Genomic DNA, 144,179 nt, shown 5'->3' with positions numbered 1-144,179 from the left:
TCATCAAACCTGAAGTCTGAATATTTCAATTAGGCTATACATTTTTTTGTGACAACAAACTCCCCTTTGAAAAAAAATTCCCTTTTTGACTTAAGTCACTTTGGGTTGGATTTCTATCACCGACAACTGACCATGACATTTAGATTGATGTTTTCCCTCCTGCACTATGAAGTCTCTCACCAGTCCTGGCAACCCTACACAGCCTGACAGGCTGGAGACAGCAGTGTTCTCAGATCAAAAACTTACTACAATTTGGGTTCTGCCACTTTCCAAGCTATGTGGCCTTAGACAAATGTGCTGGATTGTGAGTTGTCAGACTGGCACGTCCATTCTCATTTAAGGATGGGCATTGCATTTTCCAGACCTCCCTTCCCTGCTTGGTTCTGAGTTAGAGTTAACCAAGAAGAAAGGAATTTGCCTGATATTGGAAGATAGAAGTGAAGAAGACATAACTTTTAGAAAGCCACGGGTGTCAGACATGGTGTGGAACGAAGACAAGGTTCCCTAGTGGGCCCCGGGTTGTCATTGCTCTCCCCCGGTCTGTCTCCAGCTTGCCTCTTTGCCTGCTGGCCCTACCAACCCACCATGGCCCCAAACCCACCTTTACATACTTGTTGTGAGATTACAGAAGCAACACTTTCCTTAGAGGGGATGGTATCCCCTTAGAGGGGATGTGTCCAGAAGAACACATCTTCTCAAACATTCCTATAAGCTCTCACTTGTCCTTCTGGGCCAGCACTTTATTTGGACCTGGTTACTAACTGTATCTCTGAATTCTACCTCCTCCCCTTCCCTACAGACCTGTGTTTAAATACCCCCTCCACATTTGGAAAATATCTAGTTGCTATACTGAATCTCTGATTCCCGAAGTATTTTTACTGGTTTTGTTTTCTTTATGGTTATGCTTTCTTTACCCCGTCTAACAGGGCCAGTTACTCTTTCAAGCCTTGGTTGCTTTGCTTATAAAAAATGGGTTGTCCTGCCTGACTCACACAACTGTAGTGAGAATCTAGTGACAATGAGGCTGGTGTGTAAACTGTAAATGTGTGGCACTATTGCAGCCTGATTGTTGGGCCTCAGGAGCAGGTGCCTTGGCTCTGGCATGCCCATGCCAGACTTTACTAGCCTCCTTTCTTGGGTAAACAGACCCTCAAAAGACAAAAGAAAGAAAGCAGTTTCTAATGTCAAGCGTTTGCCTTAGAAGTAAAAATAAATAAATAAATAGGCAATTGCAGTTGAAATTCTCTTTCAAGACTGTGTCTCTTCCTTGATCCTTTCAATTTCTTCTCCTTCTTTTTATTCCTAGAAAGAATATTGAGGTTTCCTTATTAGTCACTGATTAACATTAAAATATACCTTTTCCCCTATTATTCCCAATGAGATCCCACAACTCCACCTCCTTCCATTTCAACCTTTTTAATTCTATGCCTATTTCTTTGCATGGAAGATACAAAAAGAATGAATTGTCTAAAACTTCAATCAAATAAATAGCTATTTAAAGTATCTTTCTGAATTTATCTATAGACTCAATCTCGCCCTTTTTAACTATACAAAGCCCTCCTATATAGTTAATTGAAGATTACACATTATACACACACACACACACACACACACACACATTTAAGCCACTTGTCTTTTTTATTTAAAAATATATACTTTATTTTAAAATATGACTATTCTATATTTAAAATATACATAAAAGCTACTATCCAGTTTTATTTCTTAGCCACGCTTTCATTAGTTGAGAAATCTTAAACAGAACAGAAATGTTAGGGAGAAAGCTATATTTTAACTTGAGCTTTTGCTCAGGATTGAGAATTACTCCTCTGATGCAAGCTCCCCTTTTCGCTTGTAATAAAGTATGAAATGGGCATTCTACAGTGAATGCTCCCTTCCTACGCAGTGATTTCCATCAATGTATAATTAAAAGTGGATTTCCTTTTCCTTTTTGGTTGGTGAGAGGGAGGGGCTGGTAAACCTGGTTAAAGAAGGGAGAACAAAGAGAACTTTCATGAGTTCCCCTGCAAACAGTCTATCAGTTACAATTCCTAGTGTTCGAATAGCTGCACCATTCTAAAGAAGTTCTGGAAGAAAAAAAAAAGTCAAGCAGGGGGTCCAAGGAAAATTCAACCCGCATGCCAACTAAAGGAAAGAAAGAAAAAGGCAGGGGGAAAAACCCTATCTTTTGTTGTAAAAAGAACTAATGAAGCCGCTGTTAGAACCTTCCACAGTGACACAACGAGGCTATCCTCCCACACGCACTGTGAAGGTGTCAGTCATCCCCCGTAGTGGGAAAAGGAAAAGCCGCGATGCGAAGGAGGCGGCAGCCTACACTGCTTTTAGGGTTTGACTTGGGAACTCTCAGTAAGGGCACACTTTGGCCCGTGTGAGCTCCCAGAAGTTAGTCCAAAAATGCGTAAGGTTGTCTACTTGGGTCTTAAAGAAGAGATGGACTGGTGGGGGGTAAAATCCCATTGTCATTATAAATTGCTAATTAAATAATTATCAATTAGTCGGCAGACAGAACTCATTCCAGTGTATTCCTTAGAGAGCTGTCAATAAAGAAAAACAGTAATTTGGGGTTTTTTCCCTATACAATATTCTTGCCTAGAGGTGCTAAATAGAGATAACATATGATATACTCTACCTTAGATGTTTCATAGTGGCTATTATGCATTATTGATCAAAGATAAACACCAGTTATAACAAGCAAACATGAATTTCCATTATTCTAGTTACATGGCGTTAATTTCACCATGTTAACTGATTGGGCATTTTTCCCTGAACAAGACATTATGTTGTTTATTTTCCAGTAAAGAAAAAAATCCCAACACTAAATTTCCTAAACTGTCATACTGAAAATATTATGGAAAACAATGTCAACCATATTAATTTTTAAATCAGAGACTGTATTTCTGCATGTTTAACTGCAAAACTGTTTTATTTAAAACTTCCAAGTATCTTCCTTCATTAGCTAATATTACATAGATAATTTAAAAACAGCTAGTTATTTTAAAATATAATTAGGAAGAAGCAGACACATTCAGAAGAAACATAAATGTTACATCTATAGTATATATACACACATATACATTTATGTATGTGTAATACATAATGTAAATTTTTATAATATATGTTAAAATATTATATATATGTATATCTATCATAATCTATTTATCTATCTATCTAATCTATCTATAGCTTTTGTTGAGAGTTTAGGATTTAAGTATTGGTACGGTCTGCATATTTGGCAAATGAAAAATCATGTTTGGTTTTCAGAGAATGAGAATTTTTTTTCTTTTTTTTCTTTCTTTTTCTTTTCTTTTCTTTCTTTCTTTCTTTTTTTTTTTTTTTTTTTTTTTTTGAGGCTCAGATCAGGGCCCTGAGCAGAAACAAAACCCAATGAATATAATATTTGGAAAGATGGTAATTGCATTCCTAAGGATTTGAGAAGGATTTTAAGTTTAAAAAAAACTAGAAAATTCAGTAGCATGTATGGAAAATAATACATAAAATAAATTTATTTTAGCAACCATTGAGAAAGACATTTTTCTTCATACTGATATTTTCTACTGCAAACCTGCATAAAGGTCCATTTTGTTATAAAAATAATAATATTTTAATGTTTGGCTTTAAAAGACTTAGTTACTCATGATAGACATCTTATTTACACAAACCCAGCCCTCATTATATTCAGTTAATTACCTCACAACAGATAAAAAGGTGTCTCTTGTAACAGCCTGATGCCCCTTCTAGACAATAGTTTACTTTTGGAGACTTGGAATCAATTGACATCTCAAAATCTTAAAAGAGCTTCATTATGGCAAGGTCCTTAATTTGATTTACTTTAAGGAATACTTAATGGTTAAAGGTCCTTACTGTGTTGTTTTATTGAATTCTTGTTCATGGTTCAGGATTGATCCACTCCAGCCTTCCAGCAGGGAGCAGTTTTCCAGGGAGGCCCAGCAGGACTCCAAATCAATAAGGTTAATAGATGTGGGGCCATGCAGTCAGAGGTGATACGACTGGCATTTCTGATGCCAATGAAGACAAGTTCTGGTGTCACTTTTGCGCTGGCAACAATGTCACCCTGATTACCTGGTCCATACGGTTGTCATATGTTCACAAGACTCTGAACGGCCCATTAATCTGAATTATCTTAAGGGAATCAATTTAGAAAAAAATTTTTCCCTCTTCTTTAAATCACTGTCCATGATTTCTGAAACATCAACTGCTCCCTTGGTGTAGAAAACTGTAGTGTTCAGATCTTCCTTGTGTTTTAGTTCCCCCAGCAACAGATTTTTAACTCTGTAAAATGTTAGCCCCCACAATGAGAGGGCATTTTGTTATGAAAAGAACCTCATCTAAAGAAGGGGTGTTTAAATAGCAAAATCTGAGAGAGACAACTCAATCTAGAAAACTCTATGTTTGGTAGTCTACATAAAACAACATAAAATATAAACTAGTTAATCAAAGAATGGATGATCAAGTTTTGTTTCTACTGTTCTGTAGTAAGTGTTCCCTTTAAGAAGTCAATAGAAGGGCACCTGGGTGCCTCAGTCGGATAAGCCTCCAACTTGGGCTCAGGTCATGATCTCAGGGTCCATGGGTTCCAGCCCCGTGTTGGGCTCTGTGCTGACAGCTTGGAGCCTGGAGTCTGCTTCAGATCCTGTTTCCCTCTCTCTCTCTGCCTCTCCCCTGCTTCCCTCTGTCTCTCTCCATCTCTCAAAAATAAATAAATATGCTTAAAAATTTTTAAAAAAAAGAAGTCAGTAGAAAGTTAGCAATCCCTTCCAACTACTTGCAAAATGTACCATGTATGGGCATGCCACAGGGAATAAAGCAGCTGACTCTAACAGTAGATAGATAGTAGGTAGATGGAAGAGATAGATTCATCTCTTCCAAGACTTCCCATAAATAAGTATGTCCATAAACAAATATAACATAGAAGTATTAGGAAGTGGTAATTTGGAAAATTTGCCTACCTGCCCTTTAGGAAAAAGCTTGACTGTGCATATTATTTCAAATACTGGACGCTGATTTTACTGTGCAAATTAAGGAATTATCTTTACCTTGTCGTTCACAGCAGGATCTGTTTCACTATTTCCTACTTTTTCAAACCTTTCTTTTTTTCTTTATTTTTTTTTAAAGACAAACAAGGCAAACCCAATGAACCATCTAAAGTCTGTAATGCTCCAAGAATTTCCTTCACAAACTACCAGTGTTCACATATCCATCCTGGATGTATGTGTCCAACCTTTGTTTCGTCATCGACTGATTTGCCATATTCTTCCAATAAAGATTTATTACTGGTAAATTTGGAAACATCAGATAAAAGTTATTGTTCTCTACAGGCAATTTTTGCCAGTGGAAACAGAAGATACCATTAGCAAAGTAAAGCAGCAGATTGAATTACAGTATTCTTTTTATTGTCTCCCATACTCATCAAACCTATTAAATAGTAAAACATATTAGGTTAACTAGAAAATGCTTCAAGTCTGAAGTAAACTAGATTTTTTTTTAATTGCACTGGGAGATTCTCTGTTAATTGAGTTGTAATCAGTTAGTATTGATCATTAGCCCTTTCTTTTATGATGAGGCTGTTAATGATGCTGGTGGTGATGATGATGTAATGTGCACACAAAATGATGGAAATGTGTCCTGTCAATCTGAAAAGGATTCGCTTTTATGCCAATTGTATATTGGTTTACGTTTGTAACAACCAAGAAAAAGGCAGGAGAGAACATTCTGGGCTTTTAACTAATCTAAAAGGAGGAATTTCCTTAATCTTAAATTACCTTTTCCGTTTTAATTTTTGCAATGCTAGCCAAGCCTGTTCTGAAATTGAAATTGTTTGCCTACGATAAATACCGTTCTTTTTTTAATGTTTATTATACTTATCTTCTGGAAGGAAAGCAATTCTTTTGCCAGTTGCACATTTTTAAAAATCATGTCCAATTTGAATAAATTAACATATTTTGTCGTCAAAAATTAATTCTAAAAAAGGAACGATAACTAGGAAAGCAATTTAATTGTGTATTTTATAAGAGAGAGAGAAAAAAAACTTTATGATTCACAGGGCAGCTCAGTTAATTCGATGCGCTTTGATGTAGATTTGGGGGTCGCTTTAATTTCAAAATATATTTTTTCACTTAATAAGGGAGACAAAAGAAACTTTCAACCCGCATCTCCAGTTTGTTATCTCAGAATGTTTTGGCTTCTCAAATGTGAGAACACGATTGTTTTTATTTCCAGGAGGAGATAATAACACTGAAGCAATAAAAAAGAGTCAAGGCGGCTTGCACAGCACAGGAAGTTCACAGCCAGAGACTTAATTTCTCACACAATGTGCTGTGCAATGGGCCCATTAACATAGATGAATAGGCTCTTTAAAGGTTTTTTTTTTTTTCTTCTTCTTCTTCCAGATATGCAGCTGCCGCTGAATGGTGATATGTTAATAAGGTCCTCACTTGCCTATTCTTCAGGTACTCTGGCATTCTCTACCTAGGTAATCTCCATACAGGAAAAGCTATTAGGGGGTTGTATCTGCTACCACACCTTCAATTATATTAACACCTGCACTGATAATCCACGTAAGGTAAACTAGTAGGGGGCCTATGGCCTTAGTCCACCCCTTTCCTCCCTACAAAGTTACATCTGGGTGGGGGGGGGGGGAGGAAGAAGTAGAAGAAAAAAAAAGGAAAGTCACTTTTATTACACATCAGTGGGAACCTTCTGAAAAAGCTTTCATGCCTAGGAAATTGTTATTTCTTCAAACAGCTGACAGCCTGCGAGGAAACTCTTAATGGAAACCCAGCTCCTGCATTGTTATGCATGGCCCTCATGTAGATTCAGGGGGGTGGATTAGGTTAGCTTCCAAAGGGTCTATTGTGTGTAGCATTAATTTGCAGGGCTCTTGATATTTGAGTTTGAAGTTTTATAACCTCAGTGTTTACTTAGATGAACTACATCCTAGGTTTGTTTATTTCCGTCTGCGGTCTCTTATTTCCTAGTAAATGTTACATTTATATTTGTTAACAGCAAGAATGTTGTTATAAATTTGAAAGAAATAATTACACATGCTTACACTCATTCATTTTAAAGCCTTGATCCTGGCCCTCCAGGGTCACCCTTCACTGTTAAGTCTATGGAAGATTATACAGATAAATTCATTTTTCAAGAACATTCACGCCACCCAGTTAAACAGCAGCATGAAGACAATATAGTTTGGAATGAATGCTTAATTATAACTGGCCCCAAAGTAGTAACTTCCTAAGAAATTAACTCAACCTTCTTTCTTTCATGTAGCAATATTGAAATACATGCCCCCTCCCCAAATTTGTGCTTTGTACTTACAGATGAACAAATCTGGTATAGAATTCATCATCATTTTCTTGTTACTGTTTGAGTATTGGTAAAGGTCAGTTGCAATTCTGTAATGACGAATTAAAAAAATATATATGTATTTCCAAATTGCTATTTGCAAACAACTCTGTGTGGTGTTCTTGACATAAGAACCCCTCTAAAGTCTCATCTCCCAAGATTAAATTGCAAACTTACATTCAGAATCTTTTTCAACACCACCCCTAGCCCTCCTTCTCCTCCCTGGATTGTATAGGCAGTTGCTAACATGAATTTAAAATACAATATGAATGGCTGAGGGGGAAAAAAGGCATGCCCATTGGAACGTACCCTGGTCTTAATCTGGATTTAGGAGATCCATTGAATAGAAGTACATTATGCTTGAAACAGCTGAAGTTTCTATTATTTTAAAACCTTTTTAATAGAAAACAACACCAATTGCATGTTGAATATTTTATTGCACATTTTCCGCTTTTGGTTTAGATTTTTGACATTTTACAGATAATTTAAAATGTCAGTGTTCATGGAATTAGCCATGTTAGAATTTATATTTGAAAAGTCTTGTGATACAGTGGTGAGATTATTTATTTTCTTAAACGTCCAAGACCAGGAACCTAGTTCTGGCTCCAAGTACCTTGTATCTGGTCTTTGAACCTCTTAACTTTTTCATCTGTAAACATTAGAGTGGTGGTCTGATTTGTAAGGCCTCTAAGCAATTAAGTCCTATGATTTTCAGCAAAATATACTACTTCTTTCTTATAGAAGGAACTCCCGATAAAGCTAACATACCTCGATCTCCCCTACTGTCGATAATGAGATTTGCCAAACTTGATATAATTCCCAAGTTGTATATTTATTACTGCTGCTTATAGCCATCACTAGTTTTTCACTGCCTATTCATTCTTACTTTTTTACTTTAAGGGAAAACTGCTGATTGGCAAACCGTTGTTAGAAACACTGGCAGACGCAGCCTAAAACAGACGGGCTCATAGTAGTGAAACCTGGAAGCAAACTTTTAAGATTTGATTCCACTTAGCCTGGCAAGTAATTGTGGCAGACAGGTCTTATTACTGCTACGTTGTTGATTGTTTTTCTTTTCGACATGCCATTCTCCAGGCTGTTTCTGTGTACCCTGGAAGGAATCCATCCAAAAATGGAACTTAATCGATCCAGCAACTATTTCTTGAGCACCTATCTGATACCAGGCATTGTGCTATGTCTTGGGGATACAGGTATCTGTGAGAAAGACATGACCCCTGCCCTTGTGTGGACTATTTTGGAAGCAGTACCTATCATACTGTAAACATGTGCTTACTGAATGAATGAAGGCACATGTTACATACAAATGAATGAATAAAGCATACCCTTAATGAATGTTGTGCTTTGCCTAACGCAGATGATATATAGATCCAGTTCAGCTCAGTTTATTGAACACCTTCTATGTCCCAGGCATTGTGGTTAGCCTTGGAAATTTTTACTAAGGAAATAAGACACTAGCCAAAAGTATTATAGCAAGGTGGGAGCCATTGTACGGATTATGCTCTTAAATACTTGCCAGTAGACAAACATTTCAAGCGCTATGATGTATGTGGAAGGGCTGGCTCATGTATGTTTCATTTAGTACAGGTTTGATCTTGGTCTTAAAGCTGTTATAGGAGTTATGTATGTTTATCATAGCGTGGGGAAAACAACAATAAGAAAATATTGGGACCTCAAATGTCACTCACAAGTTTGATAAAGGACTCTGTGGCCCATTACACGGTGCTAAAAGTCAGAAAGAAAGAAAGAGAAGTCAATTTTTATTACTGCACAGTTATGATAAAAGTGAAAATGACCATGATGCTTTCAGCCATCTTTTATACTGGGCTTAAGAAATGCCAAATTTTGTCCTTAATGTTCCTTTTTTTTTCCTAATGTTTATTTATTTTTAAGAGAGAGAGAAAAGAGAGGTAGCACATGTGTGACTGGGGGAGGGGCAGAGAGACGGGGTGGGGGGGGGGGTCAGAGGATCTGAAATAGCTGTGTGCCAACAACAGCGAGCCCGATGTGCCTGGGGCTCAAACTCAAGAACCTTGAAATTATGACCTGAACCAGAGTCAGATGCTCAACCAACGGAGCCACCCAGGCACCCATGTCCTAAATGTCCCATGTGCATTACCTAATTCAGTTTTTCTGGTAGCCTTTGGAGATAGGTAATATTATCCCATTTTACAGGTAAAGAAACTGAGGTTCAAAAGAATGAGGTAACTTGCCTAAACCACAAAGGTGACAAATGATAGAACTGAATTTCAAAGAAATCAAGTTTCCCTTACTTCCCAATCTTTCCTCTTAATCACTACATTACTGTTATCCCATCCTTGTGGTCAAAGCCCTCTAGCTATCTCAAGTCTACTAGTTGCTAACTTTGTTCTTTGTGCAATTCCTTAGGAGACTGCTGGTTACAAACATTAATTGCAGCTTAGTACAAGAACAGTTTTCAGGACTGCAACCCATCAAAGAGAATTTTGTTAAGCTCTTATCCAAAGTCTAGAAGTATAACTTTTGGAGCAATATTAGAGACTTCTAATGGAATATCCAATATAAGTGTCTGCTTATTAAAAGTAAATGTGCGTGTGTGTGTGTGTGTGTGTGTGTAATATCGTTGTGAGAATAAGATGAAGGAGACGGTAATGATTAAACAGTGGGTTTATGGAACTTGCAAACTGACCTGTTTAGAGAATGACACCTGCACACCCACATCATTGCAGAAAGTATGAGAGTTTCTAAATCTGAATGAGGAACATAAAGGAACACATAATATTTTTATTCTCCCAAAAGGCAAATGTAATACAGGGAGGGAAGGATGGAGAAAGGCAGCTGCAAGCAGGCTGGGATTAAATGTCTGATCCACTACTTTGACAACTGTAAAAACATATTTGATCACTGATGTCATTACTGGGAAGGCAGATATCACGCTATGGGTTTGCAGACAACACGATCCCTTCATGCTTCTAGAATTGCCTTTCCCTGGTTACTTTACTAACCGGAAACTTACTATCGCAATTTGTTTACAGTTAGAACCATATATTAGTAAATTGGTATATGTACAAAGAAAATTTGGACCTAGTTTTCGTTAAAATTTTTGTTGAGGACAGTAACTGTAGTTTTGATCTTCTTATTTTTTTAAATCACAAATAAAACTAATGTTAAATGCTATCAAAAGGAAGACATAAGGAGTCATTTCTATTTAATCATTTCAGGGTATAAGTAGATACAAATAATGAAGTAACTATATATTTGTGAAGTTTAACAAGGGAGCATATATTCCCCTACTTATAACAGAATCTCAAAACATCCTTCTGATTTTCATTGCCTCAATATAATTTAGTTGACAGAGAAGGTGATTCGATGCCTAATGGTTCTGGAAACAAATACTTGCTATCACAGTTACTGGGTGGCCTTAAGGCGACACCTTTATCACTAGGCCCTATATCAGACAGGGATGTGAATGCCTACCTTTCAGAGTTGTAGCCAAGAGTTCAAAGAATATGGATAAACCATTGAGCATAGTGCTTATACTAAGTGCTGACTAACTTGTGTTCACATTTTAGTAATAACCAGGTGCCTGAGAAACCAAGGCCCCAAGAGAAGAATGACAATGAAGGATATCAGTAGTAGAAAAGAAATTGTAATTGATGAAAAGATTGTTTTAAATGGCCAGTACTGGTTGACGGAATAAAGATGTCAAAAGCCAAAATATTAAAAGATAAAGACACTCAGTAGAAAAGTTTGTCTCTATAGCACTATTCTACTTTTGGAATTGTCTTTTTACAAATAAGCACCATGTCCCAGAAGAGAGAAAAAAAACAACCCCCCCAAAACAGAAAAAAACCAACAATATAAAACTATGGGGAAATTAAACAAAAACAAGAAAATTAGATTAAATGTGGAACTTTTGTCAAAGAGCAGTTGAACAATACAAAGAGAACAATATGATAAAACAAAAACCCTGGGAAGTCTTGAAAAGAAAACAAAAGAAAAACAAAGACACATGGGAAAGACAGAGGAAAATGCGCACACACAGAGAATGCAGGGTTGAAGTGTACATATGTTCAAGCCAGAAGAACATGCACAACTCTGCTTTTAATTCTGACGGCAAAAAAGATACCTGAATTGAGCAGATTTATTATAAGAAAAGGGCATACACGATGTCAGAAAGCAACGCTTTTCCAATTCTCAAGTTAGAACAGAAGCCTATGTTTAAGCATGATATATGTGTCTGTGTTGTAAATGCATATGGAATTCTGGGTTTGGGGCATAAAGAAATCACTTGATTTCATTATGAATTTACCCATCTGGATGCCAGAAACGGGAAACTTGATTGTTTGCTCATCCACCCAATTAAAGAAGATACAGTTGTATCAGAAGACGAAGTAGAGGTCTGATCTACTTAAAAAATCTGTTAAGTATCATTTTGCTGAATGGATAAAACAACAACAGCAACAAAAGTGTTTCCAGCCATACAAAAAGACACCTAAAAATTCTTTGGGGATCAATTCTTTCCCTTCTATAGCAAAGTAGCATGTGTATATCTACCACAAATCTACAGGAAAATAGACTTGTTCCTGTTCACTTGTCCTTGCAATGAAGCATCTGCTCACTGTGTTTTGTGTTGTTTGATTGGTTGGGGTTTTTTTGCTGTTATATTTTTGCCCAAATGCTCCAATTCAAAACATCATCCCATCACCTCTTTTAGTTGTTAAATCTTCTTGTCCTTGTGGCCACATCTCTACGATCTCATTAACAAACTAGTTCTGTCTGCCCTGAACAAGGAGACCCCTCGTCTGCAGCTGGAGGCAGCTCTCTGCTCAGCCTGCAGTGCAGCGTGTCACAGCCAGGCGACATAGTCACTGAGCACTAACTTCTATTAAATCCAGGCAGACTGTGAGAACCATATCGGGACTGCATCAAGACATGAGAGAAGCAAAGGTAATTCTTCTGTTTCTAAAAATCAAACATTTCCATCTGGAAGGGACAGACCAGCCAAGGGGTGGGGGTGGTATGTTCCGTGTCAAAACTGATCAGCCGGGAAATAGACGTATCCATCAGCTAGGAAATAAATTGGAAACACAGAAAGAGAAGAGCCTCTGTTAATTTTTGTTTGTTTACGTGAAAGTCTCATACAAAATGAATGCGTTGGCTTTAGGATCGTTATAAAAAGAGAGCGTTGCTAGTGAAGGTTTTGTTACATGAGACACTGCAAGGCTCATATCTGGTAATGATAGGAGTTTTTGTCTTTCTGAGATCTCTAAGTTGGAAAGGACTTTAGAGATCATCCGCTTTGTCATGAATGATCACATCTAATACTTTTCTTTTTTTAAAGGGGTAGCTGCAAAGTTTTGGACCAGGCCTCTGCAGGCAACTGGAAGCACAGTGTACCCAGGTGGTGGGTCTCGTCTGTGGCAATATATTTTTCTGTCTGTCCAATTGAGTATGGCTGTAAAGGGAATAAAACCCATGTAATCTCCAGCAGTGACAATTTAATCAGTTGTATAAGGGGAAGAAGCAGAGTCCCCTCATTTTCATATTTGCATATTTGATTTTTGCATTGGGGAATAGAGGTTATGTTTTTCTATTACTTCCCATTCAATTTTGATATTTAACTCTTTTATGAGCAAATTTGTGCAGTGATAGGAAATACTGAGTTAAATCGATCTAAGAGAAAGATTCCATTTCTGCAATAAGGCACTTGATGCAGCACGCTTTGTGTAACATTTTTCCCCCACAAAGAATCTATATGCCAAACATGGCTTGCACGCTCCCGGCTTCTGCACGTGATGCATCCGCTATTAACATTCAGAGATCCACCCTGAAAATGAAGGCAACTGTTTGGAGAACAATGCAAAATGATGAGGACTATACCGTAATGCTCCCCTTTTTGGTTAATATTTCGTAAAATCTTAATAGCTGCATCTATTTCCAAGAAAGTAGGGTTTCTAAAATAACTTATATACAGAGGGGTCAGTTTTTATGAGGTTATAGAGGAGCAATAAATACAGTTAAATTAATAAAACTTCATTGTGTTTTACAATTAACAGAATATTATTGCCCATAATGTAGTAACAGATTATAGGGTAGATTTTAAGATAAACAAGATGCAAGTAATTTGAAATCATCATCAATTATCCTTGTGTGACTCCCATGAGTATATTAAAAATCTATTCAAAATGGCGTTGGATTTGAATTACTGGAACATGGATAGCTGTTTTTTATGCATCAATGAATGTTTGCCTCCCCTTCTATAAGCCTCAAAAGTATGTTGGGTAATTAAAAGAAGAGAGGGGTTAGTATTCTACTTGCTTAATGATTTAGAATTTCTTTATAAAAAGTGAACTCTGAAGCCAACATTTCACTGGAGAGGGAAGGAATAATGATTTTGGTTCTATGTAGTTTTACAAAAAGAGAGAAAGCATAAACAAAAGTTTTGAAATGTTGTATGCATTAAAGTTAATCTATAGATATATTCATACACATATGTACACATATGTATGTGTGTATGTCTGTGTGTGTGTGTGTGTGTGCGTGTGTGTGTGTATCCTAATTGTTAACAATCACATTCTATGAGAAGGATTACTAGATTTGGAATTCCAGAATTCTGAAAAGATAAGCCATAGCATTTTGTTAAAAAGTAGAGCAGATTGTCTATTTAATTTACATCCATGAAAAAGTACATCAGTAGAGTATACAGGCATGTAAATCATTAGATGACAGGTATAAGATGCTTTGGGGGTGAGCACGGCTTCGCATTAAATTCAAGCACATCATATGTCAAGTTTTGAATATGTTCTTGTTTATTTAAATCTGCATTCTGATGATCACCCTTTCAAAGAGGTTGCAAATATATGAATATGTGATCCAATGGTTACGTATTCAAATTAACCCTGTTTCTTTGAATATGGTCTAATGATTGAATGATCCCCCAAACACTGCAACTCCTCAGGGAAATATGCTGATGCCTCAGCACATTTTCTCAAGGCCTGGAGAGTACTAGATCTGCCAAGGAGTGCCTTGAAGCATGGAAACTCTGCTCTACCTAAACACAAGTCCTAGGCTTTAATCACAATGGGTAGGTTCACACTAAAGCAATTAACCATATGATTGCTTTCGCAGGAGCCCAACCTCATCAGTATCTTTCCTTCCGGCAAACTGACAAGGCTGGATATAGTCAATGACTCAAGTGGATTTGATTGCCTAAGAGGTAGAGGTCTCTGAACACACAGTCCCAAATGCAGAGTAGGAATATCCATCTTCAATTTATTTTCTGAGGTTGCCTTTCACAATTTACCATTTCACATTTAAATGTAAATGATTAAGGTAAAATAATTGTTCCATTAAAGAATCAAGAGTTGAGAAGTATGCTCAGAAAGAAGGTGAAGACCAAATATTAATGATCTGTTTTATAATTTGTTGTTGTTTTGTGTGTGTGTGTGTGTGTGTGTGAGTGTGTGTGTTTGGTTTTGGTTTTGGTTTTGGTTTTGTTTATTTGTTTTGTTCTTTTTGGGCTGAGGTTGCGGGTGAGTGAGCTATGATAGCTTGTGAAACCTAAAATAATAAAATTTACTTTGAAAGTTTGAAAGTGATAAAAATGCCTAACGAATGTAATTTGTAATCAAATAGGTAGCTTTAGATAAGGTTAGAAAGTATGAGTGTGCATGTGTTCATGTGTATGTGTACATACGAAAACATATGTACATATGCTTGTGTATTTTTTAGGCTTATTTAACTGTGTGATTTTAGTAGTCTTTTCTGGACTTGGTAATACATCAGATGTGAACTTGAAGCTTTCTAGTACCCTCTTCTTGGTAACCTAATGGGAAGTTTCTGTTGACATAGCAGGATTTTGGGTTACTATTTATTAAAATGATTTCTCCAAAATTGATCTATTAAAGGATTTCCAATGTTTTCCTAGCTTAAAAGCTGAATATGAATACAAGATCTGAGCAACAGTTTTCCAGTGAGTTTGCCATTTCTCAGCACCCTTGTAGATTATTCTAAATATTCCTCAAATGCAATTAAAATGCTATAGATAACAAGGACTCACCGGGGCTGTATTCCATCCTGGAATGCCAATGTACTTATTGCTATGAAAAACTTGTTGAAATCATGAGATGGTTCCCCAAAAGGTTTCCACAATTTGGAATCCAACAGTGATTTTCATCATCTTCAGTGAAAGAGAGTGTATCTATGGAATTTTAGTTTTGATGATGTTGGGAGCCTCCTTAGTAAAAGCACTTATACACTTAAAATGGAGATTTTTTTCCTTTGAGGTGTTAGGATGATTTGACTTGAATCAGAGAAGACTTTATGAAAGTTGGTAAAATCTTTTTTTCCCCAAATCTTACGTTTAGGCACCCAACTGCAATGCTTTCTCATGTTCACATATTTGGAGAATGATCAGTTTATCCAGTAACCTGCCAAATTGTGTCCCAACCAAAGTCCACAATCATTTTGGCTCCTCACATTCAAAGCTGAACGTTCTGAGCATCTGGATGATCTCTTGCTGAGTGTCTGGGACATAAGGTAAAAGCACCTAGGGATCTGAGGGGAAAAAGTGTTGAGGGACCCCAATTCTCTCACTTTCACAGACAGAACAAACCCCATGGAAATGAAAACATATTTGTCCTTGTAATCTATAGAGCCCGTCCATCTATTTCTTTTCCTCTTTTCTGTTCTTAAAAATACGTAAACATATATAAATAAATGCAAGGAAAGTGGTTATGCAAAACTTTTGGCAATGCGGAGTATAATTACAGCCTGTTGGAGGATTGATTGAAAGATAAATGTGCCCACACCCTCCTCTCATTTGCTGCTGGTTGCATAGAAGAGGCTGAATCTCCCAGCCCAGGGCTTGCAGTGCACTCGCCTCCTTCAGCTATTCTTGGCTGTGGATTCCCCTGTGCTCTTTGTGCACTTTAAGTTTAATTTTGCATTTAAAAACTCAATTGGCTCATCTGTTAAGCATTAAGCAGCTCCCTTTTGAGCCACAGGGGGAGCCCTGGGAAAACCCACAGCTGCTGGAACATGGAAAATGGGTTTAAAAAAACAAAACCATTTTGAAACTTTAAAGCATTTTAGCAGCCGTGGATTTCCCAATCCTTACCCCCCAAATGGTTCATCTGTTTAACTTTTATCTGGTATTGGAAAACACAAACCAGAGCATTAAATAGCCCTCAAATGACTTTTTGTTTAATACAAAATGAAAGTAAAAGCTAAGCAAGCCATGTGGGAGGATCTTTCAGAGAGCTATGGCCTGGAATACCTGCAAGCATATTCTCCCTCCAGTTACAGAAACGATTCTGCAATCCGGTCATGCCTGCTAGAACCACAGCCTTTCCTCCCCTCACTTGGCCCCCACCCCCCACAAAGAAAGCGGGGTAGGGGGAGTAAACAGGTCCCAAACATGTCCAAATCCCAGTTTATAAAAGGCCAATAAAATTGATGGAAAAGTTAATAGGCTGGGAATATTAATGACAAGCTCAAGCAAGATTTTAGGTTTCATAATGATTTGTCATTGACTAAACACTCATGTTTAATTACAGTTGGACAGGCTCTAGATAAACCAAGATTATTCTTGTTTTTGCCATGTTTCCCCGACATTCCCCTAACTAACCTGAAGTTTTCCTGTGGTAGGGCCTGAAGTCCCGTGGGTAGATACCAATTCCTCTGAATGATAGGGGTCTAAGACACTCCTATCGAAATGAAATATTCTTTGAAAGAGTGACAACTACAAGCCTGTTATATACTAACAATACCTAAGAGAGGAACTCTCACAAGGACATTGGAAAGACACACAAGAAATCATTCATCTAAGTTCTTTGCATGGCTTTTGCTCTGATGAGAATCACTGAATTCTCATATAGAATTCTTTTGTTTTATTTCTTAAGCCATAAGGACTACGAGAGTCAAATCAGATGAATAAATGAAGCCCAGAATATAATTCACCCAAAATCCTTCATTTGAATGGTCAATGTAGATTCAAGAGTAAAACTGAATAATTCCTGATTCCCAGTCCAATTTTTGCCTCGGGATTTCCTCTTTTGAGATGTCCATGTTGCTTGGTGTGGGGATGGAGTGGTTAGTTTCTTCTGGAGAGTTTTCTACTGTGTACTTTTAAATAAACATTGTATTTTCAAAGTCTTCAATTTCATATTTATTTCATATTATTTTCTTCTATCTCTCTCTGTCCAAGATATCCATGAATATTTTCTTTTTTTTTAATGCTTATTTATTTTTGAGAGAAACAGAGAGGCAGAGCATAAGGAGGGGAGGGGCAGAGAGAGAGGGAGACACAGAATCCCAAGCAGGCTCAAGGCTCTGAGCTCTCAGCACAGAGCTGGACGCGGGGCTTGAACCCATGAACCGTGAGATCACGACCTGAGCCAAAGTCAGATGCTTAACCAACTGAGCCACCCAGGCTCCCTGAATGTATTTTTTAATATATTAATATGGCACTGTAGTAAGGGGTTGAATATACTCTATAGATCACTCAAACTTCATAAAATACGGGAAACCTGAGTGGCTCAGTTGGTTAAGTGTTTTACTTCGGCTCAGGTTATGATCTCAGGGTTTGTGAGTTCAAGCCCCACACTGGGGTCTGTGCCAAGAGCGTGGAGCCTGGAACCTGCTTCATGTTCTGTGTCTCCCTCTCTCTGCCCTCTCCCTGCTTGCACTCTCTCTCTCTCAAAAATAAATAAACATTAAAAAAAATTTTAAATGGTAAAATAAACTTATAGTGAAAAAGTAGTTAATAAAACATTTCAGTACACATCAGTACATATGCTGACAAATTCTGAAATTATGAAGAAAGAATTTATAGCATCTTCATTTTAAAAAGACCAGAAAATATGTACATTTTTCCTATCATCAAACTCAAATATTAAGTTTCAAACTGAGAGGCTAATAATATCCGTATACATATCGGAGATGGGGATGACTTCTTTTTTGTATTATCTTTTAAAAGTTCTTACCAGGGGAAATAAATCTTTATTGAACACTTATTATGTGCCTGGCATAATGGTAAGTGATTAATGTGATTCCATGTGTCCAGGGATAATGTCAGTGACCTATTTTCACATGATTTAGTTAAAAATGTCCAACTTTTTCCTCTTGGTTCATATTCCTTGAGTGTTAGCTCTGCTGTTCCAAGTGTGGAGAAGAGGCATTTAAGATTCACATACTAATGAAATAATTTGACCAGTAGATCTATTAAGGGCAAAAACTATATTTTGCAACCAGTTTATGCCATGAATCTAAAGCTAACCAGTGCTATTCTCTGTAGGCAAATGAAATCCATTCTAATCTAGCTGAAGCCAAAAAGAATGTGAACTGTGGTTTATCTTAATGGGAAGGTGGAGCTAGATTCTAACAGTGTTATCTAGACTCTTCCTCTTTCTCTTCAGCTCTCATTTTAGCTTTTCTCTAAATTCTGGCTCCTTTCTTTCTTCAGTTCAAAAAGCTTCCTTTATATCATAAAGGTAGAGAGTGGAGTGAGGTCATGGCATGCTTAGTGGCTCCAGAGGGAAGATGACCTTCCTCCTGGCTTTGGTATAAATAATCCTAGTAAAGGTTCTGATTGCCCTGGCTCAGGTAGTATGCAGGACTTCTGGACCAAGCACAAGTGGCCGGAGGCTGTGGTACTATTTTTCTAAGTAGGCTTCACACCCAGCATGGGGCTCGAACTCATGACCCCGAGATCAAGACCTGAGCTGAGATCAAGAGTCAGATGCTTAATGGACTGAGCTACCCAGGCGCCCTGAGACTGTGGTACTATTCTGGTCAGGCCAGAGTCATCTGCATACTACTATGTGTTGGGATTGACCTTTCTAAGAATTATTTGTCTGGGGTAAAAAGGCAATGGAAGCACAGACAGGTTAAGTAATGTGCTCGAGCTGACACAGCTAACATCTAGTAGCACTAGAATTCAAACCCAAAGGATTTTGTTCCAAAATAAGTGCCACTGCACTTGATATTAATACTGCTACATAAGATTTCTCTTGGTGTAGCGCGATCTCTTTGTCCATTTTATTTTGGGTCTGACTTTGGTCAATTGTCATTGTGATCACACCACATGCTTGATACTGCATCGACCACCTTGAGCTTTTAAGGGAAGCTGTTTGGAGGTGTGAAATCATTACTGTGCTGATGACCTTGCCATATCTTTGAATTAGCTATCCTGAAAACTACTACTTTCTTACTTCTTGTTATGTGAAATAATACATCCCTCCTTCTTCAGCCACTTTGGTTACATATCCTGTTTTTTGTAGCTACAAACATTCTGACTGGCTCAGGACTCTAACGTATGTTCTTTTAATGGTTTATCGTGGATGAATCCAAGGCTTGTAGAGCAACTCAACAGACAGGGACAACATTCAAGGTGATAAGTGGCCCTGGAAGAGAATGTGTCTTAGAGGGAGGAGAGAGAAGGTGTTCAATCTGTTTCTACATCTAGGTGGAAATATCAAATGGTGAGTATATATCTGAATCTATCATTCAGAGATAGTGTCTGGCTTGACAACATATATTTAGAAGGAATTTTCTTAGATCCAATCCATGTGGATGCGGGAATGGATGAGTTTCTCTAAAGAGAACGTCAAGCCATTAAGAATATTTTCAAACTATCTCTACTCCTTATTTGCAAGTGTGTCAACAATTTTGAGGATATCCAAATATCAGGTTAATCATTCAATATGATTTCTTTCTGATCTTGTTGCATCTCCCTCAGATTCCACCTGCTTCAATGTCTTTTTAAAAATATCCCAGTGGTTTTCTGTCTCACTCAGAGAAAAGAAGCTCAACATAAAGGATAAAATTATTTTGCTCACAAAGAATGTATTTGACTTTTTTCCTCTCGTTCTTCCCTGCACATCCAACACTTTATTATAGAAATACCTCTCTTTTTCTCTGTAATATTTTCTTGAGTCCCTCTATTGTTTTCTGTCTCTTTCTACAGATTATACATCTTCAAATCCCAAAGGATGGTATAGTCGAAGAGCCTAGGATTTATCAGGTTAAAGAGAGGACCATGGGAGAGGAAAGGAAGGACTTGGGAGAAGGCTGGGAGGGGAAGACCTGCAGGAAGGATGTGAGATTAGTAATTTCTTGTAGGATTTTGATGCCCAGGATGAGAGTATTTCAAGAAGGTAGGTGGGCCTTCTCAGTTGACTGCTGTTAAGAAGAACATTAAAAAATGGCCTTTGGATTTGGTGACTTAGCCATTCGGTAGTGTGATGCTGGTAGAAGCAGACTGGAATGGGTTAAAGAGGGGGAAAAAAGGCAAGGACATGAAGTGAGATTAGGTCATCCACTGGAGAAGCGTGGCTGTGGAGGAGAGAAGAGAGGTAGGCAGACACCGTGGGTGCTGTGGAGATGGGACAAGGCTGGGTGTTGTTTTGAAATGGATGAAAGTGGTTCATGCTTAAAAAGCTGATGGCATAGAAGAGAAAGAAAGAAAATGCTCAGTGTATATTCCAAAATGAAGGAGGAGAGGGCAGAATCCAAAACACAGGTGGAGGGATTGATCTTACTGAAGATGCTTTCTGGATCAAAACAGGAGAGGAGTAGAACAGGGCGTTAGACAGTACACTTGTTGCTTCCCAGATTTAGAAACTTTTAGACTGTCACAGTTCATTTTGATTACTTTCTTACTGTTATATTTTTTTCCTTATACCTGTTCTTACACATTTGAGATTCCTTTGAAAATCCTCATCTAGGATTAAAAAGAAAAGGGTGTCATTTCAATGTGTTTCTATGACATGGAAAATAATAGTTCAACTAACTATTTGTTGTAATAATAAAGACCAGAAGCAAAACCAAAGGCCAGGATCCTAGAGTCTTTCATGTTGACCTCCGTTCTATTATGAACTTTAAAATCTGTTTTACATCAGACTCCGCTGGAAATAAAATAGGAGAACATGGGAAGGGGAATATATCCTGCTAAGTTTGCCTAGGTTCAGGGGGATTGGGGATGTTCCCAAAGAGAAACAAACAGCAGTTGATGAAGGTTCTCAGTATGCGTAAAAATGCTTTGATGTCAGACAATTTTTTAAAAACAGAGAAAAAGATGCAGATGTTTAGCAAGAAATATTAAAATAAAACCCAGATTAGCCACAATTACATCCAAGAAGGAACATTGTAGGGAAGTGAGTATAGGTAAAGCCATGGAGCATAAAAAACATATTCATAAGTCTTTTGTTAGAATTCATTAAAAGTAATTTCTCTAGTAATCTGGAATTTTTAATTATGTGTCTTTTTAAAAAAGTATGATAAATTGTGAGGAATAAGCTTCATTTTGATCAATTATTCAGAACCCACTTTGGGGTAGATATTCTGTATTTTATTAAAATTTCAAATAAATGTCCTCTTGCCCTGTAAAACATCTTATTATAGTTTTTCTAGTTTCTATCTCCTCTTCCACTCTTGTCATTGCTTTTAAAATTGTTCTTGTGTGACGCTATCTATCCTTTCCTGACAAGGTTAAAAGCACTGTTAATTGACGGCTAGTTTCAATGGAGGTGGTATGGTAGCAATTAGAGTAATGAGTAAACAACTGTACAACCACAACACAATGCCAGCAGAACCTGTCTGCATGAATCAACATTTAACACATTCTAGAGAAAACTATTCCCTCCTGTGATGCTGCACTAGACATAAGGGTCATCTCTGAGAGGTCAAGAGACATGCATGCCCGAAGTAATTTACTCCACATAATGCATAGTTGTTCGGTGTCCATGACCGTAATCTTCCCTCTTTAACTTGAGGCAATAGAGCTAGTAAAAAGGGTCACACGTGCACACAGTGTTGTTACCCACCTGGTAAATGCCACTGTATTTCAAGACTTATGCATTCTATGATGTCTCTTTCTCTCTTTCCTCTTTCTTTCTTTCTTTCTTTCTTTCTTTCTTTCTTCTTAAGTTAAATCCAAGTTAGTTAACATATAGTGTAATAATGATCTTGGGAATAGAATTTAGTGATTCATCACTTACATATAACACCCAGTGCTCATCCCAACAAGTGCCCTCCTTCATGCCCATTCCCCCCTCCCACCTCCCTCCAGCAACCCTCAGTTTGTTCTCTGTATATAAGAGTTTCTTATGGTTTGTCTCCCTATGAGGTCTTTCTGACCCTCTTTTCCTCTAGCAGAATTGATTTCTCCTTTCCTTCCACTTCCAATCTGGGGAGAAGAAAAAAGGCAAACTACTCCATTTATTATTAATTAAATTATGTGTTACATTTGTGTATAATTACAAAGTATATTTATGTTTTGATTCTTCGGTAGGATGAGATTGATTTCTTTGCATTGTATTGTTATCACAATCAATGATGTATTTGGAAAGAATTCATAAAAACAGTAATCAAAAACTGAGTAGAGTCTGATCTGACTAGATATTTTAAACTAGAATACAATTAAAATCAACATGAAATAGACCTAAACATCTTTTAAAAACTCAAAACTCAGGTTGACCTTCTCAAAGGAGTATACATTGGTTTTGTTTTCTTGAATCATTTGAAATTTTTTACTAAGGGTAAAATAGAGAAAAGCAACAATATCTTCATGTTATTTTATTTTTATTTCTTTAAACGAATTTAAATCTTAAAAAAATTCTGATGCTGAACCTATTTTGAAAAATAATCATCTTTCGTGTTAGAAAAATTTAAATTGCTGGTTTAAGCTTGTTAAAAATATTTTTATTGCATTCTTAGTAATTTCCCATGGAACTTTCTAAAGGCTCAGCAAAACATTTACAATTTTATAAAACCCTTTAAATTAATTTACAACTTAGCTATGAGCTTCTTTTTGGGAGACTCAAAACAGTGGGTGACCTTATATCCATAATGTGTATGCTTAAATGTTTTATTACGACCAAATGAATTAGGACGGAATTACTTAACTGTAGATACCAACACTTCATTTAACTGCAATCTGTTTGGCCCTTTACTTAAACCAATTTAATTCCATTTTATACAATCACAAGCTCCCTTTTGTATGTTGTGTTTTGTTTTCAACTGTGCGGTAGCTCCAAGATGGGAATAGGAGAAAATACTGACCAAATTTAGCAATTCTCATGGCACTTTATCCCACTGTATGTTTAAAAAGATCAATACTTCCTCCTAATCTTGCTTAGTTAGTCTCAACTCCTTGGGCATCCAATATCATGTCCTCTTAATCCACCTTTTTTTTTTTTTTAATCTCAGTTGTTGCTATGACAACCAACTGTGTGCAGGAGTAACTGGACTGTACATTTCAACAGCCATACCTGTCTTTCATTTTCCGTCTCAGAGCGTCTTTACCCTTATTTTCAGTTTTGTTTGTTTTCTAATAAATGGGCTAAGTATTTTCCTCTGTGTAGCATTTCAGTCATATTCACATGATGAGCCATGTAGTATTCTCATTGCTCATTTCTATTTATAATTTAATTGTAGCTTTGATCTCCCAAGTTAACCTAGGGTTGCTTAGAGAAGCCTTCATGATGTCTAAATAAATTTTTGCCTTTATTTTCACAGTTTATTGCCTTCAATGTACCCTTAGTGATTTCCGATTTCTGATTCGGGGTCCTCACTGAGATCTCCCTTGTGGAAAAGATTACATGGTCTTTCTAAATGAAATTTCCAGGGGAGCCTGGGTGGCTCAGTCGGTTAAGTGTCCGATTTCAGCTCAGGTCATGATCTCACAGTCCCTGAGTTCAAGCCCTGCATTGGGCTCTGTGCTGTCAGCTCAGAGCCTGGAGCCTGCTTCAGATTCTGTGTCTCCCCTTCTCTCTGCCTTTCCCCTGCTCACACTCTGTCTCTCTCTGTCTCAAAAATAAATAAAAACATTTAAAAAAAATTTTTTTAATGAAATTTCCATGGCTACTAAAAAATTTCTGTGTAAGAGAGTGCTATGTTGGAACTCTTTCTACCTCAGGTCTGACTGAGATCACAAAAACTGAGTGGCAAGTATTCTCCCATTCTATGGTGAGGGGCTCTATCAAGGTATATAAATCCTGCCAAGAAGGGCCTGAAATCAGCTTTGCAATTCTTGCCCACCAAAAGTCGAGCTCATGTAAACTGCAGACTCATACTTCAGCCAGAGATAAGTTAGTAAAGAGAGACGGGACGGGGGGGGGGGGGGGGGTTTTTTCCGGGGGAGAACTGTTGATGAATATTGAGTATCACCCATTCCTCTGTGGAAGGATGAGAAATGCTTCAAATTTACCTAGTCTAGTGTGGAAGAGACTTTACTGAGACCACCCAGACAGCTTGGTATGTGTTCCCTACAATATCAGACACATTCCTGAGAAACTTAAAGAATGCAAATTGTGTGAAGCTCCTTGTCTCATCAGAGTAGATTGCAAGTGGATGGGAAGAGAAATTCCCTGACAGAGGGCTAAAGGTACGCATGTCTCATAGTTAAAGCTGCATGTGTGGGGAGTGGTGACATTCACTCCATTGACAGTCATTCATGTGAAAACTGATTAAAGGCAACCTTTCCAAACCACTTACGTTTGCTATGGGATTAGAAACCTAAAAAGATATTAACGCAAAATTATTCAAGCAATTCAAATTAAGCCTTCCTGTTAATGCACATAGTACATGCATATTACTTTGGGTAGTACTTTGGTAAAAGTCCCTTTATCCCCTAGTGGAGGGCTTCTCTCCCCAGCAGCAGTCTAGGCCATCACTGTGGGTTGTGTCCCATACAATGGCTCTTGGTAGTCAGAATCTGACCGGCATTTGTCTATCCAGATTACTCAAGTGCTGGGAGAGCGCAGGAACAACTGGGGCCCTGAGGTGAGAGAAAAGTGCCTTTGAACCATAAGATGCATTATTTACATCTGTAGCAAGGAACTCCTTTTCTGTAATTGGTTCCCGTAAGAGTGTGGTTCCTCTTCAGACCCATGCTATGATTGGCTATATGTAAACTAATCCTAGATGTTATTAGTACATGTACTTTCTTTCTGCTACTCACACCCATATTGCCATAGCTTTTATAGATATACTAGTGAAACAATCTTCATTCGTTGGTGCAGACAACATACTGTGGCTGGGATTGGAATTCAGTATCATAATTCATGCACTCACATTCTTTACACCCAAAGACCAGGTGTGGATCATAGGAAAAAAATCAGATGGGGTCATTTTAGGAATAGCTCAAGATGGCTATCTGGGATTTGGGTGAGGTGACCTCTGTGAAAAGAGGCCAGAAGCCTAACAGGACCAAAGACTGGATCAAAAGTCACCCACAAGAGGATATGCTTTTAATTTTATCAATGGACCCAGTGATTGGCTGTCTCCAGAAGAACTTGTGCAAGATCTATGAAAGAAAGAATGAGATTCAATATCTTCCAGGCCAAGAAAGCCTTTTTCTGCCCCCTAATTTTCTTCTCATCCCTGTTTCCACACCGGAGGAACCCAGTGAGTAGGAGGGAAAAGGAATAGAATCTCAAGCTAGGAACATACTGCAGAAGTCAACCATGCTCCCTGCTGCCCCACTGCACGCTTCCTGTCAAGATGGCAGACAAGCGGAGAAGAGGCCGAAGCGCAAATTAAATCAAGTGCTCGGTTTCAACTACGACAGGGGACTAGACATTGAGTTACTGAATCAAACGTGCATTATGATTCAAAGTGACCGAAGGACTTCTTAGTTTCCAAGAGTGATCAGAAAAATAATAGATTTTACCCCAAGTAAAGACTAGCCCCACAGAGTGGTGTTTTGGGATGGAAGTAGTTGCTTCCTAAGTGTATTTCATGAGTCTCACTTCTTCAGTGGTTGCCTTATACATTTGTAGATCAATTACCTCGTCATGCTATTCAAATAATTTCTATCATAGGTTGGCAAACCATAATCATAGGCCAAAGCTTATCTGTCACCTGGAGTTGTGAAGGAGAGCAGAATGTGCTACCCCGAAATATGACTGTAGAAGTTCAGGAAATGCCACCCAAAATACGCAGTTTGATATACTGATTATTTTTGAGCAGTAGGCACTTAAAAAATACTATATGCGGGGAGAGGTTTTCACTATACTCCCCTTATTTATTAAAGATAAGTCCTCCAGGGGCGCCTGGGTGGCTCAGTCGGTTGAGCGGCCGACTTTCGCTCAGGTCACGATCTCGCGGTCGGTGAGTTCGAGCCCCGCGTCGGGCTCTGTGCTGACAGCTCAGAGCCTGGAGCCTGTTTCGGATTCTGTGTCTCCCTCTCTCTGACCCTCCCCCATCCATGCTCTGTCTTTCTCTGTCTGAAAAATAAATAAACGTTAAAAAAAATTTTAAAAATAAAATAAAATAAAATAAAATAAAATAAAATAAAATAAAAATAAGTCCTCCAAAGGGAACTGGATTGTCAGATTCCCTCCCCCAGGAGTTTCATCAATCAGGGAAGATTGACTCTTCCCCCAGGAGAGGAGGCCAGATGTTGACATGCAGCCCAGACAAACTTTGTCACAAACTTTCACACCTCCCACCTATTCTCTCCTAAGCATCATTTACTCTTCCCTAGAAGGCCTGCATCACTCCTCCCCTGTCCTTATTAAAATGGCATTTCACGGGGCGCCTGGGTGGCTCAGTCGGCTAAGCGGCCGACTTTGGCTCAGGTCATGATCTCACGGTCCGTGAGTTCGAGCCCCGCGTCGGGCTCAGTGCTGACAGCTCAGAGCCTGGAGCCTGTTTCAGATTCTGTGTCTCCCTCTCTCTCTGACCCTCCCCCGTTCATGCTCTGTCTCTCTCTGTCTCAAAAATAAATAAACGTTAAAAAAAATTTTTTTAAAAAAGAAAAAATAAATAAAATGGCATTTCATCCTGAATTCTAAGCCACCTCTGTGAAAATTACTCACTTTTCTCCAGGATCTCCGACGTATTCATGAGCTCTACACGTTAATAAGCTTCTATTAGTTTTGCTCTTGTGAATCAATGTTTTATTACAGTGGTCTTGGCCAAGAACTCAGAAGGATGGAGAGGAAATTATTTTTCCTCCCCTACAGCTGTAAATAAAGTTTTATTGGAACTCAACCAAGCTCATTCATTTATGTACTATTTTTGTCTGCTTTCACATTACAACAGCAAAGCTGGGTTGTGTGACAAAAGCCACCTAACCCAAGGTCTAAAGTATTTCCTACCTGGCCTTTTGCAGAAAATGTTTGCCAGCTTTGATTTATATCTTTCTCAATTTTTAGTCATCTAATCAGTTGATTTTTCCCACTACGACTGTGAAATTGTCAATTTCTCTAGGTTTTTGCACCAGTTTACACTTTACTGTTTTCCAAAGCCATGTGTCAGTTTCATGACCGTTGTATTTTTTATGGTCCTCTAAGTTTATCACATTCAATGTTCCTTTTTAATAGAATTCTCTTTTGTCCAATCTCAATATTGGGATAATTGCTCTCTTTGAGTGTGTATTTTCTTAGTACTTAATTACCATCAATTAATTTTTAGCCTACTACATTACTTTTTAGATACTTATCTTTTTTTTAAAAAAAAAAAAACTTACAATTACTTTTTTTAAACCTTGACTGGGAGAATTTAATCCATCTTTGTATATGTGAATTCCAATGCCTGAATTTTTCCTTACCATATTGTGTATCACCAATACTCTTCTGCTCTGTTGTTGTGTTTTCCTTATCTTCTTTTAACTTGATCCATCAAGCATACTTGTTTCTTTTTCTTTTTCTCATTTGTGGGTTGAAGTTGTAAATCCTGTTTCCCTCTGCCTAGTGTATATCCTTAAAATCTTAACATACATATCTCAATTCATTTTTCTGGTGTTATTTACATTTAACCATATTAATTTATTTCCTACCATAAATGGGAGCCTGGCTTACCTTTCTTCATCCTCCTTACTTGTCACCACTAAATGTTATGATAATTTGAAATATTGTAAGTAATATTATGAGAATATAATTATTTTTTATTTTTTTAATGCTTATTTTTATTTTTGAGAGAGAGCGACAGACTGTGAGCGGGAGAGGGAGGGGCAGGGAGAGGGAGACACAGGATCCCAAGCAGGCTCCAGGCTCTGAGCTGTTGGCACAGAGCCCAAAACAGGGCTCAAACCCATGAACCGCAAGATCATGACCCGAGCAGAAGTCAGATGCTTAACCGACTGAGCCACCCAGGTACCCCATGAGAATATTATTTTTAAATGGTATCGTCAATTACTTTCAGTTATTCATTTTATGAAATTATTTTTCTTTAACCATCTTTTTCCAATATTTTCTCTTTTGAGGGTCATTACTTGGTTTGCTAATATACATTCTCAATTTTTTCAGTATTCATGGTACTAATATGAGAAATATTTATTTTGATCTTTCACTTGACTGTATCCCCATCTCAATCATGTTCCTGTAAACCTGTTAAGTCCTCTGTATATAGTTCATTAAATTTTCATCAGTGAAAAATTTAGAGTGTGCTGACTGGTTTCTGCCAGATCTTGAATGTGAAGATTTTATTCTTAAAAACCAAAGAAATTATAATGCAAATAATCTCTTATCATCATCTTAGGAAATTGTCTGAACATTAATATATGTCCAAAAACTATATTTACATATTACGTGCATGCCTACACAATAGTTTTACACCCGGGTTAAAAAAATACTTATACAGAAGTTTCCCCTTATCTGTGGTTTCACTTTATGAGATTTCAGTTACCCATGGTCAATGGTGGTCTGGAAGCAGATGATCTTTCTCTCATATCATCAGAAGGTCAATAACAGCCTAGTGGTAGTCCCAATGCCTATACCATTCACATCACTTCATCTCATCAAGTAGGCATTTTATGATCTAACATCATCACAAGAAGAAGGGGGGGTATGGAACAATAAGATATTGGGAGAGAGAGCAGAACAGACCACATTCACATAACTTTCATTACAATATATTGTTATAATTGTTCTATTGTATTATTAGTTGTTGTTGTTGTTAATCTCTTACCGTGCCTAATTTCTAAATTAAACTTTATCTTAGGGATGCATAGAGAAAAACATAATCTCTATGGGGTTCAGTACCATCTGCAGTTTCAGGCATCCAGTGGGGGTCTTGGAACATATCCCTCACTGGTTAGGGGCACTAATGTAGTCCTTATGTTAGTTGACAAAACCTCTAACTTAACCCACGTAATAAATTAACCATGAAGGCAAAGGGACCTAGATGAAGGAAAGTATACAATTTCATAAGTAAATAAATGAGTACATAAACAAACAAACAAACAAATTCAATTGATGAACAAGGAACCTGACCATAACAGAGCCTAAAGCACTCCTACCTAGATGGTGTATCAGTTAGGATGTGTTTGCTTACAAATCAGAGGAAATGAAACTCTAACTGGCTGCAACAGTGCAAGGTACTGCTTCTCAAAATGTGGCCAGTGAGCATGATGCATTATTAGCATCACTTGGGACCTTGTTAGGAGTGCAAATTCTCAAGGTTTACCTCAGAACTACTGATTTAGAATCGTGGGAGGCAGGGCCCAGGAATCGATGTTTTAGGCCTTCCAGATGACCCTTAATTTACACTAAAGTCTATGAAGCACAAGTAAAGGGGATTGATTAGTTTACAAACTGGAAGTTTAGAGTTGGATACACTGTGGCTCAGTGTATCCTTTTGCATCTTTGTTCTGCCTTTGTCTGGTCAGTTTCATCCTCGTTCTGCTTTCTTTGGGGATGGCCAGGCACTGCCAACAGTGCTGGGGCTGCAGATGTCCTCACTGACTTGAGGAAGAAACAAAGAGTAGATTACATATGGGAGCTCCTTTATAGAAATAAGATTTCTTTCTCAGAAGCCCACAAGTACTTTCTTCTTGTGCCTCATTGCCCAGTATGGGTCCCAGGACTATCCATAAATATGGGCCAGGAGATGGGATAATGCTGATTAGTGTGTACCACACACCCCTATCCTAGAGACACAGAGGGATTCAGCATCTCTGCAAGCTGATGGAATGTGGGCAACATGTGAATGACTGAATTCAAATTAGAGTTCATACCATGTGCATACGATGAGTAGTAATAAATGATGGGAAGCCAACCACAGCATCAAATCAATATCATTAAAATGTCAATCTTTCAAATGATTATATAAAATTAGTTTTAAGTCTATCAGAATCCCTACTAAATAAGGTTAAATCTATGTTCAAATTTCAGTAGAAAATTACCCAACATTTTAAAAAATAGAAGACTAATGAGGAAGGACCTATCCAACCAGATTTAAAATATACTGCAAAACTTCAGTAATGAAAATTGTATACCTAGGAAAACTATTGAAACACGAATAGACAATAAATTAATGGGATTGACTAAAGATCCAAAATAGGTAGAACTTAATATACAATAAAGACGGTATTTCATTCTAGTTAATAAATACATTCGACATAATACATAATACATTCGACCCACCTGCATAAAAATAGATTATTTTGTTACACCATTTTCAAAATAAATTCTAGGTAGATTAAAGACAGAAATGTAAAACACACTCCATATTTACAAACCAATTAGGAAACTATTTGTATAACCATGTGGTGGGGAAGACATTCAGAAGCAATAAAGGAAACTTTATAGGAGAAGATTAAGAGATTTGACTACAAAGTAATTTGAACTTTCTACATGGAAAAATTACCATAAACAAAGCCTAAGAACATGTAAGGCTGAGAGTAAATATTTGTAATATATATATTGCAATAACAAGTAAATTGATAAGTACATAAAAGCCCATAAATATAAACCATCAATTTACAGAGGAGGGAATGTCAATGGAAGATAGATATTAACATATGAAAAGATGTTTAATTTCACCAGTAGTCAGGAAAATGGAAATGGAATCAGCAGTGACAGGGTAGATATTTTAGTCCATGCATTCATCCAAAATGTCTGTGTGTGTGTCTATTTAATATATAGTGTCCAGTGATGAGAATGTGGGGAAGTGAGAATTCTTATACATACAGGCAGAAGTATGAAATTCTATGACCCCTTTGCAACAGAATTAATAGTTTCTATTAAAATTATATATAGACACATATGTGTTTAATACATATATATAATATCTATTAAAATTATACACACACATACACATACATTCTTTAACCAAGTAATATCAGTTTGGGGAATCTATCAAATAAAAATAAAACCACAGATATACAAGGAAATATGTACAGAAATGTTTATTGTAGCATTTTATAAGTGGCAAAAATAAATCAGCAAACTATATTGTCAATTAATAGGAGACAGGTTGAATAAATTAAGGTATACTCATGCTGGGAAATGCTATGCAACCATAAAGAAGGAATGAGCTTATTCATTATTCATTCAACAAACATTTAACATATACCTACAGCGTTCACATCCTGTTTTAAGTGTTGATATTAAAGCAAATTCTACAGGAAAGTATGTCTTTCATAACACATGTACTACTGAGGTTGAGAAATAAAAAAGTAAATAAATAAATAAGCTAATTTCAGAGAGTGATTACATACTAAGAATAAAATAAAACAAGGTGATATGATAGAAAATGATAGATAAGGAAATAAACTAAGACCTGAACAAACTTAGAAAGCCTCACGAAGAGAATGGAAAAGAATATTTGATGCAGAATGAACATCATCCTTATAGCACTATCAATGGATCCAGAGGGATGTTCAGATAATACTAAAAAAGAAAAATCACAGGAAAATGTGGCATATTGTGATCCCATTTTTGTCTAAAAAATTAGGAAATTTGCTCTCCAGGTTGGTATGTGTATGCTTTTTGAAGTGAGCATAGAGAAAACGAAAGAATACATCATGTTAACAGTAGCTAACACAGGTGTTATTGGGGTGGGGAGATGCAAATATAGTTTACTTTTTCTTTGTAGATATCTGCTTTGGGCTCAAAACAGCAAGTAGATTTTGATTTTATAGTTTTGAGGAAAAACTACAATCAAGATGTTCAAATTAGTTTTTAAAAATTTAGCATGTAGGTCATTTCTACTTTGAGATTCATTTCTTTGGTAATGAAAAATCTTATTTCTCTGATTATTTCCTCCCCATTGCTCTAACAGTTCTTTAGGGAACACCTGTAAATTGGTCATGCAACCTGGCTACTCCGAATTGCAATTAATTATTTCCAACTAATACCTGAGACTCCACTAGGGCTGATTCCTGCTCACTGTTGTGATGAATATAGGTTTTCAAAGCCTAAGCCACTTCCACCTCCACAGCTGTCTTGTGTAGATATTTTTGGCTATTGTTTCTTCTGCTTTCTCTCTTTCAGAAATTTTCCTCAAAGTTTCTTCTAATTGCACCCCCCCCCGCCCCCCACTCTCTTGTATCTGCTTTTGAAGAACTAAAACATCCTGGTCAGTTCAGACTGCTGTAACAGAATATCATATACTGGTGGCTTATAAATAAACATTTCTCACAGTTGTGGAGAGTAGGAAGCTCAAGATCCGGGTACTGTCAGATTCCGTGTCTGGTGGGAGCCCACTCTCTGGTTCACAGATGACCGTCTTCATGCTACCTCCTCACATGACAGGAGGGGCAAGGGAGCTTGCTGGGGTCTCTTTTATCGGGGCGCTAATCCCATTCATGAGGGTTCTACCCTCACGACCTAATTATATCCCTAAGGCCCCACCTCTTAATACACGCACTCTTAGGATTTCAACAGATGAATTTTGAGGGACCATAAACTTTCAGCCCATAACGCTGAATAAGTTTTGTGCTGGGGAAACGTAGATATTCAGTTTATCTTCTTTATCCAACCTTCTGCCACCTTAGAATTTACATGTCAGCCTTGTATGATAATTAAGGCTAAATGCAAGCCCTTGCAAACGTACATGGTTTTAGAACACAAATAACTCCTTACATTTCATGAGTTCCGTATATTTACACCAGCTCTCTGAGTTTTTGCCTATTGCGGTCTCTATTACCCTGTCTATAATATCCTCTCAAAACCATTGGTTTTGAACATTGGCAGCCATGACTGCTGAGGGCACAGCTCCTACAGCTAGAGTATTGGGCCTTTCATTCCCACTTTAAGCTGAACCACTTAGTTGTTTTCCATTTTATATTGTATGTGTCTGTTTAAAGTCCTGTCAAAAAAAAAAAAAAAAGAGAGAGAGAGAGAGAGGTGATTATTTTAAAAAGAGTTGGAACAGCACGGTAAGAAAGAAAACAAAGGTATTCTTAATTGAGTTTATCTTTGGCTCTCTCCCAATATTCTCCTTGATCTTTTCTCATTTCCAATTCTCCTTATGACCTGCCTTCCAGATGCTTACAACTACATGCGGTCCTCAGATTCTAAAACCTATTCAGACTCAGCCTTGCAATAGGTATGTGCCCGGCAATCCCAAATTATCTTTCTCCGTTCCCCCAATAAAAATGCAAATTCCACAAGTGCATCAGATTTTATCAAGATGTTACAGAATTACCTGATCAAAAATTCACATACAGATATTAAAAGTGGACAGGAAATCCCCAGGAAGCATGTTACATTTTAAAATTGGTTATTATCTTATCTTTTGTTGGTGGATGATATGCAGGTGTATCTGTGTCAGTGTGATCCACTCCTTTTCCTCCCCTTGCCTGTTCAGTGACCTGACATATTCTTCCTATTGCAAAAAAGAGGATGCATAACACTGCAAACCATTTTTATGTGTCAGACTTAGTGATTCTCAAGTTAGTGAAGTTCTTGATGCATTTTCTTTTGGTCTGTGACAAAAGGAGAAAACTAAGGCCACTATAGTGCATTTTCATTAAGCCAAATTGATTCTCTTTGCAGAACTATAATTTATTCTGTGAGATGTGTTCTATTTTAATAAAATAATTATTATAGTAAAAAGTACAGTTAATATTTGAACAACATGGGTTCGAATTGCCTAGGTTCACTTATATGCAGATTTTTTTTTTAATGTTTATTTATTTTTGAGACAGAGAGAGACAGAGCATGAACAGGGGAGGGGCAGAGAGAGAGAGGGAGACACAGAATCTGAAACAGGCTCCAGGCTCTGAGCTGTCAGCACAGAGCCCGAAGCGGGGCTCGAACTCACGGATTGTGAGATCATGACCTGAGCCGAAGTCGGACGCTTAACCGACTGAGCCACCCAGGCGCCCCTATATGCAGATTTTTTTTAAAGAAACATAGTACAGTACTCTAAACATATTATACTTGTGATTTTCTTAATAACATTTTCTTTTTTCCATCTTTATTATAAGAATACAGTTTGCAATACATATAACATACAAAATTTGCGTTAATCGATTGTGTTACTGGTAAAGCTTCTGGTCAATAGCTATTAGTAATTACGTTTTAGGGGAGTCAAAAGTTGTAGCAGATTTTCACATGTGTGGGGATCCGTGCCTCTAATCCCTTCATTGCTCAAGGGTCAACTGTATTCTTATTTTGACTCACTAACAAAGCAGAATTTCCTGTTCTAAAACTCTCAGTTAAAAAAAAATCCATAAAATTCCATAGCCTTTCAAGACATTATGTGCTGAGCTCTTTGGGAAGGGGACTTTGTCTTGTTCGGCACCATATCCCTACTGCATAGCTCAGTGTCTATCACACTTTTGGGCCCACTATTTGAAGAACTGAATTACGAGGTATATAGAATAAGCCAAACCTTTTAATGCTATCTTTAGAGTGTATACTGATCCATGTTTGCAGAAACCCTATTAAAATCACATGTGATAAATACATTACATAGTACTTTACACTTCATGCTGTGGTGTAGGTATTCTATTTTTTTCCAATTGGAATCTCAAGGGGGTTTGTTTACTTGGTCCCAGATATCGGCAAGATGGCCTAAGTTTTCTGCCTCCCGACTTCTCCATATCTTCATTTCTGGAAAGAAAATCTTTTTTTTTTTTTAGTTTTTATTTATTTTTGAGACATAGAGAGACAGAACATGAGCAGGGGAGGGGCAGAGAGAGAGGGAGACACAGAATCCGAAGCAGGCTCCAGGATCTGAGCTGTCAGCACAGAGCCCAATGAGGGGCTCGAACTCACGGACTGTGAGATCATGACCTGAGCCGAAGTTGGATGCTCAACCAACTGAACCACCTAGGCACCCCTGGAAAGAAAATCTCTTAAGGCATGTTTAAAACTTAAACCATCTTTCTAAAACCGGTTCCCAGCCATCAAAATTGTGTGTCCTTTTAGTCTAGCTGACTAGTTACTTATCTATCTTTATATGTAAATTGTGCTAAATTTAACTAAGAAGACAAGGGGGTCTAATTTAAAATTCCTATGGCTCATTAGTCACATCCCATAGTGTTGGAAGTGCTTTTAGGCAATGTTTTTCAGTCCTGGAAAAGTTGTAAATGTACAATATGTCTTGTTAGCAATGATTCTTTCCCCCCTGAGAAATTTAGCAAATGATCTAAAGAAATATCTGTAACGTATATCTTACTCATTATTTTATTAGACTGTTGTGTTGTATCAAAGTTAATATCCATATAATTTAACTTGCCAATTGAGATTTCGTGGCTACTCCTTCCCAGAGAAAATTTTATTCCTTCAGTTAGGACTCTGACCCCATAACATACACATCTTTCCCTTTTGAGATCATTTAGGTCAGTTAGTTGTATCCTGCAACAAGGGAACGACATTCTCACCTACAGATCCCCCTTCATCTTGTTCTTTTTCTTTCCCGCTCTGCTCAGCCTGGTTGTCCTCTCTGGTGAATACAAGACTTCCTCCCAGCTCCTCATATTCCACGCCATGGAAGTGCATGACTGTGATTATGCTTAATGTCGACTGTCATTTTAGAGGACATGAACAGAATAAGACTGTGGATATTAAAATAGTAGCACATATATCTCACTTATTTATACCAACGCATTAATGAATGGCAAAGATATTTAGCATAGGTCAATTTCAGTGAATAAATGTTGGAGGTTCAAACATGTCTTTTTTGTCAGTTGCAGTTAAATAAAAATGCATATATGCAAATTTTTGTATAGTTAGTCCTTAATTGTTAATGATAAAAAGGGTAAGACTATAGCATTGATGGCCATGGGAAAGCCTGATGCCTCCATGCCCTTAAGCAAAAGACCTTGAGAGTTGAGAATGTGGGCTCAGTTGTCCTTCAATGTCAAACGACCTCCCGTTATACGGACCCAAGCTCCACATCAGGCTCTCTATTACTCTCATGCCATTGCACATGTTGTCCTTGAAGTTACCGATAATCTCTAGAACTCTGTTATACTTTATCTTTTCTTCCCCTAGATCAAGAGGACCTTATTTAGATTTATTCCCAAATAGACATATCTGTGCTATCATAAACATATGTAACTGGCAGCATATCTTCATGGCTTCATTTTAACTATGAGTCTTTCATTCTAATATATATTATCTGTCCATCAAACATGTTTACCACTATTTTTTGAACACTTGATAGATATTTTCTATATTCAAATTCTGAAGTGTTACTGATGGCTTTTAAAGAATACCTGTGCTTCCATGAAAAGATGCTGAACATCGCTCCTCATCAGGGAAATACAAATCAAAACCACACTCAGATATCACCTCACGCCAGTCCGAGTGGCCGAAATGAACAAATCAGGAGACTATAGATGCTGGAGAGGATGTGGAGAAACGGGAACCCTCTTGCACTGTTGGTGGGAATGCAAACTGGTGCAGCCACTCTGGAAAACAGTGTGGAGGTTCCTCAAAAAATTAAAAATAGATCTGCCCTATGACCCAGCAACAGCACTGCTAGGAATTTACCCAAGGGATACAGGAGTGCTGATGCATAGGGGCACTTGTACCCCAATGTTTATAGCAGCACTTTCAACAATAGCCAAATTATGGAAAGAGCCTAAATGTCCATCAACTGATGAATGTATAGAGAAATTGTGGTTTATATACACAATGGAGTACTATGTGGCAAGGAGAAAGAATGAAATATGGCCCTTTGTAGCAACGTGGATGGAACTGGAGAGTGTGATGCTAAGTGAAATAAGCCATACAGAGAAAGACAGATACCATATGTTTTCACTCTTATGTGGATCCTGAGAAACTTAACAGAAACCCATGGGGGAGGGGAAGGAAAAAAAAGAGAGGTTAGAGTGGGAGAGAGCCAAAGCATAAGAGACTCTTAAAAACTGAGAACAAACTGAGGGTTGATGGGGGGTGGGTGATGGGTGTTGAGGGGGGACATCTTTTGGGATGAGCACTGGGTGTTGTATGGAAACCAATTTGACAGTAAATTTCATATATTAAAAATAATGAATAAACGTTAAAAAAATTTTTTTAAATCAAAAAAATCAAAAATCAAAAAAATAAAAGAATACCTGTGCTTATACCATCAAAAATATTAAGTCTCCTCTGTGCTGGTTATGATGATAAGGATAGTAAGCACTCAAAGTTATGAAAACTTTGTACATTCATATAAATAGTGAAGATAACAAGTAATTTCACACTCATGAGAATATGGAGTTAGTTTTCTTTTTTTTTTAAGTTTATTTATTTATTTTGAGAGAGAAGGAGTGCATGCATGCACACACACACAGCAAGTAGGGGAAGGGCAGAGAGACAGGGAGAGAGAGATTCCCAAGCAGGCTTCATGCAGTCAGTGCAGAGCTCGATGTGGCTTGAACTCAGGAACCGAGAGATCATGACCTGAACCAAAATCAAGAGTCAGACGCTCAACCTACTGAGCCACCCACACTCACTCAAATACTTTCTTACCAGTCACTTTTAGCAGCAGTTGGTTGACTGTTTTCAATTTCCAAAAACTAATTGTTTGAGTGCTACATGTTAGAAGATAATTTTCTAGCAAAAAAGTAAAATCATGATTGTCATATGATATAAACTGAACATGCATCAGAGATTTTAACATTAATTAATGAAGGAACAAAATCGATTTGAAGAAAACTCAAAGTACCACAGGATTATAGTGAGATAACAAATATTGGCATGAATTTACAAATGGATTTAAAACTAGGAAAACTGCTTAATATGCATAGATCAGTATGCATTCCGGTCAATGCATTCCATCAGACACATTTGTATCTTTATAGACAAAAATTATTTTGTTTTAGAAACAAATATTTAGAAATTTAGAAACAAAATTTAGAAATTATTATGTTTTAGAAAGTTACATCCATCTCAACAAAGTTGTAAAATATTCTAGTCAAAGAAAAAAATAAGGTGGACATTCCTAAAGGATCAGTTAACCTCCAAAAGCCATGATATTCCACTGAAAAGATACCCAGTGGTCTCTTTTATCCCTGTTGGTGAGAAAATATCTAATAATCTCTTTTATCCATAATTTACCTTTCCTTTGTGATCTCAATAAACTCAAAAAAAGATTATTATTTTTTAAATTTTTTTAATGTTTATTTTATTTTTGAGAGACAGAGTGCCAGCGGGGGAGGAGCAGAGAGAGGGAGACACAGAATCCAAAGCAGGCTCCAGGCTCTGAGCTGTCAGTACAGAGCCTGACGTGGGGCTCGAACTCACAAACGTGAGATCATGACCTGGGCCAAAGTCGGACGCCCAACTGACTGAGCCACCAGGAACCCTGAGAAAGATAATTCTTAATCACAAAATAAAGATGGTTCATTAGGTTTGGTGTGATTATTTGAATATATGCAGCAAAATTCTTAATTTACTGTGTATTCTTTCTCAAGATTATTTCCAAGAAGTGAGCTTTCTTATCATCTGTAACACTGGGACTCTATAGCCAGGCACCATAATAGTCTCTCCGAGAGGACTTTGTAGGCATCAGCTTTATAGGTAAAGCCAATCATGGTTTCTTAAAAGTGGCTTGTCACACCTGAATAATTGAACATTATTTTCAACTCTATTGCCCTATGAAGATATGCTTGCATAATCAATTATCTTGGTAGAAATGAGGACAGATTTTTACTGAGCCTATGTAAATAACTGAATTAACCTGAAAAGTCAGAAAACTTAGGAACTTCTGGAGAGGGTCAATGGAAAATATTTTTAAATGTTTCCTTTAAGTTTACAAAAGCAAATTGTCATCTTTCACTGGATTTGGGGTTACCAGTCTCATGAAATTGTTTTATTCTTGACATAGCCCAGTCTGTAAATGATGCCATCAGAAGCTTTTACCTGAGCGTCTATTCTTTGAATCATCAATAGTGTAAAGTCCCTGGTATAGTCCTTTTCTGGTGATGTGACAGTCTTCATTGAGAACAAAAATGCTGGTAGCTTATGGAAAAGACAATCAGAGTAAAAGAAAGACTAGAGAAGACAGAAACTTAATTGCTATTGTTAATCTATTTCTGAAAATTTTCAAGTGTGAAAGAATTAATGAGAGTTCATAATAAGATTCTGTATGTGACAAAAATGTTGGTTGTTTCTGTGGCATGCAAAACATGATAATAAAGTCACCACAAAAATAATTGTAGATAAACTGTCTCTAGAGATAACTGATTAAGCCCATTTTCAAAAAGTCAGTGAATGTTACACCTAATTTATAAACAAGATGAGAATACTTTTTATAGAGGATAATTCTGGGACACTGTATGCATAATATACAAAGAATACATTGGAAATATGATGTAAAGAGATTCAATAAGGCTTAGACATCTGTATTTTTATGAAACTCTGAGTAAGTCTGATGTATATCCTTATAAGAACCACTGGCCTCAAAGATACTAGACTCAAATTAAAGAAGTATTTTGTGACCAAGTTAACAATTTAAAGAATTAAAAAATTATGACCAATAACCTTATACTGTTGTCTTATCTCTTCAGCCAAATCACCAGAACTATGACAAATACAGGGAAATATCAACTGAAATATTTCATCAGACCTTTTATTAAAGGATTTCCCTGATCATAAGCATTTATCAGTAACAGTGAGGGTTTTGATCCTCACTGTTCATGGATTCTGTATTTATGAATTTGCCTGCTTGCCAAAAATTGTTTGTAATCCCCAAATTAACTCATTGTTTAAAGACTACTTATTTATTTTGAGAGAGAGAAAGAGACAGCACACGAGCAGGGGGAGGGGCAGAGAGAGAGAGAGAGAGAGAGAGAGAATCCCAAGCAGGCTCTGCACCGTCAGCACAGAGCCCAAATCGAAGCTCTATCTCAGGAAGTGGGAAATCATGACCTGAACCAAAATCAAGAGTTGGTCACTTAATCAACTGAGCCACCCAGGTGCCCCTCTCCCCTCAAAAATTAACTTTTAAAGATATGCAAGTCCCAGTTGAGGTCAAACAAGGAGATGTTCTGCCTTATTGTTTTAGCTTTCATATTGCAAACAGGCAATCCTTTCACGGTCAATTTAATGCTACGTTTTTCATATTTTCTGCTCTTTTATTGGTGATTTCACAGTCTAAAATGACCCTCTTAGGGAAAACATGGAACAATTATAGTAATGTGTTATAACTCATTAATTAAAAGTGGCTTTCATAAATCCTTGATAATAGCAGATACTTAAATAAATAAGTAGGAAGAGAGGAGAAAGTTGTTCCATACAGTCAAGTGCTGACAAATAAATATAGAAGGAACAATGGAATTAGGAATTATCATTTTGCAGCTGTCACTGTAAGCACCTATTAAGATAAGAATAACCGGATGGTAAATCAAGGGTGGGGCAGGGAGGTTAGGAGGAAATTCATAATATTTACATAATCTTAAGAATCTCCCTGTGAGTTATTTATTATAGTCGATCCTCTTTATTCATGGATTTCTGAATTTGTGAATTCATCTGCATGCACTCTAACTCCTCTTAGCAACTGGGAAGCGACTCACTTGGGAAATATTTTGGGTCATCTTCTAATTCTAAAATCTGTCTTCTTTTTTCAGTTTCAGAGGCACCTTAATCCTATAGTTTGGTTTTCCATTCTACCCGGAAATAGCTTGTAGTGCCTCATCATGACCTTCAGTCACTGATACACCACAGCCTCCATTCTACTCCACCTTGTAATTCTTCATAACACACTTCCTGGGATTACACATGTGACCAGACACATAAGCAGTGGGCCACTTCATACAGCTGGACTGGGCATGATGGCCCTTTCAACTTTAGCCTGTTAGAGGCAGGTCCCATGTTGTAGATGTTTGGTCTGTGATAATCGTGGAAAGAATTCCACCTTTCTTTTAATAGATGACATAAGTACCCTTAATTATTTAAAGTTTTTAATTTTGGTCAAGTGTTCCTGAGCCACCTTGGTTTGTTCGGCACTGATCTTCTCAGCCTCAGCAATAGTACCATTTTCCACGATTCTTTGTTGTTGGGAGATGCCCCGTGCATTGTAGGATGGTTGGTGTCAGTTGTACCTTTCGAGTAGCGACAATAAGGAATGTTTCCACACATTGCTAAATGTGTCCCCAGTTGAGAAGCACGGGTCAAATACTTTGTTTTGAATCGTCATTGCCATACTACCTAAGTCATCTTGAGCACAATACCAGACTTCAGTATCTTCAGCTGTAAAATGAGCATACTATTGCTCTTGGTACAAATAATTATTAAGGGGATAAATGAGTTAAGACACTTCAAGCCCTGCGTGTAACATCTTGACTGTGATAGATACTCAAATAAATGAAAGTGCTTATTATTTATTGATTATAGATAGTTAAGGGAATAAGTAACAATCAAAATAAACATTTGTATACTACTTTGGAACACAACGTTATTCCATAGACAGATGTTTAGCATGACTAATTTAAGAAAGTGGTAGAAGCCTATTTAAATCATTTTGTTGATTTAATTCCATTGAAGTCCGTGAAGTTATCAAAAATTCTCCCAACAGTTTTTTAGGTCTTCAGTCTCATATCTAGGATGCTTTAAATTTATGTGCAGATTTATCATTAAAATATTCTCATGCAGTTATTGATGAATTAGAAGGCTTTGTCTATCTCATCATAGTTAAACTTCCCTGATAGCAGATGTAGTTCTCTAGGGCAGATGCTGTGTGTTATTTATTTTCCATACAGTCCACAAACCCGCCATGGCTTTCAATTAACTCAATTTGGCAGTATTCTCTTTTCTGGGAGAGTCTTGTAGAACTGACATTAACTATTGGAGAGCATTAGTTTATTATTTGAGCTATCTTAGGTAGCTAAGTAAAATATATCAATATATCTCAACACAGGTAAAAGCAAAAAAAAAATCTATCAAATAAAGAATGCTGAAAGATCTTCTCCCCCCAACACAATACTGTTTCCGGAGGCTCTCTGTTTTCATTAAGATATACTTTCCATTAACATATACTAATAGATTATCCTAGTGAGGAGTACATAGGACGGTTTGGTGATGATGGGGCACAAAGGGAGTATAAATGCATTTAGAGCATGGTATAGGGTCTAAGAAGGGCTGATTTCAGTAATTCAAGCTTGTAGAACCAACTGGAAACTCTCATTTCCAGTTGTATATGTCTGATATGTGTCCTAAGCATGGTGGAAAGCCTGGAGATGTCCTAGTCCCTCGAGTAGCAGGGCCCAGGTTGGACAGGGCCTAGGTTGGGCAGCTGGAGCTTCCAGCTGTGGACAGATGATGGGGGAAGCAGCAACATTTACAGAAGTAGTATCTTATGAGACTTTTTACATTAACAGAAATGCTATGAAGAAAGATTTCTAAAGGCAAAGAAACCAAAGAAAGACCAGCCAAGTAGAGATATTAAGAGCTTCAAAATCCGAGAAAGCTGGTGTAGAGGAGGTTTGAAGCTGTGAGCTGGAACAATTGTCTCAAGAGTGGGCTATTTGCCAAGTTAGGTTTGTTTTTTTTTTGTTTGGTTCATTATTTTTCTTGCTTTTGTTTGTTTATTCAGGCAGAGCTACACTTCCTATTGGAAGTGTAAGGGTTGAGGGCCTACTTCATTCAACATTCAACACACTTTGATTGGATAGATTAATATCTATCAGGCAATTTGTGAGGTGGTAATGATGTAATGGTGGGTATATTCAGAATTGGTTCCTGCTCTCATAAAGCTCTCACATGAGTAAAAGACATTAATCATATGAATATGTAGTTACATTCTAAATTAGGTGCTCATCATGAAAAGAAACGTGTTTTTTTTTTTATTATAGTAGAGATACAGAAATCTGATCCATTGTGGTGGTGATGATGGTGTGAGGATAGAAACCAGGGAAGGCTTTCCCAACGAAGTAGCTTGTTTTGTTTTGCTTTTGTTTTGCTGAGATTCCATAAATGTGTGGGAAATCAGTAGCATTCCAAACAAAGACAATTCATGAGCACACAGAATGGATGGGGGAGTGCAGCAGGCCTCAGCAAGTGAAAGATGGCCAGGAAGGCTAAGACATGGAGGCTAAGGGGAGGTAAGCAGAACCAGACCATGCAGGATGTTACTGGCCATCAGAAGGATCTGGGTCAACATCCTAAGCTTAATAGATAATCATTGAAAGTGTTTAAGAGAGAGTGAATGGTCAGGTAATTTACAAGCATTCTGTGACAGCTCTGTGGCAACTAGGGAAAGATTCTTGGTAGGCTATCCTGGTGCTTTGGGTATAAAATGATGGTGACTCAGATGAGTGGAAGCATTCCTAGGAGGAGCCATGGATGAATTGGGGAGATATTCAAGAGGTATAAAACTATCAGGATTTCATAGTGGATTGGACTTGGGTGTGAGAGTTAGGGAGGTGTCAGAGGTGACTCATCCCAGGAACTGAACTGAAGATGGTGCCGGCTTAGGTCTGATGGGGAAGACCACAGCACCATTTGTTGTGTTTGACGTGTTTGTTGTGTTTGACATACCACATTTGTTGTGTTGGAGATGTCCAAGAGGAGATGTGGTTTAGAGCTACTAATCTGTGAGTCTTCTCTCCATAGATGTCAATTGAAACCAGGGGCCTGAAAGAGATTTCTTAGAAAATACAGTCAGAAGAAAAGAGGCCTAGGCCTGAGCTTGAAGAATGCCCACATTTAATAACTTAGCAGCAGAGGAAACACTGGAGAAAGAGAGTAAAAATGAGTGCATACCCAGACAGAAGTGAGAAAGATGAGCAGACTGTGGCACCACCCAAGTCAAGAGAGAAAAAGGTGTTTCAGATAAGAATATTAACAGAGTAAAATCATGCTGAAAATTTAGGCGAAGACATGGATTTATATGGATATTAAAGCCATCATTAACCTTAGGTAGCTCTTAGCAAGAGATGTCTTGGTGAAGGTAAAGGCCAGCTTTCTGACAGTGTTTGAGTCAGAGGGGGTCAGAAAAATGTCAGACATAAGTCTGGCTGCAGAGCATTAGGGTAATATTAGTAGTGGGATATAGGTCATAGGGAAATTGTTAAAAATTAGGCTGGCTGATGTTTAGTACATTTAAACCTGAACAGAGAAAGATATGGGTGAGAGAAAGCAGTAGAGTAAAAAAAAAAAAAAAAAAAAAAGACGATGTAATTGAGAATGGAGAGTTGTTTACAATTACCTTGGAAAATCATTTGGAATCAGAAGTGGATTATTGAGACACTAGTGAAGTTTGCACGGGCCTCTTTATTCGTGGTATATGCTATAGTTTGGTCAGCGTTTTGAAAAATTTAATTTGCTGTTACTCCTTTTCTCATTTTAAATTAATACACATTAATTCCTAATTTTTAAATTAATTTTGTATGACTTTTCTTTTTTTAGTGTTTATTTATTTTTGAGAGAGAGAGAAAGAGAGAGAGAGAGAGAGTAAGTGGGAGAGGGGCAGAGAGAGAGGGAGACACAGAATCCAAAGCAGACTCCAGGCTCGGAGCTGTCAGCACAGAGCCCCATGCAGGCTTGAACTCACAAACCACGAGATCATGACTTGAGCTGAAGTGGGACACTAAACCAACTGAGCCACCCAGGTGCCCCTACAGGACTTTTCTTAAAGAAGATCTTCCCTAATTTTGTATCAGGCGCTACATAGCTTGGGTCCATCTCGTTTTGCAACTCAATTTTGGTCAACTTAATCACATTTTCCTACAAAATGTACTAAAATAGCAGTTTACAGCCTAAAGGGGTTTCTTCTGCTGTGGTTTCTAGAATTCATGTTCCTCATTCTAATGCTTTGTTATTCTTGCTTGGGTTACCTTCCCTTTAAGTAGAACTAAGTACAGTATTTTACAAGAATCCTCCAGAGAACAATTTTCCTGGAGGTTTTCTTTAACATACAATGACAATTCTGTAAGCTCAGCTAGAGCTTTGAAAGTTAAAGAGTTGGGGCCCCAGTTCAGTAGTTTCGGAAGCAAGGCATCCATACACTGTCATGATTTGCTGGTACCTAAGCAGCAGGAGGGATGGAAAGAGAAAGCAGACTGGATGGGTTCATGAGGCAGGGAGGAGAAACCTGTAAACTTGATCCAAAATGTTGGCTGATGTTGTCAAAGCGAAAAAGGCAGTAGAGAGATCTTCTTGTCACGGACCCTCATTATTTGACTTAAAAATTCAGATAGTCCCAGATTGAGGAATGAGCTGAGTGGTCTGCGGAATGATGTCCTTTAGTCCTTTGTACTGGAGAGAATATGTGATTCCGGACACGTCAGACAGCAGCAGAGGAATATTGCTGCAGTCTCCAGGTGACTTTGAGGATGGTGACATTTTCTCGGCGCAAGGCAGCAGCCAGGAATGGCCCAGGAAAACTTCCACATCTACCCATCTCTCTAAAATTGCCCTTTATCCATGCTTTGTCCATCTAGAGCCTCGCCTGATCTTTACCGTATCCAGTCCAGGAGGAAAAGGAAAGAAGAAGAGTGTTTTCATGGGAACTTCACTCTGGAATGTCGCAGTATTTGAAAACTATTTAAGGCTCCAAGTAAAATATATTTGGATTTTAAATTATTTTTGAAGTGTGAGGAAAGAGCCATTACTGGCATATCTATCTACAAAGACAACAATGTATTTTAAAATGTATGTATCAAATGGACATGCTCCATCCCTATCTATCTATCTATCCATCATCTATCATCTATTTATCTATCTAACCTAATCTATCATTTATATCATAAAGATGCCTATCAGCTTCAGCACTTGGATGAGTTGTTTCTTGACCTTCACTTTTCTGTATCTCTAGGCTACACTCCTTTCCTGTTCTGTCAAAGGACACTGACTTATCTTTGTTCATCCAGCATCTAACGTGACTGTCACATGGTAAGTGCTCTGTACATTCACTCAATAAAGCTACGTTTTGAACTCTTATTTTTATGTCTAATGAGCAATACTATATGCAATTCCTCGATTGTATTTTTTCCCAGCTTTATTGAGGTAAAATTGACAAGAAAATTGTACGTATCTACAGTATACAACATGATGATCTGATACATCATGAAATGATTACCACAATCAGGTTAATTAACACATCCATCACCTCACATAGTTGCTTGCTTATTTGTGTGTGGTGAGAATACTTGGGAAGATCTACTCTCTTAGAAAATTTCAAGTATATAATACATATTAACTACAGTTATCATGGTATACATTAGGTCTCCAGAACTTCCTCATATTATGACTAAAGGCTTATACCCTTTGACCTGTGTCTCCCCATTTTGTCCCACCTCCCTGCCCCTGGCAACCATCATTCCATTTTCTGTTTCTGTTAGTTCAACTTCTTTGTTTGTTTGTTTGCTTTAGATTCCAGATATAGGTGAGATCATATAGTATTTGTCTTTCTCTGGCTCACTTCACTTAGATTAATGTTCTTCTCATTCATTCATGCTGTTACAGATGGTAGGACTTCCTCCTTTTCCATGACTACATAATGCCACATATATAGCACATCATTTTTATCCTTTCATCCTTTGATGGACACTTCAGTTGTTTCCACATCTTGACTATCGTGGATAATGCTGCATCGACGGTGGGGGTGCAGATATCTTTTTAGACAGTGATTTCATTCCTTTGGTTATTACCCAGAAGTGGGATTTCTGGATCACATGATTATTCTATTTTTTATTTTTTTCACTGACCTCTATACTGTTTTTCAATGTGGCTGTACCACTTTACATTCCCACTAACACTATACAGTGGTCCCCTTATCTCTACATCCTTGCCAACACTTGTTATCCCTTGTCTTCTTGATGATAGCCCTTGTAACAAGTATGCGGTGGTATCTCACTGTGGTTTTGAATTCCATTTCCCTGATGATCAGAAATGTGGAGCATCTATGCATGTACCTGTTGACCATTTGGATGTCTTCTCTGGAAAGATGCCTTTTAAGTTTCCCTCTCCATTTTTAAATCAATTTTTTTTTTGCTATCGTGTGATATGAGTTCATCATACATTTTGGATATTAACCCTTTTATGAAATACATGTTTTGCAGATCTTTCTTCCTATTTCCTAAGTTGCCTTTTCTATTATATATTTTTATCATTAAACAACTCTCAAATAATTTAATCCCAAAATTATTGAATATATCGTTTTTTTTCTTTTTAAATGAAATGAGCTCTTCCCCCCCCCCCCCCACCGTAAGGTATACACACACACTGGAATTTCAAACATTATGCAAGCATGAACGCAGATTTCTTTAGTCAAATACCTGTTAGTTGAAGCAAATATCAGATGAATTAGTAAAGAATCTTTTGAGTCTTTAACTCAAATCAATCTAAGAAAAAAAGGAGGGATTTATATATTTTTTTTTGTAATTAACAGTGGGGGTGCAGATATCTTTTTAGACAGTGATTTCATTCCTTTGGTTATTACCCAGAAGTGGGATATCTGGATTGGAGTGTATCAGTCTTCCTTCAGACATACTTGAATCCAGGGTGTCCACTTAGGTCATTTGCAGTCACTCCTGACCTCCTTTCTCTTCCCTTTCTCCTTCTTTCTTCTCTCATCCCATTCCTTGCTTCTGCTGCCTTTTGTATGTTGGTTTTGCTTCTTATGAAGATTGTTTCCAACAAGGATATGATAATATAATAATATAATTTTGGGATTATAATATTATAATCATGCACTATAATATATTAATATAATTATAATTAATATGTAATACCATAGTATATACTATAATATAAATGATATTAAGTATTAATAGTATTACACATTATAACATAATGTTAATAAATATAATACAATTAATGAATAGCAACATAATTAGAATAATATTTATTTATTATATAAAATTTCCTACACAACTCAACATTGTATTATGAGCATAATTTAATTAAAATTGCATTATGAGAATTTCTTCATGCCATTAAATTTCTGTGAAAAAATTTTAATTAGACCTATTTAATAAACTATCTTGCAAATGCAATGCTTTTATAAAAGTTTCCATTATTATCTTTATTATTGGAGAAACATATGTTTTAAATTAAAATATGTTAACTTCTTTTTGTTTTATTCCTGATGTAAGCAGGTTTGGGGGGGGTTGTTCCTTTTTTTTTTTTTTTTTTTTGATGAGTAAATTTAAGAAGAATGTAGAGGCTGAAGAATAATAATATGCTATTCTTTGTATATGAAAATGGCAGTCCTGACCTGCCATTAGTCGGGGCACTTATGCCTATGATAGATTTTTCCGGATCCATCTGCTTTTCCTTCCAGGCACCCCAGGCTCCTCAGGACGAAAGGCATAATCTTCGGTCTCCGAACAGAGCAACGCTAATGAGGATGACCCTGACCTCATGAGAATAGTGCTCTGACCCCCTGACCCAAACGGAAATAGAAAAGCTTGAGCAGTACATTTAAGAGTAACTTTGGGATTAGTTCTATGAGTATAAAGATAAATGAGAAAATAAATTCCACTCACAAGTAGAGACACTTGGATAATTGTATGATATTTGAAACATAAAACTTAAACTGAAAACTATTACCCTTGTAAATTGAATTACATTATCATTCCTTTTAACTAACATCAGAATTACCTTTCCTTTAATATTTCCTTAGTTAATAAGAACGAAATCTTATTATAATAATTAAGGCTACTAAAAAGTCTTTAAGCCTTTTTCTTTTTAAGAGATGCATTTATTATCCATTTATTAGGTCTGTTTGAAACATATACTGAAATTGTGTTATTTTAGAAATGCCAATTGAAATATATTGAATATTAAAATATATTTAGGTTATGGTTAAGTAGTGTCAAATAATTCTTTCCCACTAAATATTATGAAGACTTGCTTTAGTTAATAATTAGATACTTATCATGCATCTTATCTCTATTAATAATGATCATTCTCAATTATTATCTTGAATCTGTTTTACTAAAATCCTTGCATATAAATTCATTAATATTTTAATTACCTGATGGTATATGGAAGCTCTACTAATATCAGAAATTTAAAATGTACTATCTCTAAATACAAATTATATGAAAAGATACAGAATGAAATTATTGTTTATCTTCATTTGCTTTGGTAAGAGACGGGGTTAATTTTCATGACAAATCGTAGGTATCTGGATGCAATATTCATTAGTCATGGAAGCAAGAAATGCACAGAGAACTGGTCTAAGAAAAACAAAATCCTTATTTCTGTCTTTTAAAAACTAAAACACCTGCCTCTATCAGGACTGTTTGCACCATTTTACTACTGGTCCAATTACTTTTTTTTTTTTTTTTAATGGCAGCTTCAGCTCTGGGTTGCCTAACAAAGTATGAAAGCAAGGCACTTTTTGACTATGGGCAACAACTTTCAGATAAGACATAAAACCAGAGTCCTGGTATTTTCTGGAAGAGTGGAGTCACTAGCTGCAGTGTCCTAGCCAAATTTCAATTTGGGTAATTGCATTCTGCTTCCTTTAAAGGCCCCTGGTTGGTTCAGTTAGATAAGGAACTCTTCACTTCCTGCCTGAACAGTTACAGAATGTGGCAGTGCTCTGGGAAATGGTTCCTGGGTTTGCTCCTTCGATGGGTGAATGTCAACACTGCAACACACATAGCTACAGATGCATTCGCACGCTCACAAGTACAAATATGTCATCAGTGAATTGAAATCGCATGTGAAAGGCGTGCTTCTGCACACATCTACATTTTCAGAAGGCCAGATTCCATTGTGTCACCAATACCATGGAAATAGGGTCCCTGCCAGTACACACACACAAAAATACAGTTTTTGAAGAAGGCAATGACTAATCTTTAAGAGTCAATTTTATTATAACCAAAGCATAATACATAAAATAAAAGAATAACTTATTAGAGAAGAAGAAATTATATGCTGGATGCTCCATCTTGTGGCTCTAGGGATAGCCCTATTGATAAACACATTATTGTGACTTACGTTAAGAAAGCTTCAACACATGTGTAGCAATTTTTTAAGGAGATTTCCAACAACCTCTGACTATTCCAGGTTACTGTTCACAATAAGAAGAGCAGAATTTTAGAAGTCTCCCTAAAGAGAGTAATAGCAGGATTTAGCTCCTAGTGGATTACAGCCCGCATTATGAAACTACTGCACATTTGGCACAATTATGCACCACTGGCAGCCTTTTCTCAAAGGAAGCCTCATGTTAAATGAACACTTAGAATCATTTTGGAACTCATGCATCTTGCAGCTAACACTGTGCTAAGTTAAGCATCTAATACTATGCCCATCTGGTAGAGAGAGAATATCAGGACTGCAATATCATCAGTCCTTTCCCCTTAAAAGCTTTGATTTCATTAAAGGTGACCTCTCAAAGTGCTTTAGAAAATGAGCTACTCTACAAAATGTGCTGAATAGGACAGAGGGGCATTGAGTACATAAATTACTGTCGTATCCATTGTTGTCTTTAAGGTTTCCAGGATCATGCAGGTTGGCTGTTTTGCTGCTTTGGTGTCCTATGAAACCAGTCTAGAAGATATTCAGTGGGCACTGAAGGGTTGAGGAATGTACATTTGCAATAAGATGCACTGGCCATTACTCTCCAGTGTGTGACTGGGATGGTAGATTTTCAGAAGAGAATTCTGGAAACCTCAGAAACAAAATGCAGACTTCAGTCCCCTTCCAGAACTAAGCATTTGGAAAACCGAATTTCAAAGAATGAATATGAGTTTATTTCATACCTTCTCTACTCTCACTACAAAATGGCGTTTTAAGAACTCTGCTATAAATATTTTACAAAAATATGTAATCACACAGCCACAAACCATGTATTCTAGCTCCAACCACCTTGAGATAATACCTATTTGAAACACGGTACAAAACATGAACCAAGCAAGTAAGACCCCTGCAAAGAAAACCGATGAGGCAACGTTCAAATTGACTTTTACTTATCAAAAAGGCTCTGGAGCTACTGCTCAAAGAAGATTTATTTCATTAATTTTATTGAAATGATTTATTTTTGCTTCATTCACAATGCCCTGAACTTAGTTATCTGGCTTGAAAGTCAAACTTAGAAATAACAAATTACATGGGGGCTGCCATGACCTAGTCTATGAATATTAGTGGAAAGTGATAGTGTTCAAAATTTCAAAACCTATAGCAGCCCTTTCATTTTCATGATTTATTTTGCCTACAGTAGATTCCAGAAGGGGATAAAGTAAAATAATCTTGGACATCAGACTTTGTTTTTTTTTTTTCTTATGTCCATGTGTTAATTTCTGAAACAGAGTTGGAACTGTCATACTGGTTTATGTAAGTTGTACTCAACTTTTCATATCTCTATTTGGCTTAGTCTGCCTCTCAGTGTACTTAGCCATTTAATAAGGATGGTAATCATTATTTCACAGAAATAGATAAAGGAAAAGGTTGAACTTCATATTTCCACAGATTTTGAAATTATTATTATCTTATACAAGAATTTTGTATTTATTTGAATAAAGTGAAACTAATGATCTTAACTGAGCAAGGCTGCATCAAAAAAATCAGGAGACTTTATATTTCAGAAATATTTTCATTTGAATGAAAGTAAATTTTTAAATGTTGGTAATTCTTTAAAATTGTTAAAATTGTTTAAAATGTTGAAATTTTTAATTTTCAGTTGTTTTGAGGACGAGCTTGTCCAGATTTTCACAATCCTCAAGAGTTCTAAAAAGCTTATATTATACTCCACAAAATGTGTTGGTTTCATTTCTTATTCCTTTAGTAGACCCCAGGAGAACATAAAGTAAAACAAACCTAAAGTAAACAAACAAACAAAAACAAAACACGACCACCATACTTTTTTGGTCTTATATTCATGTACTAAGTTTCAAAATACACTTAAAGTTATAAGCAGATTTTAATTTATGTTGTGTTTTTAATTTATTTATGTTGTAATTTATTTTTGTTGTATTTATCATTTTGATTTCAAGTATTTATTCGTATTTGGATTATTGACTCTATTTTTTTGCTTATGAATTCCTCATTGAACTTTTTCCCAAATTGAAACACACATATCTTTTTCTAATTTGAGAGAGAGAGTGTGAGCAGGAGAGAAGGTCAGAGTAAGAGAGAGAGAGAGGGAGAGAAAGAGAGAATCCCAAGCAGGCTCCATGCTTAGCATGGAGCCCAATCCCATGACCCTGGGATCATCACCTGAGCTGAAATCAAAAGACACTCTGCCTCACTCCGCCTACTGAGCCATCCACACACCCCTAAAACACATATTTATATTATTATAATCACAAAATTATCCATTAATGCATTCCCACTCTATGCATTTTAAATATTAGAAGCTGATAAATTAATAAACAAAAGTTCCCTAAATAAAATAGATAAAAGTCACCACTCAAGGGACTATCAACACATGACTTCCAAGATTTCAGAATTCTGTGGACCAGGGATTGATCTGGGTCTGTTTTTTCACTTCTTTTTAAATAAAAGTGTATCCAGTATCTGTCTAATGCATGTCCTGCCATTGTATGTTGGATGTGTTGGAAGCTGATAACTTATTTAGTTTACAGTTTGTTTCTTTTCTTAATTGAGAAGAACTACTCTCAGGAACTGATATTTAAAAACCACACACTGAGGAGTCTCCTGTGCAAGTGAACATAATCTAAATTTGAACTGAACCTGAAATGATAATGGGACGAGATTTGAGGGAGGGGTTGAGGGAAGAAGGAAGTTATTTTACATGTGCTATGAATGTGGATGTTGTAACCAGAGGTTAGGCTGTGTCAGATTGTATTTCATAAAATCAGACACAATAATAGTTCTGGCCCCACAAACTTTTCCAGAGCCTTGTCATCCCTCAGTGAAGAATTACAGCCTATTTCCCTTCTCTTTGAAACTAGGTGGAACTTTGTGGCTGTTTTGATTTAATAAGATGTGGTGGCAATGATGCTACATGACTTTCGATTCTACCTCATAAAGTAATATGGCTACCACCTGGCTCTCCGCCTTTTGGGACACTCACCCTTTGAACCCAAACACAATATCCTAAGCCACATCAAAAGATTATGTGTAGGTGTTCTGCCTGGTACCCGCAGTCGAAATCCCAACTGACAGACAACAACAGCTGCCAGACATGTAAGTGAATAAGCCTTAAGACGATTCTAGTTCCCAGCAATCAGGCCATCTCTGTTCATGCAAAACAACGGAGAGACAAGTTTGCCACAACAAGTCCTGCAGAAATTATAGACAAACTTGTGAGCAACATAAATTTGTTTAAGTCATTGATTAGAGGGGAGGCTGCTTTTTCCACACGGATAAAAATAGTTGGAATAGATCACAAACTGTGTTAGATAGATGATTAGAAAAGTATGAAAATAAATCTGAGCAAACCTGGCATGGCTAAATCTAGTAACGAATATTGTTTATGTATTGCTTAAGTCTTAATAACCTAGTTTTGGAGGTATTGGATTGCTGTATTAAGTCCTTTTATTGGTGCCATAGGACCACAGTAGATAGATCAGACCTGGGTGTGTGTTTAGGGATAGAATTTCCCCCAGAAGGTAACGTATATTCCTACTTTAAATTATACTATGAAGAGAAGAATGCTGGGGCAGGGAATCAAGACTCAAGAAGTTCATGAGCGAGTGAGTGAGTAAAGGGAAAACTTTTCTCCTCCCTTTAGGGTCAGGAGTTACTTTAGCCTAGACTGAAACACAAAGATGCCTGGAGCCCTTTGGTGGTGGCAGTTTTGGGAGTGAACTGCCCCTTCAAGTGGTAAAGTTCAGTTTTGTCTTCTAGTAGTAGGGGAGAGATCTTCTAGTTTATCGAAGTCAGGGCCATTCCAGTGAGACCACCTGGACTTGTGTACTATTGTCTTCTGTTTTGAATTTCCCTCCCGTTGTTTCTAAACATTCAGCAAAGTTTCATGAGAAGTTATTTCCTGATATTTGCCCTCCTGAGCCTATATGAAACAAGGAGAAAGGGCTGTTCTATGCTTGAAAGAAGTATATAAGCAGATATTAGTGTTGATACTAGAGGTAAGATGGTAATACTAGTCTCTAGTGAAAAGCAGTACATAGTAGAGCAGCCATCTGGTGAAGTTCATCAAAGGCAAAAGAAGCATTTTGGTTGCATGATGCAGACACTGGAACCAACTAATTGCAAAGTTTCATAATCAAGTCTGATTAGGCAGTCCTCCAGGAAATTCCTCTGGAAAGCTAATTTGTATCAATAAAGCTGCTGAGAAGATTATTATTCATATGATTGTGGATTATAACAGTTAAGCACACCACTTACTAGACGTTTGACCATCTGTAATAAAATCTTTCTCTCTGTTTTCTGTTAAGAAGAGTGATGTCTATCTCATGGAATTGACATGGTGGTTTAAATGAACTATTGTAGATGCACTGGCCTAGTTGAGGCCTTCTCATCTAACCTGTCATTACAATACATCCCATAAATTAAAGTTGAATGTAACAAAATCATGAAGTACTCAGAAGAAAAAAAAATAGAAAGCATTCTTTTCTTTTTTTAAAATTTTTTTAATGTTTTATTTTTTTTATTTTTGAGACAGAGAGAGACAGAGCATGAGCGGGGGAGGGTTAGAGAGAGAGGGAGACACAGAATCCGAAGCAGGCTCCAGGCTCTGAGCTGTCAGCACAGAGCCCCACACAGGGCTCGAACTCACAGACAGTGAGATTGTGACCTGAGCCGAAGTTGGAAGCTCAACCGACTGAGCCACCCAGGCGCCCCGAAAGCATTCTTTTCTTAATCTTGGGCTTGAGAAGGATTGCCTAAACATAAAGAGGGGGACAACTGGGTGGCTCAGTCGGTTAAGCATCTGACTTCGGCTCAGGTCATGAACTTTCCTTTCATGAGTTTGAGCCCCACATCAGGCTTTGTGATGATAGCTCGGAGCCTGGAGCCTGTTTCAGATTCTGTGTCTCCCTCTCTCTCTGCTCCTTCCTGGCTTGTGCTCTCTCTCGCTCTCTCAAAAATAAATAAACGTTAATAAAATTTAAAAAAGGAAAAACAAATAAACATAAAGATGAAGAAAGACGGTAGGAAGAGTCTAGTCTAGACACTAGGAAATTAATTTGACTTCTACCAAATTAAAAAAAAACTTTTGATATTAAAAGGGAAAATGAAAATTGAAAGTACATCAACAGAGAAGTAGATGAGAGCTGAAGATTTATAATTTACTTAAAATCAATATAAATATTCAATAAAGAATAAAAATAAGCTCAATGCCCCCTAATAAAGAAATGAATTTCAACATGCTCCCATTGATACTCTACTGGCAAATCCCAGGGTTGAATAGACTATGATGATATTAGAGCTTCCTTATTTTGATGGAAGGAGCATAAACTGGTGAAAACATTTCAGACTGTAGAATTATTCTAGAATCTTAGAGAGTTATTTGACAATATGTAAGAAAAACTGCAAAATGATATTCTGGTTGATCCCACATTCCACTTTTAAGAAGATATTCTAAGGAAATAGAGACACAGAAAAATATTTATATACAATTATTTTGCAATAGCTTAAATAAGAAATGATACGATAATACAAATTAACCATAACATAATAGTTCAAATACATTGAGTATAATAGTAATGGTATTGATACAGTATTACACTGCCATTAAAAAGGTCACAGTGATAAGATAAACTGTTAAGAAACATATTCCTGAGAGAAAGAATAAGTGAGAAAAAGAGAAAAATATGGCACTTTTCCAAAATATGCATGTGGAAAATACTGGAATAAAATGTGGCAAAATAAGAATGATGAATTTTTAGATTTTTCTACATGTTATAATTTCTTTTCAAAAAATTATATTACTTCAAATTGGGAAAATATTTGAATATTAGAGTTCATAAAAATGTTGGAATAAGACACAGAAGATAAAATTTTTCAATTTTCTCTTCGAAACGCCCTTATTCACGGATTAAATTGCTATTTAAGTGTTCAGCTGGAATAACTGAGGATCTTGTTGTATGGTCAAAGTACCCCAAGCAAAATTACAGTTGAAAAGACACAACTCATGAATAAGAAGGGGAGTGAGAGGTCCAGACTTCCACTTATGGAATGGATAAGTCACAAGGATGCAACATACAGCATAGGGAGTACAGTCAATGGTAATGTAGCAAGTTGTATAGTGATGACACTTGCAAGCTACAGGGTTCTCCAATCACTATGTTGTACAACTGAAACTAATTAACATTGTATATCAACTACACTTCAGTAAAAAAAAAAAAGGTATTCAGTTGATAAATTTCCATTAGTAATAAGACATCTGACTTAGTATTGGAGTACCCCTGAAAACTGCTGAACTCTAAAGTTATCAGATACAAGGGTCAGAATCGACAGCATTAATTTTGTGTCAGTTGCCAAGACAATCATTTCCTTTCACTATCTGCTCACATGGTGACTCATTTGGAACCTGCCTTTTGGAGTATCTGGAGTCTTCAACCTCCCCACCTCCCATAGTGGAGGAATAGAGTAAAAGCAATAAAATTGGCAAATAATAATAGGTATATTTAATGGTAGCTTAAAAATGATAACCTGGAAAATAGTGGCATTTACCAATAAATCAATATTAAATAGTGGTAAATTGAGGAGTGCCATCAGCAAGATGGCAGACTAGGAGGACTTTTCCAACAAAAACAAGAACAATGAATAAACACCTACATGCCAATGGAAGTTCTAGGAGAGCTAGAGAGCTAGAGAGCTCTGGAGAAAAATGGGAATGCTGCAGATACACTGTGGAGCACTTCTCAGTATAAATCCTAAGGAAACGAAATTAGGATCTTGAAAAAATTTCTACACTCCCATGTTCATTTCAACATTATTCACAATAGCCAAGATACGGGAACAACCTAAATGTCTAACAATGAATGAATAAAGAGAGAAAATGTAGTACACACACACACACACACACAGGAATATTACTCATCCTGAAAGAAGAAGGAAATCCTATCATGTGTGACAACGTGAATAACTGTGGAGAACATTATGCTAAGTGTAATAAGCCCGCTGTAGAAAGGCAAATACTGCATGATCTCACTTATATGTAGAATCTAATATAGTTGACTCATATAAAGGAAGAGAAGGATGGTAGTGTTCAGGGGCTGGGGGAGAGGTAAATTCAGAGATGTTGGTCAGGAGGTACAAAGTTGCAGTTATGCAAAATGAGTAAGTTCCGGAGATCTAATGTACACCAATGTGCCTACTGTTAACAACACTTCATTTTGTACTTGGAATTTGCTAATAAATGTGATCACTATCTCAAGTGACGGATATGTTAATTGGCTTGAATGTGGTGATTATTGCACAATATGTAGGTATATCAAATCATCAAATTACATACCTCAAATGTATATGATCATTAATTGTCAAAAAAGAAAAAATATAAAATAGCAATATATTGAGTTTTGTGTATATAAAATGTTTAACATGTACATATATGTACACAATTATGAATATGGAAAGTCAACTTCCAAAAATACTTTCATTTAAATTATTATTTAAAGTATGTATATTTTAAATGTCAAAAATGTCTTTTAAGTATGTATTTAGCTTAAAATATTCCACATTGTTTTATATCTCATGGTTGCCAAATAAAAACTTGAATTAAAAATTTGAAGGTTGGAGGATAAATTAAAAAAAAATTGAAGGTGAACGTGTTAAAAACATAATGTGGTCTTGAGTACCTCAAGGTGCATTTTCTAATTGCAAATAGAGTAAGAGTAAGAGTTTACTTGTGTATCCAAAATACATATCTCGGGACACAACGATATAGCTTTTAGTTCCTCACTTAAGACAATTTTTGTGAGGTATCCAAGATATTATAGAATATATACAAAAATATATTTGTGAGTGAATACTGCAACTTTGCTGCACGAGATGTAATAAAATATTGTTATTGTAGATCACATTAATTGGAATTTTTATTCAGATACAGCCTTAGAATCACTGGTATCTCTAGAAACTTAAAAGCCAATAATTTCTCCCCTATCCAAGTTTATCAGAAAAGGAGACCTAAGGCCAATTATATACCTTTAGTGATCATAGAGCTAATATTGGAAACTGTTGTTTATATCTACAGGCAAATGGAATATCTAATATCGTTTTCAGAATTAAACATATTTACCCATCTGAAGACAGGGTTAGTCTAAGGCTGACCCGGCCTGTGTAAAATGCATGGCTTGGGAGAGCAGAGCTAAATTTATGCTTACCTTGGGCAACTTCCGCAACGTGCTTGACACCGGTATATTTGAATGCTTTTATCTATTTGACTAAAACTACCACTACTAATGAGTAATTCAAAATTCTAGATAGGCCAATTAATGTAGTTGCAGCAATTTGTCTACTTGGTCCAAGATTTTAGTAGTATGTGCTTCAAATAATTAATAGAATATTAATAAGTGGTCCATATCTATTTATCATGGCCAATCAGAAACAAAACTGGTTCCCAAGTGCACTTCATTATAATCATGTTATATATCTAGAGTAAGAGTATATCAACTGAGGTAGGAAAATAGGCGCTAGGTGTGTACAAAGGAGAGTCTGTGATGCTGAGGTGTCACGCTTCTGATACAGGCAGTCCACTTTCCCTGTGTGCTGATTTTACTACCCTAGTGATCTAAGCACTAATACTGAGAGGAAAAGGGAAAGACTGAAACATGGGTTTAAAAAAGCAATTTTTGTGGTTAAAGAAAATACTAGGTTAAAAGGTGATGAAAGTGGAAGTATGATTGAAACTAGTGAAAATGTCGAGAGAGATTTAGGAGGTTTTTTATATAACGCTGAAGGCTTCTCGATCTTGTATCTATTGCATAGTGTATATTGACCTCCTAGATCTCATGACCTCTGATTGCTAAGAGAATTTCTTTTTCATCCTTCCCATTTACTCTACCATGGGTTCATCCACATTGATTTAACACACCATCATCTAAAGAATGTGATAAGTTGGTGTTTATATCTGTCAAGGGACCAAGGAGATGAAAACGAGGCTTCACCAAAAGGTGTAATTTTAGGTTGTTGGATACCCCTGCATTTTTCTTAATTATTTCTGACATTTTATCTATTTCACCATGAGCTTCCTTGGAGGTTACAGATAAAAAAATGTTCTTCGTGACCCAGAAGAAGAAATACATCTTCTCTTAATAAATCCCACCTGAAATCATATAGAGGAAGGAAAGAAGGAGTAACAGTTGACATTTATCACTTGTACTGTTTCATTTGCTAAACTCTTTTTGGACCTGAAAGATAGTTTCTTTTCAGCATGAAGAAGATTCCAGATAAAATGTGAGGGTCTGAGAAAAAAAAATTTTTTTGGACAAACTATATAAGGAGCTGTCCAAGGGGACATTGAGATGTAAAACCTGCATGGTCTGTCTGTCCTTATCTTAAACACTCTGAAGATAAGACAGCATTTTTAAAATTGGTGTATACCTAGCATTTAGCATATAGTAGGTATTCCGTCAGTGCATCTTGAAATACTTTGAGTTTTAAACAGCATTTTAGTCAAGATACCATGACTCCTTCAGGAAATCAATGTGCTAAACCAGAACAACAAGCATAAACTAATAATGACCATAGAGAGTGTCTCCATTATATAGCACACCTAGAGCCTAGTGTGAAGATTACTCTTTGTATGTGATAGAGGATGTTATTGAATCTTTGGTTTAAATTTTTTCTTGGCTTAAGAGGTTATGAAAGATGGCAGACCTTCTTGAGAGATGCCCCAGTGAGCTGTGCCTCCTGGCATTCATACTTCTGTGTAGTACTCCTCTATGTTGCATCTAGGCATCCTCTGTAGAATCAATGGAATGCAATAGAACTATATGTAACTTCTTTTTAAGTTTTATTTATTTTGACAGACAGAGAGAGAAAGGGAAAGAAAGAGAGAGAGGGAGAGAGAGAATCTCAAGCAGGCTCAATGCTACCAGCACAAAGCCTCATGTGGAGCTTGAACTCATGAACCATGAGATCATGACCTGAACCAAAATCAAAAGTCAGATGCTTAGCTGACTGAGCCACCCAGGTGCCTGTGTAACTTTTTTTTTTAATCTAAAAAAAATTTATTTTTTTTAATTTTAATTTAAAAAAAGTTTTAACAAGTTTTTATTTGAATTGCAAATGACAATAACTTTGAAGGCCAAGTCATAAGAAGCCTAGTAGCTTCTCTTTTGCTTTCTCAGAAGGATCACCCCTGGGGAAGCCAGCCACTATGCAAGACACCTAACATTCCTGAGCCTGGCATGCCATGAGTGAGTACAAACTAGCCACATGGAAAAGCCCCATGCGGAGACAGAGATGCCAGTCTGCTTCACAGCATTTGGCCTTCTCAGCTAAGGTACCAGACTTGTGAGAGAAAAGCCATTTCAGACGGTAGTCCAGTGGAACCTTCAAATGACAATATTTATGGCTTGCATCTAATTGTAATCACAGACCCCAAGCAAGAACCAGTCAGTCAATTCATAGAACTAAGTTTTGGAGGGGTTGTTATATGGCATCGGAAACTAGAATAATTTCTTATAAGGTCATCAGAGTGTAATAGAGTTCAGCTACACTCATGGACTATCATTTATGAAAGAGGATCCCAGAAGTTTGTGAAATAATGTTTTGAGTTTAAAGTAATGAATTGAACTAAATATATGAATAGCTATGCCTAAAATTGAAATCCATTAAAAAATCTGTTGAGAATTGGAATGAGGAAGAGGAATATCTAAGGGATAACTTAAAGGAGCTTCAATTATTATGAATCAGAATATACTCATAGTATATTCTTCAGGTCCAGAAGTATAAGGAGGTGCAATAGATCAGTAAACTCCCACAGGCATAGATAAAAATAAGTTTAGGTATAATTCAAGAAATTCCTGACATTCTATATAATATTTTAAACTTCTGTTAATATAATTAATTCCTTAATCTTAATTATTTTCTATTTGCATATGGTGTTTTCAGATTTTAATTTATTCTACTATTTTTCAGTAAGATCTCCTTGTACTGGTTGATGTTAAGAGTAAGTGTCTATTATTAAATATGTTTTTTTTTCTGATATGTGTTTGGAAATACAGATCCACTGAGGTGTAAAACTTTTGCTCTGACAGGTTAAAAGAAGCCAGGAGACCACTATGCATGAGCAAATATTTTACTAATTACCTCTTTGTTTAGAGGTCAAGACTAAACAGGGGTGCCTGGGTGGCTCAGTCAGTTAGGCGTCTGACTTCGGCTCAGGTCATGATCTCACAGTTCGTGGGTTCAAGCCCCGCGTCGGGCTCTGTGCTGACAGCTCAGAGTCTGGAGCCTGCTATGGATTCTGTGTCTCCCTCTCTCTTTGTTCCTCCTCCACTCATGTTCTGTCTCTCTCTCAAAAATAAATAAACATTAAAAAAAATTTAAAAAAAAACGCTAAACATGATGGCAAGTAGTCTCAGCAATAGATATTAGACAAAAACCAAAGGAAAAGAAAAAAATTTATTGGAGGATATATTTTTCAGACTGATTATCTTTATTAATCAATTCATTTAAACATTTACTTATTCAACTTTAATCAAGTACCTATTATCTGTTAAGGATGTTGCAAAGTGTAAGATGGTGCAAAGGGATAACTGGAAAGAAGGCAGAGAAAGCCTTTGTCCCCAAGGAGACTGCAGTTAAGTGATAAAGCCAGTGAATAAAGGCAAGTAAACAAATAAACAAAAAGTCAACATAGATCTTTAAGATGTCAAATACTGAGGCATGTTAGAAATTCTAGGTAATCCTCACATACCTGTTGATAATATAATCCTGGAAAAAATATTCCGTATCGGTTGAGTTGTGAAGGCAACTCATGATTAAAAATAGACACTGGAACGTATGTATACTTAGATTTTCATCTTTCTCTTTGTATGTGTCTGTATTTAGGCCAGTAATCATATTCATTTGTTCTGTTTACATGTTTTTTTCATTGTTCTTTGGCCATGTACGAAATTTGGCAATGGAAAATAATACTGGTAATCAAAGTATTAGGACTTCATTCTGGACATTTTCTTTTGTTTATTTTTTTGGCTTATGAGGTTTTTTATTCAGATATGTTTAAGCGATTAAGAAACCCTCTGCTGAGTTCCTAGTATAATTTACTATATATTTTGTAAAGTTTATTTATTTATTTTGAGAGAGAGAGAGAGAGAAAGAACAAGTCAGGGAGGGGCAAAGAAAGAGGAGAGAGAAAGAATCCCAAGGAGGCTCAACACTGCCAGCTAGATGTGGGGCTTGAACTCACCAACATGTGATTATGACCTGAGCTGAAGTCAGACGCTCCATGACCCAGGTGCCCTAATTTAGTATACTTTTTGGTTCTGGAATTTCTGTTTTGTTGTTTTTTGTAGTTTTCAATTTCCTGACAAGATGTTCCATTTTCTTGTTTATCTTCTTAAACACGTAACTATAGATATATTATAGAATGCGGCTCTCTACTCCATTATCTCGACACCCTACGGTTGTTATTTCAACTGACTCTTGTTTCTACTGGTTTTCATTCATTTGCCTCCTTTCAATTTATAGTTAATTTTGATTAAGGGTCAATTATTTGCCTGAAACGTTATATTCATAACAGGTTTCTAAATAGGATTCACACTTGCTCCTGGTGGGTGGCTAGGACATTTGAAATCCAAACTAACTTAATGTACTCAGGGTTTTTGATATTTTGAAGGTAGGCTTTAGTACTTGCTAGAGATAGTCTACTTCCAGTTTCTCTTCATTCCAAGATAATAGCCTTTCAGGCTCCTATTTTAGACAGTGCTGGTGAGGATGTTTACCAAAACACGCTCTTTAGGCAGACACTGGAATCCAGTAGGGACCCTCCTAGTTTAGAGGCCTTTGGAAGTTTTGCTCCGTTCTGCTCTGCGGATGCCTCTAGTGCAAAAATGATCATCCCAGGGCACCTGGGTGGCTCAGTCAGTCAAGCGTCTGACTTCAGCTCAGGTCATGATCTCACAGTTTGTGGGTTTGAGACCAGGGTCTGGCTCTGCACTGACAGTGCGGAGCCTGCTTGGGATTCTGTCTCTGTCCCTGTCTCTGTCTCTGTCTCTCTCTCTCCTGGCCCCTCCCCCAGTCTTTCTCTCCCAAAAATAAATACATAAATTAAAAAAAAAAAGTTTTATCTAGCTTTTCTGGTTGGTCTCAGTGAGAGGGTTGGCTCAAGTTGTTTATTTCAACATGACTTAGAAGCAGAAGTTCTGCATTCATCTTTGTTTTCATTCTTTTAAAAATTTAAATGAAAGTCTCGGGGTGCTTGAGTGGCTCACTTAAGCATCTGACTTTGGCTCAGGTCATGATTTCACAGTTCGTAGGTTCAAACCCTGTGTCGGGCTCATTGCTGACAGCTCAGAGCCTGGACCCTGCTTCGGATTCTGTGTCCCCCTCACTCTCTGCCTCTCCCCTGCTCTCTCTCTCTCTCTCTCTCTCTCTCAAAAAAGAATAAACATTAAAATTATTTTTAATTTAAAGGAAAAATAAAATATAAATTGGTCACTGTTAAAAAATTTAGATCTATATCTATATATTAGTTCCTTTTCACAAGGAAGTTAAGGTTTTCCTTTTTACAAAGAAATTTTAAGTTGTTTTTATTTAACTGTTCACAGGCCCTATGTCCAGATCTTGACAACAGAAATTCAGGTTGCAAAACTTTCACATTCGATAGTCTGCTCTTTGGTGTATGTGAATTATTAGTTAAGAACAGACTAAGATCATTTGCAGAATCCTTCTTTAATAAATTTTATTTTAAAATTAAAGTTCAGGGGCACCTGGGTGGCTCAACAGGTTAAGTGGCTGACTCGACTTTAGTTAAGGTCATGATTCCAAGGTCGTGGGATCAAGCTGTCCATATTGGGCTCTGTGCTGAGCCTAGAGCCTGCTTGGGATTCTTGCTTTCCCTCTCTCTCTCTCTCTCTCTCTCTCTGTTCCTCTCATCTGCTCGTGTGCTCTCTTGCTCTGTCATAAATAAATAAATAAATAAATGTAAGGTTCAGGGTTTTTTATTATAATATACAGTAGAAATTAACTCTGATTGGCAGTCTTGGGCAGTTCTGAGGATCTCAAAAATGGTAGCTAATGGATAGACTCTTCAAAGGACTGTTTTAGGTTGAAAACACTCTAAACATTTTTATTATTTATTTATTTATTTATTCATTCATTTATTTTTTCCAAACATTTTTATACATTGGGTCTGTCTGATCAAAACACTTGTTTTGTTTTGGAACCTGATCAGCAGGAAAAAGTATCACTATATATATATATGTATATATACATATATATATATATATATATATATTATATGTATAACCATTATACTGAGTAACTTCTTTCCTTATTTTTATCTTTATTTTTTTCATTTACATTTCAGTTAACATACAGTGCAATATTGGTTTCAACAGTAGAATTCAGTGATTCATCACCTACATACATTACCAATCAATGCTCATCACAAGTGCCTTTTTTTTTTTAATTTTTTTAACATTTATTTATTTTTGAGACAGAGAGAGACAGAGCATGAACAGGGGAGGAGCAGAGAGAGAGGGAGACACAGAATCCGAAACAGGCTTCAGGCTCTGAGCTGTCAGCACAGAGCCTGACACGGGGCTTGAACCCACAGACCGTGAGATCATGACCTGAGCCGAAGTCGGACGCTTAACCGACCAAGCCACCCAGGCGGCCCTTTTTTTAATACTCATCACCCATCTAGCCCATCCCCCACCCACATCCCTCCATCAACCCTCAGTTTGTTCTCTATCGTTGAGTCTCTTGCTGTTCTCTCTCTCGCTTCTCTTCCCCTCTTCCCATATGCTCAAATTCTTTCTTTTTCAAGTGCTGTTATAGTTGCCTCCTGTATTGCATAGCTGTAACAACTCTGTAGGATAAATACTATACTTTTCATATTATGCAGAATTCAAATTACTTATTTACTTATTTCCCTGGAGGATGAAAATATGATCTTTCTTTGGGGAGGAAATGGGTTTTAAGAGAGTTTCAAAAATGTTCCTAAGATCATAGGGTCAATAACTGGCATACAGGGATTTCTACTTTGACTTAAGTCTTTTGAGCCACATTATCTCTTTACATTTGGGGACAGCTTGTTTTCATGGAATTCAAAAGGAAAAGTTATGATAAGAAATAGGCTTTCTCTGTTAAATTTAAAGGATTAAAAGACTGATATAAAACTGAAAACAATCTTGCTGCTGTGCCCATTTTTCACCTCATCTTCAGAATTGTGATCTATATTGGGTTATACCTACCTCACAAGACTGTTAATAGTTTTTTTTTTAATGGACACAAAATAAAATAGTATAAAAATATACGTATATCAGAGTACAGCTTTTCAATCATATTACTGGACATCAAGAGAATGAGATCTACCACTGATGAGGAATAATGTTAACCAGTTATTAGTTAAAGCAAGTCATTATAAGCTCATTAATAAAGCCATACTTTTCTCAAACTTGTACAGATTTCTTTAGGGAAACTTCTAGATTAAAAATAAATTTTATTATTTTAGCTGGGAGCAGTGCTTTCTAAAGTCACAGAAATTATATAGCTAATTAGTAGTGTTAGTTACCAGTAATGCTAGCAATCCCCAAAAGACAAACTATTGTCTTTTAGCCAAGATTATAAGAATTTTAATATCCTTGACTGGTTACTTTCTCTGTGCTTAGCTCCAAAACATCCTTCAAAGTCACCTCATCTCATAGGTAATTATTCTTTTTATTTCACATGATGATTTTTTCCCCTTATATGATGAGGTAAAGTTTGATAATGAACAATTGACCAAAACTTTCAAAATTTAGGTGTCACCTTGTTTATAAACTTATGCTTAAAAATCTCAGAATCATGAGCATTGTAACATCTTTTTTTAGTTTTCTCCATAAAATGATGCATACAGAAATTTTCTAAACAGTTCCAAAGTCAGATGCTTTAACTTGTCATATTATTAAATGATAATTGAATTCTACCATTTTATTCATATTTTAAAGTGTCTCATCCTAATAGAGTATTATATAAAAATTATTCTTTTAACATTATAGCATAGCAAGACTGCCTATTGGATAGTTATTCACATTAAATTTATTTTCAATATCCACAAGTACAGATTATAGAATGCCAGTGAACAATTAGTGCTTTTTTCACTAATGTAAATTAAAAAAAGATGCCTAGACTGTTGAGAATATAAAACTAAACTATTAAATGCAGAGTTATTTTATAATAACATGTTAATTTACAAAATATTAATAAGGCTTTTGTGAACTAAAGTAACTACTGGGACTGGGAGCCAAGTGTTTTGAAAAGATGAAGTAGTTCTAGAAGATTCTGTCAGCAGCCTTGGTGCATTTGTGGGACATCCCAAGTGAGTCAGGTTAAGGGATGGAAGTCAGCACAAGAAATGGATCATAGGGAAGGGTAGAAGAAGAGTACAGCACAATCTTCCTCACCAATCAGAAAGAAATATAACCTGAAGGTATGGGTTAAACTTGAGGGACTCACATGCTGACATAGCCCTAGAATTCTCAGTTTCTAAATGTCATTTAAACACATATTTGATTTTTGTGTTATAAAGTATGTTACTTTCATTAAAATCTTTATTATATCTTTATTATGTCTTGCTAACCGTTCTATTTTTCTGTATTTAGAAGATAGTGATTTTGCGGTCTAACAATAATACATGAAACTAATTACATGGAAATTACATTTTAGTGTTTCATTTTCCTGAGATAGTTATTATATTATGTTATTACACTTAGGTTATTTCTTAATTCTCACAACTACTCCTCAGGGAATGTATTATTATTCTCCTTATAAAGGCTCATATTTGGTGGGTTAAGTTCACTTAGACAATGTGTTAGCAGAACCGTTTTCTAAACCCAGACTTTTTTTTGACTGATGTCTTTTTTGCAGTTAATCATGATGCAAAAAATATTTTGTTTCCCCAAAGCTGAGAATACTTTCAAGCCATGTGCTTTTTTTTCTATACCTAAAGATTGTATAACCAATCATCACTAAAAAGTGAATATGTCTTCAGTTTTGTTTTCCTCCTGAAGTGATTATTTATTCCCTCTATTTTATTTCTAAGTTCTTATTTACAATGTATTTGCAAAATGCCTGAGGTGGTAGGCAGTTGCATGAGTGGTGTTGGATGTCTTATAGGAGATCCAATCTATAAGCTTAATCTCAATAACACTCTTAGTGGTGCTATTTTGCACCAAAAATTATTACACATATTTTTGACTATCACGGAATGGCTGAGTTTGGACAGCCTTTGAAAAAAAATGTATCTTTGGGCAGCCACGTTTTTTTTTTGTTGTTGTTAGCATTTTCCATGGTGTTTCATGTCTCTTTCTTTCTTTCTTTCTTTCTACCAGTCTAATACATCCATGTCATATTTTTTCCCAGCCTCGTTATCATTTTTTAAATATGTCAACTGAACATATTTTTAAAATACAGTTTTACTTAAAACTCTGAGGAATGAAATTACAACACCAAAATATCAAGTGATAGATTTTAGATGTCTTTCTTGGTGCCCCCCTCAAACACATCACATAAGTGGCTGCCTAATATACTAAACTATAAATGTTTTGAGCAAAGGAGCTTATGTGTATTTGTTTTTGTATAAATCACAGTGTGTGTGTGTGTGTGTGTGTGTGTTTGCTCATATACACATGTACACACAAAAGACTACTTTCATGCATTGCTACATTTACACATATACTTGCAAGTATTATAAATGTTTTGAATACAAATATTATCTATCGCATCTGACTATCCATAAGACAAGTCCTAATTGGAAACAACTTATGGAGGACTTTGAGAAAATAATTAGACATTTTACCCTTTCACTACACAAAGCAAATTGTACATTGAGGCAGATAAATATCAGAATGAAATTTATAGGAAAATATCAGAAGTTGAATAACCATATATCTTTCAGCCAGTTCCACACTAATTTAAGATTAAAAATTAAACAGCAAACCTAGGTTTTAGTCAGGCATCCTTGTCATGCTATTATATCCAGTGTTAGTCGCACCATCTAAATTAAAGATAATTAAAATTTTAGTATAGCAATTTGTTAATAGCACTCATGAGTAAAAAATTATACAAACTGACAAAAGTCAATGTTTTCTTTTGTGATTTCAAAGTTATTCACCAACAGGAGGCTGTAAAAAAAAACATGCAAATGGGAAAACTGTACCAACTAACTAGTATATTTAAATGAAATCTATTTACCTTTTATCCAGTCTGAATAGATGCTTTTTAATTATTGCTAATTGTTTAAGATGCCTTTGCATGCCCCCAGAAGATTTAGTCTGAATAAATTTAATTCCTTTAAAATCTCCTTCAGTTACAGGCAAATACAGTAAGAAGCCCCATAGGTATGGCAGTAAAATAGTCATAAAGGCAGAAGCATTTAAATGAGTAGAGCAAGGAAGTCTTCCCCAAAAGAGGCAGAAAAGCTATATGGCTGGAGACGCCAGAACCAAACATGAAACACACAGTTGAAACATTTAAGATGACTGTGAAAAAGGTCCATGTTCACTCGTTAAAGAATGCGCTAGGGCAGACTAAAGCATATGAATGGTTCTTTCACAGGCCACAGAGTCCATTCAGCCTGTGGACATTGTGATTACCCGACAGAAATAGATGGGCCTAATTAATATTCTGAACATACCTGGGAGAACATTCTTAAGGAAATCATCCTCTGGTGGTTTGGAAATTTTTAAAAAAGAAAGAAAGAAAACTTAACAGTAAGCATTAAAAATTGGATCTAGATAACAAAGTCAACTGCTCTCAAAGTTTAATGCCAGCTGCAAACAGGAGTCTTGTTTGTGTACATTTCTCGGTGTAAATGGCTGTGCCTTGTGAAATAAAGTTGAAGAGCCCATTAGTAATTCTGTTCTTGCGATTTTATCAAGTAATGTAAAAATCAGCTACGGAAAGCTTTGTCATAGTGGACTTGCAGATTCATGTAGCGATGAATAATCTAGCGATTGGTCAAGTTTGTATTTATTAATGCAACATGCGTATGGTGAAAATACAATATCAGAAAAAAACCCTTCGTATTTTAATGAAAAAGTGTGTATGTATTGCTTGGAGAAAGAACCACCTGCAAAGAACGTTTAAGTGACTTCAAAATGTTTTCTAAATAAATCATTAATTTAAATATTATTTTTCAGTATATGATTAAATCTAAATTTGCCATACACAGTTATGATATAATAAGCTATAAACTTTTCAGTTTGTAAAATCGTGAGCATTTTACATTTTGAATATCAATTATGCAAGATTAACTGTAATTGTACTTTAAAAAATTGGCTGTTGCAAATAGGGACCTAAAACCATTACTAATTTAGAAATATAACAAAAATGGGGTATAGGACAAATTTTATGAGCTACTTCTGTTTTTTCTGAGTATATAGAAAAACATATATCATATGCATATTTATATATAAATGTATGCACACACACATACATACATACATACACATTAAAGAAAGAACAGAGGATAACATTAAAAAATATTTAATAAAACAAGATTGGAGAATTGAGTATCAAAAGTACCCATCCTGTTCAAATACCTGCATTTAACAAAGTAATTCATTCTGAAATGAGAGTCAAGTGTTTAGTGCCCAAACCTAATACAGTACATATAAAGCAAAATCCCTATTGAAATGAATGGAGCTATTCATTTCCGAGACACAAAAAGCTGTACTTTCTTTGTCTTGCCACCTTAAAGCCCCTTGATAGCATTTTTCCTTTTTATAGTGCTTTAGGTATAGATGCTTCTCTGCTCAAAAATCATTGAAAAACTACAAGTAGCAAATACCTAAATATGCAGCAGATGTATAAGTGCTCCTTGGGATAAATAGATTATGGACAATTAACTGCCATCACATCCCTGTCTCCGTTTCCACTCGCTCCTGTAGTGCACACCTGTGGCTTATTAGGAATATAACCAAAGTGGTAACACAGATTCCAGGTTCAAAGGTAACCTACGAAAATCTGCTTCCTTACCTTCTTGAGTGTTTCTTATGCAAAGAACAAGAAGCAATGTAGGAACAAAGGAGTGGACGCATATCATTCAAGAAAACACTTGTAAAGAACCCCATGTTGTGTTTTCATCTGATTCAAACAAACCAAACCAACTGTAAAAAAATTTATGAAAAAATCAAAGAAATATGAACACTGATTATATATTTGATGACATTAAAAATTATTTTTTTTTCAGTTATGAGAATGAGATTGTGTTTTGGGGGGTGTTTTTTGAAGTATTTGCAGATGAAATGATGTGCTGTCTGGAATTGCTTCAAAATAATTGGAATGGTGAGTAGAAAGTGTCTGGATATATTATGGTGATTTTAAACTATGTTCTTTGATACTCCTCCTTTCAAGATCTGGATCTTGATTCCTCTCTCCTCCAATAGAAGTTGTATGCAGTGACCTACTTTTAACAAACAGAATATGGCAGAAGTAACTGCGTGATTTCCAAAACTAAGTCATAAGAATCATTATGGCTTCCTCTTTCTTCTCCTTCCTTTATCTCTTGCCCTGTGGGCAAATGGTGGCCACGTCACGAGAACAATCCAGTAGCCCTATGTGGTGAGGAACTGAGTCATTTACCAACAACCCCTGGGGAACGGGGCCTCCTGCCAATAGCCTGTGGGACAAACACCTCAGAAGTGAGCCCTCTGGCCCTAGACAGACTTTAGGTGACCACAGTCACATCTTGCCTGCAACTTCCAAGTGACCCTCAGAACCACTCAACTAAGCTGCCCCTAAATTTCTGACCCAAAGAGAATAAGAAAATACATGATTATGGTTCTAAGCTACTAGGTTGCTGTTGTGTTGTGGATTTGGGGTTTTCTTTTACAGCAATAGTGTAGTATCTATAAAATTAGTTATCTGTTGAGTTTTTGATGCTGGATAATGAACACATGAGAGGTCATTATAGAATTTTATCTACTTTCACGTATATTTTAATAACTTTAGGGTATAACTTTTGAAACTGGTTTTCATTTTTCTTTATTTTGCAAGGATGTAATTTAAATGAAAACTATTGACATTTTAGTTAATATGTAGGAACTTGTAGTTTCCTTTAAAAAGAGTCCTTCTAAATCCCTTCGCTGATTTTTTCTCTAATAATACCTTGATACATTTGGATTACGCTCACCCATTTCCAGCAACTTTCCAAAAAATAAACCTTAATGGAAAAGCCACACTAACAAAAAGATGCAGGGCTATAAAGTAGAGGCAGCACTAAAAAAAAACTTGGGGAAGTAATTTAGGTGTCCCCCCACAACATAATCTTTAGCACTCTCCCACAAATAAGCATACTCTGTGAGTAAAACAGTGTGCTTTCTTTTTTTTTTTTTAATTTTTTTTTAACGTTTTATTTAATTTTGAGCCAGAGAGAGACAAAGCATGAACGGGGGAGGGTCAGAGAGAGGGAGACATAGAGTCTGAAACACGCTCCAGGCTCTGAGCTGTCAGCACAGAGCCCGACGCGGGGCTCGAACTCACGGACCGCAAGATCATGACCTGAGCCGAAGGCGGCCGCTTAACCGACTGAGCCACCCAGGCGCCCCAACAGTGTGCTTTCTTGATAAACACAGCTTCCAGATAAGATCCCTTGAGCTCTGACTATAGCAAAATAAATATGAAAAGATATTATCTTTAAAGACTGTTGTGATATGATTACCTAAATTCTACCTAAAATGAATATAATCAGCAAATAATGTATTTAATAGCCTTGAACTTAGTACTAAATGAAATTGAAGTACATTTTAATTCAAGGAAAACAAAAGTTGTCTTTTTTAATAGAGTGGCTTTCTAAAGGGATTAATTTCTAAAGTTTTCAGTTTGAGCATCTAAAAATGTAAGTTGCACATATTATATTAAGTAGAAAGCATATGCATATCAACTATGATCAAACATTTATAAAGGAAAATAATGCATTTTAGACACATACCATGTTTGATACATTTTATTATACCAATTTCTCATATTTTTCCTGAGTTATCTTTTTTTCACAATTATGGAGAAAAAAATAAACTTGAAAGGCAAATTCACTTGCTAGGACTACACAATTAAAATTAGTCATTCTCAATTTCAGATTGGAGCTTCCCTGCATCTAAATCCCCAAATCACATGGAGTATCACTTTTTGTCTAGCAAGGTGTTCCATTCTGTGCAGACCAAAAAGAGGACAGCATAGCTTCAGCCCTCAGTGCACATTGACATTTTTAGAAAACAAAACATTAAATGGAAAATATTAAGGCCTGAAGATTTTAGTGATATACTGCATGGCACTGCTCTAATTGAAAAGGAAATCTACAAGAATTCGGGCTGTATGTGATCAGCAGCAGTTGGAAAAAAATTTATGCAGGAGGTGAGATTTTAGGTGAGTTTTGGCAAAAAAAAGAGAGAAGGAAGTATAGGGATATTATAGGTTAACTTAATCTCCATTCCCAGGCATCTTTCAATTGGAGGAAATTCAAATAAAAGTTCTGAATGACAGGGGCTCCTGGGTGGCTCAGTCAGTTAAGCATCTGACTTCGGCTCAGGTCATGATCTCGCAGTTCGTGAGTTCGAGCCCCTAGTCAGGCTCTGTGCTGACAGCTCGGAGCCTGGAGCCTGCTTCGGATTCTGTGTCTCCTTCTCTCTGCCCATCTCCCGCTTGTGCTCTGTCTCTCTCTGTCTCTCAAAAATAAATAAATAAATAAATGTAAAAAAATTTTTTTAAAAAAAAGTTCTGAATGATGACATTTGAGAGAAAGTCAGCTGTGGAAATCCTGGAACAACCTGTTGCCTTCTCAGAGCCCTGTTTTTGCTTCTTGTTGGAATGCAGATGTGATACTAGAGATGGCAAGAAAACACTGTGGGGGTCACTTCACTGAGGCACTCAACCAGCACCGGCAACTGCTTATCCGAGGCTTCTCCTAATGTAACAAAAACAAAACTGTATTTGTTTATCTCCATAGTTGGGTTTCCTATTACTTATTGCCACAAACATTCCTAATAGATTTGGAATAATCTACAGTATTCCAGGTAAGAGACATACTACTGAAAATACATTCATCTGGGGCATAAAATGTTTAAGCTTCTGTAATGGATAGTATTTGAATATAACTTAGTTTGATTCCAGGCCTAATCTTTGACTAATAAATTTTGATGGGCTCCTGAAATGGGGTCACCGTTTCTTTTAAGATGCCATTTTTAAATCTTCTCCATATAGTCACATGACTATATGACATTGTCCATTAAAAAGTAGGGGAAAATGAATATTTTGAGATTATGTGGAAAGAAGTCATGAGCAATCTTAACTGGAACATTAATGGAACCCTTATAAGATGAAATAAAGTTCTGGGTAAGCATCTGTGGATATCAAATGGAAGTTAGTAAACTAGTATTTGTTACTTTCGAGACTTAAGTTCTGTGTTCAACTGTGATGATTTGGTTTAAATTGGTTTGTGACTTTCTTATTTTTGATACATTTGGAAGGAACTGATGAAATATTAAAATAGTTTCAAATAAGATATGAAGAAAAAACATTACTGAAGATTTTCAGTTTAAGAGATTGCAAATGTGAATACATCTGACTGAAACGAAGCTATTTGAGAGGAGTGTTGGTCTTAGAGGAAGAGACAGTTTCCCTATTGGATATATTGCATTTGAGGATCCCTTATGTGGGCTTGTGTAAGCTGCAGAGAACAGGCACCGAGACAAAAGCAGTGGCTTCTAAATGAAGTTCCACAGTTCAAAGTCATCGGATTAAAAAAATAAAAGCTAAGCAATGAAAGTGGCTTATTTAATAAAACTGCTAAGTTAAAATTGTAGGTATCAAGAACAGAAATATGAGCTCCTATAAGAGGAAGGCAGCAGTAGAAGGGAAGAAAAACATGAATAGCAACAGAGAGGGACAGTAAGAAAGGTGAAGGATCAAGTGAGCCAAAGGAGACTGGTTTGGGACATAGGAAAACAACAAGGTCAAGTGTAGGGCTGGAAGTCAGGAAAGATCCCTGTGTAAGAAGTCTCTGGTAACCTGGAGGAAACCAGTACTGGTAGAGTCAGGAGTGGTGACGAGTCTGTATTCCAGGTATGGGGTAATGGGACAGAGAAGAGAGAATGTTTAGCAAAAGAGTGAAAACTTCTATCTCTCTCCCAATAAAGAGTCAATTCCAAAAAGTCCACATGAGGGATTGACATGAAGTTTTAGGGGGAGGGAAGATGTTTGTTCTCATATTGTAGCTGTTGGAGGATGCAGATTTTGAAAGCAAAACTCCTTTCGGCTTAACAATTTTATTTTATTTTTTGGCTTAACAGTTTAAAATAATATCTGTAGAATCCTTGCTTTGCTGTACTATAGTACATTGCTTTTGAACTTTTAAAAAAATCGTGTGAACACTTTTGAGTTGTACAAAGATTATAAAAAATTATTTTCCCCACTTTATAATAATTGACTTGAATGTCTTAAGACACAGAGAGTTGCAAGTGTTTAACTCAATAAAAGAGTTTCTTTCTACTTTTAAAGATCAAACAAAAGTTTGTACAAGTTTAGACAGAAAAATACCTTTTGTTTATAGAATAACTTTAAGTGTATTTTTACACTTATGCTTTTTATCCAAATTTATGAAATATCTTTGCTATCTACATTCTAATCAGTATTGTATGACATCAGAAAGCTGCAAACTCACATCTTACTATCATGGCTTTGTACAAAATTGCCTATATAGGATTATATACAATAATTATTTGATTTTAAAATTTAATAATTTAATTTAATAATTTAATAATTATTTGATTTAAAAATTTTTAAATTATAAAATCTAAAAATGCCACTGCTTTTATCTAGGACCAAAGTAGGAAAGTCATGAACAAAATATCTGCATTAAATATTAAAATAAAAACAATAAAATGACTAAAAACGGTCTTATGTCTCATGCTACTCACTAACTTTTACTTAAAATTCACATAATTAATTCTTCTTAAGATGCTCATGCTAACAAAACAGACAAAAGAAAAAAGTAGAATCATTAAAATAATGATATGTCATGTGTGTTTTAGATCTGAGTTTCTAAGATACAATAAAAAGGGAGACAATCTCTCCATCAAATGAGAGTTCTATAAACCGTCAATCATGTTCCTCCTTTCTCCTTGGTTCTCAGGAAGCTCAAATTGAAATTTTGTTGGGAGAGTTTATAGATTCGTTTTTCTGGCATTATCGTATCTCTATTCTGTCTTTACTACTTGGCTTTCTATCCTTTCTTACACTTTATTGTTTTACCATTCTATGATATCTGCTTTAATATCATTGGTTTTCTTACATCCTTTTTGGAATTGAATAGGACATAAGTATTAAATAATGGATTTGATCACTATCAAGTCACAGTAAAGATCAATAAACAAATGCATTTTAGGGAAATAGTAATATAAAATTTAAAAGAATTAACTAGCCTTAAGTTAAAGTACATTTTTAAACACCATGCATGTTGAAATCAGCTTTATTAACAGAATTCACTTACATTACCATTAAAATAATCTATAGACAAAAGGGACAATAGAATAAATTATTAATTAGAAATACTCTAGATTGTATGAGGCATGAAATGAAAGTCAGTAATATCAGTTATTGGTAGAGAAATTGTCCTGATTTGGATGACTAGAAATTCACTTCTTACGCTGAGTGGAAGTTCACTTCTTCCCAAGCCCTTAACAATTTAGCTGACCTTCATCAAGTCCTGACCTTTTGAGGCTTCAGTTTTCTTATCTATAAAATGAATAAATTTGACTTAGTGAAGTTCCTTCCTACTCTAAACCTCTTTCCTGGAATGTTTTTTAAAGTTTCTATATTTTAAATGCTTTATTTATTTATTGTTTTATTGTTTTATCTTGTTTTACTGGATATAATAATGGGCTAGGGGAGGCTAAAATTGCATAGAAACAACCCACGGAAAAAAGGGCATAGATATGGTGTTCTGGCTTTCTTTTGAAATTACATGCTTATTCCACTTTAGTAAACTTAAATTAGAAATATTTAACTTCAAAAACTTGTGAAATTGTGAACAATGAGCAGTACTTAAGACCAGTTGCACTTTGCAATAAAAGAGAGTCTGGGAGTAATTTAACAGCACTTAGGATTTTGGCATCTTATAAAGTTGTATTTGGTTTGCCGAGTTCTGTGGATAATGTGTCATATGAACATTTTCTTTCAGAATTTCAACACTTGTAGTCCAGTGGGAATCAGGAAAACAGAGTTTGATGGAAATGAAAAGTACATATTTTCACATCATTCTTCACTTTTTCTCTGAGTTTCCAAAAAGTTGTGATTCTAATTTGATTTGTTTTGATGGTGATTTGGGAGGGGTTTTCTGGATTGCAAATCTTTATTTTAGATTGATGGCTGGAGGGCATTCAACAACCACAGATCTAAAGCAGCAAAGTAGAACTACAATTCAATGGGAAATAAAGGAATCTGCATTAGTAAAATTTCCATTTTACTTTACCAGCTGACTTGGTTTCTTGTTTATATCCTTTTCTAAGTGTTTTAGTGTCTTTTTCTCCTTGTGTTTATAGGCTTTGTACTTGTTTAGAATAGTTTCATCTACTCTGGCAAAGTTGTAGAATCCAAGAGAACAGTATCATTTTGGCTACTCGCTAAAGAGAGCTGGTAAAATCAACAGTTTTTATATTTTCCTAACACCATTAGACCATAAAGCCTTTCCTTAATAACAATGTACATTTAATTATAATATCTGTTTCATTAACATAATTTACTATCTTCTAACCTATTGGTGTTGTAGAGAAGTTGATGAGTACTTCGATGGAAGAAGCAAATCACTACTTACATTTATTGAAGTAACTGATTCAGTCTCTATAGCTGCAAAATTGATATCCTCCAAATGTTAAATTCATTTGTATAACATCTGTCCAAAACTCCTCTTGAGTTTTCCTTATTTTTATTTTTTTGGGGAAATAATGTTACCACCAGCATCTCAAAGATGATTAATAAAGAGAAGCAACAAAACCAAAAGTTCATTCTTGAAAAAGTCACAAAATTACAAACCTTTACCTAGTCTTAAAAAAAGAAAGAAAAAAGAAAAAAGATACAATTAAATAAAATCAGAAATGCAACTAATCTTTACTAATGAAACAGAAATGCAACTAATCTTTTACTAATCTTACAGAAATCAAGAGGGTATTAGGAGAATAATGAATAATTATACACCAACAAATATTACAATCTATATAAAATGGACAAATTCCTAGAAAAACACAAACTACCAAACTGACTCAAGATGACATAGAAAATCTCAAAAGATCAAAAGATCATGTACAGAGATTCATGTAGTAATCAAAAACCTCCTAATAAAGAAAGATTCAAGACCAGATGACCTCACTGGTAAATTCTACCAAACATAAAAGGAAGATTAACCAATTCTCCTCAAATTCTTAACAGAAGAAGAAGAAGAAGAAGAAGAAGAAGAAGAAGAAAGAGGAGGAGGAGGAAGAGGGAGGAGAAGGGGAGGAGGAGGAAGAAGAGGAGAAATAATACTTCCTAATACATTCTATGAGACCAGCATTACCCTAATACCAAAGACAGACAAAAATGCCATGAGAAGAAAGCTACAGAGCAACATCTCTTATGAATATTGATGCAAAAATCCTCAACAGAATATTCACAAACCAAGTACAACAGCAAATTGAAAACATTATGCACTATTACCAAGTGGGATTTATCCCATGAATATGAGGATGGCTCAACATAAGAATAAATTAATTTACTACATCATATACATAGAACAAAGAAAACAAAACCCACATAAATATCTCAATTGATACAGAACATATTTGAAAAACTTCAATACACTTTTATGTATGTCATGTAGAAAGGAATTTTCTAAGATGTAGGACATTAATTAAGAACCAATAGCTAATATCATATATTCAATGGTGAAAGACTGAAAGCTTTGCTCCTAAGACCAGAGACAAAACAAGGAGGTGCAATTTTGCCACTGCTATTCAACATTGTAATGGAAGACCTAGCCAGAGTACATAGGCAAGAAAAAGAAATAAAATATCCAAATTGGAAAGGAAAAACTAAAACTATCTCTATTTGCAGTCAACATGATTCTATACATAGATATCCCAAAGAATCACAAAAATACTATAGGAGCTAATCAAAGGGTTCTTGCAGGGTTCAAGATCAATTTGTAAAATCAGGTGTGTTTTTATATACTATCAATGAATAATCCAAAATGGAAATCAAGAAAACAATTCCATCTGCAAAAGAATCTAAAATAATAAAATATTTAGGAATAAATGTAATCAATAATTGAAAGATTTGTACACTGAAAATTATACAAAAGGAATAATGCGGAAAGTAAGAAAGACCTAATTAAACAGGAAGTCATCACATGTTCAATGATTAAAATTGCTAAAATGTCAATGTTTGCCAAAGTAATCTATTGATTCAATGCAACCCGTATCAAAACTATAATTGCCTTTTCTGTAGAAATGGAAAAAGCCTAGTCTTAAAATCATACCAAATATGAAGGGGCCCGAAGTCACTAGAAACAATATTGCAAAAGAAAAACAAAGTTGGAGAACTCACGTTTTTATTTTAAAAATTACTATATTGTTTTTTTAAGGTGTTGAATTTGGTAAGTTCTTTGTAGATTTCTGATACTAACCCTTTATCCGATATTCATTTGCAAATATCTTCTCCCATTCTGTCAGTTGCCTTTTAGTTTTGTTGATTGTTTCCTGTATGTGCAGAAGCTTTTTTCTTGAAGAGGTCCCAATAGTTCATTTTTGCTTTTATTTCCCTTGCCTTCGGAGACATGTCAAGTAAGAAGTTGCTGGAGCTGAGGTGTGGGCAGAAGACAGGAATAGACATCCAGATGGCAAACAGACATATGAAAAGATGCTCAACATTGCTCATCATCAGGGGAATACGAATCAAAACCACAGTGAGATACCACCTCACACCAATCAGAATGTCTAAAATTAACAACTCAGGAACCAAATGTTGGCAAGGATGTGGAGAAAGAACCCTCTTGCACTGCTGGTGGGAAAGCAAACTGATGCAGCCACTCTGGGAAACAGTGTGGAGTTTCCTCAAATATTAAAAATAGAAATACTCTATGACCCAGCAATTGCACTACTACAGGAGTGCTGATTTGAAGGGGCACATGCACCCAATGTTTATAACAGTGTTATCAACAATAGCCAAATTATAGACAGAGTCCAAGTGTCCATCAACTCATGAATGGATAAAGAAGTAATACACCATGGAATACTACTTGGCAACAAAAAGAATGAAATCTTGACATTTGCAACAATGTAGGTGGAACTGGCAGGTATTATGTTAAGTGAAATAAGTCAGTCAGAGAAAGACAGATATCACATGATTTCACTCATATGTGGAATTTGAGAAACTTAACAGATGATCATAGAGGAAGAGTAGGAAAAGTAAGATAAAAACAGAGAGGAGGCAAACCATAAAAGACTCTTAAATACAGAGAACAAACTGAGGGTTGATGGGAGTGGGGAAAATGGGTGATGGGCATTAAGGAGGGCACTTGATGGGATGAGCACTGGATTGTAAGTGATGCATCACTGGAATCTACTCCTGAAGCCAAGACTACACTGTATGTTAACTGACTTGAGAATAAATAAAATTTTTAAAAATCAAAAATGAATGAATGAATGAATAAAAAAATAAAGAAATAAAAACTACTACAAAGCTCTAATAATTAAAAGACTGTGATACTGGATTAAGGATGACCTTATAAACCAATGGAATAGAATTGAGAGGAAATAAACAAACCCAATATCTATGGTCAATTGATTTTGACAAAATGTCAAGAACATTCTATTTGGAAAGCATCATGTCTTCAACAAACGGTGCTAGAACAACTGAATAGCCACATCACGAAGAACGACATTGGACTTCCTCTCTCTCTCTCTATATATATATATATATAGATATATTTATATATCTATATATATATATGTATATATGTATAAACTCAAAATAGATCAATCACCTAAATATTAGTTAAAACAATAAAACTATTAGAATAAAACATAGGAGGTATATCTTCATGACCTCAGATAGACAATAGATTCTTATATTTGACACCAAAAGTACAAGCAACAAAATTAAAAAATAAACAAATTGGCTTCATGAAAATTAACAACTTTTGAGTATCAAATTTTATCAATAAAATAAAAGACAACTCAGAATGGAAAAATATTTGCAAATCCCATATGTGATAAAGATTTTAATGCCTAGAATACATAAAACAAAACAACACAAAAACAAAAAGACAACTCAATTAAAAATTGGAAATGTATTTGACTAGATATTTCTACAAAGAGGTGGTCAAAAGCACATTAGCTTATGTTCCACTTCATTAGTCATTAATAAAATGCAAATGAAAGTCACAACAATAAACCAGTTCACACTTACTAGGATGGCTATAATTAAAAAAACAGAAAGTAAGTGCTGGTGAAGATGTGGAGAAATTGGAACGCTGACACATTACTGTTAGGAGTGTAAAATGGGGTAGCCATTGTGGAAAACAGTTTACCAGTTCTCCAAAAAGTTAAATATAAAATTACCGTATGAGCCAGCAATTCTACTCCTTGGTATGTATCCAAGACAAAAGAAAACATGTTCACCAAACCCCTTGTCTGGGTAGCAGTTTATAGCAGCATCATTCATAATAGGTAAACACATCCACCAACCCAAATACTCCTCAGTGAGTGAATATATTTTGATACATGCACGCGATGGGATATTATCTAGCCACAGAAAAGGAATGAAACATGCTACATCTTGGATGAACCTAAGAAAAATTATGAAACAAGTCAGATACGAAAAGACAAATACTGTAATGCCATTTATATGAAATATCCAGAACAAGCAAATTTATAGAAACAGAAGATATATTAGTGGTTGCCAGGGGATAGAGGTAAGGGGGTTGGAAATGATAGCTTTTAAGATATGGGATGTTCTAAGACAATGAAAAAGCTTTGGAATTTGAGAGAAGCGGTGGTTGGACGACGTTGTGAGTGCATTAAATGCCACCGCATCGTACACTCTAAAATGGCTAATTGTATGCGATGTGGATTTCACCTCAAATTCTTAAAAAGTAAAAAAATTTAAAAAGGACTAGATAGAGATGTGTTGAAGATCAAATGAAATAATGCATATGTACATTGGTCTCTCTGCTGTTGGCATGGAGCCAGCTTTGGATCCTCTATTGCCCTCTCTCTCTGTCCCTCCCCCACCCGTCAAAAACGAAAAATAAACATTAAAAAATAATGCATATGTTCTACTTTAGCATAGTGCTTACAACATAAAAAGCACTCAGTATTATGTGTAATAAGAATAGTTGTTCCTTTAACTCCTTTTATCAGCGTTAACCCTGTCTCAAGCAATGCTTTTATCGATGATTTGTCTGAAGATGTAGAAGACTTGTATGGCTGTATGAATGGCACAAAGTCAGACACAATCACTAATATTTTGGGTGGCAGTATCAAGGTCTGAAAGCTCTCAGTAGACTGGAAAAGCATGATAAATTCAGAACTAAAAGTAATAATTTATCTTCAGATTCAAAACATTACCTGGGGAGGAAATCTAAGAAGTATGCATACATAAAGATCTCATGATATGGCAGGTGCCTGGCTGGCTGAGTCAGTACAGCAAGCAATGCTTGACCCTAAGGTTGTGAGTTCGAGTCCTGCATTAGACGTTGAGTTTACTTTAAAAAAAAAAACCAAGTGTGATGATTTCATAACCAACAAACTCAAAAGAATCATCATCGCCATGGCTGTGAAAAAAATGATTATAGATTTAATCTTCATTAATTAATATGGAGAACCCATATCAAGGGAGACATTAATTTCAGTGTCTCCTACTTCTGCAGCAGTCCAGAACCCATCTCAAGGTTGTGTTTGCATCTGGACAGCTCACAGAGGGTAGATTTTATGGACCAGCACATGTTAAAAATAGGTAAAATATGATTTTTCTGGCCCGAAATTTTGCCATAGGATGATAATTTAAAAAGTTAGGGATGATTACGGGAAAAAATCAAAACATAGTTTCATAAAATTGGTATTTTCCTTTTCATATATGTAAAGCCCATTTTGTGAAAAATTGCTCTATAACTCCACATGTCTGGTAAGAGAATAGATAAAAATAACAAGAACAAAAAAGATATATTGTCAATATGAGAAGGAAGACCCTAAAATTCATCATTGTCATCATATTTGGTATCTTACTCAGCAACAGCTTCGTATCACTGGTAATAATCCAGCAGTGGCTATAGAATGTATGTCAGGGATGATATAATTGTTAAGCTTGTTTTAGAACAAGCCATCCCCAAATATGTTACCTTTGTCTGTGTTATCTTGACCAATTTACATACCCTCCTTAAACATCCATTTTTCTCTCACTGTAAGATTAGACAATATCTAATATCTATCTAATATCTATCTATATCTATATCTATCTAATATCTATCTTTATCTATCTATCTATCTATCTATCTAAATGTATGGTACATATATAATGTATGGTTGGAGAATAATGGAACAAATAAAGAATTTCTCAAAAGTCTGTATCTTAGAAACATCCATTTTTTTTTAATCATGGCCAAAATTGGTATCTGAGGACCATTAGCCAATGGGGAGTCTTTTTCAGGGGACCCGTCCTTTTGGAAAATGAGCTGAGGGAACAACAGAACTAGTTAATTTGAGCCAGTGGGAAAGTAACAGAATTGGCAAATGCCTTAGTCCTTTCCTTGCAGGACAAAAACTTACTAACGTGGTGAGATGAAAAAGGTAAAGTGTCCTCCTGTTGAAAATCCTTAGTCAGTGAATTTGTGTCAGAGAGGTGGGGCTAAATGATAGCTCCAAGGATGATCACTCCTTCCCCAGTGCCCCAAAGAGTCACCAGTTCTATACTCCTTGCCTGGCTGGGGTGTAGTAAGAAGAAAAAGTGCCTAGAGGGGAGGGCATAAAATAGCTCAATAGCCAGGTCAATCAGGAAAGCAGGTGTTATGACCTGAGTTGTGTCCCCCAACCCCACGAATTTATACATTGAAGTCTTAACCCTTAAAACCTCAGAATGTGACTATATTTGGAGATTTTATCTTTAAGGAAGTAACTTAAGTTAAAATAAGGTCACTAGTGTGGACTGTAATCCAATTTGACTCATGCCTCTATAGGAAGAGGAGATTAGAATAAAGATAGGCACACTCAGAAAAGACCATGTGAAGACCCAGGGAGAAGACAGCCGTCTACAAACCAAGGAGAGAGGCCTCGGAAGAAATCAACTCCGTTGTCCCCCTGATCTTGGACTTCTAGTTTCCAGAACTGCGAGAAAAAAAATGTCTGTTGTTTGAGCTGCCTAGGCTGTGGTACTTTGTTATGTAGCCCACCCAAACTAATACAGCAGGACCCCTAGAGAGTCTGATTACTCCCACTAGAACAGGAGGTAGGTGGATCCAAGACAATAATGTCAGGTGTTTCCAAAACATTTTATTTGCATCTCCACATTTACTCAAGGATTGTGTAGCTGAGTGGCAAACCCTTTTCTGAGAACAAAGTGAGTTCAGATACCATCCTCTAAGAAGGACAAGTTCTAGTGTCTGAGACACTGAGCACATGGTGAATAGAAGATATGTGCATTGAAGGTAAAAATTAGGAGCAGCTAAATTGCTCTGTATTAGAAGGGAATGAGCTGTGAGATACTGGAAGACAAGTTTCTTCTTTCTTTCTTTCTTTCTTTCTTCTTTTCATTTTTTTTAAATATGAAATTTATTATCAAATTGGTTTCCATACAACACCCAGTGCTCATCCCAACAGGTGCCCTCCTCAATGCCCATCACCCACTTTCCCCTCCCTCCCACCCCCCATCAACCCTCAGATTGTTCTCAGTTTTTAAGAGTCTCTTATGCTTTGGCTCCCTCCCTCTCTAACTTCTTTTTTTTTTCTTCCCCTCCCCCATGGTCTTCTGTTAAGTTTCTCAGGATCCACATAAGAGTGAAAACATACGGTATCTGTCTTTCTCTGTATGACTTATTTCACTTAGCATAACACTCTCCAGTTTCATCCACGTTGCTACAAAAGGCTATATTTCATTCTTTCTCATTGCCACGTAGTATTCCATTGTGTATATAAACCACAATTTCTTTATCCATTCATCAGTTGATGGACATTTAGGCTCTTTCCATAATTTGGCTATTGTTGAAAGTGCTGCTATAAACATTGGGGTACAAATGGTCCTATGCATCAGTACTCCTGTATCCCTTGGGTCAATTCCTAGCAGTGCTATTGCTGGTCATAGGGTAGATCTATTTTTAATTTTTTGAGGAACCTCCACACTATTTTCCAGAGTGGCTGCACCAGTTTGCATTCCCACCAACAGTGCAAGAGGGTTCCCGTTTCTCCACATCCTCACCAGCATCTAGTCTCCTGACTTGTTCAGTTTAGCCACTCTGACTGGCATGAGGAGATCTCTGAGTGTGGTTTTGATTTGTATTTCCCTGGTGAGGAGTGACATTGAGCATCGTTTTATGTGCCTGTTGGCCATCTGGATGTCTTCTTTAGAGAAGTGTCTATTCATGTTTTCTGCCTATTTCTTCACTGGATTATTTGTTTTTCGGGTGCGGAGTTTGGTGAGCTCTTTATAGATTTTGGATACTAGCCCTTTGTCTGATATGTCATTTGCAAATATCTTTTCCCATTCCATTGGTTGCCTTTTAGTTTTGTTGATTTTTTCCTTTGCAGTGCAGAACCTTTTTATCTTCATGAGGTCTCAATAGTTCATTTTTGCTTTTAATTCCCTTGCCTTTGGGGATGTGTCAAGTAAGAAATTGCTGCGGCTGAGGTCAGAGGGTTTTTTTCTTGCTTCCTCCTCTAGGGTTTTGATGCTTTCCTGTCTTACATTCAGGTCCTTTATCCATTTTCAGTTTATTTTTGTGAATGGTGTAAGAAAGTGGTCTAGTTTCATTCTTCTGCATGTTGCTGTCCAGTTCTCCCAGCACCATTTGTTAAAGAGACTTGGAAGACGAGTTTCTACAGAGAGTCAGAGGACGGGGATGCCTTAGGCTAAAAGGAGGGGGGTGAGGAAGAGGAGACCCATAAGGGAGAAGAGAAGGAGAGAGGTGGTGGGGGGCACTGTGTGGGGATCCTCTAGCTGAGCTGCCTACACCAAATGAGACTTCGTATGAAATTTCTCTACAGGTCTTGATGTGAGTGGATTTGTCTTTGAGACTATGGAGAAATATTAAACCAGTTGGCAAGTTTGAGGGAGGCAAAAACACTGGGGGATGACTCCAAAATCTGACCTCCACAGTGTGGATTATCAGGGAAGCAAAAAGGGACGATACCACAATTTCGTGAGGTGCTGGTTTGAACAAGGAGAATTGAGCAAAATTGTGGATCTGGGCGAATATGTAAATTTACTCAGCGTTGAGGATCTGGGTGAGATTCAGGTATTGGCATAGAAACCTGAGTTTATTTCTCAGAGGACTCAACTTGCTTTGTGAGCCTGAGCAGCGGGAGAGCCTAGGCTGTTATGGCAGCATAGGACCACCCATGGATGCCACTTCTGGAGCAAATCTCAAGGAAGTCATTGGCCAATATCATGAGAAACAGCACTTTCACTGATAGCAAACAGAACTTTTTTCCTCTCTTGGAGGGCTCTCTTTTAGGGCTTGGCTACCCTAAAATATATATATATATAAATAAATAAACAGAAAAAGAAAGAAAGAAAACTTTGTATACCACTGGAGAAGGGGCAATATTGTTAATTGCCCATACAGGTCTATGCATGTGCCACTCTTTACTGTAGACCCCAGCACAGCCTGGGGCTGCTGGCAGCTATAGGACATTGGTTGTGGTGCCCAGAAAAGGCGAGTGCCCCACAGAGTAATGGTGGCATGTGAACATCAGGGGGGCCTACCTGCACTGCAGAAACTTCCATGTGCTTCACAGCAGCAGTGAGCCCAGCAGGAGGATCAGGTAACAGGGCAGAGATGAGGGGACAGAGCTAATGTGAGAATGCCACTGTGGTTTGCAGTCACAGCACTCAGCTTCTGGCAGTGCCCAAAGAAACTGTGAGCTTGCCCTGCCTGTGAGCTTGGGGAACAAGAGTAGCAGAAAGGGAGAACTATAAATGCAACAGGGTCCCAACCATGCCCAGTGAGGGTGACTTGTTTAGAGCAAGAGGGAAACACTCTCTGGGGACTCCCGGAAACACTTGGGTGGGGTACGTGCTTTGCAAGGGGTTGGGGTCCAGTGTAATTCATGTGAGGGCAGGAGGCAGTGAGAGTCTAGTTATTAATGTTAATGCGATCTCATTTGCTTCTGTAGGCTGGTGTGGCCTGGGGAGATTTTGTTTCTATTGTGTATAATGGGGAGCTTCTGACTTTTAAAAGGAGAAGAGTGATATAATGGAAGTAATGTTTTAGAAAGATTAAATTCCAATTTACGGGCAAAGAGAAATGACTTTAGCGGTAGGAAAAACATTAGTTACATTGCTTTCAAAATTGAGAAAAAAAAAAGTCACTGTAGGTTTTAAACAAAGCTATCCTATTTAACATACTAATTTACATACATACCTCAAAGAAAAAGAAAAATGCCCAAAACTTTGGAATAACTCACAGAGGTCTACAAATCTACTGCTAATTAAGGTTCTCAGAAACTCTATAGCTTGAAACAAAGGTGGCATCACTTGACTTCTGCCATGTGCTGACACCTTTGAATAATTACTGGCCTCTTGATTTCATGTATATTGCCAACTTCATGCTCCTTGAGCTGGTTTCTGAATCTTACACACAACTTACAGAACTTCTCTACGAGCTGTATGGGTGGAGGGAAATGACTCCTGTTTGACTACTACAGGACAAATAACATAACTGGTGACTAAATCATTTAGCCAGGCCTAAATACTTCTATGTCACTATCTCAGATAAGTTACTTATGCTCTTTTCATCTCATCTTTATTATGTGTAAAATAAAAAGGCTTAGATGATCATTAAGTCCCTCTCCTCCTTAAAACTGTAGGATTCCAGAAAAATTACTACACAATTGCTAGAGAATCACTTCATTTTCCATATTGATTAAATCCTCAGGTACTTTTCTCTCAGGCCAGGTTGAAAAGCTTCAGAATTTCTCTTTAATCTAAGCAAAATTGCTCTTTCAAAAAAAAAAAAAGGCAGACAAAAGCTTTTGCTCTTAGAAAAGGGAGCAGAGTGGAAGCAAAGAGTATCTTTGGCCTAAATGAAAGCTTCATTAGGAAAAATGAACTAATCAGCGTCCTCCGAGGAAAATTCATCTGTTCAGAAGGGCATAGCCTCTGCTGCTACACACCCTTAACATAATTTATATTATTATTAAGATTGCTACATAAATATATATACATATATACTTATATTTATATATTTGGAACACAACTAATGGACCATATTTTACTACTTAGTATCATTTCTATCAGGAATTACCAGCCATTGTGATATTACATTTGAATATGGATGAGATAACATATTCAAGCAAATATGTGCACCGTGGTGTTAGGAATATGAAATAAACTCATGAAACAGAACCTTCTGCAGAGTTCCACATTCTTTGGTGAGTCAGTCAGTAGTACATAATAGCAGGGTGAAAGATCAGTTCAAGTCTCATTCAATAGTAACTTTTTGCATTAAAAATCTGAAAACTTGCATTTATCCAAGTGTAGACACAGCTGGAGAAAAATTCAGTATACAGAAGTAGGAAAGAAAAAAATATTTATGAATAATTGTTTGGTTTGACAAATACTCAGAATCAAACCTTAAACAGCACGGAATTTCACAGAATCTTGGAGAGTGTCTTCAGAAAGAGAGGAAGAAAGGAAGGAAGGAAGGAAGGAAGGAAGGAGGGAGGGAGGGAAGGAAGGAAGGAAGGAAGGAGGGAGGGAGAGAAAGGAGGAAGGAAGAAAGGGAGGAAGAGGAAGGAAAAAAGACAGGAGCAATTATGAAAACTGTCGATATCAAGAAACATCATAGAGTGGTGGTATAAAAGAAATAATCATGACTTAAAAAGACAATAAACTTTATTGAATGAAGAAAATAATTTTGAGTAATTGCCTAGAATTTTATAGGAGAAATGGAAACAAAAGAGAATTAATAGTTAACGAAATCCACTATGGACTTGGTTGCTTATTTAATCCTCACAATTACCCAATGATATAATATTACAAATACTCTTAATATGAAACATTTTAACAGAACGATATGAGGAAAATTATAGGAAACCACACCTTAGGACCAGAGAGCAACATGAATAAATGCAGATATAGCTAAAGGCAACAAATTGCTGATAAATGGAGAAAAAAAAAATCAAAATCTCAGGTTAGGTATTTTTTCTTCCATTAAATTTAAGGAGTGTTACAGACAATTGAAAGCAAGCAGAAGGGGACAATGTTTAAAAAATCTTTTGGGACAAGATTAAGCTGTTACGAAAGAAAAGAATAATAAAGTACCTGGCAAAGATCAGACAAATAGTCAATGAAAAGAGGAGGGATTAATTTCCTCCCCCTTCATTTTTTTCTCTTTCCTTCTGGAAGATGATCTTTTGTCCTCTGGATAATTAAAGAAAGATCAATGGCAACCTGCAAGCCAATAGACCAGATGCAGAGAGTGTAGCCAAATTAAAAAAGAAAACAGAAATCAAAAGAATCACTTTCAAAAGTTGTCACAAAGTATTAATCAAACAAACGTTTAGAGTTAATTACATCAGCAATAGTGGAAGCAGAAACATGTAGTCACGCCAAAAGTTTATGTGGAAAGTGGAACTTACGATTCACACACACTCACACACACGAGAGAAGAAGCAAAGCACGTAGAGAAGAAAATAAGGATGATTTAATTTAAAAACTTTCCTGTTAATTAGGCCATTTATTTCATTATAACATATTAGAGTAACAATCTAGTTTATTTCTAACGATTCTTTAATACTAATAAAATTGTTTCCTTTTAAATATTGCAAAACATATTTTTATTTATCAAACAGCAAATATTCCTTAAAACAGATAAGCAAAAACAACTTTAGTTTAATCATGCTGGGTTAGGTTGTGCCATGGAAAAAAAAAAAAGAAAAAACAAAAAAGAAAAAAAAATATCCCCCAATTCCAGGGGTTTAAAGTAAACAAAGAAAGAACAGAAAGGCTTTATTTTTCTTCACTGATGCAATATCGCCTGTTGTGATTGGCTACATCAGGCTTTTTGAGCTTCCATAACAAAATCCCACAGTCTGAATCGCTTAGACGACAGAAATTTATTTTCTCACAAGTCTGGAGATTCTTCTGAGGCCTTCTTACTGGCTTGTGGATGGCTACTATCTCACTGTGCCCTCACAAGCATGGCCTTCTTCTGTGTGAGCATGGGTAGAGAGAGAAATCTGGTTCTTTTCCTCTTCTTACAAGGACACCATTTCTATCAGATTAGGGCCCCACCCTTAGGACCTCTCTGAATTTTAATTACCTCCCTAGAGACACTGTGTCTAAATACAGTCACATCCTGGGTTAGGGCTTCAGCATATGAATCTGAGGGGATATAATTCAGCCCATAACAGTTGTTTTGAAAGTTATATGACCATGCCTAACTTCAGCGGGGAGGGAGGGATGGAGTCCTATCATGTTCCTGGAAAGGGGAAAACTAGAATATTGGAAAAATACCCCAAATGACTATCATAGTGTGTATAATTTTCTATTGTGTGATTATTTTTTATAAGTAACCTAATTAATAATGCTATTATAATGATCATTATATGAAACTTTTCAGAACATTCCTGTAGTATGAGTTCCACAAGGAAAATTCTTAGAAGTGGAATAGATGTATTAAACAGGCTGGAACATTTTGAACATTTTATTGTGTTCCGGAAAATTTTCTTCCTGAAAAAAATATCGTAAAATCATTCCAATTCCTTAAATTCTAGCAAAAAAAATAGAGATTATTATTAAAGAATAAAGGGATGAGGACAAAGAGAAAAATTAATTAAAACTTTTGCCAAGCACACTGTCCCAACACACCATTTCGTTGGTTTAATTTAATTTTTTTTAACCAACAAGACATATTATTATCTTTTTGCTTGCATATATTTTTGATGATATGGAAAAAGTAGTCATTATTTTGGTTATTTTTTTCTCAGAGATGCATTTGCTGTTCACTTACAGACATCTTACCCATTTAAAATTATTCATTACTTTGGGGCACCTGGGTGGCTCAGCCGGTTGAGCACCTGACTTGGGCTCAGGTCATGATCTCACGGTTTGTGGGTTCAGCCCCCCGTCGGGCTCTGTGCTGACAGCTCAGAGCCTGGAGGCTGCTTCAGATTCTGTGTCTCCCTCTCTCTCTCTCTCTCTCTCTGCCCCTCCCCCACTCGTGCTCTGTCTGTCTCTCTCTCTCTCTCTCTTTCTCGAAAATAAATAGATGTTAAAAAAATTTAAATTATTCATTACTTTGAGGAAGAACTCTAAATTGTAATATATGTAGAAGTTTATACATCCACATTGGGCAAAGTTTCCATATTTAGAATGGCTATTTAACCAGCATTTTATCCCGACAAAGTTCCAAAGGTCAAAGTTAAAAAATAGATACAAAATTGTCTTCCTCCGAGCCTGTTTTTAACGTAAACTCACATACTGCCATTTGAAAGAGCATATCTGTAATATCAGAAAGAATGAAAACTTTTCCCACAAATAATATTAGAATCTGACAGATGAATAAACATCTCTGGTCTTCACCATTGCTTCTTTATCTCTTTATCTCACCAGAGATCTGAGATAGAGGTGGACAGCCCATGAAGAAGGTCCAAGTCCATGAACCCAGGAAGGGCTGAACTTCCTCCGGGCTCTCCTGCGCTCCAAAGACTCTTCAGCTGGATGTGAGCTCTTGCCTCAAGCTATTTACACCATGATCAGGCTAGTAATTAGCAAAATGTTTAATATAATATAGAAGCAATTAGGAGGTGATAACATGCAATTAAGATGTGTTTTCAGATTAAAGATTTTATAGTGCTCTTTTTCTTGAAAAGATAAAGTGCCTATCTCAAAATGTCAAACCGCAGTGATTTAATCTGAATTATTTTCAATTAATATGCATGTATTCTTGCGATGTGTTCACCGTTGTTATTGACATTGATAAATTAAGCTCATCCCAGCTGAATTTATCCTTGAGTCGCTCTATATTTCCTGAATGTCAGCTCTTCATTCGTATTTTTTTCTTTGCCTACAAGCTGTGCGTGATCTAACTATAAGTCCCTTGGTTCATCCCTGGGATTACAGTGATGTGTCAGTCTGGAGGAACAATAATCTGAAAGGGCATTGTTATAAATAGAGTGTTAGAATATAATTGTTTGTCATGTCATTTCTCCTCTTTAAATTCCCTTGAGTCCTGTTGAAGTAATTTAGACAGCTAAGATGACAAGAGTCTTGAGACTGTACTTATAGAGTTGTCCAACACATCTTTAGCCCTATTCTGCCTTTTGAGACCATCTTGCCTGCAAAGTAGGAAATGCAAACATCAAATGAGTTTTGACTATAGTGTGGATTTAATTTGAGAGTTTACATAGGCCACTCTTTGTACAATACAAGCATTATGTCTCCTAATTCATCTGTACTTGTTGGGACAATGGCTATTAAATGCCATTTAAAATTAATTAGAAATTGTCATGAGTGAGCACAGCAGCTACTGAAGATAACTTAGAGGAATTAAATATTTAAGGCGTAGGAGGGTTTTTGTTTTTTGTTTTTTGTTTTTTTCTGTACAGACAATGTGCAGATAAATGCCTTGGGAGTAAAATATTAAATTTTTAGCTAAAAGAACAGGGAAAATTTTTTATTTTACATTAACTATACCATTTGTAAATTAAGAATAATATTAAGGATTATAGTAGTAATCTATATTCTTTAAAATATAAAACTAGAAACAAATTTAAGATTTCTTCCTAAACAAAATGTACAGAAATGCCTCACATTTGAGAATTATTATTTTATTAAGAAACACTTCAATGTACAGTTGGTTTAGCAATTAAAATTATTGTTTTACAAATTATGAAAAGTGTAATTTAAGAGGCACCAGTTCAGAGTAATGAGTATGCCTTATGCCATGGGGGATTTACAAAATACTTATTGGACCTAGTAAATAGCCACTTATTTTAGATTTGACTGAATATTTTTTTACATATCTAAGTTTACTAAAATAAAAAAATCAATATTTGATTAATTTAATCAAAATGAACAAAAATTGTTATGTTGATAAAGGAAAAATTTAACATTCGTTTACTTGGTAGGTTTGGTGAGTTTGACATGATATCAGTGATTGTCGCCTATGGTCTTTAAAGAGGAGTGTAACCACTTAGGAAAGCTAGACAATCTCTTTAGTGTGAAAACAAAATACTCAAAATTTAATTTATATTTACATTTCACCTAGAAATAAGAAATATATTAAACTTTACTAATATTAATATGTAAATGGCATCCTGTCCTGACACCATCCTGTATTAAGAACCCACAGAGAGACCCTGTGGATGTATAGTGTGTCTTAGAGAAAGAGAGAGGTGCATAGCATGGAAATTTTTTTTTTTAATTTTTTTTAACGTTTATTTATTTTTGAGAAACAGAAAGAGAGCACGAGCAAGGGAGGGGAGGGGCAGAGAGAGAGACACACAGAATCTGAAGCAGGCTCCAGGCTCTGCACTGTCAGGACAGAGCCAGATGTGGGGCTCGAACCCACAAACCCTGAGATCATGACCTGAGCCGAAGTTGGACACTTAACCGACTGAGCCACCCAGGAGCCCCCGCATGGAAGTATTAATGGAGGAATGATCAAGGCTTTTGTTTGCTTTTGTCGTGTTTCCACACAGTGGAATGTGTGGATCTGTGGGCTTCCTTATTTAGTTTTAATTAGTTAGCCCTCAAAACTGACAGTGACTTTGTAAGATTCCTGCAAAGAAAATGCAGCTTGATCAGACAAGTGTGAGTGAATTTCAAAAAACAAAACAAAACAAAAAAAACCTTTGTATAATTGGAGATAGGCTTGAAAAATTAGCATTCTAATTTAGTAAGAGGGGTCAATAATGCCCTTCTTCCAATTGGGAATACTTGTCTTTGAGAAGTATCTTTTTCAGTGGTGAAAATCATTCAGCAGGTATCAAAATAAATTGAACTTAAAACTAGAGCTTTAAATATCTATATTTCAAGTAATTAAGCCAAAAATTTTGAAATAATGAATAATAATGAATGGCATTGTCTCCATCAAATATTGTTTGAGAGAGTTAAGATTTGTACCATTAATAAACAGAATGGACATTAGATTTTTGTTTATTCTGGGTAAATTTCATTCATTTTTTTACATATTTTTAAATGTTCGTTCACTTTTGAGAGAGCACAGTGGGGGGAATAGCAGAGACAGAGGGAGAGAGAGGACCCAAAGCAGGCTCTGGACTGACTGAAGTGACCCTGATGTGGGACTCAAGCTCACAAACCACAGGATCATGACCTGATCCAAGTTCGGATGCTCAACTAACTGAGCCACCCAGGTGCCCTTAGATTAATTTCATTCTAACTTTGAGTATATTATATGTATTCACAGAATAAATATCATATACAACAATAAAACTAATGAGCTCAATTAGATAAGAATTCATATTAAAACTAAATAATCAATTTTGCAAGCATTTGGCCAAATCAAGCAAAGTAATGCTTGATAAAAAAGTTTAGAGACCACTGCTATAGACAATGGGTCCTTTGCCCATTCAATATACTGAGGTTTATATGTGTGCTTTTAAGTGTATATGTAAGCTTAAACACGCAGATGTGTTTGTAAAAATATATACTCCTGAACCCGTATATGAGGTTGTGAAAAATGTACTTTCATTCAATGCACTTTTATTAAATATTAAGATACTACACCAAGTGCAGAATAGAAAGTACATGGTGAGTTTTACCTTCAAGGGAACTAAAACATTAAATGTTTATATGTTTGTTGCAAAATTATTTGAAAGAAGTGTATGATGGAGAAGTCAATACATAGTGAAAATTCTGTATAGAAAAACATCTGGTAAGTATCTTATGGTAGGAAGTAGACATTTTTCTATAAAAATTATGATAGTAAATAATTATGTATACCTATAAAATACCTTTGTGTGTGTGTGTGTGTGTGTGTGTGTGTGTGTGTATGAACACAGATAATACTTTAACTCTATGCAACTGACATCTTAGCAGATCCAAAAATGTCATTTTGGTGATTTATGGCCACTAAACATCACAGAACAAAATTTCATGTGATTTTAGGTAGACTCCATTTCTTTCTAAAACTAAATGCCTAGAACAATGCCTTGCCTGTGGTAGGTGCATTATTAATATTAAATGAATATTTGTTGAATCAACACTGGTATTAACACAGCTCTTCTCACACATCATTATCACCTGGCCCTGCCAATCACTTTCTCCCCGCTTTCAACCTCTTTCTTAAAGAACTTATTCCGTGCTGGCTACAGTTGATGAACAGCTGACAAGCTGCCCAGTTTAATTCTCTCTCCCCCCAAAATGAGAAGCTGGCAGTCCAGAGCAGGGAAGGGCAAAGCATCTAATCAAACTGGGTGAGATTTGGGGGGACCGAGACCAGGCTGAGGTTGTGAAGCACTTGGTAAATTCAGAGCATTAGGATGACTGACCATGCTTTTGCAACCGTTATATCTGATGAATAATATCCTGGGTAGGCCAACTTACACAGACATTAGGCCCATGCTTCGCCTTGAACTAAGTGGGCCTGGAAGTCCAAAGACAGAGAAGAGGCATTAAGGCTCTAGTTATTTGATTTTTAACCTTCAAAGAACAGTTCTACTGTAAGCACGTTTCTCCATGGCTGATCAAATCAGGCATTACTTAAAAATTTGATTGAGCTGTTTTCCAGTTTCAGAAAATTCCTCAGATGGTTTTTACTGGCCAAGGGAATGTGAGTACTATGTCTGATGGGTACGTCTACCCTTACCTTTTTTTTCTCATTCTACGATGTACCCAGAAGTAGCCTTTAGGAAGACACCCCAATCAATCGTGTTGGCAAAATGATAAAGAATGTTGATTCATTCATTTGTTTTAATGTTTATTTACTTTTGAGAGGGAGGGAGACAGAACATCAGCAGGGGAGGGGCAGAGAGAGAACAGAAGACACAGAATCTGAAGCAGGCTCCAGACTCTGAGCTGTCAGCACAGAGCCTGAGGCAGGGCTTGAACTCATGAGCCATGAGATCATGACCTGAGATGAAGTCAGATGCTTAACCAACTGAACCACCCAGATTCCCTGAATATTGACCCATTTAAATGAAAACACTTAAATAGATGTACTTATACAAAAAAGTCATTTAAAATAATAACATTTAAAATTTTTAATATTAAATTTTGTGGGTTTGGCAAAATAATCTCTTGAATTCAACCAGATCAATAAAGCGTTGTTTAAAAATGCTAACAATAATTGTTTTACAATTGGCAAAATATATTAAGTTTCTTCATATCAATAAGTAAGAATGTTTTTATCTACATGTCAGTAAAACATGAATGTTTTATCTACAAATGATTTCACATGTTTAAAAGATGTGTATTTCATATAAAGGCCTCAACAGAACAAAATTTCTCCCATTATATTATTATAAAACAAGAAGGTATGTTTACGGGCTAAGTTTTAGGAAATATCTTACAAAGTTCGTTTTAAACAGTCTAAGCACATGATGGCATAAGGAAACTGCCATTACTTTTATCAGAGAAATAGCACCCATCAGAGAGTAAAACCACAGTGTCTAATATTCATCTAATTTGAAGATAATTTCTCAGCTGCTACCCGATATGGACCTGATCATAAAAGGAATACTCATCCTTTAAATAGTGTTCTGAGTATTATCAAAATTATAAATAATCCACTAGTATTCAGAATAGACTAATGATTTTAATTTTATGTTTGTTTATTTTTGGCCAGTCAATAAGGAGTTAAGTTGCTTTCTACACTAGTCAGTGTTTGTAGCTCCTCATGTTTAAGCAAGACAATGAGACAATAATACTGATCTTTCCAAAATAAACTTATTCACATATTATATACATATATATATATATATTCATAACTTTTGAGAACGTGCAACCCTTTTAAGCCATGAAATGCTTCTGTTCATCAGTAACTAAGATAAGAATCTGTAGTGTAGCTTTTTAAAATCCTCCTGATCAAATTTAATTCTACTGGGTGATATAAAGGACCCATTTACATTTCCAACCCTTTAAGGAAAATTGAAAGAAGAGTTTTAACAACTGTGTGGTTTGGTTACAATTGTTTGCTAATAAAAGACTGATTTTATTTCAGAGCAAGTAAAAATTACCGATAGCAGCAATGCCCCAACGAACACACAGACTTCATTATGTTCTACCTAGACTTATGCATGTGTTTATAAAATGTGGGCTCTCTGCTTTACAATACGTAGAATAACTAACTAATTTTGAAAATCCAATCTTAAAACCTAATTCAAGGGGAAACCCTCTCAACCTGACAAAAGGAATTATTGCCGGAGATTAAACTGCTTGATGTTCTTCATTGTTCTAGTTGAGTCAGGAGGGAATATTAATTGAGATGTGCCATGGATGCTGGTGTGTGTTCCACAGTGCTTCACAGGTTTCCTGGTGGTCCGTCCAACAGGAATAGCATAAATGAGTGGAATAAGACGGATCATTCTGAACCACAGTAGTTAAGCCATTGTTCTGTTTGGCACAAAAGGTAATGGTTGGTTGATTTGCTTTATTTCTGTGCTGTTCTGATTTTTCCCCCATACACCCTAATCTCTACCACTTCCTCTGTGAGTCATCAGCAGCTGGACCCAGTGAGACCACGGGAACTGGCTCCTGGAAAAGAGCTCTAATGGAGCTATTACTCAAGTTCAATTCTCTTTAAGTCTGGTAAGAACTGTGAGTTACGAGAAGATAGAAAAAAGAATTATTTTGCATTTTGTTTTTTTTTGCTTTGAAGAGCCTCCAAATCATACTGACCTATTTATACCTCTGTGAAGATACGTGACAGATATATTTATCCCAATAGTTCTTATGAACAAGCACAATTTAGAGGAGAAAAAAAAAAAAAGAATGATTTACATTATTACCCACAGCAGTTTAATGATTTCTGCTGGAATTTTTTTTTATTGATTTTGTTTTATAGTAATTTATTTTCTTTTGCAAATTCCAAAATCAGAATTTAGTACTTTCTTTTCCCCATGTAGGACCCATCCAGGAGTTTTTGCTTGTCTACATGTGATACCGTTACTATTATAACCTACGTTAGACATAAACATCCTTATTTTCTCACCACACAAGGGGATCATGAATTAGATTCACAAAGAACATCTTGATTTGTAGCTGTTTTTTCTCCATTCTATTTGAAAAAACTTAGCATCGCATCAGGCTTTGATATGAGAGAGTTCCCACAGTCTGCAGGCAAAAATCTTCCTGGCGGCTTATCTCACTCAGAAATTAGGCTGGAGATTTTACTAAAGAGGAAGTTGTTTTGTACACCTGAAACCGTGGCCACGGTGTTGGGCTACTTATATTTAAAGGGACTTCTGCATGAGAAAGTCCGAATCTCAGGCTTCACAATTATTCAACTTTTCGTGGGGAATCTCAGATTCCTTCAACTAAAACAAGGTTTTTTAAAATGCTAAAAAGTATTGAAATAAGCTTACGATTTAATACATTTCTCCTAGAGGTGCTATAAAGGAAATCTGCAGGAAATGCAACCACCACGGAGGATAGTGTCTCTTCATTGACTAGATGTATAAGGAAATAAGATGGGAACTCTGACAGCAATTATGCATATAGAGAGAATACACAGTGCTTGAAGACCCCTCTTCCCACTATGAACTCTACCCGCACAGACGTACTTTCTTCCATTAGCTCTCACCTTAAAGGCACCCGGTATCTTTTTGTTGCCAGTCCCTGTATCTGCCTTCCCATAATATCCTGTGTTGAGCAGAGGGCTCCATCTATTGAACCCAACCCACCATCCGTCCTTCGAAGCTCATGTTTCCTGAAACTCTTACGGTCATTCTTCCCCTACCGTACATACTTTAATGGTAAAATTGTTGAAAAAGATTTAATAATTTGCCCTACTTAGACATTTTTTCAGCCAACAAAAGACTCCAGGAGTTTTAAAAAGGGTAGTATAATTCTCTCACACATCTACATTTAAAATCTATTTCCCCCGAAGGGGATTAGGTCTAAATTACTATGTCGGTAAGAAAATTACTTTTTTAGCCTTAGTTATATTAGGAATTGGGAAGTTTTAAATATCATATGCGTTAGTATTAATTCATTCCAAAAGTGTATTTTTAGTACCACAGAAATACCTGCCAAGAACGTAATGTTACTTTTCTAAAGACTTTTAATTATCTCTATCTAAATTTAAAGAAAATCTTTGAGGAATTGAAAAATATTAAGGGATTTAAAGACTCAGTGTTTATAAATCCCACATCAGTCTTCAGCAATAGGTAGCTTTAAAGGTAACCACTTGAAGTCTTGAAAATAACCGTTTGGTTTTTTTAAATGTGTATCTATTTTTGAAAGAGTGAGGCAGGGCACAAGCAGGGGAGGGGCAGAGAGAGAGGAAGGGACAGAATTCAAGCAGTCTCCAGGCTGGAGCTGTCAGCACAGAGCCTGACACGGGGCTCGAACTCAGGAACCGTGAGATCATGACCTGGGCCAAAGTCGGATGCTTAACCAACTGAGCCACCCAGGAGCCTCTAACTGTTTTTCTTTTTTTCTTTTTTTATTTTATTTATTTATTAAAAAAAATTTTTTTTTAACGTTTTATTTATTTTTGAGACAGAGAGAGACAGAGCATGAACGGGGGAGGGCCACAGAGAAAGGGAGACACAGAATCTGAAACAGGCTCCAGGCTCTGAGCTGTCAGCACAGAGCCCGACGGGGGCTCGAACCCACGGACCGCGAGATCATGACCTGAGCCGAAGTCGGACGCTTAACCGACCGAGCCACCCAGGCGCCCCTGTTTTTCTTTTTTTAATATGGGTGTTTTATATATTATGGTATTGTCAGGTATTTTAAGAGTTATGACTACATACTGGAAACCATCACCATACCTGTTCGACTAGTTTACCTTTATCAAAATGAGTCATGTGGTACACAAGCCAAGTTTCACTAGTTCAAATGTAAGCTAATTTTTGGTTAGGAAAAAATAATTAAGATTTACTCATGTGTTTCAGAGAAATTCACTAAGTTTTATGGCATTACACTGCAAATTAATCCCTGATTAATGCTCATTTGTTTTCATGCATGATCTCTGGTACTAGGAACACAATACTTTTCCCCATATGTTTTAGCTTTTATTCATACAGCGTGTCTTAGTTTTACATAATAAGACATCTGACAGTTTTCCAATCTTTAGATGCATAAGAGGTTGGGATAAGCTTGAAAACCTTCCAGTTATACCCAGTTTGAACAGATTTATTTGCTCTACAACAGAAATGGGTTTCTTTAAAAATTTGAACATTTTACAATCGCTAGTTTCTTATGCTATCAATAATATTTATAATACCATTTTATTTTTTTTTTAATTTTTTTTAACGTTTATTTATTTTTGAGACAGAGAGAGACAGAGCATGAACGGGGGAGGGGCAGAGAGAGAGGGAGACACAGAATCAGAAGCAGGCTCCAGGCTCTGAGCCATCAGCCCAGAGCCCGACGCGGGGCTCGAACTCACGGACCGTGAGATCGTGACCTGAGCTGAAGTCGGACGCTCAACCGACTGAGCCACCCAGGCACCCCTATAATACCATTTTAAATACTCTAGAAATGTATAGTAGCTTCAAGGACCTTTATTGTACATGAAACATGAAAGAGTTCCCAATAAGAAATTCAAAAAACATGTATATTTTGTGACCTGATGAGTATCAGTGATAGAACATGAATCCATACTGATCATTAATTTCTCCCTTTTCATTATTGGTTATTTTCTTCACAAATATTTAAGAATATTTTATAATTTTTTTTTAATTTTTAATGTTTATTTTATTTGTGAGAGAGAGAGACAGAGCATTAGCTGGGGAGGGGCAGAGAGAGAGGGAGAGACAGAATCCGAAGCACGTTCCAGGTTCTGAGATGTCAGCACAGACCCCAACGTGGGGCTCCAACCCATGAATCATGACCTGAGCTGAAGCCCAACACTTAACCAACTGAGCCACCCAGGCACCCCATAAGCATATTATATATAAGGCACCGTGCTAGGTAGTTTTTGCCTAAAACCCAAATAGCTGATCCCTCAGCTTTACAAAAATTTATTAATAATAATAATAACTTTGATATTTGCTGTGTAATTCTTTTTTCAATATGCTTTTCCCTCCTGAACAAGTCTGCAAATGTTTCATTTCATGGAACCTCTGTACTCCAAGAAAACAGAAAGGAAAATTCTTAATATCTTCTCCAAGTTTTCCCACCTCAATGCTTTCAGCCATGCAGTTTTCTTAAATGAAAACGTCTCATCCCTTTATCCATTTCTTTATATACTAGCAACAGACAGTATGAGGGAAACAGGTCTCAGCATCTCTAGTCACTCATAATCAAAACTGTGATAAACTGAAAGTGGAAAATAGAAGGGGCCCTAAAAAGCCATCTCCTCTTTCGGGTACTATTTCGTATCTGTCTCAGCAAAGTGGGAATGAAGACCAGTGAGTCTTTCTGGAATACATGCTCTTTGGTATCCATTCCACAGAGAACCAAGTATTGGCTCAACGCAAGTGGTTTGGTAATGGGTTCAGGGATAGGTTTGGGGTACAAATTGGAGCTACAAATTTAGAATATGGAAGGAGAAGTGCTAGGAAACTTTCAGATTGCCACCAGTGGAACATTCTCACCAGCACTCTCCATAAAGGTCTGCTTTACATGGTACTAGTTGTATTTTTTGGATGCTCAGGCAGACTATAGAAAATACAAGCCTAAGGAATATTTGGTCAATAAGGGATTGGGTGACTGAATAAATGCTGAAGACAATAACAACACAAGAATTAAACTTTGGGCAAAATTCTGTATTTATTACATTTTAGAAGGAATGGGGTAGCTTTTCCATTATATGAAAACCTATTGGTAGAAAGGAATAATTCCAAGTTGTGGGAAAGATTAATTACATGACTATATACTTAGTCCATATGGTATATAGAAATATTACCTATGAGACTACAGATTTCAACTTATACTCATCCATAAAAATATAAGTGTACATGAAGCAATATCCTAAAACCAGAGAAATCAGAGAAGGCTTCTTACAGGGAGGAACAAGAAAGAAGTGGTTCAAAGCATGGTTCTAGCTCTATCCACGTTGTTGCAAATGGCAAGATTTCATTCTTTTTGATCATCGAGTAATATTCCATTGTATAAATATACCACTAGAATGTATTATGCTAAGTTAAATAAGTCAGAGAAAGACCAATACCATATGATTTCACTCATGTGTGGAATTTAAGAAACAAAACAGATGAACGAACATAGGGGAAGGGAAGGCAAAATAAGATAAAAACAGAGAGGGAGTCAAACCCTAAGAGACTCTTAAATACAGAGAACGAACTAAGGGTTGCTGGAGGGGTGTTGGGTGGGGGATGGGCTAAATGGGTGATGGGCACTAAGGAGGGCACTTGTTGGGATGAGCCCTGGGTGTTATGTGTAAGTGATGAATCACTAAATTCTACTCCTGAAACCATTATTACACTATATGTTAACTCACTTGGATTTAAATAAAAGTAAAATACATACATACATACATACATACATAAATGGGGGTGGGGGGAACGAAGAGGAAGAGAGACCAGAGCTCTTGTTCTCTTCACCATGTGTGGACCCAGCAAGAGACAGCCGTCTGCAAGCCAGGAAGAGGGCTCTCACCAGGAACCCAAACTGCCAGCATCCTGATCTCAGACTTACCAGTTTCCAGAACTGTATGAAATAAATGTTTGTTGTTAAAAAAAGCATGAGTGCAAAAGTCAGGTGGGTGTGGGTTTATATTAGCTCTACCTTGTTACCTTGAGCAAAAGATGTTACTTCCCTAAGCTTCAGCTTTCTCATCTGTGTAATAGGAACAATATTAGCCTCTGTGTAATGGGAACACTATTAGCCCCAATATAAGCTGGTACTGACTATTCATTGATTGGCTCTGAATTTGTGTGTGTGTGTGTGTGTGTGTGTGTTTATGTGTATTCATAAAGTTGATTCATCTCTGAAACTTTACACAAATAATTTGAACTTAGTTACGGAAGTGTAACAGGAAAATGAATATTCTCCAAACCACAAATGAAACAAGATAGGATCTTTTTCTTAGATCTTTTCATTGCCTCCAAAGTAAATTTATCTTGCACTTATTGATAATAATATTTGGCTAAATTTTGAATAAGGGCTAAGATCAAAATATAGCGTATCCTATATTTCATTAAACAACTATTTACTGAGTACTCAATTCGTTTCCTAGGGCTGCCATAACAGATTAATACAAACTGGGAGGTTTACAAAAGCAGAAATGTATTCTCTCACAATTCTGGGCTAGAAGTCTGACATCAAGGTTTCAACAGGGCATGTCCCCTCTAAGACTCTAGGTAGAATCCTTTTATTTATTTTGTAATGTTTTGGTTATTTTTGAGAGACAGAGAGACAGAGCATGAGCAGGGGACGGGCAGAGAGAGAGGGAGACAGAACTTGAAGCAGGCTCCAGGCTCTGAGCTGTCAGCACAGAGCCCGACAGGGGACTGGAACTCACAAACCATGAGATCATGACATGAGCCTAAGTCAGATGCCTAACCGACTGAACCACCCAGGTGCCCCAGTAGAAGCCTTTCTTGACTCTTCCTAGCTTCTATTAACAACCACAATCCTTGATATTCCTTGGCTTGGAGTTGCATCATTCCAATTCTGCCTCTTTTGTAACATGGCATTCTTCTCACGTGTCTGTGTCTTTTCTTATAAGGACACCATTATACTGGATTAGGATAAACTTTATCTTAAATTAATTACATCTGAAAATACCTTATTTCTAAAGTCATATTCATAAGTACCAGAGGTTAAGATCTCAACGTATCATTTCAGGGGTAGAGATGAATCCATAAACAGAGATCCATTAAATTGCTGGAAATGTTTAAGGCACTGAGGACACAACAGTAAAAAATAATAAAAATAAAACAAAGTAAAACAAAGTAAAATATAAAATAAAATAAAATAAAATAAATAAAAGGAAGTCTTGTGGTAATGGAAATAATACCTATTTTTGCTTTGGGAATACGTTTGGTCTCCATTATTGACTGAGGACTTATTCCTTTCATAATTTCTTCTTTCCAGTTGGGTCTCATTTTCTCCATACTCCAATAAAACTAGCAATTCAGTTTCCTACCAGATTTGTAGATAATTTAGGCAAATTGTTTTTGTTAAATGTTCAGCTTAGTAGGCAATTAATCCAATAGATTAAAGCTAAAAAGTACCAAAAAGACATACCTACGTCATCCCCTTGAATCTGTTTAACAGATATGGAAACTCTATCAATCTTACTGTTCTGATTGTATCACAACACTTGCTAGGCAGCAATAATGGTGTGCACAGCCCTTCATTATAGTATTAGACGTGGTCCTGACTTAAGTTGTCATATTGTCAAATTGGACAAAGACTTGATGCAAACAAACATTAGGAGGATGTGAGTAGTAATAGAGATAAAACTCAGTGAATATTTTCATTATTCTTTGTTTCTAATATTGCTCATATTATAAATGCTGAAATTCTGGATGTTAAATAGGAAACAATGGAAAATCCTATTTAGACCTTTAGAAGAAATTAATACATGCTTCCTAGAACATTTCAAGCCACTTAGAGGAAAAATTTCCCCCCAAAACTTTCCAGTTCCATCCTCTTTTTCCTGTTGTTACGTGATTTTATGTGTATTGCTTTAAAGAAAAAAACAATACCATTAAGGTATACTATTTGCAACTTGATTTTTCCACCAACAGTTGTATTATATACTGAAAATCATGTTATCATCTCTAGTAACTTATTCTATTAAATCTGTCAGATTTTGTTTTTTTATATTTTGAGAGTATGTTACTAGGCACACATATATTTATGATTGTTAAAACTTTCAGTTTATTAACACTTTTATGATATAAAATGCCTATATCTAGTTCTTCTAATACTTCTTATCTTAAAATCTATTTTTCCTGATATAAGAAAACTAAATCAATGTTTCTTTTAGTTAGTATTTCATGGTGTATATATATTTTTTACCATCCTTTTTCTTTCAAGCTTTCTGTTTTCTCTGTATAAAGATGTTTATTATAAGCAGGATATAAATGAGTTCTGTTTTTTTTTTTGTATCTAGCTTTATATATATTTTTTTATTTTGGAGAGAGAGAGGGAGAGAGAGGAAGAGAGAGGGAGAGAGACAGAGAGCAAGAGAGCACGAACAGGGGAGAGTGGCAGAAAGAGAGAAAGAGAGAATCTTAAGCAGTCTCCATACTCATCACGGAACCTAACATGGGATGGGACTCGATCCCACAACCCTAGGATCATGACCTAAACTGAAATCAAGAGTTGGATGTTCAACAGACCTAGCCACCCAGAAGCCCCTAATATTGTTTTTTAAATGGAGTGTTACCTATTTAATGTAATAATACTTTAGCATGAGTTCTACACTTTTTGCATTTGTTTTGTATTTGTCCCATCTATTTTTATTGAAGCTTGTGATTTTTTAAAATTAAACTCTTTATTTTGACGTAGTTGTAGATTCACATGCATTGTAAGAAATAATACAGAGAGATCACACGTACCTTTTACCCAATTTGCCTCAATGGCAATGCCTTGCAAAACTCTAGTACAATATCACAACAAGGATATTGGCACTGATGCAGTCAAGACAGAAAACATTTTCCACACCACAAGGATCCCTCATTTGCCCTTTTATAGATTCATTAGCTTCTCTCATACTTCCACCCCTTCCTTAAACACTGACAGCCATAATATGTTTTCCATTTTCATAATTTTGTCATATCAAAATGTTATGTAAAAGGAATCATATGATATAATCATGTAATCGTTTGAGATTGACTTTGGCTATTCATCCAAGTTATTGTGTATATCAATAGTTTGTCCCTTTTATTACTGAGGAATATTCCACAGTACAAATATACTGAATTCATCTGCTGCAGGATATCTGTGCTACTTGCGGTTTAAGGCTATAAACATTTATGTTCAAGTATTATGTAAACATAATTTTTTTTATGTCTCTGGGATAAATGCCCAGAAGTGTAATTACTGGGTTGTACTGTAGTTGCATAGTTAGTTGTTGTTGTTGTTTTTAAGAAAATGTCAAACTGTTTTCCAAAGTAGTTGTACCATTTCACATTCTCTCCAGCAACCCAGTGATCAAGTTTCTCTGCATCCTCACCAGCATTTGGTGTTGTCACTAATTTTTTTTTTAATTTTAGCCATTTTGATAGTGCATACTGATATCTCATTGTGGTTTTAATTTACATTTGCCTTATACATATAATGTTGATAATCTTTTCATGTGCTTTTTTGCCATTAGTTTATTCTCTTCAGTGAAATGTGCCTTCATATCTTTTCCTCATTTTTAATTGGATTGCTCATTTTTTGGCAGTTGAGCTTTGACAGTTCATTACGCATTGGAAGTACTAATCTTATGTTGGTTATGTGGTTTAGAAATATTTTCTCCCATTCTGTTACTTGCCTTTTTTATTCTCTTCATAGGCTGTCACCGAGCAAAGCTTTTAATTTTGATAACATCCAATTCGTAATTTTTCTTTTATGGACCTTGCTCTTGATGTTGTCTAAGAATTCCGTGCTTACCTGTAGATCCCAAATATTTTTCCTATGCTTTTCTGAAAGTTTCCTACTTTACCTTTTATATTTAACTCTTTAATTCATTCTGAGTTAACTTTTGTATGAGGTGTGATACTTGGTTTTCTTGATTGGACTGCGGATGTCCCGTTGCTTCAGTACAAGTTGTGAAAAGTGTATTTCCTCCACTGCACTGCTTTGTACTTTTATTTAAAAATCACTTGGGCATATTTGTGTGAGTCTATTTCTGGATTCTCTATTCTGTTCCATTGATCAATGTGTCTATCTCTCCATCAATATCACACTTTCAATATCTTGAAGTTGGGTAGAATGATTCCTCCCATTATATATTTTTTTCAGAATTGTTTCAGCTATTCTAATTCTTTGCCTTTCTATGTAAGTTTTACAATAATCTTGTATATATCTACAAAATATCTTCCTGGAATTTTAATAGAAATCATGTTAAAACTTTGCATTTGGGGGGGAGAATTAATATCTTTCTATATTGAGTATTCCATTGTGACTCAATATGTGTAAACACATAATGTCTCTTTGTTTATTTAGCTGTATTTAGGTTTTTTAAAAATTCAGTTATCAGTATTGTGTAATTTTCAACATAAAGGTTCTGTACATTCTTTTGATAGATTAAACCCAAGTATTTAATTTGTTTTTGAGTTATTGTATTTAGTATTACATTTCTAAATTTGACCTCCATGTGTTCATTGCTGTTGTATAGCAACGCATATAATTTTTGAATGTTTATTTTGTGTCGTGAGAAGTCGCTGAACTCACTTGCACTTTTAAGTGTTTCGGTAGACTCCTTAGAATTTTCTACATAGACAATCATATCATCTACAAACAGAAACCATTTTATTTCTTCCTTTACCATGTGTATATTAGTTATTTCTTCTCCTTGCCTCACCATACTAGCTAGAATGCTAGAACTGTGTTGAGTAAGAATGGTGAGAGGGGACATCTTTGCCTAATCCCTGATCATAGTGGGGAAGTTTTCAGTCTTTTACCATTAGATGTAATGTTAGCTGTAGGGTTTTTTTGGTAGATGTTCTTTATCAAGTTTCCATTTATTTTTGTTTTTTTAAGAGAATCATGAACAGATTTTGAATTATAACAAGTGCTTTTCCTATATCAACTGGTATGATCATGTGACATTTCTTCTTTGTTTCTTTTAAAATGATGGATTACACTGATTTTTTAAAAATGTTGAACAGGTCTGCATCCCTGGAATAAACTCAACAGTCACGGTGCATAATTTTTGTATATATAGCTGAATCCTATTTGCTAATATTCTGCTAAATATTTTGTTGTGCCTACGTTAATAAGGGGTATTTGTCTTTAGTTTTCTTTTTTACCTGATTGATATCAGAGCAGTATTTGTTTCATAACATTAATTGGGAACTGTTCCCTCCTCTTCTGTTTCCTGAAAGAGATTGTGTAGAACCAGTTCTTCGACATTTGGTAGAATTACAGTGAAACAATCTGGTCGTGGAGATTTCTTTTTTGGAAAATTTTTAATTTATGAATTCAATTTTTTTAAAAGTTACAGGAATATTCACTTAGTCTAGAAATGTGTGCTGCATTCTTTTATTATTCTTTTGATGTCTGCATAGAATGTACAATTTTCCATTGTTCCATTCCTGGTATTAGTAATTTGTGTCTTTTCTTTTTTCTTAGTTTTGCCAGAAGTTTGTCATTTTGTTGATCTTTTCACAAAACATTTTTTTGCTCATTGATGTTTTCTGTTGTTTTTCTGTTTTTAATTTCATTGATCCCATTTTTATCTTTTTTATTTCTTTTGCTTCCTTTGAGTATATTTTGTTCGTTTTCAAGATTCTAAAGATGGAAGCTTAGATTATCAAAATGAGTCCTTGCCTCTTTTATAAATGTATGCATTCAATGCTATAAATTTCCTCTCAGCACTGCTTCAGCTATGTCCCACAAACTTTAATATGTTTTATTTTCATTTTCATTCAATTCAGTGCATGTTTTCACATGTTTCTTGAGACTTTTTCTTTAATCCATGGATTATTTAGAATTGTGTTGTTTAGTCACCAAATGTACAGAGATTTTTTTTTCTGCTATCTTTGTGTTGTTTTAGTTTAATCCCATTGTGGTCAAGAAAGCACTATCTCTGATTTCAATTATTTTAAACATTTTGAAGTTTGTTTTATTGCCCAATGTAAGGCCCATCTCAGTATACATTTTGTGAGAATTTGGAAAGAACATGTGCTCATCTGTTGTTGGACGGAGCATTATAAATGTAGGTTGTTGAATTCTATTTCTTTGCTAATTCTCTACCTAGTTACTCTATTGATTAAGAGAGACTTTAAAAAAAATTCCACCTATATTTGTCTATTTTGCCTTTTGTTTCTATGGTTTTGCTTCACATATTTTGCAGCTGTGTTTTTTAGTGCAAACACATTTATGATTGCTATTTATTGTGGATAAAGTGACACTTTTATCATTATATAATACCACTTTCTGTCTCTGAAAATTTTCTTTCCTCTGAAGTCTACCTTAAATGATATACATATAGCCATTACGGCTTTTTTTGCATGATATATCTTTTCCTACCTATTACCTTTCAACCTTTTACCCTTTAACCTACTGTCTATAGTGAGTTTCTTGTACACAGCATATAGTTGGGTCATGTATTTAATCCAGTTACCAATATCTGTATTTTAATTGATGTATTTAGTCCATTCATATTGAATGCAATTAATAAGTTAGGTTTGAATCTGTCATTTTATTTTATTTGTTTTACTATTTAGTATGCTTTTACTCTCGAGATTTTGATCTGTGGTTTGGTGTCCATCATTAATTTTGAAAAACTCAGCTATTATTTCTTCAAACATTTCTGTTTCTTCCTTCCTTCCTTCCTTCTTTCCTTCCTTCCTTCCTTCCTTCTTTCCTTCCTTCCTTCCTTCCTTCTTTCCTTTCTTCCTTCCTTCCTTCCTTCCTTCCTTCTTTCCTCTGGTATTCCTACAAGATGTATGTTACATTTTCTGTAATTGAAGTACAGTTTTAGAAATTTCTGAGACGCCTGGGTGGCTCACTCAGTAAGCATCCAGCTTTGGCTCAGGTCATGATCCCATGGTTCATGAATTTGAATTCCTCCTGGAGCTCTGGGCTGACAGCTCAGAGCCTGGACTCTGCTTTGGATTTTGTGTCTCCCTCCTCTTCTGCCCTCCCTCCACTTGTGCTCTGTCACTCTGTCTCTCTCTTTCGAAAATAAATAAACATTAAAAAGAAATTAAAAAAAGAAATGTCTATTGACATTTCTTCAAACTCATTGATTCTTACTTTGCTTGTGTTCAATCATTGATGAGACCATCAAAAGCATTCTCATTTCTCTTATAGTGTTTTTGAATTTAGGCAGTTCCTTTTTATTCCTTCTTAGACTTTTCATCTTTCTGTTTACATTTTCCATCTGTTCGTGTATATAATGAACTGTTTTTCATTGGCTATTATATGGAATAGTTGATATCCTCTTTTTCCGTTAGAGCTTTTAGCATATTAATCATTGTTGCTTTAAATTCCCAGACGGATAATTCCCCATATCTCTGTCATATCTCAGTCTAGTTCTGATGCTTTTTCTGTCTATTCAAATTGAGGTTTGCATTGTCATTTTTTGTTGAAAGCTAAGCATAATGTATTGGATAAAAGGAACTGTATTAAGTAGGTCTTTAGTATGAAGTTTCATGTTTATCTGGATAGGAATTAGGCTGTGTTTACTGTTTAATATAGCCACAGGTGTTACAGGCAAAAATTCCTTTGGTTTTCTTGTTTTTCTCTCTCCTGCTATCTTTGGTTTTCCCTAGACATGTTTCCAAACATGTTTCAAATGACTTACTCTACCTTGCAGCTAGCCATTTTACTCCCTTAGAGTTATGTCATCAATCGTAGGTTTTGTAGTTCACTTATAAATGTTTTTCCTTATGGTTAATTCTTTTTGTGTTCTGTTTAAATATCCCTAGTCTTGTTTCATAATGAGATACTACTATATTCTCTTTCGAGTGCCTTACTGTTTGTCCCATTTATATTTAGCTCTATGATCTGCCCAGAATTGTTTTCTGTATATAGTGTGAGATAGTAGTCAAATTCTATATTACTTTTATGTAGGTAAACTCTATAATTTATTTTCCAAAATGGAAAACTCTAAGAGTGAAAAGGGACACAATAAATAATTACATTAGGCCCAAATCATCCCCATACAACCTGTTGAAAAGACTCTTCTTTCCTATTGATTTGTCATAAATCAAGTGTTCCTGTATGTGTGATTCTGGCTTATATCTATTTGTCTATCCTTATGTTAATACTATCCTGTATAATACACTACACCTTTATAATAAGAATTGATATACTGTAAAGCAACTTCTTTAATCTTCTTCAAGTGTGTCTTGGGTAATCCTGACCCTTTGCAACAAATTTTATAATTAGTTTGTTAACTTCCACAGAAAGTCCTTTCGTAACTCTGTGAGATTCATTGCTTTTAATTATGCGTTTAGAAAAAATTGATATGTGTGTACAATGTTGAGCCTTCTGATCCATGAGTGTGGTGTATCTCTTCATTTGTTTAGGTTTTCTTTAATTTCACTTAATAACGTTTCATAAAACTCTGCGTTTTTGTGTCTTTGCTAAATTTATGTTTAAGCATTTTATATTTTGAGATCACTGAAAATTAGAGAAATGTTATCTATTTTTAAATCTTTTCTTCATGTTTATTTGTTTATTCTGAGAGAGATAGAGACAGAGCTCGAGCAGGGGAAGGGCAGAGAGAGAGAGGGAGAGAGAGAATCCCAACCAGGCTCTGTGCCACCAGCACAGAGTTCAACGTGGGGCTTAAATTCACCAACTGTGAGACCATCACCTGAGCTGAAACCAAGAATTGAACGCTTAACCAGTTGAGCCACCCAGGCACCCTGAGAAATGTTATCTTTTAAAACCTGTTTTCTATTTGTTTCTATTATATGGAAATTGATTTGTGTATATTTATTTGTTTCTATTAATATTGCTAAGTCTCTTATTACTTTAAATTATTTATGTGTAAATTAGTTTAGATTAAAACATTTTAATGTAAACAATGATTTCATCTGAAAATGAAGAATATTCCATTTCTTTATTTCTAGTCCTTTTATTTTTTTTTCTTCTTGGTATTCTGCACTAGGTAGGTATTCTGTAATTTGTAAGCAAAGTTAGTATTTGCACTGTCCTACAGACTAACAGGTAAAATTTGAAAATTTAAATAGTTTTTGTCCAAGATTACTGAAGTCATGAGTGTATTTTGCTAGTGTTTTGCACTATACTACGTTAGTTCGATCAACCATGATTGCATTATCACAAAATTAGAAAGACATGAAAGTGAGAATTTAATATACTAAATTGTAACACCACACTACTTTCACCACCATAACTACCACCATCCTTATAGGAGAAATTGAGGATAAATTAATGTCATTTTCAGTTACTCTCGGTTTCGCTGTATTTTTCCCATACTAAACTTTCCAAGCATAACTAGATTCAGCAAAACTGGAAGCCCAAAAATGAACCACGCATTTATTTTGAATTATTTTGGTATTATAACAAGTGTTCTTTTTTTTTTTTAAACTAGTTTTAGTAGTTCAAAATCATCACTTTCACTGAATCAAAATTTACCTCCTTGTAACCCCCCCCACACACACACACATCCCGGGAGAATGTCATGACACAGAGAAAAGATTGATATTAATCTTTGGAACTAGAATCATGTAGTTCACAGTGAGGTTCACTGCTGGTTGGTCTGTTACCAGGGATTCAGGCATATGTGAATCTTGTCTGACCCTTGGTTTTATGGGGCTTTGTTCAGAAGGGCTGATTTAGGGGCAAGAGTATGATTTAGGTTCTGCATCTGGGTCCACAAACAGTAGGCCTGATACTAGGTGTGTGAATGGTCTGGCTCTTGTCAAACCCCTAGAGAGCTTCTGCTGGACCACTGGGTGGGTCTCTGGGTAGGTAGAACTGGCCCTGAAATGGCTGAGAGGGGCTGGAATTGGGTCCCAGGGATGCTTCAGGATTAATAGCCAAGACTGAATTCTATAGACCTGGCTCCAGCGGCACAAATGGGCATGTCTCCTGCCAGATTCCTAGCTAAGCAAGACTGCCCTTTCTGCCCCAGACCACCGCAGGAACGTCCTGAAACTGAGTTATAAGACTCTTTCCAGATTGGTAGTCAGACCAATGTTTGTGAGATTAACTCTGAGGGCACAGCTGGGTGTTTTTTCCTGGTGCATCTCTTGGGGGGCCAAACTGTTCATGGACCACAGTTGAGAGGGGCTAGAAGTGAGTCACAGGTCTATTTCAGGATCTGCTTTGAGATGGAGGTTGGTTGGCTTGCCTCCAGGGGCACCGTCACAGGCCTCCCAGTGGGTCTTCAGGCTGGCAATACTACATACGGAGTATGGCTGGGAGGACTGGAGTCCAATTACAGAGCCATCTCAGAAACAAAAGCCTGACTGAGTTGGTGGGCTTCCTTCCAGATCATGGCTGAGTGGGGCTACAGCCGGGTCACAGAGTCATTTCACGATTCATAGCACAGGCCAAAAGCTGCCGGTCTCTTGCCTGAGGCATGAGCATGCATGACTTCTGGATCCCTCCAGCATATGGCAGGACCAAGGCTAACTGGGACCACAGTCATCAAGTCAGCCACTTGGGCACAGGCCCGCCTTCTCAAAGGAGCCCTCCTTAGTCTTGGACTCTACTGGGTTTCACAATCTCCTCCCTAGATCCCAAAGCTCCCACAAAGTCTTTTTTTTTTTTTTTTTTTTTTTTTGTGAATGGTTGCCGAATTATCCTTGTGCAGGGGAGATACGAGTTGAGTGACAGACATCCTATTCTATTATCTTGCTCACATCACCCCCTATGGAGAAACTTAAATGTATTTTATTCAATGAAAGAGGCCAATCTGGAAAATGGAAAGTGATGGAGATGGTAAAAATATCAGAGGTTAAAAACTACCAGGGGTTAGAGGAGAGGGATATCATAATGGTGGATACATGTCATTATGCCTTTGTCCAAACCGATAGAAGATATAACACAGGAGTTAACCCTGATGTAAACTATGGACTCTAGATGATAATGATGTGTCAGTACAGGATCATCAGTAATCAATGTAGGCTCATCATCTGGTGGGGTAACAGTTGGGAGAGCTATGCATTTGTGTGAGCAGGGGGTATATGGGAAACTCTGTACCTTCACTTTTGCTGTAAACCTAAAATTTCCTTAAAAAATAAGATCTGTTAAAGATAATCTAGTTCAGGGGCGCCTGGGTGGCTCTGTCGATTAAGCGTCCGACTTTGGCTCAGGTCATGATCTCATGGTTCGTGAGTTTGAGCCCTGCCTCAGGCTCTGTGCTGACAGCTCAGAGCCTGGAGCCTGCTTCGGATTCTGTCTCCCTCTCTCTCTGTTCCTCCACCGCTCACACTCTGTCTCTCTCTCTCTCTCTCTCTCAAAAATAAAATAAACATTAAAAAAATTTTTTAAACTCTAGTTCAAAAGTTCATATGAAATGTTTCTTGTACACTTGTCAACATGCTAATGTATTAAACATTATGAAAATATAAATTTCTTAATATTGAACTACCCTTGCATTTTTTTAGAAAGCCAAACTAGATGATGTTGACACAATGATATTTTAATAAATTCATTTATGGATTTGGATTATTTCTTTAGTTTCTGGACATTTTACTGACAAAGATTAACTTTGTTTTCCTGGGCAGAGAAACAAATTATTGATTCATAAAAAAGTATCTTAATTTTTAATGTTTATTTATAATGTAATCTTGCACTGCAATGTTTTTGAAACTATCCTCCTTATAATTTATTACTTTGGTTGGGGTGTCTGGGTGGCTCAGTCGGTTGAGCGTCTGACTTCAGCTCAGGTCATGATCTCGTGGTTTGTGGGTTCGAGCCCCATGTCAGGCTCTGTGCTGACAGCTCAGAGCCTGGAGCCTGCTTCAGATTCTGTGTCTCCCTCTTTCTCTACCTCTCCCCCACTCATGCTCTGTCTTTCTGTCTCTCAAAAATAAATAAACGTTAAAAAAACTTTAAAAATAATTTATTACTTTGGCTTGGAAAACAAATGATGGGTTTTAATTTGTAAAAGATACTCTCAAAGAGTTTAAATAGATAAAAACTTATAGTCCTTGCATGTTTGAAAGAACTTAACAGTGAAACTCTGTGTCCAGTGCCTTACAGAAAGCTTTTTATTTGTGTTTTGGTTTTTGACAATTCCACCAAGTAACGTTTTTTTTTTTTTTTTTAATCTCTTACTGAAGATTGAGGATGTCTATATTTCGCTACAAATATGGTCTATCTGCTTTACCACAGCGCTCATATTTACTTAGGGTGTGCGTGGTATTTCGCCAGAGGGATACTGCCTTTCCTGGAATGAACAGGTGCCTCCTCTCTGATCACAGAGAAAAAGTCCCCTATGCTATCCTCTTCCTGGGGAGGAGGGTTGGACACGGAGAGGTGGTCTCACAACTGTGTCACTGCATGTTTTACTTTGTGTCAAAAGCTGGAAGCAAAAAATAAAGGCAGTAATATTGGACAAAATACAACCAAACTTAAGGGCCCTCTGACCAAAATGAAAAATAGTGATAGAAGGCAGCCTTGCCAGGCTGTTGAGAATTTTTTTAGAAATTGGCTGATTGTAAAAGAACACTCGTATTGTAACTGGCGTATTTATTATTGTGAGCTCCATTTTCTTTTAGTTTACTCTCACACCCCATAATCCTAGTTTGGGAGCACTGAGTATTTGCCTCTACTGGCTTTGCTGCCTGCAGTCATATTTTAGAAGCTGTAATTTGACAAGCAGGACTTCTGAGTCAGCGTAATTATGACTTCTACTTTATTGTGTAATAAAACAGTGACTTAATGGTGTTTGCGATTCTTGTAAGGCCAGTATTTACAATAAAAGTACCTTTTGTCTCTTTTTCCCTCTCCTCTCTCTGTTGAAGCATCTTTTTGATTCCTGGTAAGAGAAACTTAGAAACTTGGGGGCAGCAGGCTCTTCGTACCTGCCCCATGGAAGTATTGAGTCCTTCAGTGGTCATCAGATGGAGCCTATAACGAACTGGGTCTTCCCCAACTGTGGAAAATTTGAACGCGATTGGATGTTGAATGGAAAGAAACTCTGTAAATCAAGTCCTGAGGGCTAAGGTCATTGTGGATGGGGATCCATCCTTAGGGAATCACTTCAGCTTCTGTGACAACTGTGGGACCTCAACTCTCAACTTCAACAACTGAATGCGGCTGGTGAACCAGAAGAGACAAAGTCCCATATATGAGAGCCGCACATACATAGTCCCATATGCTGCTGCGCATTGTAAGGACGCTTACCTGCTCAAGTTAGTTGACATTTGCCTGAATACAAATCAGAGTTTATCAACTCCTATACTACTCTATTTACTCCCTTCAACTTTAGCCCATTCTGTAATAAACTGGCTTGCTAATTTGGCTCCTGACAATGTTAGCAAACACGGTCTAGGACTCAGAAGCTCCAAATGCAATTTTGAATAATAGAACCTTATCCTGTGGCCCAAAATCTCAGGAATTAACACAGACAAGAGAGGGCTCTTATTCTCCTAACTAGAAAGTGCCTGATTATAAGGATAAACTTGTCAATAAATTCTTACTAAACTAATAAATCAGGAGATAAAAGTGCATCTTTCTCTTCATGCATTTAGGATATACTTATTTTATTTGAGCTAACGTTTTGATATGATAATTGTGGCAGTAAAATTATCAGACTGAGCAGTAAAATCATGTTAGGGAAGCTGTTATTTTCTCAAGTAGCAAAATATTTTAGAATCTTTGCTGGCTATATCCAGAGGAAATTTAACAAAGATCATGTTTATTAAAAGTCCCTTTGGTTTACCCTAGATTACTTTTCAAGATCCAGTACTCTATTCTCCTTATTATTTCCTCTTCCCCATGTTTTCCCTCATTTTAAATTCTCCATTGAGACTGCTTACCAAGTCGATTATCCCCAAACTCTCACTTTATAAGTTAAAAAAATAGTATATTCAATAACCCTAGAACAAATATAATTTATAAAAATAATAATTTGCTGTGCCAGCGCTTTGGAAGGATTTTTTTTCCCCTCCTCTGTGGATGTGTCTAATGAGAGACTGTGTATCAAGAGGTAATATACCATTTGGGCTCCCAGATTGCTTGCCCTATTTAGCATTATTATTTTTTTTAAAGTTGCAATTAGTATTAGCCTTAAGAAATGAATGAAAATTGGTGATGAATGAAGAAGTTAATAGATGTTGGTATTGTAATTAGCAAGGGCCTGATCTTGCAAGAGCAGTTTTACAACTGCAGTCTTTGGAGGACATGCCAGTCTCCAGCCTGTCTGCCTGGAGCTTTGCACCACATGTGAGGGAAGGGTTTCAGTAAAAAAAGAATGAATTGCCCTCCTCTGCCACCCATGATGATGAGGATGCGAGGAAATGATGAAGCCTGAGCCTCACTCAGCCTCACAGACATAGTCCATCTTTTCCCCAGACAAGTGAGAACAGAATACAATAGAAGCTTAAATGGGCTGTGGAAATAGACATAATGCGATTGAGAAGATGTTTTTATTTCAATACAAAAAAAAAAAAAAAATGGGGCTGTTAGCCTGGAGAAAAGAAGCATCTAAACATGTTGCTGGACAAGAGTTATCCTCTCACTTGGAAAAGTAGCAACTGGATTTTTTCTTTGCGCAGTTTTTCTCCCATTTGCCCGCTGGGCATCTTTACCCTTGGAGTCAGACTTTTGTCTGAGTGGCACAGAAACCAAACTAAGTTTAGAGTAAAAAGTACTGGAAAAGAAACCTAAAGAACAAGACAAAGGACTGGGGATAACTAATGTAATAAATATTTGTAATGAGGTAAGTTTGAACATAATACTCTATAATAGGAAAATATATTTAAAACTAACAATACTCAGCATTGGTAATGATGTCAAAAATAACATTTCACATATATTGCTTGTGGGCATGTAAATTGTTATAATGTTCATGGAGGGCCATTTCGGAGGCTACAAATGTAAGATATTAAACATAAGAATGCTATTTGACACTGTAATTAAGTGGAAAATAGTCTACAATTAGGCAATAGTTATGACTATAATAATGTATGTAAAACACATGGATGTTCTTTCCGACACTGCTAAAAAATTATGATGCATCAATACAATGGGATACTATGCAGTACTTTTAAAATTTATTTTATATTTTAAATTTTTTTATAAACTTTTATTTAAGTTTATTTATTTTGAGGGGGTGAGGGGCAGAAAGAGAGGGAGAGAGAGGATTCACACTCTCAGCACAGACCCCAACGTGGGGTTCCATCTCACAAACCGTGAGATCATGACCTGAGCTGAGATCAAGAGTTAGATGCTTAACCAACTGAGCCACCCACGCATCCCTGCAGTATTTTTAATAAAGGAGTTTAAATATAGGGGCTATTATTAAAAGTAAAAATAGAATCGTATAGGAAGAAAGCCTTTCTAATTAAGTTACAAAGTACTTTTTACTACATTAAAATTAAAAAGTTTTGCCTGCAGAAGTGGAAATGAACAACATCAATAAAGAAATGGCAACCTGGCAAAAACTAATTGTAACACATATGACATGCAAAAATATTGGTTTACTTAATATGTAAAGAGCTTTTGTAAATCAATATGAAAATAATAATCAGCCAATAGTAAAATGAGAAGTGTTCATAAAGAGCCACTTTTCAGATAAGGAAATGTATGTAAGTTGTCAGTAAACATTTTCAATTTTATGATTTTAAAATTTTAGTTAAAAAACAAGGAAATACCACTCTTTAACCTATCGTATTGGTGCAGATAAAAAATGATGTGTACAGTGTAGTGAGGGTGAAAGAACATAAACGGCTTCATCCCGTTTTTCTGAGTGTGGAAAATGTTAACAAATTTGGAGAGCCATATGATAATAGTGAAAAATTTAAATGTGCCTTTATTTTTACCCCACAATTGCATTTCTGCATATTTATCCTGTAGAAATACTACCACATATCTGAAATTTATATGCAAGCTATCCACTGCAATGTTGTTGGAAAAGCTAAATATCAAAAACAAGCTAACAACATACTGAAGCAAATTGTAGTAACTTCTTTTAATGTGATACCATGTGGCCATCAAAAAGAGTGAAGCCAACTTATATTGCTGATGTTTGACCCTTTGAGAGTCTGTAAGTAAATGCATTATAAATGGAAAAAATGTCCAAACTTAGTTTATGGTGTATTTCCATTTGTGTAAATACCTGGAAAGATACAAGAGAAAAAAAGCCTGAGATGAGAAAATGATTAATTTTTCACTCTACGCAATTTTGTTGTGTGTAATTTTTTCATAGCATGAAAGTATTTTTCAACATACATTTTTAGGTTAGAAGTAAAATGGGAAAATATACCTAATATGTTTATTTAGTGTAAAAAAACATGTCCAAGTGTAATGTATACTTTATACTACATATTTTATTGTATATTATATTTTATCATATGTAATATTAAATTATGCGTTATATATTTTATATTGTATCCTTGGTTAATTACAGGAAAGTTGAAACAGATTTAACAAATGTTAATAATAATTGGCATCTCTGGTGGACTTATGAGTAAATTATTTTTTGTGGGCTTTTCTTTATATTCTTTATTTTTATAATCAAATAAACATTTATTTATAGAAAGGTTATTGGTAGATGTTTACATGACTAGTTTTGACAATAAAATTTTTTTAATGTGTGTTTATTTTTGAGAAAGAGAGAGAGAGTGAGAGAGAGAGAGTGAGCAGGAGAGGGGCAGAGAGGGACAGAGACAGAGAATCTGAAGCAGGCTCCAGGCTCTGAGCTGCCAGCACAGAGCCCAATGTGGAGCTCGAACCCATGAACTGTGACATCATGACCTGAGCTGAAGTCGAACGCTTAACTGACTGAGTCAATGCTAATTCAAATCTTTATTTCATAAAAGTTTTCTTGAATTATAAATCTAAGTAACTCTTCTGTTCCACAGTTTTGGATTCTTTCCAATATTTGTATGTATACACTAATCCCTTCAGCTTCTCTTCTACCACAATCACTTTGTCTAAAACTTTTTCAGCTCCTTTAAAATTTCTACTTAATTTTGGTCACTTTTTTCTTATAAATGTATGTTTTTGTTTTTGTGTTTGTTTTTAATTTTAGATAGGAGAGAGAGCACCTGCATGGGGGAGAGGGACAGAGAGAGAATTGCAAGCAGGATCCACACTGTCAATGCAGAGTCCAACACAGGGTTCAAACTCACAAACTGTGAGGTCATGATCTGAGCCAAAACCAAGAGCTTGATGGCCAATCCACTGAGACTTAATTTTGGTTACTTTAAAAAATTCCTCTATGTACATCGTTGCATTCTACATAATTCCCATTTTCCTTTCTTTTCCTGTATTAAAAAAAAAATATTTTATGTTCTTTTACATCATTTTCCTCTTCATCTTTTGGGATTTCTGGCAGATCATATTCCATTTTATTTTATTATCTTTCCATTTCCTACCTTAATTTTTGCATCTCTACTTTGAGGTCCTCCTTCCAAAAAAAACTTTTTTAATGGGTAATTATTGATTCCATTTTTTTGTCAGCTGAGAGGCAGCATTTTTCTGGTAAGTAGGCTTTATCTTTTGGAAAGTTATACTACTTTTCTTTTGTAATGATGGTGATTTTTTTAATCAAACTCTACTAATGTCTTTTTAAAAGTCCATTGTTAAATTGGTTGGGTTTTTCTGGATCAGATAATTGCAACAGTTTCCTTTGGGAGAGACATATCTTAGTAGTATCCCAGATGGTTGATTTTCATAATGCAAGTCTAAGTTCTTCTCTGTTGCCCCACATTCTGTGTCTCTGTGATACTTCACAGAACCCCACTTTCTCTGTCTTTATAAACCAAACCCAGTCTGGGGCGCAGCAGCTCACCTCTGCTTCTATTCTTGACGTCTAAAAAAAGAGATACAGGTATTTTCAACTTTGATTATGCCCCTCACCTGCAGAAAGTATACATTTGCTACTGCTTCTGAAGTTTGTAGTGACAGCCTTCTCACAGAGTTTTGTCTGCTGCCTTTTCTCTCCTCTTCCTTCCATGACACTCTTTTATCATATTTTCAGGTATCTCAAAATTGACTTGAGCTCATGCTCAGAATTGAAATAAACTAATAGATAATGTAATAAGCATTGAATTAAAAATTATTGAGTAAGCTTCAATGCACATCATTCATCTTTGTATAACATAAGTTTGCAATTTATGTAAGGTAGCTGTATCACCTTACAGGATTCAATTAATACCTTCAGGAAGAATATAAGGATACTTGTTCAGATCCTGCATAGTTAGGAATGTGTATAATGGGTTTTCTTGCCCCTCAGAATATAGAAGGCGATCTTTGACTTCCTGCGTTAAAATGATGGAAGAGATGTCTTAAACTCAAGTTTTCCTTATTTGTAAGGAGCCTAAGTTACTCCCTGGTGACATTGTTGTTTTAAAAGATGGACAGATTATGGGGCGCCTGGGTGGCTCAGTTGGTTAACTGCCCAACTTCAGCTCAGGTCATGATCTCACTGTTCCTGAGTTCGAGCCCTGTGTTGGGCTCTGTGCTGACAGCTCAAAGCTGGAAGCTGCTTTGGATTCTGTGTCTCCCTCTCTCTCTGCCCCTCCCCCACTTGCACTCTGTCTCTCTGTGTCTCAAAAATAAATAAGCATTAAAAAAATTTTAAAGATGGACAGATTAATTATATTTAATATTATTCTATTGCTTCTATAGCCACAGAACTTTACCAAAATTTCTTTCCCAGTCTCCAAGAGATTTTTCTGTTTTTTACCCTATCTTTAGAGTTTATTGATTATATTGGTGGTGATGTGGGCTGGGATCAATAAACACCTTTGATTTTAATGGTATCCACTTGACATCTATTTATTCACATGAGGATATTAAACCTCAAAACATTTATGTAATTTCTATTTTAGAACAACCTTTTTTATGATATATAATTGACACTTATAAACGATTTTTCCCCAAACCACTGAAAATTTTCCAATTTTAATAAGAAAACCAAAAAAGTTAGCAAAGAACCCAGGAAATCACATTTTAGTCCACACAAAGGAATTTATGATAAAAGTGTCCATGGAGTTTCTTGTTTGACTAATCACCTTACTTTGAAATTAATTCCAAAAGATAATTCTCAACTTTGCTTAATTGCTGGAATTATTATTGAAGTAAACATCCACTATCTCCAGACTATTCTCCGTACCAAAAGCAGTTGTGAGGGTTTTTATGTTCAAATATGCACCTAAAAGTCAATCTCCATACTCGACAGTCACATCTCAGGTAAAATTACACAGAAACAAATTATTTAATTCTTACTGAATCAGATTCTTCTTCCAGTTTATACACTATTCACTGTTTCAGGGAAATAAATAGACCTTTAGTTGCCTCAGTTATTCGGCTTCCAAAGTGCTTGGCTTCTTCCCAGAAAGTAGTTTACACAGTGACACTTTACAAGTGTTAAAGAGATATGAAGAGGCACTTGGATACTCACAAGAGCACACATCTGCTAATAACTGGAATTGCCCTCAGAGCCTGCAACTCTTTGTTGACCGTCTTCAATAGTGCAAATTTTCATCTTGTTAGGGTAGGCCATACTTTTTGTGTAGTCAACTAAGAATTGTCCGGTAGTATTGGATGATTTCCAAAAATGCACAGAAAATCTTCTAGTAAACTAAAAGTAAATGTATCTTATGCTAAATCACAACTTTACGACTTCATTGAAAATGCAAATTAAGAAACCATAGACACTTAAGAATAGAGAGCAAATAATTCTTTGGGTTTAAATATTTTTATAAAACATGGTACAATGTTTTTTAAATTTAGGCCCAGGAATAAATATGTGCTTACATCTTGTCTAGTAATGAATTTCAATGTAACTATAATCAGTTACAGTTAGTATATAATTTAATTGGAAACAATTATGCAAGAACATATTCATATTTAAATTTAACTTCTTTTTACCCTTTTTGGTTTACTAGTAAGTTGTTTCTTTTCTCTTTTACACAGATAAATTATCCCTATTTACTCCTACTACTAAGATCTTAGTTCTTCTATTACCACCTTTCTTTTTAAGATTCCTTTAATCTGTTTCTCTCTTCTGGGTCTTGTCTCCCTATGTTCAAGAATGTAGACTTACCCTTTATCCTGAAATACCTTTCACTTGACTTACAACATTGAAGAGTTGTTGCTTTTATCTCTTTTGGGGTTATAGATGGGTAGGGAAGAGACAAATAATTCTGAGTCTTGAATGCCCTATTAAGTATTTCAGTCATTATTCTAAAAAAAATTAAAGCACTTAAAATAGGGCGGATGAGGTACTGAAAATGGAAATCCATCCTTTCCATATAGAGAGAATGAACTTGGTGGTAGGGAGAACAGATGGTTGGAAACACTTAGAAACTAAAATTGACAGGACTTAGTGATGGACTGGATATAGGAAGACTCAAGTTTCTAGGATTAGAGAACTGGATAGATGGTGTATCTATTTTCTGCAGTTGGGAACTTCAGGTTTTGAAGCTAAGATTCTAGAAGGTGTCATGAGTTCAAGTACTTTGGAAACATTCAGGTGAAGCTGTTGGGTGGGTAGCTGGGTTTATAGGCCTGAACCTCAAAAGTAAAGTCTGGGATAGAGATAAACATTTGGGATTCATTCGAGTATAATTAACCAGTTAAACCATAGACATAACTAAGATTGCATGGGGAGAGATTATAAAGTAATATGAGAATAGGGTCTAAAGACCAAAAGAATAATTACACAGTGAATGGTCAATACGGGAGGGTGTCTGCAACAGATAGTTACAAGTAGCCAGAGTTACAACAATAGGAATGTGGCTGTGAATCAAACCACGGGAAGATGATTTTCTAAGAAAAAAGTTGTCAACAGTGCCATATCTGGCTTAGAGTTCAAGAAAAATTAAAAATTTCCATTGAATTTTTGAACATGGATATCCACGTGGATCTCAGCCAGAGCTATTTTGGTGGAATGATAAAACCTTTAAAACATCCGATCATCCTTTAACCTTTGTACATGGGTTCAGACTACTATGCTAAAATTATATTCATGTTGGTCAACAGTGACCTACTGATCAAAATCAATTTCCTACCTTTAGTCTTACTGTTCTTGAACTCTGTTTCTAATGTTGATTGCCCCTTCTCCTGTGGCTATTATTTCTTTTTTAGGGCTTTATTTTCTACTTTTCCTCTCTTGGTTTTTTTTTTTTTTTTTTTTTTTTTTTCCTGACTCCTGGGGTAGGCTCCTCCATTTGGCTCTTCTTCTAGTCTCTTTTCTAGTTTTGCTTTGTATTTGCAAAGATACATTGAAAACCATAAAAATTTCTTAGAACAATACTGTCACTACAGGAGGGACACATAATAGTGGCAGGGCAACCTGTCTAAAGTTTTCATTTTAGCCACAGGAAATACATTTTTAATTTTATCTCTTATTAGTTAATAATTTGTGGATAAACTTGTAAAATGTTCTAACAAAAATCTTAATAACACAAGAGCCCAACTTCAAGAAGGTCCAAAGTATTCTAATTAACCTAGATAACCTATAAACTAGAACCCGTGATTTATGCAAACTATTCCTTCAGATTTGCAGTTATGTGATGACAACAACAAAGTTCAAGAATAGATGTAATTTTGTAGTTGAAGGGTATGTGAACAAAAAGAGTGATGTTGAACTCTTAATCTATAGCAGATATTGTGCTCACTTTTCTATGTGTTTTCTCAGTCCTCAGAAATCTCTCTTTTAGGTAAATCTCCTTTTTTTAATGTTTATTTATTTTTGAGATAGAAAGAGAGAGAGAGAGAGAGAGAATGTCTGTATGAGCAGGGCAAGGGCAGAGAGAGAGAGGGAGAGAGAGAATCCCAAGCAGGCTCCATGCTGACAGCATAGAGCCCCACATAGGGCTCGATCCCATGAACTATGATATCATGACCTGAGCTGAAGGTGGAGCCCTAATCAACTGAGCCATCCAGGTGCCCCTTATTATCTTTTTTTGTTTCAATTCAGGAAATTGAGACTGGCTAATCACTTTTATTTGGGATATAAAGATAAGATGACAGAAGCAGGATTCAAATTTAGGTCACTAAAACTTTTAAATACATGTTTTTCTCACCAAATACCCAGTCGTGTTTTTTGAAGTTGTGCAATATCCCCGAAGACAAGAAAGTATAGCTGGTCACATTTAGATTCTAACACTTTATTTAAGAATTGAATTATAAAACAATTTCCATAGATTATAATTTTAAATAATTTAATTTTGTTATATTTGGTAACTTTCTGGTACGTGTGTATACTTGGAAATGAAAATGCACGGTCTCCTTTTGAGGGCAGAGCTAGCCATGGTGTTCACTGAGTTTCAAACAAGTCATGCTTCAAACTGGCTTTGAAATCACAATGCAAGTTATTCCATATATAAACTTCTCTAGCTATCAAATTCTAAACATCAGTTTTAAACCTTTCAATTTCATTAATGATAGACTCTCAGGAGACCAACCCTCCATTTGTATCATTATAGTAGCTCAGGCGTGTATAGCAACTAACTAATAAAATAGCCTTTTAATATACAGCACATAAAAGAAAGGCTTGTGACGTCATTTCCTTAGTCCAGGATGCTTTTGTTAGATTAAGATTCTGTATGAAGTGAAATCATTATTATTTATATGAATTTATACGAATTCCCGAAAATCAGGCATTAGCAATAAAGTGACAAATTTAGTTTATCCCTTAGGGGGGCAAAAATGGAAAACAAAAACATATCCTAAACAGATGTGATTAGTTTTGAATGTATGCAGATAACAATATTCAGTTGATATTATTTGCATATGTACCCTAAGTTTTAAAATTGTGGTTATAGGTGCTAATTTTACTTTAAAATTAAAACAAAAGAGACTGATACAATTGCACTTCTTTAGAAAAGACAATAGGTGAAATGTAGAACTTTTTGATTTTTCTGAGAGGAGTATTGTTATTGCTTCAAAAGTTTATGATTCTTGCAGGAATGTATATTTAGATTTTCCATATTTCCCATGCTTGATAGAAAATTAGTGTTTTCTAAAACTTACCAAACACTGAATTTAAAAGTTTATCTATTTGTTTTAAGATTTAAAATAATAGACTACATTCCTGACACTAATGGCTTTTTTAACGACAAAAAGTTGTTTTATTGTGTCTATCTTCAGGATTTTGGGAAATATCAGTTTTTGGTCATAGCATAAGAGGTCATTTAACATTATGTAACATATAGTTTCCTCAGTGACAAACAATAATTATGTGTGTAAAGCGTATTATAAATTAGCACAAGTGTTTAAAATATCCTTAGTTTCCATTTTTGCCATTTTAAAGTGAAACTAAATCTTTCAGATTAAGAATGATTTTACATGTAGGGTCAATTACAATTTATGACTTCATTCCACTTCTTTGTTTTGCTTTTCTGTTCCCCAGTTACTTAAGGAATGTGAATCTCAGTGAGTTAAATTTATTTTGAAATAAAAATATAATTCAAAACAAGTTTCATTGCCAGTGGAAATTTTCTAAAGGTGTCTGTATTTTTTTAGGAAGCTGTGATTTATTTACACATTCCCTCTCTGTAAGCCACTCTGTTCTATCATAATAAAACCTACAAATAAAGGATCAGCTCTATGGAGCAATGTTGATATAATACTAAGAGTACAAACACAGTACTTGTTTGTCAAGAGAGTGTCCAAAGATTATTTCATCAAAGTAAAAATATAACACTTAACAGCAATTTCCATTATGCACTTGAAACTTTGAAAATATTCATGGAAGATTAAAATAATATACATTTTCTAGCATATCTAGCTGAGCATTGCTATAGATTCAAAAAAACTTATTTGTTGTGATAATGGCCTTGAAAAAATGATCTAGATTTTTACCTAATACCATTATTTTCTTATTGAATTCACTTCTTAAACCATTCAGATTATTTTTGCCATTTACTTAGATATTTGAATTTTGTTTTCTGAGTTTGGAGCTCAAAATCCTATGATTTTGCTTCATTCTCTAATCTAAATCAGATATACTTGTAATATACACATGTGTGTATCTGTATTTAACCCATGAGTAGTATAAGAGGCTAATTGTTTCTATGCTGAACAAGAAAATTCTCTAATTCCTATTCTTTTTAATCTGAGGAATTTCTTTATAGAGTTGCTAGTTTATAATTAAAATTTTCAGCTCGACTAACAAATATTCTCATTTCTATGTTGCATAAGACAACTAAACATGAATATTGCTGATTAAATGTATATTATTTTTAAGGTAGTATTTGCATAAAACCTTTAGAAAATCAAAGGCTGGGTGATGAGTAAAGAACGCAGAGAAAAATAGAAAATCTTCTTTATAATCATAAATCATAGCAGAAATGTGAATATAAGTGAGAGCTCTTTTATAAGGCTTGTTTGAGATGTGCAAAGTTTTAAATAGTCTAAGTAAAATCTTAGCAAAGAGAAGTTGATAACCAAAGTAACGTGCAAGATTACCTAGCACAAAGGTCTGGAATATGGTAGATCCTCAATAAGTATTTGTTGAATCACTTGACAAAAATCACATTAGTGGTTAAGGAGAAATGTTTCTGTGTATTTTGAATATAGAGTAACTTGGTATAGTTTTAACATGTTTGTATTTTGAGAGTTTCAGTGAAGGAGCTTCCTTTCATTTAATTTACTTAACGTTGCTTTAATTGATTTTTCAGAGAATTCCTTATGGTGGCAATGATTCCCCAGGGTGCCAATTTTGAATCATGCTATGCTTAATTTTTTTAAAAAATCAACTGGCTCAGGCAAATGAATCTATCTAGGAAGAGAAATATTGATATGTTTCCTTTAGTCTGATCTACATGCTTTAAGATTTTCTATTGCTGATTTAATGTTAATTCTATAATACATATTATAGAATTGTGTATTTTATATTAATATTTCTAATTAAGTATTAAAATTTAAACTTTAAAAAAGTTTTAGTATAAATGTTTATGGTACTTACGTCTCATATAATCATAAAAGTTAAAATTACTAATGCAGGCAATATTAAGCAGTCTTTTAACACTGAAATATGTTCAGAGAGATTGCACTGTTGGAAACTTAAAACTTTTCTAGACGGAGTTGTGTCTGATAGTGGGCTTTGTTTATTCATTTTTGTTTGTTTTGGTAGTCTCATCTACTTTCCCTCCTTGACTCAGACAAAAGCAATAATTCACTGTATTGTGGCAAAGAAACGTGTAAATAAGTCATAACAAGTAAATCTCTACATAAGAATATAGATATAGACTTATGTACCTTGCAAAGTGCTTTGCTAAAAAAGAAAACAGCATAGGGGCTTTTGCCAGTATTATCTCATTTAATCTTCATGCACTGTTATACCGGAGACAGTTCCTCTTGGCCCACAAGGGATGATGGTTACATTTTCAGAGCTGAGTTGCTGAACATGACCCTTATTACAAAAAAAAAAAAAAAAAAAATTATAAAAACTTCTGAAATAAATTACACTAAAAAGATAATATTCGAAATTCATTAATTCCTAATTTTGTATAGTATTTCATTAATATCTTTGCTTTTGATATTGTTTACAATTATTGAATCTATACGGGGAAATAATATATGCAATAATATAATTAGAAATACTATATTTTACCTATAATGATGCGCAACTGTGCATCTCTTCCCCACTCTGTGTTGGAAGCTTCAAATTGGCCGTGGTAGAGGATTTACACCACAAGGAATCAGCAAATGAAAATTAGACATTTATAAGCATTTATTGATATAGCACAGATTTTGCTGTTCTATCAAATATATAGACTATTTTATAAAAGTGGAAATGTAAACTCAGAGAGTACGTTGATTTACCCAATGCCACTCCTCCTAAAAGTGTTAGAGTCAACATATTCTACCTGTCTCTAAATCTATCTATATGTATGTATGTATACACATATATGTATGTATATATACACATAATTATTATTTTTGTGTGTGATACTTTGTTGTCTGGCAAATACTAATGACATTATAAAGGCCAACTTTATTAAACTCTTCCCAGGTGCCAGTTTCTCTGGTAAGTATTTGATATGCCTTACTTTAATTGTCACAGAATAGTTATAACTTCCATCCTTTATTTGAAAGATTAATGGAGGGTGGCTCTGGGAACTTATTTGCCTTTTCTAGACTCAAGATTTGAACTCTGACTTTCTAACTCTGAAGCTAGAACTCAACTCATACAGCTTTCTCAAGAAACTTTCAAAGGTTGACTGAAAACAAAAAAAGGGGGTGGAGAAAGAATATACATATGAACTCTTCTAACGTTATTGACACCAGATTTGAGTCAACTTTTTTTTTACTTTAATTCTTGCTTATTTTTAAATATTATAAATTTGCTCTAAAATATCTACTGCTTTGTTTCTTTTTGATGATGGTTAAAAGAAAATAAAAAAATGTTTCCCCTCACCTTCCACTCTATAAGGGCAAAATTCTCTTTAGGATTTTTCAACTTAAATATGCCCTTTGAAGAGGAAACCAAATTATAACATAAGTTCAGGCATTAAAAAGAGACATGAGTATTATTTCAGGAAACATTTTCAAGGGGCACAATATTAATTAAATATAAAATATTAGTGTTTTTTACACACTTTTCTAGGCTACTTAAAGTGGTTTCATCAAATATCAAGTTTGAATAATAAAGACTAAAATGTGAAATGATTGATAATGTTATTAAAGGTTATTATTAGAGAAACTGAGGCCATAAGAAGACATAGGTAAAAGAGAGATACTTAGAGAACTAAGAGTGATACAATGCAATGATGAAAGGAGAATGAAATAACTTCAAAGAAATTAGTCTTTGCAGGAGAAAAAAAAAGAGAGGGTATTAAAAGAAATGGAAACTCAGTCTGATAATAGCAAATAAGTGAAGATGGTGGCTATGGTTTCCAAAATGGCTGCCACTCAATGACGATGTTGCTATTTTAGATTAACATGTTCTTTTAAAATTATGTATACATTCATTTACAAATGAGCCATATTCAAATGTTTCCTGAAAACACATATTTTCTCTTTTGTTGTTATCACATTCCTCAGCTATTTTATTCTGGTCTTACATGGAGTTATGTCAGTAGAAAAATTTCCATTTAAAGGTAGCTTAAATAATACCTGAATTAGCACTTTTTACCGAAAGGTAGCCAGCATTTGAAAGCAACAGGATTATTATCTGATGGGAGATGTATTTTTCTTAATAAGTATCCCTTTATATCACTACGTGAATATAATTTTTAGAGTTGAAATTCAAACAATGGAATTTTGATTTTCCCACCCTTCAAGGCATTATTTTATTAATGTGTCAGGAAATGTTTTAATAATCTATGTTGTGTGTTTTTTTTCCCTCAGATCTGACAGGAAAAATCTTTACAAATGAACTGTGAAATCCCTATGAATATTTTACTTTAACCAACACTTGACTAAAAAATGATATCTAGAATAAAATAAAAAGCTCCCAAACATTCAGAAACTTAGGTAGTGGTATTAAAAGAGAAACAAGCCATCCTTTCATAGCATGTATAAAATTTTGCAACAAAATGAATGATGTGGTTACTTGAAGCTCAAAAAAAAAAAAAGATAGGTAAATAAAATCCATTTTTGTTTTCCTTACACATTGAAAAATCTGTTCAGATGCTACAATGAGAATGGAAAACTTATCCAAGTTTTTATATACCAACCTATTTGTTGATTTTGTTTGCTTGTTTTGTAGATAGTACAAATGTAAGTAGAGTGATGAAGGTACTCAATCATTTCAACTTAAAGTATGTTAAGAGAATGGCTTTCACATAGAACTGAAATTCTAATTTTTTAACCATTCAAATTTTTTCTATTTATATCATGTGCATTTCAGTTTAGCATATCATTACTTATGAAAATACGACAAATAATACAGTCACGAATAGGACTATTTCTTTGATTTGAAAGTTGATGTTAGTAACATTTTCAAAGGTATAATTTGAAATTATTTTGTTGTTAAAAATTTTCCGTAAGAATATTTTTAAATCATCATCATTATGATTAAATCACTCTTAAGGTATGTCATCTTCTCAATAGGTTTATTGTTTATCTTTTAATGTGCAAGTCCAAAATATTTTCTGTAGACTTAGAGACCTAAGTACTATTGAAAATAGTGAGCTGTGATGTAGATTCAAAGAACATGTCTTATTTCAATTCTACAATTATGTTACTATTTTTTTTTACATTATTGCTTTAAAATCTTTGATGATGGCAGGTTATTAGTATAATTTAAAACATGAAAAAGAAAAGATTTTAATTTTAAAATTAACATTATCTAATCAGGAATTTTGATTATATTACTCAATTTTTAATGTATTAACTGATGCTATCAGTAATGTATAAGAAAATATGACAAGAGTCATCTTTCCAAAACACACATTATTAGACCAATTCTCTTTATGCTTTCTTAAACATGATAGCACTTTTTTCCGTATGGTGCAGTTATTATTATTAATGAAAAATGAATAATTCCTAATTTTTTTAAAAAAATAGCTGTACTGGAGTATGTATTGTAGTTTTAACTAGTAGCTGAATGAAATAGAATCTGGATAAATACCGTGTAATTTTAGAGTCACAAACTGGAATGAAAATATGGTGAAACTCCAGTCAGTAGAGGAAATGAACAGAAGAGATAGAGAGAATTCCATATAATTGCATCAATTCAGTACCTTTGATAAGCTGTTTCTGTATATACTTTATTTGGCTGAAAACTTCCTGAGAAGACAATGCTAGACTTCCTTATTCATATTATTTACAGATGTACTTGAAGAGGACCACAACTGATAAAGAAATAGCAGATTCTATAAGGAAGAAAGTGAATTTTGCAATGCAGAAATTATCTACCTGAGTCATCTACTTTATGGTAAATTTAGATACTGTATGATTGCTCTAAACAAGAATAAAAAGCATGGTTTGAGAATTTGGATGCAGGATGGGAGAGGAGGTGGGGAAGGAAATATTTTCAACTGTCACCTGGTTCAAGTGACAACATATTGAGTAAGTGTATTATTCATCAAAGATACTGTCTTTTTCTCATGGAACGTTTGTTAATATATTTCATTTGTTGTTTTACTATTTCTTGAATGCCAAGGAGTAGCTAATAATCTAGGATGCTATAGAGCCTTGTTGAATTAACTTAGTCCCAATGTGATGAACTCTTGCTACTCATTTGTCGAAGTGACAACGTTCTAGTACTTAGAAAACACAACTGCCTGGATTCTTAATTTGGCACAGTAAATCTTAAACAAAACTTCATATTTTATTGGATGTTAGTCATGCTGTGAAAATCTTGTCAATTGTTATTTTTTCTTAATAAAAATGGTTGCTTTCAAAACGTTACACATTTTTAAAAACTGGAAACCTATATAAGGTTTGTTGAATTTGTTAACTGCCTTTTAGAACTGGAAGAGGCCGTAAAGGTTACCTAATCCTATCCCTTTGTTTTCTAGGACAGGGAACTGAGGCCATACAAATTAAATAATGTATCCAAATTGCACAGCTACTTACAGGCACTTAAAGGATTTTCATCCCAAGAAATTTAGAAATAGAACGATACTGTGTGCATTTCCTTTTACTTCTCTCATTAGAATTTCTCTGAACCTGAGGCCACAAAACACCTAGGGTAACAAAGATGTCCTTCTGGGGACAAAGTAGTAAAACCCAATGCATGTAACTCTGTGTGTGTGTGTGTGTGTGTGTGTGTGTATCTTTGCGAATCACCGGACTTCCATCTATTTTCTCAGTCACCTTGTTTATAGCTTCAGGTATAAGTGACATATATTCCTTCCTGTTGGCCTGTTTTGAAGCTCAACATACTTTTTGTTAGGGATTTATTTTTTATTCTTTTGGAGAACTCTTTAACTCTTCATCTGAGATAATATAAGAAGTAGGAGGTTAAAAAATAGAAAGGAAGCATATATCCAGTATGTTCTATCACAGAGCACCAGAACTATGCTTCAGCTGTCCCAAAGATTGTTTTAAGAAACAGAAAATTATCTCAGAACAACGTGGTAAAACTTCACTGTATATTGTGATTCCCCTGTTGTAACCATCGCTGATGCCAACACATGTTCTGCATAAGTAGAGAAACACATATTGAACTCAAAATGCCCCGAGAGTATTGTCCTTCATAACACCCTGGTGTCTCTTGTGTAGCTGAATGAATAACAAATGACCGAGCTATTAAGATACTAAACAAAAGTCATCTAGGCCCATAATATTGATGTAACAGCATCTCAGCACTGTGTTTGCTTTCTTTGGTTTATCTAGAATAAATCTTTCTATCTTAAAAAAAAATCACACTGAGCTTGGTGGTAATTTGCTCCAGGAATTTTTAAAAAAGGGAATCCTGCTGTAGCTCTTTTTAGTAGTTGCATGTGTTTAATATTACGGACATATCTACAAATGTGTGATTGTGCAGCTTGAGTGTTTTTGTTTTGTTTTTTTTTAACAAGGTCTAGTCTTGTTCTCTATGTTGGCCTTTATAAGTTTCACTTCTTCATCATACATTGCCAAATATACAACGAAAATGGAATCTGCCCGATTGTTGAGTGGATAGAATTTATCACTATGTACCTCTTTCCAGCGTGATTAAAATCAAATTTTCAAATTGATTTGAGAGAGCATGAATTAAGGAAACTCAAAATTTGCACGCACACACACACACACACTCCCTTCTCCACAGAGCATGAATTAAGGAAACTCAAAGTTTGCACGTACAAACACACACACTCCCTTCATCCACAGAGCCAAGAGGGAGTTTATCATCACCCATTCAAATGTGATCTCCAGTCCAAGTGTTGTGCTTGTGCATACACACGTGTGTCATATATGGGGTTGTGTTCCCAGGGATATTAGAAAAAGGGTCGTGGTGTTCTGCTTTCATTCATATTTCATAAATACCCAAATTGTCAAGACCCAATAAATTGCAAATAAAGAGTCTCCCATTGTCCAGCATTCATAACGGTACATCTGAGCTTTAATGTAGTGGCCCTCTCTACCATGAATATGTCCTATAAAATAGTATTTGAGATGAATTCATGTGACCAGACTCTGAAAGCTGCGCCAATTTCCATAGTGCAGGCAGATGTGATGTTAGCACCCCATTACGTGTGTGTTATTTTATATACTTCCCAATCACCTTTTATATTGAAAGAAGCATCCTAGTTTTAAAAATGCTTAATTATTACTTAGGTTCTGTGTTCACTTTTAAAAATCTCTTTATAAAGGGGAAATATTTTTTTCCTCAAATTAACACAGATATAAAATTGAAAGACTAAGGCTCATAAAGGCCATGGACGCATTTTGCGGGGGGATAGGTTCTGGTTGAATGAGATCTGGGATGTGTGCCAAATTAATAGAAAAAAAAATCCTGTTCTTCCTCTCCAATAGCCACAATGTTTATTATTAAGAAAAGCATATGAACCACAGGATTTGATTTTAATAACACCAATGTCTTCATTAATCTGTACATTCCATTTAGCCTCATTATTGGGCAAATGCTGAATTAATGCAGAACATATTACTGTTGGACTCTCCTTGCAAAACCTTTCTCCCTTCTTTTATCATTCATTCAAGGGCCACCAGGTGTGTATGCCATATTTTTAAATAGGCCTGTGGCCCTCAACAGCTGTTTTCTTACCTCAGGTCTAAGAGGAGACATTATGCTTGGGGTGTCTACAAAGGGGTGTGGGAAATAGAGCTGCAGATTCTCATTCAAAACCATAATTATTTTTCTGTCATTTTAATGCTGTCATGTCAAGAAGGCCTCTCCGTCACCTGCAACTGAGATGATATTTCCTCGATGGTCTCTGGGCCTCCTTCTAAATCAAGAGTGGTGATAGCCAACACTGCTTTGTATCTGCGGAACAAATAGTGGCCTTTGTCCAGCACAAGTCCCTAAACAAACTTAATCTCTCTAACACTGTGACAGATGACATTTAGATGTCCTTGTTACCCTTAAAATGAGTTTTATTGACAATCAGAGAACAAAAAGAAGGGCTAGAGAAAGCCCAATGTTTTATAGGCTTGCTAACAACATCTTAGTGCAGAGGGTGAGGAGAAAGCCTGAAGTTGCCCCCATTTTCCCCTGCTTTGCTATATCACCATGACAACAGATATAGAAATCACTTAGTGACTCCTAGAAAGAAAACACAGTGACACAGTACCCCTTGTATGGCGAATCAAACTAAAGCCTTCATTCAAATAGCTATTCAGCTTGGGCATTCATGTAGAGGATAGGGTGGATTTTACACAGGTAACTACAAGGGAAAGGCCAGCAGACCCTCCAGCCGCAGCATATGGCAGAGTCTCTGTCTAATTAATGCATCCTCAATAGAATTGATCCATTTTAAATTTGTTTTCTTTTACTTGAAACATCATTAATGTAAAGGGCAACATTAATCAACATCGTGGAACTTAAAAGGGCATTAAAGAGTGATCTTTTTCCCTATGCAACAAGAATCTTTTCAAGGAGTTGTGTTAACTGCAGCGGATTCGAGGCTCATTCTGAGTTCTGAGTCAGAAGGCAAATCTAGAGAGGCCTCTACTGGCGAGACTCTTTCTGTGCAGTTGTCCGGGTAGAAGGTCTTAGAAAAGCACGCAAGAGAATGACTTCTAGCTTTTGCTGGGAAGTTGCACACAAGATGGACAACTGATGAGCGTACCATACAAAACATTGAATAATGGCATTCACACTTTTGAAGTTGTCATGTCTAACTGCTTTTTTTTTCAGGTAATAAAAGGACCAGAAAGCTCTGATGAATGAGCTGCTCGGGCACTTTGAGATATTTTAAGATTGTTCCACAAGGATATAACAGGTAATCTCTCTCTCACTTTCTCTCTCTCTCTCTCTTTTACTTTGTACATAAGACTCTCATTCAAGTGTGAGATTTAAAACCATTCTAAAGGAAATTTATATTACTTGCTGTTGTCTGTGTGGGAGGGGTGGTGGATGGGGCACATTGCTGACACACATACTCATATATTTCTCTCAATTCATTATATTTCTCTCAATGCGCAAAGAACTGAAGTAAATCTTCAGATAAAACTAAACTATCCAAAAAAATTTTTTTTGGCTCAATTGCAAGATAGAAGTTTGCTGCCAAGATTTCTCAGTTATAGTGAAGAAATATGAGCCAAATATAGTCTCCTCAAGTGATATTAAACATGAAAATATCGTTGTAGCACATTTTCATCAAATTAAGCCAAGAATTGACTCACTGCTCTTTATAGAAGAAAAAAACGTTGGGGGGGGGGGGGGAGAAAGAGAGAAGATTTTCCACCAGAGGTTTAAAGTTATTTAATATTTTCTAGGATAAGAATATATACGATCTGTTTCTTTATGGGGAAGCTCAGGTTTTCTTCTCTTTGAAAAAATGACCTGACTCTACAAGTGTCAATTAACTTTGAAAGTTTTCAAAAGACAAAATCCTAACTCTTTGTTGTTTCCCAACATTTATATTATTATATTTAATATTATTTGAAATATGATGATACCAACATACTATTCAAATTGCCCTTCAAAAATCCAATGTTTTATTTTTTGTTGCAATGACTCATATCTTTAACTTTAGGATTTCTCCCAGCATACTTTCTGTGGGGTCATTTCATACTTGAAATAATTTAACGTTTATTTGAATAAAATTTTAGGCAAACAATTTTTCATAGGGTACTTTGGTTAGCATGTCAGTAAATTACCTTCTGGATTATACAGGTAATGCATGATCTTCTTTCAAGTAAATTTTGTTAGATGTCTTGGGATCACTACCTTGTAGTCCCAATAGTGACACCTTCTGGTAGAATGAGAACCAAAAATAGTTTTAGTTTTCTTTTTTGCTTATTGTTTTGGAGAATGCTATCAGGGACTGCACTGGTATAAATCTACCTTATTTACAATTATTTTTTCAAGTCTTTTAAACAGAGAACTATAGATTCCCAAAGCCCTATAAGTGAGAGGAAAGGGCCAAATAGTGTAATGCAAATATCTAATTATGAAAATGAAAAAAGTTACTAGCAGAGGAATATAGTCTAAATTAATGCCGAATAGTGCATAGATACATAATTACAGTCTTTTGGGTTCGCATGTAACACAGAAAATAAGAAACCAAAATTTAGCAGTAGTCTTTCTGGACTATTTAGCAGAACGAAAAGATGGATGGTCGAAATGCTTAACAGATATATTTAACATTTCTCTAAAGTTTCTGTAAATGATTATTAAATTTTTTCATTTAAGAAAGAACAAAATTGACCCATGAACAAAAAGAAGATCAGATCATATGTTTCATAGCAACCCAATCATCAACAGTCTTTGGGGTTTTATGCTAATTTAACTAGAAATGCTCTTCCAGAATATGGATTTATCACAAATCAGAGAAAAAACATTGGAATCACGTTGGAATGTGATAATTTTTCAACTGAGCTACAAGCACATTGTTTGCAGAACATTGCATACAATAGATGCATACTCTGCATCAGAGAGGATTCAACATTAAAAACGAATTTTGGCAAAACGGATCCATAGCTATTAAGGAGAGATCTTCATTTCTCTGTGAGGCTTCACTGATGCTCCTCTCTAAATTATATCTATTCTTAATGTATAATATTATCACACAGCACATCAGAGAATTTCCAATTCTCCATATAGCACATGGAGACTTTCTTAAAAACAAAACAAAACGGCTTTAGATAATTTCCTGAAGACCCATGTAACACCTGTACAGACTTCTTTTTTTTTTTTTTTTGACTGGGTAGCAATTTACTTGTTAAACTGTAAAACATAGTATCAATAATTCTAGAGTTTTGCAGTCACTTGAGATAAAAATGGCAGAATAGAAAGAAATGAATTTCAACCCAGGATTAATTGGAGTGAGCATTTCCATGCAAAGTGTGCCTGATATTTCTTTCAGAAAACTTGGGATCTTTATTGATATCTAAGATTACAAAAAAAATATGGCTATCAGTCCCCCCAAATATTGTTTTTCTTTGGGGATTGTGGCCAACCATATGGTAAACCAGCGAATCGTTTAATCCATGATACACATTTATGACTACTTTTGTGATATCACTGTGAGGAAACGTGCAAATGTCTCACAAATTATGCGGCAGACAGTTATATTGGTGTCTTTGAAACCATCTTTGGCTCTGCTGTGTGCCTTTGTTTGTACAACTTGAGCACATGCTTCAAAATGTCATCCAGATTACAAGCATGCAGGGAATGAAGTATTACTTCTGTATCAATATCAGAAGCGTGCTACTTTATTTCATTAAATAGCTCATCAACCGATCGCACTTGGTAAATTCGCAAAATTCCTTCTTTGCATTTCTTGCAAGACTTATCTTATAATGTTATTTATGATATGCGAAAAAGAATCTTCGAAAATTATTTATGATGATAGATATTGGGAAACAAAGGACGTTTAAAAAATCATGTAAATTACGACATAAAAGTCACAAAGCACAACATTTACACAAAATCATTTAGCCACCCCCTGTCAAGTAAGTTGGGATACGATGTGCTCAGAGTGAAAACAAGAATAAAAATGAAAACAAAAATACCCTCAAAGATGGGAAAAGTTTGGGTTTGGGTGTGGGTTTTCCTGAGTACCTGAAATAGCAGTTCAGCTAATTATCAGACCCAACTATAAAGAAAGCCCCTGTTTTGCCTCTGGAGGGTTCATCCAGAGATTGCACAAGGGATTTGCACAGAATAAAGCTTCACAAAACCCAAGGGCTGTCAGAGGGAAATGGTATCCAGGAGGACAGGGCAGGCCAAGCATCCCTTCAACAGCAAAGCCACACGAGAGAGCCAGCGGCAGCACGGCGACTGCCAACGCAACTGCCTCGCACGTCTGCCAAGGAGCCAGAAGCCGCTTGTGGGAAAATATCACTTACCCTTAGCATCTGGGGCCTGTGATTGTTATCCAAAGAGACAGAGTGGTAAGATATAGTGGGATAAACAGCATCCCATTAAACACACACACACACACACACACACACACACACACACACACACACCATTCCCGCTCTGTGTACAGAGGGAGATAAGCCATACATGGCCTTGAATTAGAAAGACTTTCTGTAGTTGGAATTCTTTTAAACAAGATTTATTCTTAGTTATATATTCATACTTCATAATGAGATGAGCTTTAGTCCTTGCTCTTCACCACTAGCTTTGGTTTGGAAAAACCCAGAATTCGTTGCAATGGTGGCTATTTGCAGATGTGTGTAGTCCACTGTGAAATTTTTACTCCCTTGGAGTTGCAGGTTGTAGCTGACTGATGGGATTATTCAAAATTAAATCCTGATGACAGATAAACTAAAATGAAGTTTGATGTTAAACTTTTTTTTTTTTTTTGGATCCTACCACTATTAATTTTTAGAAACTAGGTTCCAAACATAAATTCATAAAATGATTGGTAAATTCGTATTTAATACGTACTATATTGTAAGCATCATGTGATATACATAGTTCTATAATATATAACTATAATTTATATGTAATATTATGTATATTTTTACATATATATTTAAGCTTGATACAGTCTTCTCTAAAGTATACAACTGACATCTGAATGAGTGTTTTTAAAATGTCCAAGTGTGACAATGCAATCATATAGATTCACTTTGTATTGAAATATGGGACAGGAAAAGGAGAGAATCTAGAGAATTTAAAGATTGGAGACACCTTGTGGTTAGCACAATGGCCTTTACTTTTTAGCAATATATCCATTCTTTGAAGATCATTATTATTGTGGAAAGTAAGTAATGGCCCTTTTTTTGAGTATTCAGGAATAGGGTAAGAATAGTATTTTTCATTTTCAATACTTTGCTCTGACATCAAGAACAGAAAAGAGTGCTGCTTTAAGTGGCAGTGGCAACACGATACACCCAAAGATAAATTTTTTCATATCTCAATTCATTACAAGTCAGTTCTACTACACAGGCTAATGGAAAGCATTAGCAGATATAATCTCACTTATTTACAGAGATGATGTATTATTAAAACTTTTTGATTTTCCATGAATGAAATTAATATTTCAAGTGCGTTTGGTTGACTAAAAAAGATGCGTTTCAAGGCCATAAAATCAATCCACTTGCTCATTTATGCATGTTATGTGAGAACGTATATGGGTCAGTTTATGCTACAATATACATAATGACATGCATATAACTACTTATAAACATATTCCACATGTGCATAAACTTTATTATATGGACATTTAATTGTTTATATAAATAGCAAAGTAATTTAAGAATGTCTGCCATCTAATGATAGCATGAGGGCAATGTTCAAGGGAAATGAAATCTTGTGGAAGTTCAAATCCATGTAGTAAACAATTGGCGTGTTTTTGTTTATTTTTGTTTTTTTAATTATTTTCACACACACAAAAGCAAATTGATTCTAACTGATAGTCTTTTGATTAATACATTATTTCTTTTCTGGTATCAAAAATTCTCAACATCATTCGAATTCAGTTTCATATTTATAGCATCTCTATACAAATTAGAAAGTTATGGTGAAAATAATTTCTTTTATATTGCATATCTGTGCTGTTGTGGAAGAGGCTGTGAATTCAAAACAGTGTTCGGTTATGAAAAGAGGGAGATGAAGGAATAGATTCTAAACATTTTACTTCACTTAAAAATTTTAAATGTTCAGAGGAAACATGAAATACTCCAATTTTTATAAATACATAAAATAATTTATGATCAGATGCAAAAGATGATAAGAATTTGTAAAAACTGTTTTTCTTTTTTGTGCTATGTGTTCTTCCATTTCCCATAAAGGAATTTAATATCCACAGAAATATGTGCATGAAATCAGACCTACTTTTTGTAGGTCATTTAAATCATTACACTCTACAACTACAATATTAAAAGCAAGTGTTTAATTTTAATTTTACAGTCAAACTATTTGTACATATTTGTCACTTTTGTTCTCTCTTTTCCTTGAAATTTTTGTTTGTTTCTTTCCTATTTTTCTCTTCATTTAATCTCTCATTGGTAAGGTTTGCATTGAACAGTTTCAATGTTCATCCTTTTAATTATATTTATACTATGCTTTTAATATTTAATAGTTTTTTCTCTGAAGTTTAGCTGTTTTCTCAATCCACCAGTTTAATTAGGTATTCTTTAAAATCACATAGTATTTCCTAGGACGTAGTAGTAGTATACAGAAAAGCATCTCCCCAAATCTTGGTGTATTAGAACTACTGAATTTCAACATGTTATAATTGCACGTGGCAGAACCATTTAACCCTTGATGATCTTAACATTTTAAATTGTGAAAATGAAGATCACACCCATTTACTAAAGCCAGCACAGTTTGCACACTTAACTAAATACATAACCATGATTCCCAGGGATTTTTTTCCCCCTTTAAGATACCAGCTAAAGCTGCAAAGGACAAGTTAGCCTCACATTCCCTGTATTCATCCTAGATTCTTTACAACTGTCCAAATTGTATTAGAATTTGCTTATAATGATGTTATATGATGTCCTTGTTGTGATACCTGCATTTTTAGAGAACTTAATATTGATTTACTGTGTCTTTTGCCCATCTTTGAGCAGCCTAGATAGCAATTACAGCTGTTGGTGGTATCTATTTTGTCTTTTCATAATTGTCATTTCTTGTTCTACTTAAGATTAAAATATGAAAATTGTATCACGTGCACATCAACAGTGCATTAGCCAAGTTATCAGCAATATCTGTGAAGAACCATCATTTTCGCCATGGTTCTTTACATTGCCTCTTCATTTTATTTATGAAAATGGCATGCTACAATATCAACTTGAACAAGGAATACATTCGAAGGTGAGACTCCTGACATCAAGTCCTCATCTGGACCATTACTATCTTCCTGAGAAATCACTAGGGCTTTCCCAATACCTGCCTGCCTCTGCCAAATGCTTTCTCCCCCTCAGACTGGAATTTCTGACAAGCAGGGGCTGCTTTGTTATTTTTCATTTCTAAATGTAAAGAGCCTTCACAGTGTTTGAGCTCTCTCTAGTATTCTTATTTCAATTCACCTTTCATAAAGAACATGATATTTTGTACAAGGAAACACATTTTTTTAATAATAAAGCAGACTTGAAATGAGTTTTTCCTAATCACAAATAGGCCTACCAGGTATAGATTTCTTCAAAAAACCTGTTAAGGGCTGTTCCAAAATTCAAAAAATGTCTCATTTGAAGACCAAATACACTTATGTGGGGAAAGGTGGGGGATATCACTGCCTGGGATTCTCTCATTAGGAAATGTATCAAACGGAGGCTGTAAAAATAATTTTTAGATGGTGGAAAGAGAAAACCTTTTTACAACTAATTTGGGATTTTTTTTCTGGTCAATTTATATGAAACACACAGTTGAAATAACGGAAGCACTTTAATTCTGTCTTGACTCAACAAATCTTGAGCTACTTGAGAAGGATTCTTTGTGTTGTGCAATGAAAATATAAATATCATATTTCAAGATGAAACTGAATAAATATTTGAATACTACCCCCTACACACACGCGCGCGCACACACACACACACCCTTTCCTACCAGCAGACTAAGTTCAGCTAGTTCCTGAAAGGCATTCATTTGAAGAATCACTATTGTTTTATTTTACTACATCTGTTTGGAGATGTTTTAAAAATGACTATGTGCAAGGAAATAATAAATGCATCTGCAATCTCTATCTAGCAGAGGCCCCTCCTTATGAGACTGTGTAGGGCGTTTGTGGGTGTTGTTATTGTCGTTGTTGCAATGTAGCTAATAAAGGCTTTCTCTTACACAAGAGAATTTTGACAGGGTTGACTCCAGACAGCTTTCCAGCTGAGGTCTGGGGCCTTGCTGAACCTTCAAAATTTTCCCATTTGAGCTGCATCAAAGTGAAGGAAATTCAAGGATCACTAACGTCTCAGATGGTAGCACTTGCCCTAACAACGAAGGTTCAGGAATTCTTTGGAGCAGGCTGAGGTCATTTTTCTCCCCTTTTCTCCTAATGCTTTTCTCTATTAATCAGAGCTCAGAGCTCAGATTGGTCTTCAACTTCCTCCCAATCCTTGCTAAGCCTGTCATTTCTAGCTATTATTTACTTTAATGGACTTTGGCTGATCCCTTATGAAGCTTTGGATCTGAGAATAATAAGGCTGGAGAGTAACGGGCATAGACATGGGTGTGGGTTTGCCTGCAGATTAACCGTGGCAGATGGGCTTTATTGCGGTTTCCTGTGTACTGAGTGTTGATTGAGAGGGTATAATGAGAGAGGTGGTGTCTACACAATGGTCACAGCCACTTCATTGCACTTTGCGTCTAAACAACCCCATTTTTCTAAATCTTTGGGTTGTGAAATTTTAGGAAGTCAGAGCACAAGAACAAGTACAAAAACAACTGTAAATAACCATGAATGTTAATCCAACACTAATTGGTCCCTTCTTTCAATATGAGTCCATTTTGCTCAGTTTTTAAAATTCTGGGTAAATTAAATGGTTAAACAAAATGTTCTTGCAGTAGGTAGTTTTGGATGAAATAGTGAGCAACGTGTATCTTCTGTGTTTTTTTGTTTGCTTGGGGTCTTTTGTTTGTATTTTGTTAAATATATGCTCTGTTCGGTTATCACCACAGACAACAAAAGCTTAAGCTGTAATTATTTTCAGATGCTTTGGGAGTTATCATGTTAGGGATATTTTTTTCTGAATTAAACTAGAGTATATTAAAAATCTATATAACATCAGGATGATTGTTTCATCCCTGACATGGAAAATCAGAGAGTTTTTTTTTTCTCTTTTACCTTTCTCTATTTCCTGCACTTGATTTGAATGTCTGCAACTCACCCATTCAATTAAAACATTTTTTTATAGGTGCTAGCTAAAGGTCTTTTACACATTCCTCATTTTTAAGATTTTACTTAATTCCTCCCTTTCACCAATGGATTAAATCACAACTATTGATTCCTTTCTTCCTTTGGGGCTTTACCCATCTGTCTTAACGCTTTCATCCTACACCCCTTGGTCTCAGAGGGGTGTTCTGAAAATGAACCGCCAAAACCTGGAGAAGACTCTAGGTCAAGTTTGTGTACAAGAGTTTAAATTTTTAGTGACAGTCCTCTCTCACGGCCGCCTGAAAGTTTCCACACAGTGCTGCACAAGCGAGCACCACCAATTATCCTCCTCCTTTGAAAACCATTATCAAGTTTTTCAAAACTTCTTTCATTTCACTGTTGTCATTCAGTGAAAAGGAAACTAACCACCATGTCAAGACAACTCCGCTGCCTAGCAACCCAGGGCCACATTTTAATTCTGACTTGCTTCTGGTCTTGACTAATAGAAAGTGACTATGTTAAGCCAGTCACAAGAGTTGTTTGTCACTTCTGAAATGCAAACAAAACTATATTGTTTTCCAAAGTACTGGGTGTGATTGATGTAAAGATTTACAGTAACATCATTCATTTTCCCTTGTGTTTTAGTAGGATTGATGTCATATCTTTTCATGCTTTATTAAATGCTTTAAAAGAGCTCAAAAAAAATGACGCTTTTTGTCCTTTAAAGAGTCTAAAGAGGGTTTTTTTTTCCAGCGAACTAGCCTTCAACAACTTG

The sequence above is a fragment of the Panthera uncia genome, chromosome C2, assembly GCF_023721935.1.
Source record: "Panthera uncia isolate 11264 chromosome C2, Puncia_PCG_1.0, whole genome shotgun sequence".
NCBI classification, from domain to species: Eukaryota; Metazoa; Chordata; class Mammalia; order Carnivora; family Felidae; genus Panthera; species Panthera uncia.
This window is presented reverse-complemented; position numbering follows the sequence as displayed.